The sequence below is a fragment of the Saccostrea cucullata genome, unplaced genomic scaffold (assembly GCF_032062105.1).
Source record: "Saccostrea cucullata isolate Sc308-1 unplaced genomic scaffold, CSIRO_AGI_Scuc_v1 ctg78, whole genome shotgun sequence".
In the NCBI taxonomy this organism is placed as follows: domain Eukaryota; kingdom Metazoa; phylum Mollusca; class Bivalvia; order Ostreida; family Ostreidae; genus Saccostrea; species Saccostrea cuccullata.
The window spans coordinates 1-122,786 of record NW_026940638.1 but is presented as its reverse complement, the minus strand read 5'-3'; the positions used below and the strand labels follow the sequence as shown (position 1 = coordinate 122,786).

The 122,786-nt window shown below is 33.5% G+C and overlaps 9 protein-coding genes across 16 annotated transcripts; 6 read left to right on the top strand and 3 right to left on the bottom strand.

Moving 5' to 3' along the window:
• The first annotated feature begins 6,628 nt into the window (after positions 1-6,628).
• On the top strand, positions 6,629-15,725 carry LOC134255837 (microtubule-associated tumor suppressor 1 homolog A-like). Of its 2 annotated transcripts, none has more exons than XM_062738386.1 (8): positions 6,629-6,809; positions 6,978-7,052; positions 10,339-10,714; positions 11,062-11,265; positions 12,200-12,292; positions 12,610-12,762; positions 13,526-13,588; positions 14,868-15,725. In XM_062738386.1, exons 3-8 carry the CDS (start codon positions 10,340-10,342, stop codon positions 15,159-15,161), a joined length of 1,182 nt encoding a protein of 393 aa, XP_062594370.1. In that variant the 5' UTR covers positions 6,629-6,809; positions 6,978-7,052; position 10,339; the 3' UTR covers positions 15,162-15,725. The 2 variants fall into 2 exon arrangements, with proteins under 2 accessions (XP_062594370.1, XP_062594369.1); XM_062738385.1 differs by having other exon boundaries at positions 10,334-10,714.
• A 4,920-nt stretch (positions 15,726-20,645) lies between these two features.
• Positions 20,646-49,333, bottom strand: LOC134255828 (uncharacterized). Its single transcript, XM_062738378.1, has 5 exons — positions 48,956-49,333; positions 22,030-22,061; positions 21,861-21,981; positions 21,585-21,722; positions 20,646-21,447 (listed from the first exon to the last, which is right to left on the bottom strand). Exons 1-5 carry the CDS (start codon positions 49,227-49,229, stop codon positions 21,206-21,208), a joined length of 807 nt encoding a protein of 268 aa, XP_062594362.1. The 5' UTR covers positions 49,230-49,333; the 3' UTR covers positions 20,646-21,205.
• Positions 31,711-34,780, bottom strand: LOC134255852 (uncharacterized). The gene is made up of 4 exons (XM_062738416.1): positions 34,289-34,780; positions 33,415-33,534; positions 32,310-32,447; positions 31,711-32,038 (listed from the first exon to the last, which is right to left on the bottom strand). The coding sequence occupies exons 1-4, from the start codon at positions 34,548-34,550 to the stop codon at positions 31,806-31,808; spliced, it is 753 nt and encodes a 250-aa protein (XP_062594400.1). The 5' UTR covers positions 34,551-34,780; the 3' UTR covers positions 31,711-31,805.
• A 1,900-nt stretch (positions 49,334-51,233) lies between the features above and the next one.
• LOC134255853 (voltage-dependent calcium channel gamma-7 subunit-like) lies at positions 51,234-67,144 on the top strand. 2 transcript variants are annotated; one of them, XM_062738418.1, is made up of 8 exons: positions 51,234-51,312; positions 58,972-59,097; positions 60,717-60,861; positions 61,559-61,629; positions 62,330-62,416; positions 63,028-63,132; positions 64,829-64,963; positions 66,461-67,144. In XM_062738418.1, the coding sequence occupies exons 3-8, from the start codon at positions 60,746-60,748 to the stop codon at positions 66,751-66,753; spliced, it is 807 nt and encodes a 268-aa protein (XP_062594402.1). In that variant the 5' UTR covers positions 51,234-51,312; positions 58,972-59,097; positions 60,717-60,745; the 3' UTR covers positions 66,754-67,144. The 2 variants fall into 2 exon arrangements, with proteins under 2 accessions (XP_062594402.1, XP_062594401.1); XM_062738417.1 differs by lacking the exon at positions 51,234-51,312 and adding an exon at positions 55,908-56,140.
• A 990-nt stretch (positions 67,145-68,134) lies between these two features.
• Positions 68,135-74,890, top strand: LOC134255863 (uncharacterized). 2 transcript variants are annotated; one of them, XM_062738429.1, is made up of 2 exons: positions 68,135-68,231; positions 72,612-74,890. In XM_062738429.1, exons 1-2 carry the CDS (start codon positions 68,157-68,159, stop codon positions 74,481-74,483), a joined length of 1,947 nt encoding a protein of 648 aa, XP_062594413.1. In that variant the 5' UTR covers positions 68,135-68,156; the 3' UTR covers positions 74,484-74,890. The 2 variants fall into 2 exon arrangements, with proteins under 2 accessions (XP_062594413.1, XP_062594414.1); XM_062738430.1 differs by lacking the exon at positions 68,135-68,231 and adding an exon at positions 68,574-68,693.
• Positions 74,891-82,527: 7,637 nt separating this feature from the next.
• LOC134255872 (uncharacterized) lies at positions 82,528-89,276 on the bottom strand. Of its 3 annotated transcripts, XM_062738452.1 has the most exons (6): positions 89,128-89,243; positions 87,571-87,667; positions 86,766-86,947; positions 86,456-86,677; positions 86,200-86,349; positions 82,528-86,097 (listed from the first exon to the last, which is right to left on the bottom strand). In XM_062738452.1, the coding sequence occupies exons 2-6, from the start codon at positions 87,590-87,592 to the stop codon at positions 82,744-82,746; spliced, it is 3,930 nt and encodes a 1,309-aa protein (XP_062594436.1). In that variant the 5' UTR covers positions 87,593-87,667; positions 89,128-89,243; the 3' UTR covers positions 82,528-82,743. The 3 variants fall into 3 exon arrangements, with proteins under 3 accessions (XP_062594436.1, XP_062594437.1, XP_062594438.1); XM_062738453.1 differs by lacking the exon at positions 87,571-87,667 and having other exon boundaries at positions 89,128-89,276; XM_062738454.1 differs by lacking the exons at positions 87,571-87,667; positions 89,128-89,243 and adding an exon at positions 87,711-87,821.
• A 7,746-nt stretch (positions 89,277-97,022) lies between these two features.
• On the top strand, positions 97,023-98,514 carry LOC134255855 (uncharacterized). Its single transcript, XM_062738420.1, has 4 exons — positions 97,023-97,074; positions 97,242-97,308; positions 97,389-98,300; positions 98,400-98,514. The coding sequence occupies exons 2-4, from the start codon at positions 97,248-97,250 to the stop codon at positions 98,408-98,410; spliced, it is 984 nt and encodes a 327-aa protein (XP_062594404.1). The 5' UTR covers positions 97,023-97,074; positions 97,242-97,247; the 3' UTR covers positions 98,411-98,514.
• An 11,745-nt stretch (positions 98,515-110,259) lies between these two features.
• Positions 110,260-111,651, top strand: LOC134255857 (uncharacterized). Its single transcript, XM_062738424.1, has 4 exons — positions 110,260-110,285; positions 110,459-110,525; positions 110,626-111,441; positions 111,542-111,651. The coding sequence occupies exons 2-4, from the start codon at positions 110,465-110,467 to the stop codon at positions 111,550-111,552; spliced, it is 888 nt and encodes a 295-aa protein (XP_062594408.1). The 5' UTR covers positions 110,260-110,285; positions 110,459-110,464; the 3' UTR covers positions 111,553-111,651.
• Positions 111,652-117,013: 5,362 nt separating this feature from the next.
• LOC134255856 (uncharacterized) lies at positions 117,014-118,456 on the top strand. Of its 3 annotated transcripts, XM_062738422.1 has the most exons (6): positions 117,014-117,039; positions 117,153-117,241; positions 117,335-117,775; positions 117,809-117,841; positions 117,884-118,246; positions 118,345-118,456. In XM_062738422.1, exons 2-6 carry the CDS (start codon positions 117,181-117,183, stop codon positions 118,353-118,355), a joined length of 909 nt encoding a protein of 302 aa, XP_062594406.1. In that variant the 5' UTR covers positions 117,014-117,039; positions 117,153-117,180; the 3' UTR covers positions 118,356-118,456. The 3 variants fall into 3 exon arrangements, with proteins under 3 accessions (XP_062594406.1, XP_062594407.1, XP_062594405.1); XM_062738423.1 differs by lacking the exon at positions 117,809-117,841 and having other exon boundaries at positions 117,875-118,246; XM_062738421.1 differs by having other exon boundaries at positions 117,809-118,246.
• The last annotated feature ends 4,330 nt before the right edge of the window (positions 118,457-122,786 follow it).

Below are 122,786 nucleotides of genomic sequence, written 5' to 3'. Positions count from 1 at the left end.
AAAAGGCACGGATCCGCGGATCCAGGACATTTTTTCAAGGGGTTCACCCTTGAAGAGAGAATAATAATAAAAAAGATTTGTCGTTTCGCAGAGAAAGATGTTTTGAAAATAAATTTCCGTTTTCCATTATATTCTATAGTTAAAAATTTCCTCAAATTAAAGATGTATATCTCTGTATGTTATAATGCAGGCACGTAGCATCGTTTTTGAAAGTGGGGGGGGGGGGGGGGGGGGCAACCAGACAAAAATTTTTTTACTTACCTGAAAAATTTGACAAGCAAAAAAAAAAAAAAAAAAGGAAATAGCCCAAACTCGAAAATCCAATTTCGTGGGGGAAGGGGGGTGGGGGTAAGTGGCTAACTTTTTTTTAAGGCCAACTACCTTTCACTTACATTTTTTCCCACACAATAATACATATCCTTGATATCATTATACTATGGTAAGAAGTGGGGGGAGGGGGGGGGGCAACCATCCTTTCAATATACATTTTCAATAGTAAAGGTAATGTTGGGAAAAAAAGTGGGGGGGGGGGCTGGCCCCCCAATGTTGCTACGTCCCTGTAAGTTTCACATGCATAGATCGGGGGGGGGGGGGCATTTAAAATTTGTACAGTCACACGTTAAATAAACTAAACGAACTACCGGTATAACTGACCTTGGACCCTCCACTTAGAAAACGTCGATCAAACATTTATATCTCTTTGTTTGTACAAATAAAATATGTTTTACATGCATAGATCTAGCGAGAGGGGTCCGGAACACCCCTCTGAAATTTGTAAAGTTATTTAATGCACAAACTTAACCAACTAAAAGTTATTTAATGTATAAAATAAATCAACTAAAAGGGACCTTAGAACCCCCCCCCCACTCCCCAACCGAAAATGTGGATTCGTGTTAAGTTGGCATGAAAATGTCATACACATGAAGGTATGACGCATTAGAACCTCTCCCCGGCCGAAATAAATGTTCACATTTAGGAAAGGACTTTACGTATTTTTTTCTTGTCAAAGGGTTTGATTTTTTTTTTACCAGAGAGACCCTCTTGGAAAAAAATGTCCTATAGATCGGCGCCTTTTTTTTAAATTTACTTAAGGAATCACTGTCTAGTTAGAAGGGTATGTCAGGGCATCAACAATAGTGGGAAACATGGGATAATTTAAGCATAACGGGCGAAGCCCGTTATGCTTAAATTATCCCATGTTTCCCACTATTGTTGATGTCCCTGACATACCCTCCTAACTAGACAGTGATTCCTTATATTTCCATTTCATTGTGAAATAAAATTGTAGATTTAGACTTTAAAAATGTAGATAAATAGATTTAAATCACATGATGACTTCCATGCCAATTTCAATAGTCCTCGCCAACCGACGTCAAACACAAAGGCAGCCGCACGAGATTTACATGCATATTTGGCCTCCTTAGCGTCAGACACAGAGACAGATGCGCACGAGAATTGCATGCGTATTAGGCCTCCTTAGCTCCCGACCTATCGACCTACCTAATTTACATTCCGGCAGAATTATCAAGAAATAAACTACCCCTAACTTTCAAAGAGTTATCACAGAGAAAAAAATTAGAAATGGAAATATATAAATATCAATATAAAAATAAAATGTATTCAAATATATGTGGCAGTTGGCAGTAAGCAGCTGACAGTTGGCAGTAAGCAGTCAGCAGTTGGCAGTAAGCAGTTGGCTGTCGTATATGGCATTCCATAGTATAGTATGGACAGTGATGAGCTAATAAATGCATTAAATATATATATTATAATTGCCCTTTATTTTTGGAATAAGGATATGGAAATAACGAACAGTATTCAATCTCAACGTCCATTAAACAAATATACAAAACAAGAGCAGAGCAAACACGGACCTCCGAAACATCAGAGGTGGGATCAGGTGCCATGGAGGAGTGAGCATCCCCTGCCGACCGGTCACACCCGCCGTGTGCTCATTGTCATAATCAGGAAATAACGGAAAAAATCCGTAGTCAATTCAGTGTATAAATAATGGACTAACAATTGGTATGAAAAACGTCAGTCAGCATTTCATTCAATGATAAATTGTATTTGCTGACAATGTCATTGTATCGACCATAGAATTTACGAAATGATGACTTTAAACGAGACTCAAAACATTCATATAAAAATTCACATAGCCTTCTAGAATGAACTGCATTGTTAGGATCGCAAAATACTTTACAATGATTTTCTTTCAATATGTTATCGTTTAAATTACAGATGTTCAAAGTACAGTACTTTTTTCGCAAATCTATATATAAGGGAATTTCAATAAAATGCTGAAAAATAGACACTGTCGTTTTTTTTCTTCTTTACTCTTGTTTATACGTATGCAAATTAAAAAAAAAGAAGCTTTCAAAATAGCATAGATATTCTGTTTTAATCAAGTTTTTAAAATTATTTTTTTTTCCCTTTTTATTTTAGTTCAGAAGAAAGCAAAGAAATCAGTAATTTTAAATAGTTTTTTAGTTAATCAATTTTTATTATTCCAGTTCAGAAACAAAAGGACAAATGCTTTCTATGCAATATTTTTTAGACAAAGAAAATAGCAGTTTATATTACAATATTGTCTTTCAATGTTTACATATTTCAGAAATCTATTCTAATGCTGTAACTACATGTTTATCACGCTCCATAAAGATATCGTCATTCGTCAAGTTTAGATTTTTCTGAGGTTTAATTCTAAAGAAAGAGGAACCCTGTTCTCTTTTCATGTAATTACCTTCTTGATTCTTATTTAGTTTAATGCATACAGAGGGGTAAACACCAGATTTTTTTTTAAAAACAGATCAAACTTCAAAGTCAAGGTCAAGTTGACAAAATTACATGTATTAGTATCTAACGATAGGTCTTGTCGCAAAGAATACACCTTTGAAATATGAAAGCCCTAGTTCCAAATGTTCGAAAGTTAAGAACAAGGTTTAATCTTTTATTAAGTTTTGTAACAATGAATATACACAAGTGAAATAGTAAAGCCAATCAATAGTTATGGACAAAGTTAAAGTTTTTGCAGACAAGCAAAACTGACAGACAGACAAATAGACTAACGGACAAGGCAAAAACTATATACCCCCGAATCTCGATTACGGGGCATAGAAATATTATTGGTAACGTCTCTATTACACATATAAATCCAATATAGTTTCAAACTTGATCCCCTTCACCCAAGGATGTTTAGTGACAAGGTTTGGTCAACATTGGCTCAGTAATCCTAGCGAGACTGTTCGTGTTATTTACATACCTTTTCAATGGTCATATGCAAAACTATTTTGGTTAAAAAAAAAAATTAAAAACAGTCCGAAGTTGCTCGAGATTCTGATTGACATTAATGTGTAGTTTTTGAAGAACACGTCTTTCATCAACTAAAATAGTTTTGCAGATGACCATTGAAAAAGTATGTAAATAACGATTACGATTGCCATTTTTATTGAAAAAGCACCGAGTTGTCTATGATGTCACTTACACCATAAGAGACTAATTTATCGTGGAGAATGATTGTATAGAGAGTTGAAAAGTCATTCATTTCAATGCTTTTTTTTCCACAAAACTTTTTTTTGTGATTTTTAATTTTCGAAAATTAACAATGATCACTCCTCAGTAGAGAATGTTAAAAAAAAATGTTCCTCTTCAGGGACGTAGCAACCGAAGGGGCCAGGGGGGGCCTGGCCCCCCCCCCACTTTTTTCCCCAACATTACCTCCCCTATAGTAAATGTTCATTCAAATGATGGTTGGCCCCCCACTTTATAACCATAGTATAGTGATATCAAGGATTGTAGGGAAAAAATTGGAAGTGATAGTAAGTTGGCTTTGAAAAAGTTGGCCACTACATAAAAAAATATTTGAGAGTGTTACTTTTTTTCTGTATATTATGGTGTTCTGCAGTTTTCAATCATTTCGCCCGGTCCATTAAATCAAAATTATTACCGGTATAAGTCATTTTATGTCTAAATACATTACATCAAAAGAATTTGAGGCAGTAGTATGGTGGCATATTTCTGCCCCCTACATGCAAGATAAACTACATGTATGTTAACATGCAAGAAAATTATGTCAACATGCAAGAAAATTATGTATACATGCAAGATAATTATGTTGGCATGCAAGTTACAAATCTTTTAAGGGAATCTGATTTAAATATGGGTAAAATCCTGTACTGACGCCCGTATCTGACATCGTAGATGCAAGATGCAACATAATTATAAGAAGATGCGATTTACTTATGTAAACATGTGAGATAATTATGTTGTCATGCAAGATATTTATGTCAACATGCTAGTTAATTATGAACACATGCAAGATATTTATGTCAACATGCAAGTTAAATATGTATACATGCAACGTATTTATGTCAACATGCGAAATACTTATGTTAACATGCGAGATATTTATGTTAACATGCGAGATATTATGTAGACATGCAGGATATCTATGTTCACATGCAGCTTATTCATGTCAACATGCAAGATAATAACTTGCATATCAACTTACATATTTTGCATGTTAACATAAATATCTTGCATGTTGACATAAATAAGTCGAATGTTGACATAATTATCTTGCATGTTGACATAAATAAGTTGCATGTTGACATAAATATCTTGCATGTTGCATCTAAAATGTCAGAAACAGGCGTTAGTATGTAAATTTATCCATATCTAATTTATATTAACTTAAAAAATTGGTAACTTTCATGTCAACATAATTAACTTGCATATTGACATAAATATGTTGCATGTCTACATAATCATGTTGCATGTTAACATAATTTATCTTGCTTGTAGGGGGCAGAAATATGCCACCAGTAGAAATGGAATTCAAACAAACAGAAAAGGGGGTTGAGATCTTTCACCGGTCAGAAAAATCAGCCAGAAAAATTTTGTTGAGATACATGTAAAAGATTCTTGGCCTTGACGTGATTTGAATTTTGCTCGTTTAAGGATTTTTTTTTATAAATATTTAAAATTAATTATTTTTGCATAAAAAATATTTGAGAGTGTTACTTTTTTCTGTATATTATGGTGTTCTGCAGTTTTCAATCATTTCGCCCGGTCCATTAAATCAAAATTATTACCGGTATAAGTCATTTTATGTCTAAATATATTATATCTAAAGAATTTGATGCAGTAGCAATGGAATTCAAACAAACAGAAAAGGGGGGTTGAGATCTTTCACCGTATTTTACTTTTTGATCGGAAACATATTTCGGGTTTCCCATAGTATGGTGGCATATTTCTGCCCCTTGTGTGCAAGTTATTTTTCTATCAAATATGTCGACATGCAAGATAGATATGTTAACATGCAACATAGCTATGTCAACATGCAACATAAATATGTTGACATGCAAGAAAATTGCAATAAAATAAAAATTATAAAAAATCTTCAAAAATCTCAAATATTGCCCACATGTGACATCCAACATGCTAAATGCAACTTTTTTTATGTTGACATGCAACTTATTCATGTAAACATGCAACTTAGTTATGTTGACATGCAAGATAAATATGTTGACATGCAACTTATTTATGTTGACATGCAACTTAATTATGTCGACATGCAACTGATTTATGTCGACATGCAACTTGGTTATGTTGACATGCGAGATAAATATGTCGACATGCAACTTATAAGTTGCATGTAGGCATAACTAAGTTGCATGTTTACATAAATAAGTTGCATGTCAACATATTCATCTTGCATGTCAACATAACTAAGTTGCATGTCAACATAACTTAGTTGCATGTCGACATAAATAAGTTGCATATCAACATATTTATCTTGCATGTCAACATAACTAAGTTGCATGTCAGCATAAATAAGTTGCATGTCAACATATTTATCTTGCACGTTAGCATAAACAAGTAGCATCTAGCATGTTGGATGTCACATGTCGGCAATATTTGAGATTTTTGAAGATTTTTTATAATATTTATTTGATTGTAATTTTCTTGCATGTCAACATATTTATGTTGCATGTTGACATAACTATCTTGCATGTCAACATATTTATCTTGCATGTCGACATATTCGATATGAAAATAACTTGCACACAAGGGGCAGAAATATGCCACCATACCATAGCAAAACATTGACACTGCCATTTATTGATTTTTCATTTGTTATTTAATGTGCAAATCCACATCTTCAATATAGATTGGTTCTATTAAATTCATAATTTTTCTCATATCTTAAGATTTTGGATTATGTACCATATCTTTTTCTACAATGATATTATCGAAGTGTACCCATCTCTTATTCGCAACTCTCCCTATACCATTGAATAAAACTTAATGATAATTTCAAGATTCTTTATTACATAATGCCATTGTGTACCTCCTATTTTACTTTTTCATCTGACACATATATTTCGGGTCCCCCTGTACCACTAGCCCCGGAGCAAAACATGATCAGTGGACTCTGCCCTTAAAACATTATGGGAGGCGGGGATTATCTATATAATATTAGGGAGGGAGATAAATAAGGTACATTTGCTGATTTGTTATTATCGTCATAAACCATTTCGTTTTTGCCAAAAGCTGTTCGTTATAGATCTCCACTTTTTTTCATTTTTGATTCAGGAAGTAAACCAGTTTATGAACGAATTATCCAAGCTAGAAAAGTGAAAGTAGGAAGTTCCTCCATTCCAATTTTGGATTGGGAGTCCCAGGTTTCTGTTTGTATCTTGGCATTTTGAAAATATTGACAGCCGTGTATATTCTTTACAGTTTAAATATCCGATAAGAGTTGCTTTGAAAAAGTGGGGCACTCTCGAAAGAAAAGGCCAACAAAGGTATCAGTAGTTATAAATTATAGTGTTAGAGATTGATAATAGACAGATAGAATAGTCATGGAAAATTTTAAACCATTAATTTGGGGAAATCCCAATGAAATAAGAAAATCTTAGAAATACCCTATTCCTGTATATGTCAATCAATTGATCAAGATCTATTTGTTTCAGAATATTTATGACGTAATATTGAATGCTTCCTTGAAGTCATATTAGTCAACTACACTCGAGACATGAAAAAATAAGGTATGCTTTTTAAAAAACAGATATATATATATATATATATATATATATATATATATATATATATATGTAACGTTTCTCTCTCTATGGGGTGTTTGTTTCTACCCGCGTCACAAAATATTGTGGATCCCGTGTATAAATTCAGGAACTTTAGATCTTTATAGATCTAACATAAGAACAACGACAAAGTTCGTTTCAACGAGTGTATTAATAATATCCAAGAGTAGTTTTATAAATCAAATCCAAGCTATGTATATCAACTCACTAACTCTCTCTCCTTATATACCCTGTCTGACACCTAACGTGATTTAGGGCACCTAGTTAGGGCGTTAGGCTCCATCGTTAGGGCACCTGTTAGGGCGTTAGGCTCCATCATTAGGGCACCTGTTAGGGCGTTAGGCTCCATCATTAGGGCACCCTGTTAGGGCAATCGGCTCCATCATTAGGGCACCTATTAGGGCAATCGGCTCCAAGTATTAGGGCCTCTGCACCATCGTTAGGTGTCAAAACACTTGATACATTTAGGGCATCTGATAAGCGCCATAATTAGGACACTAATTAGACTTCCAAGATAAGGGCGCTAATCAGGTACCATGGTTAGGGCTTATCAAATAAACAAAATATAATATTCCTATTTTATTTAACAACTGCAGAATATTTACATATATAAACAAAAACATTACAATGGTCCCTCCTTTTGAAACATGACTTCCACTGTCATTAATATTTAAAACATGAACATGAGTTATACATAAAATCAAATAACACAAAAGCCAAACAAAATCAACAGAAAGACAAAAAGTAAAACAACAAAATTAAATCAAATAAAAATGTCACTAGATTAAATCAAAATTTTATCACACTGGTAGCTTCACATTTGTATTTCTTTGGCTTATTTTCAACATTTCCTCTTCCCTTTTTCCTGATTTAGGATTTTCTTCCTTAGGTTTTAGGCCGTATAAAGTTGACTGACACCTGACCTGCGGCATCAGTCATCTTAGTTAATATAATTCCTTACAGTTCTCTTTTCAACACAATTATGGTCTCGAGAACTGTCCCTTTGTTGAAATCCTCCTCCCTTTGTCTGGTTCCATGGGTTGTAAGGGCGTCCCCTCCTCCCTGGTCCTACATTGGTACATGTACTTAGGGTTCTCACATTTTTAAAGATACTGTTGAATCCGTCACCCGCGCTTGGAGGTTTGGCAGTATCCGCAGCTGCTATTTCATTATTCCATTCCCCATCTTCAATCTCATACACAGGCCTATAGCCTGATTTTGTCTCCTTTGGCAATTCTTTTTCTCCAATCCGCAAGCACTCTTCTTGCATCGCATTAAGAACTGCTTCTTGAAGTGTCCTGGGTCTGGTCCGTTTCACTGCAAGTCGAAAATCCTCAGATTGTCCACACTTATCTAAGAAGGACTGTATAGCATTTTCTTCAACTAAATCTGGATTTCCTGGATAGGCCCTTCGATACAAATCTTCGATGGCCTGTCCAAAGTCTCGCAGGGACTCACCAGGTAGTCGTCTCCTTAATTTTACATCCGCAATATATTTTTCTTTCATTGCAGAATGGCCGAATCTTTGGTTCATCTTATCTTTAAGTTGCTTATAGTCTTTCTGCACAGTAAGGGGCATTCCATAGGCATAGCTCTCGGCCTGTCCTCGCAAAGTGCTAAGTAGAACTCTGCGAGATTTCTCGGGTCTCCATGAGTTTAATTCTGAGATGTTTTCAAAATATTGTAGAAACTCATCCCAAACATCATCATTGGCCCCTGAGAAGGTCCTCCTTACTGGATATTCATTGGTTCGTTGACCAGCATTTGGTGTCATAGGACTGTTTGTAGATGTCCCGCCAGCCATAGGAAATTCTAAATTGTACCCAAGTCCCTGAGGAGACTGATTACCCAAATAAGGAGTAGTGCGTCCAGATTGCCCAAAAACTTTAGATTCCTGATAGGTATCTGTAGGGGCATTAGGTGCACTACCACCAGTATAGGGTGTATCATGGGATATCAAAGAATTTTCCCTTTCCTTACTGGCATTCAGCAGACCGGATCCATACTTCCATAATACTCTGATTACCGTAACGAGCAATATCATACTTGTTATCGATATTAGAGAAATTACTGCATTTTCTCGAGATTCTTGCACGATCTCATTCTCTGGAAAATAGGTCCAGGTCATCATCATCAGGGAACATCCTATCAAAGCAAAGAGTACCCAAATAAATAGGATTCTCTTTAAGCTTGGCCTTGGATTGTACTCGTTTTGAACAGAACGGCCCTGTGAGCTTTGCCCGAACTCCTGAAAGTTAGGATTGTCTGGCATTACTCGACTTGTGGGCTGCAAACTTGTTCTACACCATGTATCAACCTCTATTCCAGAGTCATTCAGAGGAGCTGGACTGTCAACGTACTGTCCTACCTTTCTAGGCGTAATTCTCCTCCTTACGACGGGTGTCTCCATTTCAAACTCTGTGCTGTCTCGTACCTGTGTAACACGTAGAATAACTTCTTTGGATCCCACCGCTGCCACCAATTGTAACGTTTTTTTCTCTCTATGGGGTGTTTGTTTCTACCCGCGTCACAAAATATTGTGGATCCCGTGTATAAATTCAGGAACTTTAGATCTTTATAGATCTAACATAAGAACAACGACAAAGTTCGTTTCAACGAGTGTATTAATAATATCCAAGAGTAGTTTTATAAATCAAATCCAAGCTATGTATATCAACTCACTAACTCTCTCTCCTTATATACCCTGTCTGACACCTAACGTGATTTAGGGCACCTAGTTAGGGCGTTAGGCTCCATCGTTAGGGCACCTGTTAGGGCGTTAGGCTCCATCATTAGGGCACCTGTTAGGGCGTTAGGCTCCATCATTAGGGCACCCTGTTAGGGCAATCGGCTCCATCATTAGGGCACCTATTAGGGCAATCGGCTCCAAGTATTAGGGCCTCTGCACCATCGTTAGGTGTCAAAACACTTGATACATTTAGGGCATCTGATAAGCGCCATAATTAGGACACTAATTAGACTTCCAAGATAAGGGCGCTAATCAGGTACCATGGTTAGGGCTTATCAAATAAACAAAATATAATATTCCTATTTTATTTAACAACTGCAGAATATTTACATATATAAACAAAAACATTACATATATATATATATATATATAAACTTATGCAAGTTTATGAGAATCAAACATTACAAAAATCATCTGGATTTTACATACCAGTAAATTTTACTTGGGGTAAATTTCTTTGGAATTCCATGTTTGCCAGAGTAGGATGCATCAGGAGACTAAATCAGCTGTCAGTGGAGTCCCCCCAAAGTCAGATCTAGATGTGGATGGTGACATTGTAACAAAACAGCCAGCAGTACAGAATCTGATACCAAACCATAAAGGACATATTGTCCTGTCACTTTTCCCTGACTTTCATATTGGGAACAATTCGATGGATCCTCGGAGTTATCTGACCCCATCACAGGGTTCTCTGTCAATGGAGACGAAGCGGCGAGAACAGATGATGGCAGATCTTTGGTCACACAGTCATGGCGTGTCACAAAACCAGTTCCTGTCTGTGGTTAGAGAGTTAAAGAAAACCAAAACAGCTATGAAAGAATTGCAACAGAAACTGGCAGATTACAAAAATACTAGTTTTGTAGGTCTTCTTTCTTTATTTTCTTTTGTTTTTTGTTTGTTTGGGGTTTTTTTTGTTTTTGTTTTTGTTTTTTTTTAAATAAAAAAGTAATTGAAAATTTATCTTAAAAATTAGATTCATTTCAAGATTTGCTGTTGCTAAAAATATCTAAATTTAATGCAAGATTTTTTTTTGGATATAGACATTTTATATTTTACAATTTTTTGCAGCAATTCATTAAGGAAGAAATTTTCATTTTCATATCATTATATTTTAAAGTAAGAAAAGCAATTGAATAAAGTTTAAGGAAAGATATGAAGATACAGTTAGAGAAATTCAATAATTTCATGTTGTTCTGAATTGAACAGGGTGACAAGCAATCAGAAGCCACTAGTTTTCTGGAAGAAAAAGTGAAGGCACAACAGAGTGAAATACGTGATCTGAAACAGAGAATTGAGAATCTCCAGGTTCACAAGAAGCATATGAAAAATGACATAGAAGGAATCTCTGTGGCTCCGGCCTCAAACTCCCTGGAAATCTCCAGAAATAGCAGGGAAAATAGCTTCTCAAAGGTAAAATAAGACCTTTATCAGTGGCTTTTATCTAATATTGTTCTGAAATTTTAATCCAAAGGTTTGGGAGGGGAAAGAATAATCTACAATTATCCTATCGTTGATTATGTTTTATAATAAAAAAAAGAAAGGGTAGATCTACCTAAATTAAATCAATCAGATAATCAATTTATTGAAAAGTATAAGACAGTGAAAGTATTGTTTTAAAACCATGATATTTATACAATGTACTTTACTCATGCTGAAGATTGAAAAACTGATTTATATTCTTATTTTAAGAAAATCCCATAGAGATGTACCTGTAAATAAAATGATTAAAATAAATGATTTAATCTACATGAAAATTAGTAAATGCTTTAATATATGAACAATAAAAGGGATGAAACAGTTTCTGGGATTTAATATCCCTAGCATGTGGGCCTTGTATATGGATGTGTCCCAAATGAAAATTGACTCTTTTCCCCAAATTTTATAAGGTACCAAATGACAAGCTTGTTGAATATCCAGTCCTTTCATTTTTCTTAGTGTAAAATAATAATTAATCAACATATCTAACCTTTGTAATTTCCTGGGGGTATATTGTTTTTGTCCTGTCTGTCTGTTTGTCTGTAAACTTTAACCTAGCCATAACCAAAAGAGGTCATTTAAGCCTTAGCTTTATAAGTAGATATTGATATAGATGAATATTAAGTTTAATGTTTTGTGTGAGTCACAATCTGCTGCTGTTGATGATAATGAGTTCAGTGAGAGTTCACTTTCTTATGTAGTAATTTAGGCTGGACTGAGGACATCAGCGTAGATAGCTCAGTGGTTAGAGCACCTGACTAGTGATGCAGGGGTCCCAGGTTTGATTTCCAGTCCAGCCATATGTTTTACATTATATATGTATTCATGAATTTTTCAATGTATGTTTACTTATTCCTTCTTTTCTAAGGAGGACAGTGAAGTCAGTCGAAGGGAAAAACAACTTCAAGATGAAATCCATAACTGGAAACAGAAAGTAGAGCACATGAAGCGGGAAAATGCCGTATGTCAACGTAGAGAACTATTTAAAGGAGTCCTAGATTTGATTCTTTTGCAATACTGTAAAATCACATATTCTGTGGGGTCAAATTTTTGAGGTTTAAAGGAAAAATATTGGTTTGTGGGATTTGATTTCATGGTTGAAGAATGTTAAGTGGTAATGTACATGTACAGTGTATATGAAATTTACATTTACATGGAAATAATTTTATGGGTCTTCCCATACCTCGAAAACAACAAAAAATTAACCCCCACGAAAATTAGTGATTGCACAGTGCATTTTTTATATAAAAGAAATGTGTTTATGAATTATAATTTTAGGAGATGAAAGAAAATTATGCAAGGTTAGAGAAAAGATTGGAAAATGAGAAGTTTTCCTCCATGCAGAAATGGTCAGAACTTTCAACAGAGAATGCAAAGTTTAGAAAAGAACTTAATTTAGCAGAGGAAGACAGGAAAGTTTTCCTGGAACAGGTAAGCTTTTGAAAAGCAAGTTCAACTTCACACATTTTCAAATGAAATCAGGCTATGGCCACTACAATTTTTAATGATTTTAGGCTATTTTTTATTAATTTGAAAAATGTTATTTAACATATACCACATGGCTTCTTGGGCAACTATACCAGAATATTTGCCTCTCAGCGAAATTTTCTGTCCCCATTTCATTTTCACTACTTTTTGACATTGTCTTCAGTGGGCAAATTAAAAATCAGTTGAATTCATTCAATTTAAAGAAAGAGTATTACCGTATAATCCCTATCAACCTCCCCAGGCGCTTAGAAAATTGCTAAAAGAGGGCGGTTATTTTAGTATTCTCTTTATGATATTTAATGTCAAATTTTAACTTCAAGAAATTTTTTGAAAAAAAAATAAATACAAGGAACCACTAAATTAATGCCTAGCTTTACTTAAAGTCAAGGTAATCCACCCAAATTATGCTAAATTATTCATTTTCCACTGAGAAATAGGATAATAGACACGTTTCATTTTCACTTGCTTCATTTTTAAATACGATTCTTGTTGATTTTAATCACTGTACAAAAATTGAAAAAGACCTAGATCAATAATAACCCTAGGCCTATACACATGTACAGTATTCTTATAGTTGGAAAATGGATCCCTATTCTTTTATGATTTTCAAAGATAAACAAAAATGGTTTTATTAGGCACATTTTATTTGATTTTTATTTCATCTTTTCATAATAACAAAAGTAGCCTAATATAATAATTTTTGTAGGTGGACCGATTGTTAAATCAGGATAAAGAGAAAGATAGGAGGCTGCAGAGATTGCAAGAAAGTGTAAGTGTATAAAGTTACATAAATCTGTAGACATGGTTTATTCTTTTGTTTGCAATTTTGAATTTTTATTATCCCCTGGCAATTTCCAAGCCAATGTGGTCAGGTGAGAGATTTGGTCCATGGGCCTGTAGTATTGTTTTTTTTTTTTTTACATTTATGTTTTATTAAAACTCTTTATATTTTCCATTGTCCTTCAATATTAAGGATAAATTTTAGTAAATGAAGAACCGAGTATTTCAATCAAACATGCCTGACATTTATAGTTTTTATAATTTTTAGAGAAGAGAAGTTTCTTAAACTGGTTTTAATAATATATACTGACACGCAAAAGAAACGCAACAAGTAGTAATCTACAAATGTTTGAATTTTTTATCTAATGATTTTTAAAAAAGAATACAGTTAGGCTAAACTCACTTTCCAGAACATTAGAGATTTGATACAAATGTTAAATGTTTATCTTTTAACTTTACTAAGTAACATATGACTTTTAAAACACCCCCCTATCAATTACAACGTGGAAGACTGTCCTATTAGCAGCTTAATTTCTAGGATACAGTAGGTTAATCAATATTGAAGGAATATTCTTTAATTTTTAAATGCCTGTTTTTCAAATGAAGAAGCGCATTGTAGTAACCCTTGGATTTCAATCAAACACGTAAGACCCCATTGAGACGTAATGTAGTGTATTTTTGCATCATCAACTCTCCATCGCCTTTACTTTGTGATTTTCCAGCTAGAGCAATGGAAATGCGCACTTAAGCCATTTCCAAGAAGCTTTAGCATCGTTACGGGAAACGAAAGGTGATTTTATTTTTTGAAAAATTGCTGCATTACTTAAGATGAATAGTACAAACCCTTAAAACTCCATAATATTGCCAGCTGTTTTGTGAAACATGCAATTTTCGATTTCTGTTATGCAGACTAAAACTTGCCTTCTGGTTATGATATGAAAATCATTCAACTGTTAAATTACGGATATTTACCAATTTGAAGATATCCATAATTTTAAGATTTAACATTTTTTACTTTACATAATTATTTCACCTAAAATAGGGTGTTGCGTTTCTTTTGCGTGTCAGCATACATTGTAATGGTCCAAAATATGTTGCAGTACCTAAGCCATGAAATTCTAGTACAATTTTGAAGCTAATAAACTTGAAATATGTTCCATGGCCCTTTAGAAAAGAATGAACAACCAATTTGTGAATACATTCTGTACCTTGAAAAGAAATCATCAAATATATATATCCTAGATAAATTGTACAATTCTTTGTTTCAGTATGAACAAGTAATACAAGACAGAAATGTGTGTGAGCAAAGAATAGCAGAATTAAAAGCTCGTCAATTAGAGGAGACCAACCCGTTTTATCATAGGGCTCGGCAGGGCGCACATAGTAATTACCATGAGGAAGGGTCTAGAACTCACAGTACGGTGCAGGACTTACAAGAGGCACTCAATAAAGTGAAGCGACAACCGAGCCATAGCCCCCGAACTTACCGGTGTGATAGGTGTTACGAGGAATTCATTGTGGAACAAGACTATCTGGAACATATTCAAAAATGTTATGATTAAAGCTCATGTGTTGTAGTGATGAAAAAATCTAAGTTTAACAATTCTTTTCTTGTGTCCTGAATAATTGTTACAAGGATTTTTTTTTCTTTATGAATGTATGTTTTTTTAAGTCACATTTGCTTTGTTAAGATTTCACATTCAAAAAAGTTCATTTCATCTAATGTTGGAGATGTCAAAAATATATGTGTATTCTTGATAAATTTAACATATATAAAAAAATTCATTTCATTCTCAATGTTCATATATGAACAATTATAAAACAAAGAATGTCGATGGCTGAAAATGAATATTTTTTTTTATTTGAATTACCACATCTATGTTGGATTTCAAAACTTCAGGAAAATCCTTAAAAACAATGATACATAGCAGGTTCCAGTAAATGTTCTACCAAGCCTCTTTCATTACTCCTCACAAATATATTAACAGTAGTGAAGGAAAACGTCAGTAGAAATGGGATACACGTGCTACAATAGATTTGAGAAGTGATGTAAATCAGATATGGATATTTAAAATTTCCAATGGAACATTTTGAAAATTTTAAATCACAATTTTTTAAAAACTCAACAGCCAAAAACTTACGAATTTTCAAGTGTATATACAATCATTTCCCACGATAAATTTTAGTCCAGGCTTTTTCGATAAAAATGAAACTCGTCAATTTACTTACTAAAAGTTATTGGTCATTTGTATAAAAAGAAAAAAAAAACCATTCTGATTGTACACAAAAGTAATCTGAAATTGAAATTAAAAAGATGGTTGAGTTTCACACTGAGTTGTTGAGTGTTGCAGGTGTAACCAGTGGGCAGGGGATGCTCACTCCTCCATGGCACTAATCTCAGCGAGATGTCGTAGGGACTAAAAATTTTGGTCTGACGTCCGCTACAACATCTCGGTCCAAAATTTTTAGTCCCTACGACATCTGGCTGAGATTACCATGGCACCTGATCCCATCTCATGTTTTGGAAGTCCTTGTTTGCTCTGCTCTAATTTTGTTTTGTTTAATGGACTTTTGAGCTTTAGTACTGTTTTTTTTATCTCCGTATATTTCATTTCATTTTAAAATGAGATTATTATTGCGGATAAGAGTTGGTTACTATCAGTATTAAAGAAAAAATAGCAGTGTCCATGTTTTGCTATGGGAAACCCAAAATATGTGTCCGATCAAAAAGTAAAATAGGAGGTGCACAACAGCAGTTTGAACAAAGATTTCAGTAGAGGAGTTGCAGATAAGAGATGGGTACCCCAAATTAAGCATAACAGATGGACGTACTGATGAACGGACATCCCGATCACTATATACCCCTATATAGTAAATACGTGGTTTTTCATCATTTTTGCTCAAAAGATTTTTGAAACCAATTTTGTTTACATGTGATACAAAAAAACAAATTTTTCAAACTCCTGAAAACTAGAGGTACTGTGAGCACCGAGCCCACTAATGACACACCCTGCCTCTCATATGGTTATAATGGCAAAGTCCATGTGTTGCTCTGCATGGGAGACCCGAAATAAGTATCGTATCAAAAATTAAAATAAGAGGTGCACAATGACATTATGTAATAAAGAATCTGTGAAAGTATCATTAAAATTTATTCACTTGTGTAGGAGGAGTTACGGATAAGAGATGGGTACCCTTCTATATTATAGAAAGAATGGTCGTGTCCATGTTTTAGTCTGTGAAATCTTAAATTTGTGTCTGATCAAAAAAGTAAAATAGGAGGTGCACAATAGCAGTTGTAACAAAGTTTCATTCAGTGGTAAAAGAGGAGATGTGGATAAGAGATGGTTACCCCAAAGCGTAACCGACAGACGGACGGACAGCCTAATCACTATATACTATGATGTAAATTTTGAATTAACTGTGAATGTTGACAATTGTTGTATTTGAAAATGTGTGACTATAATAATTGGTGTAATACTACTGTTTTCAAGTTAATAAATGTGAAATGAACTTATGAGTTTTGTTATACATTCCTCAAGGCATGGGAATTGTGGTAATGCTATGACAGCATGAATTGCAATGAAATTTGGTATGCGAATGGTTCTATGCAAATCAAAGCAATCGAGATACTAATAAGTTGGTAATTGTCGAAGCAATATACAGACTGTTCAATTAACTGGGTGGCAGTAAATACAAAATATGTTGTAAATTTTGTATGTACTGCCACACGGTTAATTCAAAATTTACAACATGACAATACGCCCCTACTTTTCACACGGTAAAATAACATGCTAATTCATGTTTATTTAAAAATTTTATTTTGCTGTTAAAATGTGTTATTATGATAAATTTGAATGTAAACTATATGCTCAATTAGACTAACATAAAGCAGAAGAAAGACTTCTACAAACAATCCAATATACAGTTTTATATAAGAAATCATTATTGTACAGGACGACAATAATGTAATTTGGATTCAATCAAAGCTCATAAATAGTTCTTCTATCGCAAATACGAACAATAGAAGTTTATTAACGTTATTTTTTCTATCATTGAAATAGTAATTTACAATTTTGCTACAAAAAATTCCGACATTGATCAAAGCTACAGCTCATATTGCTTTAAAATTCATAGTTAGGTTTTTTATGTTAAAAAATATTATTAATATTCACATCATTTACAATTAAAATAGGTCAAAACTAGAGGACCTGTACTGTGAGCAATGAGTTCACTAAATGATGGTCATCCCCGCTTGAAAAGTAAAGGTATATACATGTACGAGTGGTGATATGGATGTCCGTCCGTCCGTCTGTCGTCAAGTCCGTCTGTCTGATACGTCTTGGGGTACCCGTCTCTTATCCGCAACCCCTCCTATACCACTGAATAAAACTCAATGATACTTTCACAGATTCTTTATGATATAATGCCATTGTGACCTCCTACATGTATTTTACTTTTTTATCCGACACTTATTTCGGATCTCCGAGAGCAAAAACATGGAACTATGAAACTATTATCACCATATAGGAGGCGGGGGTATCATTTAATGAGCTCATTGCTCACAGTACCTCTAGTTTTTGTTGTATCATCTGCCATTAAGGGACTCCGACCCTCAGCCAGGAAGGACAACTCTTTAATTTATAATTTAATTCAAAAAGTCTTTAAATGAAGCTTGAAAATTAAATCTTTTCATGCAACAATTTTCATTATATGGCTCTCAATGTGCTTCAAGGTTCTTCAAGGCAACAAAATTTGCAGCACTTTAGAATAAAAAAAAAATCTAAGGAAGAAGATTTTGAAGATTTTTACTCCAAAACATATTGATTGTAATTCATGTTGCTGACTAAGCAACAAAAAAATTGTTTTCAACACGAACATAACCATTAGGGAGAACGTAGAATTAAGGGAACGTCATTTGAAAATCCCATAAAAGCTCACACATTTCTTGGATGCACGAGAAGGAATTTTAAATGCCACTTACCACAGCCATTATCTCAGTTTTTGGCAAAAACTGGAGAAATCGAGACATGAACGGAAAAATAAAACATACTTAGCAAAAGTTGTCAAGTACTCAGACCAATTTATGAAGAATGTTGATAAGCAGCGTATATGTAGAAAACATTCCTGGAGAGAAGACGAGCCACCAACAGACATACGTATCGTGCATAGATCTAGATAGTTATGAGGCGCCATTTTAATATTTTTGAGGTATTTTCTGATACCAAAATAGAAATTCTTGATACCAATAATTCGAAAATAATTCTTGATATCTTTTAATATCAGAAAATTATTTTCTGATATCAAAAATTCGAATTCTTCATATCGAAAAATGATTTTTTCTGATATCAGAAATTCGAATTTTTCATATCAAAATATCTTATATATTTTCTGATATCCAAAAATTGATTTTGTGATATCAGAAAATTATTTTTTGATATCAAGAAATCGAAATTTTGATATCAGAAAATCATTTTCTGATATCAAAAAAGAATCAAGAATTCTTGATATCAAGAAATCAATTTTTTGATATCAAGAAATCAATTTTTTTGATATAAAGAATTCAAATTCTTTATATCATAAAATAACTTGTATGTTATGACATCAAGAAATCGAATTCTTGATATCAAATATCAGAAATTCCCTTTTTTGATATCAGAAAATGATTAGTATTTTCTGATATCACAAAATCATTTTTTTGATATCAGAAAATAAGAACCAAGTAAAATTACGATCGATTTAATGAATGCTCCCCGTGATGAAAATTCAGCTTTCCGCTACACAAATTTGTTGCGAACTTTGTTGGGTTCTAATAAGTGTAGGACATGTTTGGATATGTAAGGATGCCGTCGTCTTTTGTACAGGGTTCTAATAAGTTTAAGACATGTCTTGATGTTAGGATGCCATCGTTAATTCTTTTGCACATTGACTATATTTTTAATCATTTATTGTGCATTCATAACTTAACCACAAACATTATGGATAACTTGGATTTCACCTTGAAGAATGAACTTTTGCGACCACACAACGAGTACTTGCTGGTCAGCTGTGATGAACCTTACTTTACACAAATATGCAATTGGAGAAGCTAATGGCTGCTGTTATAGGGGTTACAGAGAAATTCTCAGTCTGAGCCCAACCTACAGCACACCTAGATTATTTACTCAGATTTATCTCAAAAGTAATATATTTGAATTCCATGCAAATAAATATGACCAAAAATATCGAGAACACTTATTAAATTCTTTCATTAAAAAATATTTTTAAAATCTGAAATTAACAAATTTTAGTAGAAAGCAAATCTGGCACTGAAGTTCGGGATTTTCGACAGATCAAAGGAGTATTCATTATTTTTATGAAGATTCTTCGCCATATGTATTTCATTTTATTTTCTGATATCAAAATTTATATTTTGTACGTGATATCAAGAAATCAATTTGAATTTCTGATATAAAAAAAATCATTTTCTGATATCAGAAAATGATTTCTTGATATCAGAAATTCGAGTTTTGATATCAGAAAATGACTTATATTTTTTGATACCAAGAATTCGAATTTTTGATATAAAAAATACGTTTTCTGATAATATAAAATTTCGAAGATTTTTTGATATTAGCAAATGTATTTTTAATATCAGAATTCGAATTCTTGATATCAAAAATGATTTTCTGATATCGGAAATTCGAATTCTTGATATAAAAAATCTTGTTGAATTTATGATATCAAAAAAATCAAATTTCTGATATCAAAAAATCAAATTTCTGATATCATAAAATGATTTTTTTGATATCAGAAAATACCTTAAAAATATTAAAACGGCGCCCCATAGGTAGTTAACAGATTGATTATAGTATTCAGGATTTTAGATTTATACCTTTATTGTATAGAACTTGTTTTTTCTTAAATATTGCTAGGATGGAGGAAGCAAAGCAGTTATGAAAATGTATTAGAAGAGTATAAGACATACAACAAAATATACTTTTAGATAATTTTATTGAATAATGACTTTAACAATTAAAAAATATATTTTAATAACAACTAACATCAACAAAATACAGATATTAATTCTAAAACAGTTGTACATCTGTCGCGTCTTATGGAGTGGTTTTTTAAAGAACCATTAATACTTATTGCTTTTTTGAATTTCCATTTGAGAAATTTGTATGATTCAGTAAGCTAACATATAGGTCTAGTATTGGTACGCTGTTTATTTATATTTCATCAACAACACGACAATCAACACCAACTCTTGTAATGCAACATTAAAATAATGCCAGGTCTACTGTACATACTAATACAAAATGCTGATATTCAATTCATACACAATTTGTGCGTCGTGTACCGATTTGTGTATTTTATTTTAAAGGCACGGAATAATTCACCTCTCTCAATTATGAACAATTTATTTGACACAAGTGTACTTCTAATTTCTTGCATTGCTGTTCTCTAAGGACGGGATTACAAGGGACGGAAAAAGTTTACATATTATAAATAAACAAATCTGAAGACAAAATCCAAAGATTTTGCTTCGCATCACAGACCAAGTGATTCCATATCTTCTGATAGAAGTTAGGAATGCCATACAATATTCTTTCACCAGAAATAACTAGTACCGATCACTCATCGTCTTCGTTTTTATGATTCTCATTGCCTGCGTCAGGAACACCCATAATACACTGTCCATCGCGCAAAGAATCAGGCCAAACCACGCAACCGGGACTGGCCAGCCTATACTGACCGACCGACTGGAGCATATGTGGTCTTGGATGTCATATAATGCTTGGCAGTAGTATTGCTCGTAATGATGATTCACATGGAAAATAACGAGACCAAAAAATATGAACACACCTGAAATGATGAAGTAAAGAAAAAGTCATACAAATATGCGTACTCTCTCTAGGAACTGATCTGGAGGTAGTCAAATGAAAGCATTTGAAAGTAATTTGGAAAAATTGAAATAGAAAAGGTTACTAAGGAGGACCTACTTGCAATACAGTAGAGAGCACCTGCTACCATACAGACGGGTACATGTTTCTTGTAGATCCCCAGGGCTGCCAGAAAATTGGCCACAATCAGGTCTATGATAGTCACCATGAAACACACCACTGTGGAATTATGCAGACCTGCAGAATAAAGTTTCTTAACTTTATTGTTTAGGTACATTCCCCAAAGCTTACAATTTATTTATATAGAATGACAGAAAATCTTTTCAAGACATAATTTATGATCATATATTCGAAATATGAGCTGATTACACCCACCCATGAATGATTTGGTATTTGCTGACACAGTTCTAGATTCTTCGTCGTAGTCAGTCAGGAAGTTAAAACACTGCTTCCGGTCATTTACAAAAATGTACAAAAGTTTGCCCCTGACTTGTTTCTGTGCGTTTTTTTCTTATTAATTCAACTTCGGCGCCCCAGAATTCACACCTGTCGACTGCATGGTGGCACGTGCTGTATCTGATAGTATAAATAAATACAAGTCAGAAGATAAAGTCGACAGACAAAACTAGTTAGTGGTCTGTGAGCACTGACCTCAAAGAATGATATACACTGCTCCCGCGCATAGGTATAATGACGATACCCAATTAAGTCATGATGTACAAAAACACCCAATATACCTTTTCAATCATAACATTAAATAGGAAGTGCAAATTGACTGTTATGTAATAAAAATTCTGCGAATTCCGTTAAATTTTTTATTTAGTAATAAAGGAAAAAGTTGCAGGTATCAGATTAGTATTATCTTCACAGAATGGCAGTGTCCATGTTTTGCTGTCAGAAAACACAAAATTTCTATTCAGTGGGATTGTAGAATAGGAGGTACACAATGGGACAATGGATTATCTTTGAAATTCTCATTAAATTTTATTCAGTGATAAAGAGGAGTTGCGGATAAGGGATAAGTATATTCTAAATTAAAGTTATAGAAAGAATGACAGAGTCCATGTTTTGCTATGAAAATCCTGAAATAGCTGCATGGTTAAACAGTTTGATAGGAGAGACAATTTTGTCACTATGAAATGAAGATTTTATGAAAGTTTCATTTAATTGCATTTTGTACAAAAAATTATGAACGGTACCTGTATTTGAACGTTGATGCAAATTTATATGAATCAATTTATTCAAGAACTTGTGGAGGGTTAAAAATTTCAAGGGAATTTTAGAATATTTGAAATTAACAAAATTTATATAAAAAAAATCAATGGCATCAAACAACTTTTCAACACTTTATGCAGCCATTACGTACGATAAATTTAAGCCAAGGCTTTTTGACACAAGACAGTTGCTTTTCAATAAAAGGGGAACTCGTATTTTTTTTTTTGGTCATTTGTCGATCATTTGCACATTTTCAAAAATATTTTGTCAAAAACCTTCTGATTGTTCACACGAGTATTAGAAGTTAACATAGATGTAATTAAAACGATGCTTGTGTTTCGAATATCTTTTTCCAATATTAAGTTTTTGAAGATCGAGTCTTCCAATAATCTGTTTGAATTCCTATTGTAACTATATAAGTGCGTCCCGTTGTTAGAAAATCTATTGTTTTTGTATACCTATAAAACAGACTTTATATAAATAACATCTTCATGAAAAAGAACTCTTTTCGTGGCCTTCAACTCAACATTAATAAACATAGACTTTTTATCAATTAACCATATTAATTTTTATCGCATGTACGTTGATTCGATAATCCCGCAAACATGTTAAACATATGAACAATTTTGAAAACGAGGCAACCCTTTGACAAACAAATTAAAGATGAGGAATGAAGGATATCAACAAACTTGCTTACAGTCAATATTTTGCAAGTTCTATGGTCGATACAATGTCATTGTCAGCAAATACTGTCTTTCAGAAAGTTAAATACTAAATTTTTTTTTTCATGCTAGTTTATTATTATAAGGTCATTACTTACACACTGAATTATGCACGGATTTTCTTATTTGTCTGATCATGTTAGGGAGAACATTGCGTGTGTGATAGGTAGACAGGGAATGCTTTCTCCTCTATGGCACATGAACCCACCTCTGATATATTTAGAGGACCTTATTTTCTCTTCCCCCAAGTTGTATAAATTCAATACTTCTAAGCTTAATACTACGGAAGCGTATTAGTGCCACTTGCACACTTTACTTTTTTTTAATTTCGACACTTTAATCTGTAAATTTTACACTTTAATCTGGAAATTTTACACTTTAAAGTGTAAATTTTACACATTAATCTGTAAAATTTACACTTTAATCTGTAAATTTTACACTTTAATCTGTAAATTGTACACTTTAAAGTGTAAATTTTACACATTAATCTGTAAAATTTACACTTTAATCTGTAAATTTTACACTTTAATCTGTAAATTTTACACATTAATCTGTAAAATTAACACTTTAGTCTGTAAATTATACAGATTTATCTGTAAAATTTACACTTTAATCTGTAAATTTTACACATTAATCTGTAAAATATACACTTTAATCTGTAAATTTTACTTTAAAATGTAAAATTTACAGATTAAAGTGTAAAATTTACAGATTAAAGTGTAAATTGTACACTTTAAAGTGTAAATTTTACACTTTAATCTGTAAATTTTACACTTTAATCTGTAAATTTTACACATTAATCTGTAAAATTTACACTTCAATCTGTAAATTTTACACTTTAATCTGTAAATTATACAGATTAATCTGTAAAATTTACACTTTAATCTGTAAATTTTACACATTAATCAGTAAAATTTACACTTTAATCTGTAAATATTACACTTTAATCTGTAAATTTTACATTTTAAAGTGTAAATTTTACACTTTAATCTGTTAATTTTACACTTTAATCTGTAAATTATACAGATTTATCTGTAAAATTTACACTTTAATCTGTAAATTTTACACATTAATCTGTAAAATATACACTTTAATCTGTAAATTTTACACTTTAATCTGTAAATTTTACACTTTAACTTGTAAATTTTACACATTAATCTGTAAAATTTACACTTTAATCTGTAAATTTTACACTTTAATCTGTAAATTTTACACTTTAAAGTGTAAATTTTACACATTAATCTGTAAAATTTACACTTTAATCTGTAAATTATACACTTTAATCTGTAAATTTTACACTTTAATCTGTAAAATTTACACTTTATTTGTGTATTCACATAGTCAATTTAGCATCTTCACACATCCTCAGTAACACATTTGTAAGCCAATAAAATGTTAGTTTAAGCAAATTTTCTGAATTGATAGGATTTATAGATTATATCACAATTGTGTCATCCATATATTATTTATGTGAAAATAGTCTAACAGGCCCTGGAATCTATATCGGGGTGGGGGGGGGGGGTCCTCAAGCACCTGTGATCGGGAATATGTGCATGTATGCTCTTCACTTTATATTCAAAGAAAAGTTTTACTTTAATATAAAACATCAGAATTAAATTTTATCATGCATGAAACATGGTCTGTTGGCTTAAAAATGTGTTACTAAGGATGTGTGAAGATGCTAAATTGACTATGTGAATAAACAAATAAAGTGTAAATTTATAGATTAAAGTGTAAAATTTACAGATTAAAGTGTAAAATTTACAGATTAAAGTGTAAAATTTACAGACTGAAGTGTAAATTTTACAGATTAATGTGTAAAATTTACACTTTAAAGTGTAAAATTTACAGATTAATGTGTAAAATTTACACTTTAAAGTGTAAAATTTACAGATTAAAGTGTAAATTTTACAGATTAAAGTGTAAATTTTACAGATTAAAGTGTAAAATTTACACTTTAAAGTGTAAAATTTACAGATTAAAGTGTCGAAATAAAAAAAAAGTAAAGTGTGCAAGTGGCACTAATACGCTTCCGTATAATACAGTTCTTTATCTTCACTTTTCTTTCAGCTGTGTAAGAGGAGATGCAAAGAAGGAATGTCTACACGAATTGTTACGGACGCACAGACAAAAGGACGGACATTCCCATCACTTTAAGCCTAGGTCACATTTAAGCCGATGGTCGGGCGACGAAATTTTTCTGGTCTTGTCGGCTGAAAGAACATGATCGGCCGATACAGTATCGGGCGACACGGAGCAGTCACATTAATTCCTAGGGACACCGATGACTTGGACAAATAACATAAAAAATCTTTTTTCTTTAGAATTCAGCAATATTTTTTCATAGATCTATATTCAGATAGGTGACGTGAGTAATGTTTGCAAGGCAAAGTTGAAAATGTGTGCAAAATTTTGTATGGAATTGCATAAAAATGACAAATGGTGCATATCTAAGCAGAAATAATACTTAAGATTTCTTTATATCTTACGGATTAATTATTCATGTTATTTCCGTTCAAAAAAATTATATCAATCCATGCATCAAAATTTTGTTTGTGTTAATATCCTTATGCCTAGGTCACATTTCCCGGCCGGTAGCCGTAGACCGGTGGTAATCGGTAGTAATCCGTGGTGTTAACGATGCCCCAACATCGGTTCACATCGGCCTAGTAGTCCTAAAAGTATCAGTCACATTATCCAGCGATGTGCATACGATGGGCAACCAATGCGTTTTATGAGAAAAATGGCGTGGTTGCCGGCCGGACTTACAAAGGCCCAGCGATGCATTGCTAATCATAAAACGATGTTCAAGGATAATCGGCCGATGTATATTACATCGCTCATACATTGGTGAACATCGTTCGTACATCGGTCGACTACGGGCCAATGTTTGGTCGAACATTGACTGATGACCGGTCGTTATCTGTTGAACACCACTAAACTCCCCGATGACCTCAGATTTAAAGGATATTAGATGATGCTCGCCATACATCGGCCGATCCTTGAAAGATGTGTTAATGATGGGTTGCCGATGAGGAGCGATGCGAGGCCTCGTTGGAGACATCGCTGAATTTTAACTACGAATTATTTCCTACCGATGACCCCACCGATTCGCAAAAAGAGAATCAGTCACCGTCCGATCACTAGTGGTGCCCGGAAGGCAACCACGCCATTTTCATCAAAAAACGCATCGGTTTCTCATCGTATACCCCATCGTTGGATAATGTGACTTATACTTTACTAGGTTAAATATTCACAAGTCGGCCAATCGTCGTCCGATCATCGAGGTCTGAGCTACAGTTTGATTTTAAGCGTCGGCCGAAAATTTAAACACCCTTATTGTCCAACGACGGACAACCGACTTTATAAACTGACCACCGATAGTCGGACGATGATCGAAGGTTGGTCGACGGATAACTTCAATTGAAGGAATCGGCCACCGACGCATAGAAAATTATAACTTGGACCGATGGACACAAAATTGCTCGGCCGACAAAAAAAAGTTTCAAAATCGGCCAAGACAACGGCCAATGAACTGACGACTGTCACCCGAAGAATCCAATTTTTGCTTCAAAAACCGTCGGCCGCTGGTCGTTTTTGGTTGGATTGTGTTTTCATTTCGATATTATCATTTTTTCAGTTGTATTTAAAAAATGAAATTGAATAGGCTAAAAAAATTGTATATTATCGAAGCATATTCAAAATTTTGATCAGTGCCTTGAGGATTTTGGTTTGAAAAAAAAATTATTTGAATTGTTTATGAAAGAATGAGTTAACGTTATTTCGACAAAACGTCTCATGCGCTAATTGTTTTGTGAAATTACACAATATTTTTTAATGGTTAAAGTATTGTGGTAGGTGTACTTTTAGACTTTTAGATTTGACGGCTGTTTGAAGAGTTATAAAATAACCGATCAGTTCCTGTTCATGCTTTTGTTCTAACTAACAGTGTTCCCGATGAACCTCTCTCAGTTAGCCACCTTATAATTATTACAAAGAATGTAAACTTTTTTTATATGTTCACGAGTCAAAAATATATTCGAAATAAATAACATTATATGAGTCATATATATCACTGAGAGTATACATCTTCTATCTTCAGGGGGTCGAGGTGATGTGATGGTGAACAATATGGGTTGAAGTTTTAGAAACACGAAAGACACATTTGTTTTGGGGTTAAACACATTTTACAGAATCGCTTCATGGAAAAAAAGTTCTTCACCCGAAGAATCCAATTTTTGCTTCAAAAACCGTCGGCGGTTGATCGTTTTTGGAAATGTGACTGGGGTTGTACACTACATCCCACTTTTCAAGCAGGGATACTGAGTTTACATGTATATAAAGTTAACTACCTATAGATGAGGTATTGCCCTACTCATTATTTACATTTAAAGTTAATTCCTGATTTTTGGTTTATTCAATAAGAGATAAAATTAAACTTCTAGTAAGTTCAAGAATTGTTACGGTCAGAAACACAGACAGAAATACAACAAACACATCCCTTCGATGCGGAGATAACATTAACTTTAGTTAACATTACCATTAAAACATACCAACTATCAACACTTTATAAAAACCCTTCTCTCGATAAATTAAAGTCCTTTTTTTTTAAATGGACGGCTGCTTTTAGATAAAATTGGAACTCATATTTTATTGTCATTGGTATTAACAAAATTATTTTGTTAAAAAAAAACTCTGATTGTACACAAAAATACTTTGAAGTTGATATTAAAAAGATGCCTGAGTTTCTTTTTGAAAATATTTATGTATTTTCTCAAGATAAGATCTTACAAAAAACCTATCAAAATATTTGGCCCTATTATTTGCAGACATATTTAGTAGTCATATATAGCAGAATTTATTCAAAACCTTACACAAAAGAAGAAAACACTTGTTGTGGCCTTCAACTCGACACTTAGATATATCAGCGAAGTATTATCTTTTACCAATAGTAGCATCAACTCATAACTGGACTCGATAGATCCCAGTGAACTTGAAATAAAAGATAATACACAGAATATGACACATATGATTCATGTTTGGATATTTCACCAGAAAAAAAAAAACTTTAAAGGTAAACTCACAACAAAACGTAATGATTTTAACTTTTCCATCGTCAATTTCACTTAATAATAAGGCAATATATATACTATTATCACCTGCGCTTGAGGTTTATTTTCCCCGCGGGTGATTTAATACACAAAAGCTTGCTCTACCTACGAATAATTTCTAAACCGAGGTATGCATAACAACATTGTATACTAGTAGTTTGTCATCATTTCGCAAGTACTATAGTCGATATAATGATATTGTCAGCAAATACAATCTTTCATTAAGTCGAATATTGTTAGGCTATTATCAAAAAATTACACATTGAATTGTCAAAGGATTTGTAAAAGCGTTTGTCCGATCAAGACGAGCTAGGATCACACGGCTGGCGTGACCAGACGACAGAGGATGTTTTTTTTCCCCATGGCACCTTACCCCGTCTCTATTTCTGTAGAGGCCGTGTTCGCTCTGCTCCTGAAGTGTATTGTTTATATGAACGTCTGGGCTTGATTACGGTTTGTTATCTCCATGTTTCTTAGTCATTATTGATCAATCATATTTATATACTAAAATGACCAAAAAATATATAATTCACAATTTTAATGCATGTATCATGAACACTACTCATTTATAAAGAAACATTTTATGCCTGTTGTCCAACAGTGCAATTCAATTCAATCAACTAAACTTCATAAGTAAATAATTAGATGACCATCTATCCATCAGTGTTCAATAACCCAGAAGTGAAAAAAGAACTAGATAGATTACATGATCAGTACGTACTGGTCCCTGCTGACAAAGCAGGTAACAACATTGTCTTTGTTTGTAACTAAAGGCTCATTACATAAATTGTATTTTAGAAGAACTTGGATTTAATTCTACAAGCGGTAATCCAGCTTATACTCATAGTTCCCTTTCTATGGAGGAAATTCTTAAAAATGTCATATGTCAGTTTTGAATATTTTTAATATATCACAAAGGACCAAAATGATTTTTAACTACCATATCTATATTGGATTCCTAAACTTCATAAGAATCCTTACACACAAAGATACATAGCGGGTTCCAGTAAATGTTCAACCAAGCCTCTTTCTTTACTCCTCACGAAGATATTAACAGTAGTGAAGGAGAAACTTCAAGAGTACTATGCAACAATACATTCAAGAAGTGGTGTAAATCAGATGCAGATACTTGAATATTCCAGGAACTTTTGGACAATTTGAAATCACAAGATTTTACCAAAATCAACAGCTAAAAAACGTACGACTTTTCGATTTTATACACAAGCATTCCCCACGATAAATAAAAGTCCAGGGGCCCGTTTTACAAAAGAACTTACGACTAAGACCCAAAACTTCAGATGATTGTAAAATTTTGCAAAATTAATAATTCTCTTTGAAATTGTTTGTGTAAAAATATCTTACTACATTCCTTTTAAGAAGTTTAAAATAACTTTCGATATAAAGTTTATTAAAAAGTTATATGAAGAATTAAATTTGGTCTTAAGTCGTAAGTTCTTTTGTAAAACGGGCCCCAGGCTTTTTGATATCATTGACAGCTGCCTTTTCAATAAAAATGGAACTCGTAAATTTACTTACCTTGTCATTGACCATTTACAAAATTATTTTGTTAATAAACATTCTGATTGTACACAGCAGTACTCTAAAGTCGATATCAAAAAGCTTGAGTTTCTGATTGACAGTATCTATATAGTTTTTTGAGACCATGTCTTCCAACGATTTATTGGAATTCCCATGGGTACCAATTGCGCCCCGTTATTAGCAAACCTATTTTTGTATTCATATGAAGCATAATTTATGCAAAATCTTATGCTTGAAAAGAAGAAAACACTTGATGTGGCCTTCAACTCGACATTTAGGTATATCGAAGACGTAATTGGTAATCAACAATTGTAATTTCCATTCTTATGTCGATATGATTTATCCTGGTGAGTTTAAAATAATAGATACTACAGAGTCTGACAAATCTGTTTCATATTCGGATATTGTACTTGAAAAAGACGTTAATGGTAATCCAACAACTAAGCTCTAATGATAAACGTGATGACTTTTAATTTTTCTATCGTTAACTTCCCTTTAGTAACTTATGCAGCAATATACCTAAATCACCTGCATACGGAGTTTATGTATCTCAGTTGATTCGATACACAAGAGCCTGTTCTATGTATGAACAATTTCTAAAACGACAAATTAATTGATGAAACATGAATATCAGCAGTTTCGTTTAAATTCATCATAGTTCTACGGTCGATATAATGACTTTGTCAGCCAATCCAATTTATCATTGAGTCAATACACTGAATTGACGACGGATTTTTCAAATTCCCGATCATGACAAGGAGCACACGGCGGGTGTGACCGGTCAGCAGCGATGCTCACTCCTTCATGGCACCTGATCCCACCTTTGATGTTTAGGAGGTCCTTGTTTGCTCTGCTCCCATTTTGTATTGTTTTATGGACTTTTGATCTTGAATACTGTTCGTTATTTCCGTATGTTTCATGAATTGCTCATACGTGGAATTTTTTGCAGGAGATTAATGTTTTATAAACATTGATATTTGTTTGACATCATTTTAGAGAGAAAAATTATTAAAACCGTTACGGTAGATTGAGTCAACCTTTTAAAATAAAAAAAATCGAAATCGATTTTACACCAATGTGTGAAAATTTGAGAAGATGTTTTCAATTTAACTTACCTTTACTACAGCAGTAAATACAAAAGACATTATTGATTAATGTCATTTGACTCTAAAATGTGTCAATTAGCTAAACAGATGCATCCTCAAGATTAAATGCTATTTTTTTATTTAGAAAATCGAATTTTTAATTCCTTTTATCAAATACTTCAGAAGAATGTCCTATCCCATTCCTGGAGACTGTCTTTTACCCAACCAACTCTCACAGAGAATATATTTACGACAAAAAATATTGTGTATTCAACATGAATGACTGCTCGACTAAATTAGCCTGAAGTAAATTCCTTACGGGGTGGCTTTATTTACAAGTAGGAAAGTCATCAAATATTTAAAAGATTATTGGAAACTTGGCTGTTAAAACAATGAGTCAAGTGAAATGTTTTTCATCGACACTACTTTGGAACAATTTACATTTTAGGCCATATTTTTACAAGTTGAACTAAAAGTACCGCGCAATACAGATAAAAAATTCCCAGACTATTGAGTATATATACTGAATTGATGAACCATTATAACACTTAAGCTAATTTCATCAAATACTTTTATTGCGTCATAACAAAAACAAATTTGTATATTATTTACAAAAATAGCAATAATTGTAAAAATTGATCGAAAACATCAGATCATCGTTTTTGCTTTGATGACTCTCAGAGCACGTGTTAGGAACAACCAAAGAACACTGGCAGCACAGCACACGACCACACCCACCCACGCCACGGGCACCGCCCACAAAATTGCCAGAGTCCGGAACGCACAGGAATCTTTTGGTATGGGATACAACGACTGGCAGTAATACAGTTCATAATGATGCTTTACATGGAAAATTGCCAGTCCAAAGACAGTAAATAAACCTGAAGAACAAGGATATACAGTATAATCGAGTTAGAAAGTTCACATAAGAGAGAGAGAGAGAGAGAGAGAGAGAGAGAGAGAGAGAGAGAGAGAGAGAGAGAGAGAGAGAGAGAGTTATAAAATACTAGTAATTGTTACTAGATAAGAAGCTTTTACTTTGCTTTGTCCTATCACATCACTTCATGAACTATACTGAGACCTACTAAATCATGTGCGTGATGGATCATATAAAAGCCTGACGAGGGTAGTCTTGGGCCACTAAATACTAACTTGCCATACAGTAGAGAACCCCAGTGACCATGCACGCTGTAACGTGTTTATGGATTAGAGCAATGACACCGACTCCCAAGGCTGCCACTAGGTCAATGATACAGACAATGAAGCACGATGCCCCCGAGTTCTGCAGTCCTGGAATACAATTTGAAGAACTAAATAAACAAGGATCAACATCATCAAGTACACTGATCTTTGCAAATTAAACATTCCATTTACAAATCAAGGAAAAAAATTAACTTGGTGTTCTCGTCATCGACTTGTTTTTGCAATGGGCTTTAAAATCATCAATATGTCATGGAATTTGTGCACCGACTATAACATATCTTTTGTAATTGAGTTCTGTGGTTCATTTAGACATCTCGAGGCTGACATTTTTTACATATGGTATCATCATTCCTTTTTTCTCAAAAATCTTGCCATCTCATACCAGGGTATAAAAATAATTTTTTATGAACCCTGGCTTGATTTTACTTGATTTCTGCAAAATCCAGTCTTTTAACGAATGAAATAAGTGAAGAGAATTTTTTGTCTGAACAAATTTTTCTCGAATAAAACAGCCAATGATTCCTTTACTACTTCACTCTCAGTTTTTGTTTGATTAAATGTTTCATAATCAGATTTGAGAATTTTCACTCATAAAGTGACGTCAGCGTATGCTGATGATGGGCCTAAAATTTAGACCTATACTCACACTCAAGGCTGTTGCAAAGTGAGAGTTCTTGATTGTGCCAGCACCTACCGTGAAATATATTCTAAAGGAATTATTCAAAAACAGTTACGTTTACATCTAAAGCAGGAAGCTTGGCGAAGGAACAGTCACTACCCATGTTTTCGTCTCAAGTTTGAAGCAAAGCAGTGAAGAAGAATTGAATACCTTACCACTGGACTTCTTTTTATGTAAATGATTCCTAATTTCCACCGTCATTAAAGTAATTATTAATTTGTTATTGAAATTATTATTTACTGCAAGTATGACTGAAAGGTGCTGTCTAGATCGTAATTCTTATATATACTCTCTGTATTCTCTGCTTGTCATTTAGTAGACTCTTGATATAAATTGGTAATTAATATATCACTTTAGTAAATCAGAATGACTTACTGGCAATAGATTTTCCATCACTCTGAAGCGTTGATGACTCTTCGTCGTATTCAGACACAAAGTTATAGCACCTATCTCTGAATTCACCACCCAAGGTCGTTATTTTAGCACGAGCCTCGTCTAAAATATAAAATAAGAAATCGTTATCATTTGAACTCTTCTTCAGCTTCTCCACCTCTGAAGATTAGGAGGTCCGTGTTTGCTCTGCTCTATTTTGTATTTTTTTATGGACTTTGATATTGAATACTGTTCGTTATCTCCATATCCTTCATTCAGATTACATATGGTTTGACACTGACATTGTAAAAGCAAGTTCTAAAGTAAAGTAAGGAATATAGATAGATGATATGTGATAATTTCAGAACTCTAAAGTATTTAAAAGAGAAGGATATTTGAACCAACTACACTTGTACGTCATCCTAAACTGTGTCGGTCTAAGATAACTCAATGGGATCTGAAATCAATCTACTCTTTTACAAATATGAAGTTTTTTTTATGAAAAAAATATACAATGTATTAGAAAATGGCAACAATTCTTCCAAGAAACACTGAGGTCACCTCATGGACACTACTAGTCCATGATAATTTGATGCTGTACAAATAAGATGATGATTCTATTTTGTACCATCATTAAATATACTTGATAACACTAGCTGTATCTTGCTGGACTGCCACGAACACTTTGATTTAATGAAAAAGAGGACCTTTGATCTGTAAATATGACAATCAATAGGGTAACATGCGATAAAATGTTTCTAAGTGAAGACAAATGGTATCTCCAATATCGATTATCAATTTAATGGAATGCTACAGTTCACTGAAAACACATAATGGACAACAAAACTGTCTGTGAATATTCCTCGTCATTCCTTACCTGAAAGTAGGTCACATAATTTCCAAGGCCCTCCGTATTCATAATACATAAAATAGTAGGTGTCGGTGTTGATATTATGGTATACAGTGACGTCAGATCGTGACGTTGCTGGTGTGATGGTCAGTGAAGACGAGTTGGTTTCAGTCATAGAAAAGTTGATCTCCTCCCAGGAGTCCACAGATATGGCTAATAAGATAAAAATGCTGCCGAGAATCCCGACCACCACAGACAAAGACGCGAGGATAACGAGTGGTGAAGGCATCACTCTATGACGATTAAAAAGACCGCTAATCCTTATCCATTTAGCACAATCTGAATCAATTCATTCATTTCATAATGGACGGATGAGGTTTAATGGCTATTCCTCTTCAGAAATCACATTTTCTGAATCATTCTTTTACAAAAACAGACGATATTAACAACAACAGGTATAGAGTTTTAAAAATATGGTCCAATTTCCTCCTCGACGGCGCATGCGCAATGAGGAGATCACCATGGTAGTTAAGTTTGTGTATTGAGCGTTTCATTTACAGAGTAATGGGAGTCGATTAGCGGGATAACAGAAGTGCAGCAACAAGGAGAATTTCATTATAATCGATCGATTCTCTTCTTAACGAAGATCAAACACGCCAGAATCAGAACTTGAGCAGATAGGAACCTTCGTGATTATGAAACAGCCATCATTTATGGCAAGACTTTAATTCAATCCTGAGAAGTACCTGTTCCTTAAGCATTTCCCACATGCGAAATTGTAATATTTGAAAAAATTATGATATTTCAAATTCTTGCTAATCAAGAAATACTTTATCAGTAATAAGAGAAACTTTGTATCTAATACACAGTAAGCATTGGCAATATTTCTTAATTTGTCTTCGAAGTAACCCAGGATATGATATTAATTAATGTATACGCGTTTAAAGTGTCTAGACTTGATTAATTGGAATAATATTAATCCAAATAAAACTAATTTCTTAAAATCAAACTAGAACTGTCCAATAGGGACAAATACCCCCCGCTGGGTTTTTCAGAGAAAGTGCCAATTCAAAAATACTTTATGGATCTAGAGGTGTTCACAATTTACTTACAAAAATCTGCAGTGAAATATAATTGCTCATCATGTTTCTTAATGAATGAAACAAAGGTGCAACCAAATGAAACATCAATACTAATACATTGTAATTCCATTGTAACATTATTTTTTTTTTTTTTTTATTTATTTTTTTTATTTCTGCATTAAAAAAATACATTGCAAATATGTGTTTATGTCACTCTGCAAACTGATTGTTGAAAAAAAATCATATACAAAATCAAATTAATCTTGATAACTTTATATCAAATTCATTTGAAAATAAAGAGCTGGTCATCCAGTAATGAAGTGCTTTGACAGACAATAAATTACAATTAAGAGAATAAGAGAAGAGAGATCTTTAGTTCTTGTGCCTGATTCCCAGGAGATTACACATGGTTGATAATGAGATGCCTTAATGTTCAACTTCCCACACCAAACTCATTAATTTATCTTTAACTGGATGCATGTCCAGTCATTATTCCCAAGAGATAAATAAAATTACATTATCTTCTATGCAATGTAAAAACTGTTTTTAAATGTTTCTTTTTTTTAAGTTTATATGAGTAGTTTTAAGCTGTAGTATTTTTGTACAGATATTCTAGATTCTATGTCTCAAACCTTATACATGAGCCCAAAATGAACAAGTCAATAAAAATAAAAAATAAAACCTGTAAAATGCAAAAAAATGAACAGAAAGAGTTGAAAACTCCAACTGCACACCTTCATACGGTGAACGATAAGTGTACAAATTTTCAGATTAATCCTTGCAATAGTTTCTGAGAAACGGTCCGGACAAAACCACAAAATAAAAATGAAAAAACACCTGTAAAATTCAAAATAATAATCGTATCAAGATGAAAATATCAGGTGCACAACTTCATATGGTGAATAATATTTGTACAAATTTTCAGACAAATCCTTCCAATAGTTTCTGAGTAATGGTCCGGACAAAATCTCGTCTACATTTCAGACAGACAGACAGACAGACGTACAATAAGACGGACAGATGGACATGTATTATTTTGAAACTTTAATTTGCGTGACTTTTCCTAACTTGGGCCTGCAGTTTATGAAATTGATTAAATAGGATGAGGACAGGACTATTCGACGGACAGTGAGATCAATGCAATGAAGTGGACGGGACTGAACTCTGGCAGAGCTTTGTCTTAAAAAGAAGAGAGGACATCGATCAGTTCCTGTCTTATCCGTAAGGTTGACAGCATTAATAAGAAACATAAATGTACACCTTCAAGACTTGTAGTACCTGTTTACAAGGGTCATTTCTAACTATGAGAACATTTTCAATGTATAATCTTAATTCTGTTATAAATGATAAAGATAATGACTTCGACAGGGAGCAATGAGGCACTATTTAGTACTTGTATCCGACTTTTATCGATTTTATTTATTCGAAAATTGATTTTCATTCGTTTCTTTCATTCATTTCATCACAGGGACAAATGTAAATAAAGAAAATGCTGTGTATTATTTTGAATTCAATCGTGACTTTTAAACCTCAGTTTTCTTTTACCAGAATAAAAAAAATGTCTAACACGTCTAACAAAAATAACTTAAGCCTAAACAGCAAAAAGAAAATAAGAAAAAAAATTAGCAAACTATGCCAAGATAAGACCTTGAAGCCTCAGTGCTTGCCTTGTTTGATAAAGTTTTATCATTATGCGAATGCTGTTCCACGATCAATGATCGCCTCCCTTTGATGTCGATATTTTCATTTTTTAAATTCTCTCCATACATTTAGTGAATGAGGTTAAGGTTAACAGCATGAAAGGGAAATACTGAAGTGAAAAAGCTTATAAATGCACAATGTTAGGATAGTGTCTTCAAATTCAAGACCAAAGTCTGATGAAATAAAAAGAAAGAGATTCTGCAAATTTAAAACCGATCTGAAGAAAGAGAAAATACTTTAAAAATGCATGCATTTATACCCTGAAATTTGATAAATACAAACATACGAATTCATAAGGAGATATAAGTGTTTTACCAAATAGAATTAATACACATATACTCGGTATGCTTTCATAGAATTTCAAAAAATTATTCATGTGCTCCATAATTCTGTGAAACGCATTCGGTAAACCAACTCAAAACTCCATAAATAAACATTTCATTAAATCCTCAGAGAATTTGGCAACATTTACAACATATGTTTATTGTATATAGTCTAACTGAAAATGTAATGCTTTTACAGCAATTTGAACAAAATTTTTATTTAACATACCATGTTTAGTACATGGAGTTACAGTGCATTAAGAACTTTATATAAAATGTTGTTAGAATAGTCACATGTTGAAAAATATGTTGAAGGAATGGTTCGTCACTACTTGTTGTAACCTTTATATTCTATCATTGTAATACAGGGTATATTTGTTAACAATTACCTAGAACATTACTATGTACATTGGATAAACATTCCATTGCATAAATTGTTTTCTCTATTCATACCAAGCTCGAAAAATCTACTGAAACAAAAGTGTATTTTGTTTAAATTCATAAGGTCTGAGGTACAACGAAATAATAATCAATTAATAAACATAGTTAATTGATGTCCCGATGAAAACTTTCACTATGTTTATTCCTATGTCGTATAACGATCCACAAATAAAAGAAGTATCATACAATCTGTGGAAAGAATTCCATTAATAGTATTATTTTACATTATTAGTGTGTCTACGATACACAATGGGAGAGTCTGCCATTTTCCCATTTCATTATTAACTCAACGTGAGTGTAATTAATGATCTACTTCAATGTAATTCGATGAGAGAGTGGGTGAAACTTATATAAATCTGTCTGGTTTGAGCGTTGGTGTATTTGAATTCCCAATAAGTCGCAACATGCAATTTCAACATCGATAAAAGATTTTGATAAACATGTATAAAATAAGCAGATATAAGATGAAACACATGGAGATAACGAACAGTATTCAAGATCCAAAAGTCCATAAAATAATACAAAATAGGAGAAGAGCAAACACGGACCTCAAAACATAAGAGGTGGGATCAGGTGCCATGGGGCAGTATATAATTACTATATATGTATAAATAATGGACTGACAATTAGTATGAAAAACGTCAGTCAGCATCCGACTCAATGATAAATTGTATTTGATGACAAGGTCACTGAATCGGTTAAAGAACTTATGAAAAGATGACTTTAAACGAGACTGTTGATATTCTTATTTTATCAATTTGGTTGTCCATAATTTACCTCGTTTTAGAAAGTGTGCATACGTGGAGCATGCTCTTTCGTATCGAATCAACTGAGATACTAGTATATAAACTCCGTATGCAGGTGATGAAGGTATATTGATGCATAAGAAAGGGAAATTGACGATTGTATAGTTAAAATCATCACGTTTATTACAGAGCTTAATTGTTAGATTACCATTAACGTCTTTTTCAAGTAAAATATAGTAAACAAATTTGTATAAAATAATTTGGTTAAAAAATAAGGCAAATCTGTGCATTGTAAATTGTCTTTAAGCTGTTTACATACATGTATTTGCATCATTACCAATTAAAACTAGTGCTAGTTGTAACGGGGACCGTTACAGATGTTCCCCAAACGCTCCCCAACTCCCTTTTGGTGCCATATTCCCTGTAAACTTCATTAAATAGGACAAAATCTATGCATTTGAGACTTTAACAACGCCAAGTTCATTCAAATTTTAGCATTGCACGTGTGCACATGTGAATGACCATATCATCTTGTCTACTTAATCTATATATTTAAATATACTAAATATTAAAGTATTTAATCCAAAAGTATTAAAAACTACGCTCATTCAAGTGTATTTTTGATTTAACTCATTTCACGCACGTGCATACATGAGCATGGTGACCAAATCTTCTCGTAGAAGTCCATTACATCTATCTATGTTCTAAATCCCACCCCGTTTGGTTGAAAACCAAGGGAGTTATAGCTGTTTAAAGTTTCAGCCAATCAGATTACAGCGCACGTACACGCACGTGTATGCACGTGCATGTTGACTATACCTTCTTGTAGAAGTTCATTATATCTATCTATGTTTCAAATCCCATCCTGTTTGGTTGAAAATCAAGGGAGTTATAGCTATTTAAAGTTTAAGCCAATCAGATTGCAGCGCACGTGCATGCACGTGTTTTCATGATAATTGCTATATACCATGTTGTAGGATATCTTAATGCATGGCTATGTTCAAAATTTCATAAGATTTCGTCGAAAAACAAGAAAGATATAGAGACTTTAGTTTCAGCCAATCAGAGCGAAGCGCACGTGCATGCGCGTCAGATCTTGCTATTTTGACCATGTCATATTGTCTATGCCACTAATATATCCTTATATTATAAGTTTCAAAGCATTTCATCAAAAATGTAAAAAGTTACGCTTATATCAATTAAATCGGTCATTTCACGTGTTGCACGTGCGCGCTCTTGCAAGCACGTGCGCGCAAAATGACCTTTGTTCGGCAAATCTACATAACATGTCTACTGACCCTAAAAACATTTTACCTTAGTCGGATGTGTAGTTTACAAGATCACTCGAGTACAAAATTTTCCCAGGAAGAAGGAAAAGAAGAAGAAGAAGAAGAAGAAGAAACAGAGTAAAAACAATATGTTCCCCAACTTCGTTTGGGGAACATAATAAAAAAATATAATATTAAAAAGCTTTTAGAAAGACTTAGTTTTGAAATAAATGCCTCAACTGCCTTATGTGGAGAATATTCATGTGAGTTTATCTTCACATCTTATGCTTATATTTCTTCCTTAAATAATTATGTTTATGATTGTGTTTATAAAATGATAATTTATATGCTGAAACTTTATAACCTTATAAAGTGTTGACTTTGAATGAGGCTGTTGAAATCCCTGTAACATACACTTATCAGTGAGTAGCCCAGCCTGCTTTAAGAATTGATCGGACTCGGACAAGCTTTTCAGAGCGAATGTCGTTGGAATACATGAACACTATAAGTAGGTGATAGTGGAATATAGAAAGCTGACGACTGAAAAGCTAGAGTCATCTCGTTTATCATACAAATTATTTGATAATTGGCTTTTATTGTCTATAATCAGTAATACCTCTAAATATGAAACAGATGTGACAGACTCTGTGGTGTCTTTTATTTCAAGTTCACTTAGATATATAGAGTCGACACAGGAATGAAAATAACTATTGTTGATTGATAAACTCATACGAGGGCTGTTCAATAAATAATGTCCTCGGTGCTCGGAAAGAAGCAAAAGACGCTTTTCAAAGATTTAGTCTTCATAATTTAATTTATTAATCTCTTTTAATTAAAACACCTGTCCGTAACATTTTTTATCCAATTTCTGATTGTTTTTAGAACTCATTTTTGGGTATGACCCTTAGTATACTGGAAAATGGCAGATTCAATGATTTCCTGGACTTGTTTCTTCCTTTTGAAAGGTTTTTTTTTTCAAGTTTGGAAATAGAAACAAGTCTAAAGGTCAAAGATCTGGCGAATATTGTTAATGTGAAAAAACATTAACTTTCTGTTTATCCCGAAAACCCCTTTACTCTTCAGGGCGTGCGGTTTTGGACAATATCATGAATACATTTAATGTAGTGGATTCCTGATTCTGGGTCCTTCCTCTAAAAAACCTTTCGATATTTTTGCAAAAAATTTACTTTCTAGACTCCTCCAGAAATTAAACTGTCTCCCCGAATACGAATTTGAAAAACAATACCACTAATATTTAAGAAAATTGCATATAAATCTGTCCTTGTGCTCTTGCAATTCTTTGCTCTTGTCAGACCTTCGCTGTTTTTATCAAGTACATTTTGTGGTAAATTTTGTTTTTAGGGTTTTAAGATTCAAGTTTCATTATCTGTTCGAATATCAAACAAACGTGGATAACTACAATTATTGATATTTTAAAATAATTGTTAAGACATTCGTACACGCTGTCGTTTTCATTTATTTTTCAAAATATAGGGTGACCTTTGAGCACTAAGCCTTTTTACCGTCAGACGTTTCTTAAAAAAACAGAGTAAACTACTCCCGAAATTATGTCTATCAAATTTGCTATGTGTCTTAAAGTCAATCATACATCATCAAATATTATTTGCTGAAATTTGGCAAACAGTACATAAGTTGTTATAATTTTTTGTTGGCAAGGACGGTACCCACTTTTGATGCCCATTATATAATCTTTTATCATGAAATCCACCTGCTCATTTGTCTATAAAACAGGCATTGGTTCCTGTAAATGTCACATATTTTAGTGAATATTTCTTTGGGATTTTTAAATGAAGCTTTTATTTTCACTCGAGTTCACTGATTCTTTACCATTCATTTATAATGCACTGTCTCGAATAGCCCTTGTTTTCCAGCTTCTCACAATGAAACTATGTGATGAAAAGTGGTCACATAATCTGTTTTAAATTCATTAATGATTCAATAATGAGAGAAAGGCAAGCTTAATGTCGTATGATATCTGTATTGTATGTCATACAGTTCAGGACATTATTTATTGAACAGCCCTCGTATATCTTATTCCAATTCCTCGAACAGTTCCTACTATATTAAGATATGTTTTAATAAATAAATAAAAAATCCCAAATAACCAAACCGAAATCAGGGTAATAGGAAACACACTACTGGTATATTTGGTTTTTCAAAAAAAAAAAATCTACTTCATTGATTTGCTTTAAAATGACTTTCAGATCGCTGACATTTCTCAGTTATTATTTGTATTAGAGATCTATTGATCGCAGAATGACGGTCTTTGAATTAATTAAATGAAAGAGTCTCTTCAGAAATAAATGAGAACGATGTATAAAAATGATCAAAGTCATCTTTAACGAAAATCTTAAAACACAGTATATTTTTGAGTTTAAAATTTCCACACTAATGACTTCAAGATTAAATATTAATATGATGCATTTTTTTTCTTAAAAAAAAAAATTGAAACTTTTTGCGACCACTGTTTCTTAAATACATGCAATACGTTTTTACACATGTTGAAATGGACAACATATTTAAAAAATTAAACATGCCGCCAACATATTACAAAATTATGAGATACTAGTATTCACAATGAAATCAAATCTATTTAAAGTATTATATGAAGGATAATCTACAAATAAAGCATTTGATATTAAAGTGCTATCATAAATTATTATGTTGAATTAAAATTATTAGCATATAACTTAAAAGTATCATATTAGATATTTTTTTAAAAATTCTATTCCATTTGAAATACTATTGCAACATAAAAGTCATGATATTATATAGAAAATTTAAGAAAAAAAACAAACTTCAAACTTGTGTCCAAGCCCCTTTAAAATGTTAGAGATTCATGGATCATGAACTATCAAATGATTTTTTAAAGATCAAGTTTGAATTAGAAATGAAAGGAACAATAACTTTGATTAAAATAAATGTATTATTACAGCTCTTGATAATGTTTGTTACCTATAATTAAGAGAGAAGAGCGTATTCTTTAAAGAACTTTTTTTTCCATGAAGCCATTCTGTAAAATGTGTTTAACCCCCAAACAAATGTGTCTTTCGTGTTTTTAAAACTTCAACCCATATTGTTCACCATCACATCACCTCGACCCCCTGAAGATAGAAGATGTATACTCTCAGTGATATATATGACTCATATAATGTTATTTATTTCGAATATATTTTTGACTCATGAACATATAAAAAAGTTTACATTCTTTGTAATAATTATAAGGTGGCTAACTGAGAGCGGTTCATGCATCGGGAACACTGTTAGCTAGAACAAAAGCATGAACAGGAACTTATCGGTTATTTTATAATGCACTCTTCAAACAGCTGTCAAATCTGTACAGTCTAAAAGTACACCTACCACAATACTTTAACCATTAATAAATATTGTGTAATTTCACAAAACAATTAGCGCATGAGACGTTTTGCCGAAATAACGTTAACTCATTCTTTCATAAACAATTCAAATGATTTTTTTTTTCAAACCAAAATCCTCAAGGCACTGATCAAAATTTTGAATATGCTTCGATAATATACAATTTTTTTTAGCCTATTCAATTTCATTTTTTTTTAATACAACTGAAAAAATGAGAATATCGACATGAAAACACAACCCAATCAAAGTACTCAGAAGTACAGAGAGCCGGGCTCATTTACAGAGTAGAATGGATTTCTTACATGAATCACGTTTATATTCTGATGAAAAAATTATTTTAAAACTATCAATATAAATGATAAGACACTGACAGTGAGTTTTTCAATCCTAATACCACGGTCCGATTTTCTCAGAATCAGAATTAATCTGGTACCGCAGCTGAATGTAAACAAACAGGCCAGTCTGGTTCCCTCTCCTGCTTTACCTCGTATGTGTAGAGAACTACGGTAACACTGATTATCAAAAATCCTTACGCTAATGAACTATGTTCTTTGACTTATGAAGTTTTCAAAGTCATTACTACTAATGTTTATTTTATATAAATAAAACTTCGTTTTATTTTTGTTGCTTTATTTAGCGTTTGTATTATCTCAAAAGCGGTTGAAAGTAAGAACTATATTTTTGCACGTAACTTTAAAATGGCGACTATGGGGTCAACATCCTGCCTTGAACAGGATCACATAAGCCGGCAATTGCTCTTTGAGCAATAAGCCCGGCTAAAAACCCCAGTCACACTTCCAAAAACGACCAGCGGCCGACGGTTTTTGAAGCAAAAATTGGATTCTTCGTGTGACAGTCGGCAGTTCATCGGCCCTTGTCTTGCCCGATTTTGACCTCTTTTTTTGTCGGCCGACCAATTTTGTGTCCATCGGTCCAAGTTATAATTTTTTCTGCGTCGGTGGCCGATTTTTTCAATTGAAGTTAACCGTTGACCAACCTTCGATCATCGTCCGACCATCGGCGGTCAGTTTATAAAGTCGATCGTCCGTCGTTCGACAATAGGGATGTCCAAAATTTCGGCCGACGCTTAAAATCAAACTGCAGCTCAGAGCTCGATGATCGGGCGACGATTGGCCCTCTTGTGAATATTTAACCTATCAAGGATACATTACACATACAAAATTTTGATGCATGGATTGATAAATATTTTTTGAACGGAAATAACATAAATAATTAATCCCTAAGATATAAGAAATCCTAAGTATTCTTTGCTGCTTAGGTATGCGCCATTTGTCGTTTTTTTTATGCAATTCTATTCAAAATTTTGCACACATTTTCAACATTGAGCCACAATCTTACAAAATTCTGCCACTTTGCCTTGCATACATAACGTACGTCACCTATCTGATTATAGATCTATGAAAAATATTGCTGATTTAAAAAAAAGAAAAGAAAAGATTTTTTGTGTAATTTATCCAAGTCATCGGTGTTCCTAGGAATTAATGTGACTGCTTCGTGTCGCCCGATATATACTTGTGTAGGCCGATCATGTTCTTTCAACCGACAAGACCAGAAAAATTTAGTCGCCCGACTATCGGCTTAAATGTGACCTTGGCAAAAGCAGTGGTTTTTGAAGAATTACTGGTATCCCATGGAACAATATCTTAGTTTGTTCAGTGATTTTAAGGTTATTGAAAAAAAAAAAAACATCTTATGCAATAAATGTCTGATGTTGCATGGCTTTTTGGAAAAAAAGTAATGACAGTCGAGACAAACTTTCTTTCATTTTACATTTAATGTCCTATATTTCTTCCTTTCTTTGCTAGAGACACGGACAAAAGACGATGACTCCGTCAAACCGACTTTGCTGACAAAAATGCATCAAACAACTCACCAACATTACGATTGCAATACATCATTATAAAAAAAGGACAATAACTAGAACTTTTAAAAAACCGTATGAGTTGTTCCACGCCAAAGACACCCCCACAAAGATCTGCAAAGAAATGAAGCAATATCCGTCGTGAGCCCTTTGTATTGATCAGGTATACAGAATATCCCGTCTTCAGTTTAAGTGTAAAAGCAATGAACTAACAAATGATATCAAATTTGTCAGACAAATTACGACCAAAAGATAGGTAGCATTGACAAACAATGTCATTTTAATGACCCTAAAGTATTGTTTTTAAACTTGGCTTTTAATTGGTCATTTAAATCAATGAAAAAATACTTGATGCAGACGAAACCTGCTTGACTTTAAAACTTATTTTACTCAGAGGATACTCTTGTGCAGCGAATCAGTCGGGAGACAATACCATAAGCAGATGATATTCAAACTATACACTTACTACATAAAAAAGGAAGCTGACGATTAAAAGTTTAGGGAGTGGGCTAAAAAAGGCTTTTTCTGCTGTCTAATTGCCTTCACTTTTAATTGTGAATAAAATTTTGTTTAAATAAAAGTTTATTATACAGTTTAGTTGTTAGTCTGGCATTTAAGTATATAATCAGCAAAAATCAAAATATGAAACATATGTGACGGACTCTGTAGTCTGTGTAATTTTGAGTTTATTGGAAAATATTGATCCGACTTGTAAATGAAAGTAATGAAATATAATATTGTTTTATTTTACCTCTACTGTTATTACTCTGTATAAAATTAATACCATAATATACAGTTGAATGGGTATTAGGAAAATAGTTTCCTGCCGAGGGGAACCATAAATTTTCTATTTCCCTCGTACTCATTCCATAACGGTATATAATGATACCTATATTATTATTACTTTATACAAAATGATTTTCACCAGTTAAGCGGAATGCTACAGAGGATATCCAAAATAATATGCTATGCTTCACAAGAAACAACAGGGAAGGGGGCACGTTTAACCAGTTATCCTGACAATGTAACCAAGGATGTATTGAGAAGAGAAAAAGGTAAATTCTCCTCAAAAATCACAGACGGAAACGCAGGAGATTCAGGCCTAAAATAGTTAAATAACCCCATACCATGGAGTGATTGTCTATACCCCATTCGTGGGCAATTTTTTTTTTGCCCAGTAAGTTAGAAGTAGCCAAATAATTGTCCATTAACAACTCGAGTTAACAGTTTAGAAAATTTGGTTGTTTTAATCTCTAACCGTTGATTGAAAGCTCGGTTGAGTAGTTGTTTGATAGTTGAGTGCTAACAATCAACCCTACAGCATTTGTATGACAACAAATCATTAATAGCCAGAAGATGATCTGGTGATGATAAGATAACCAGCAACTAAACAATCCATATAAAATCCTCTTTTATATAGAGTTCATGTTAAACGGTATGTTATGTATCAAAATTGATACAAATGATAGATGAAATTTCCAACTATATTTTGAAAACTAACCATTTGTTGTGAAAGGTAAAATTGCCAATAGCACATAACTACAAAAGTTATAGAGTTGCTTAAATTTGATATTATGATATAAAATAAAAAGCATATAAAGCAAATATAAACATTTTAAGAGGTAAATTGAAACCCTTGCTTCGCCCTTTACCAAAATCTACTTGGGTTTGTACAAGATTTATAATCCTTTTTACTTTACTTTATCGAGATATCAATCTTCAATTCTAATCATCCAATTCTTTTGCCAGATAAAACATCAAATTTTTTGGAAAACATGAAATAATGCTTTGTCAAATAACTTCAAAACTTATTACATATTCTAATAAAGAACTGTTTGGAAGTATTAACAAATTATGGTTAACTTCTTGTTATAATATAACTAAGTCTACAGTTCAACATACACAATGAAGTTTTCGCCTCGTTTTATTTTTGCCTCTTTTGCCCTCGACCGGGAAGAATTCAAGGTAAGCAGCATCATATCTTAATATAACTGCATATCTGGGCGATTTTAAAACTGGCGCATAATTTTATTGTTTTTTTATCTGTTTTTTCATTACCTAAACAATTCAAATCACATCTTCCTAAAAAATGAAAAAAAAAGAGAAAAAAAGAGTAATTTTGTAGCTGAAAAAATTACATTTTTCAGTTCAAACGCCATTTGCTGAATAACTGTGATAAAATTATCAGAATAGTATAAACCTGATTATAATCTCTTAATTATTCATTAATCATTATATTTACATTGATTTTTCAATTCTATCGGCATTTCCTAAAGAAAATTAAACAATGACGTCCGAGTTCGTGGCTCGTGGTTTTATCAAGAGTTCTTCCGTTTTATTTTAACTGAACAACGTTATTGAATTAAGATAGCCCATTATCCACAAGAGGGCCTAAGTCAACGTTTATACAGGTGAGAGGCGACACAGAGTTTCAGTTTGATGTATTGTAATTAAAGAACAACGATTTACTTTACATTACCCAGATTCCTCTGAAGTATATTTTATTAACTGTTTAAATATTTATACATCGAGGCTTAATTGTATTTTGAATGATACATTAAAAACGTAAAACTAAGCTTTAGAGTAAAATCTTTTCTCTTTTGATATTGTAAAATTAATTTTTACTGCCATTTTTGAGTTGACTAATAAAAAATAAATATTTTAATAGTTTGTTTATTTTATTTATTATTATTATTTTTTAAAAATATTTTTTTCATTACAAAATTGACCAAGTTTTCCCTAAAAGTTACATATGATATAATTTAGGAATAATACTTTCAACATCAGCAGAACAATTAATGTTTTTTTCTCTTCTTTGCCAAATAATATGCAGATTTTTCTTTGCCTTTGAAAAAATGTTAAAAGGATCGAAGGGTATCCCAATGATGGCAAAAAAATAAATTAAAGGAGAATGCAACTTATTTAGTGATCCACTTTATTTTCTTCTAGAGCATCACGATCGGTGAGACATTTTTATTAACTTTATTGCAATGTATAAAAATAGTTAATCCATAATCATATTAAATTAATATTACAAAATTTGTAATAAATTACCGGTATTGATTTTTGCAGGAATCCGAAGACATCTTACAAAAAAGAGATCAGTATAAATTTCCTGATGAAGAGATAGATTTTAAAAGATATGAAATATGGATATCTGAAGAATTTTAATTTTTCCCGTTGATAAATGTATTTTGTTGGGTCATAGAATGCTCAGCCAAATAGTAAATATTCCAAAGAAACAAAAAAGGTATTTTCTATCTTTAATGAATTTGTGTTAAGCCGCTTGCTTTTGTTTTTAAACATTGCAAAATGTTTAATAATTAAACAGCATTACTTAACAGTTATTTGATTTAAGAACCACTGCAAGTATTAGAGGTCTGAGGTAACCAGGATCGGAATATAAGTAATCACCGATAATAATCAGGATGTAATGTTTCGAGACGAATCAAAAGAAATTACAAAAAACAGCTTCTCTAATTTTATTTCCAAGTCAAGACGAGTTAAGGTACTTAGATCTAAAGATATTCTTAATTTTTAATTTCTGTCACAAAATTGGACTGAAGAATATAATTTATCGTGGATAAAAAATTGTATCGAACTAACTAATACAAATTTTGATATTTCATATCTTGTAGAGAAGAATATGTAAAAGGAGAAGTGCATAATTGGCAATTTGTCGCCAAATTGACCATATTTAACCAGTATAAGAAACGCGAACCGTATATCATTTGGTCATGAATTTATATTATTAGCGAAGGCAGTGTTCAGAATCATTCCAATAAAATACTGGGGCGTCTCGCAGAAAACAAAAGATAAAGATGGCAATGTGAAATGTTTCATGGCAATACAAACCTGTCAGTAGATCACATATCTTCCAAAGTCCCCAGTACTGGTAATAATAATAGTAGGTGGTCCAGGGGTCCGTCAGCAAATCTCGACTACTATAGATGCTCAACTCAGAATTTGAGGCTGCCACAGTAACTTGAAGGTAAGAATTGTTAACGGCATTTAAAGAGAAATCAGCTTCCTCCCAAGAATCCACAGAGATCACTAAAACCATAAAGAGGCTCCCTACCAGCCCCACGAGGGCAGTAGCCGCCTCTAGGATGGCGTAAGGAGCGGGCATTCGGACCGGAGCCGCTGTCGACTGGTCCTACACGACACAGGTGCCAGGTGGCCTCAACCTCGTCTGCTACTCACGTCACATCTGTGTGAGTTATAAGGACAAACACAGGACGTCTTGTGTATCCCGCCTTTGAATCTGACGTCTTCCTCTACAGTCCACGTTCGATGTATCGAGCGGCTCGGTCACAGGTTATGTCTCCCGTGTCTTGTGTCAACAGAGAAGTACCTGACGAAATGTTTGGTTAGTATTCACGCTTCAACATAGTCCTTTATGGTACATACATCATCAGCTGCAGGGGCTTACACAAAAGCTTCCTTCTGTTATTAATTTTTCATCTATATCTCATTTACATTCGTTTGATCTTAACTATCTCATATAAAATATGTACACAGTAATAAAATCCCTTTACTAACAAAACCCAGGAAGGTTTTTGTTTTTTTGTTTCTTTTGGTTAGTATTATAGATAAACGCAATTAGACATTTAAAAGTGGGGAACGCAAGCTTCAAGAACTGATTTATGAAAGTGTCTTAAATCAATATTTTTAATTATCAATTACTTATTGACTGCAGTATCTTATAGGAATAAAGATAAGGAAAAAATTTCCAAGTGAATAACCTATGCCTTTGATCAGCTTAATTTAAATAGAATTCCGAGAAACGCAAACGCCTTTTTTAATCAGATAGTCCTTTTGATTTGCTTCAGTATTCAAGATGTTTTAAACCTTGGAAGACACAAGAATACATGTATATCGTGAATTTCTCGTGAAAAATTGGGAAGAAGATGCTTGAATAAGAAGAACAATAATATGATTTGACTCTATAAAGCAGCGATCTCTTTATCTAAATAGATCCCGCCAAACTGCACGATCTGTTGATGAAGAGGTGTAATCAAGAAATTTCTACAGAAATATGAGCGAAACTCTTACACTTCATTGGAAAAGGAAGATTTGATATATGAAAAGATTATAAGACAATGGAACGTCGGTATTGACTGGAGGTTTGTCATTAAGCCTCGATAAAAGAACATTCAAGAAACATGTGGAGAACTATTGATTGTAAGCGGCTTAGTCTTCTTTTTGTCAAATGAATCTCATCAAATATATTGAATAAAGACAACTTTTTTTCATTTTTTTATGTTCTTTTCCGGAACTGGCAATATGGAATCAAATGTAACAAGTTTTAACGTTTTCAATAACGTGCTGCAATCTAAAAAGTGTAATCTGAAATACTCAATACACAAGCGACCTGACGAGTTTTTTTTTCATCTAGCAGCGTAAATGTTATTTACATTTAGATGACTTATTGATGTTAGGACAATAGTTGATGAAAAACTTTGGAGAAATAGCCCCTCAGGAATAAAAAATCCAGCCTGTATGTACATTTTCATCACCGGGTTCAGCTGCTTACACAGTAATAACTGACCAAATATTTATTTATCTATCCAAAATAATACACACCATAGAAATAAATATTTACCTTTGACATAACTCTCCCAAATTGCTGTTTGTTTAAAATAATTTTTATTTAATAGTAAAATAGCAACTGCACATTTCCCACATGGATAATTCATATACCTTAACGGCTAAATACAAGTTGTTGGAATTCGAAGAGGGCCATAATCTCTTATTTTATGAATCAGAAGACGGTGTCTAGAAAGGATAGACCATACTATACCATGAAACCCTGGAAAAAAATGTCATTCTCGGAAAGTCTTGTCATCTTAATAGAAACTGACGCACGCTCTTCTTTAATTAATTAAATGTAATGATCTAAAACAAAAATTCCGATAGACAGCGCGGCGGACCCTATATATTTACACAGCTAAATGAATGTGGCAGCAGTCTGCTTTCTATAACGGTCACCTAGGGAGTGAGTGTCAATAGCATCTGCCACGCTATTGGCTCTCTCAGGACCACGTGTTATTCGCATAAAATTCACTGCTTTCTCTCCCTTTTATACCTGCCCCTGACAAAATTTATGCTTCCCAGGGGAGCTATTTAGCCAACAGCAGCCGTGATCCTAACCTAAACATGAAGGGTCTTCCGCGATTTACTAAAGTTGTATTGGCGAGCCTTGTTGAACGGTAAGTACATGTTGTTTGTGGTGTTCTCAGCTGAGTTAGAAGAAATATTTTGTTAACCCCTGTCTCTCGGAAGATTTACTGTTCTGATTTCCCTACTTTATATCATTGTCGTTTAACAATCCTGAAAAGCCTTGTTTAAATCATTAAATAAGTCTACTGGATTTATTTTGTATTTTTTGGTAATTTCTTCCTGTTATTGACAGCACATTTTTAAAACATCTCCATCTATAGGCTTGGGTATCGCAATTAAACAAACGCATGTAACAGCATAGGGAATGTCAAATAACACAGCAACAGGAGTATTCTATTACATGGCTTAAGTTCTCCATTAAGTTAAGTAGAACTTTTTCAATAATGTTGAATTTGCAGTATTGCTTTACAACGTTTGAGTCTTTGCTGTCGGTCTAAAATAATATTTTGGAACTATTATAAAACTAAACCCCTCAAAAATCTTGCATTACACGGTACAAAAAATTAAAATATTCCTCTTAATTTGATGTATAAGTTTTTGCTTCATTGGAACTTGAAAAAGACATTAATGGTAATCTAACAGTCAAGCTCTATGATAAACGTGATGATTATAACTTTACAATCGTCAACTCCCCTTACTTATTCAAAAATATACCTTCATCACCTGCATACGGCGTTAATATATCTCAGTTGATTCGATACTCAAGAACATGCTCTTCGTATAAACGAGGTAAAGTTTTGGCAAACCAGTTGATGAAACAAGATTATCAGCAGTCTCGTTTAAAGTCATCATTTCGTAAGTTCTGTGGTAGATACAATGACCTTGTCAGCAAATAAAACATATCATTCAGTAAAATGATGACAGGCGTTTTTTATACTAATTGTTAGTCCATTATTTTTATACTGAATTTATGACGGATTTTTCCATTAGTTTCCGATTACCGGTATGACAAGGAGCACACGGCGGGTATGACCGGTCGACAGGGGATGTTCACTCCTCCATCGCACCTGATCCCACCTCTGATGTTTTGGAGGTCCGTGTTTGCTCTACTCCTATTTTGTATTGTTTTATGGACTTTATATTGCTATACGAATGAGGGAAGGCGATATGAAAGGGTCATGTCTTCAACAGATTTAAATCTATTCTTCATGTGAACTATGAGACAAACATTGACTAGTCATACGAATCAAACCCTTCCCTATTATTAGTCAACTTCAAATGCGTTTTGTTTTAATTCTACTTTTAAAAAAAATCAAGTTTAAAGTTAAATGTAACTAAGTCAAATTATGACACTAAGGGTGTCCAAGTTGTCTAAACACAGTAACCAAGAGTGACTCAACCCGCGACATGACCAACTCTAAACGGGGTGTCAGTGAAGCTTATGGCGTCCCTTTTGGTGACCAAACTGCCCTTGTGTCCATGCGCCATCCCCCCCTCATATAATCCTATTATCTGATAATGAGACCGGTTTATAGCTTTATGGAATTATGATAAGTGAATTTAAACTTAAATCATTATATACTTCCAGCTTTTTTTTTTTTTATTAAGAGACAAAAAAATCAAGAATCTGCATGCATGATAATTTGAACACCAACGCTTCTCTGTTCCTGTGCGGAAACAAGACGAAGTTAAAAGTACCCAGATCTGCTATAGATAAAAAATGCTGAAAACATTACTTTCAGTTCCTTATGATTATTTAAAACAGTATCAGAGAAATAAAAATTTTCCACTGGCTGACTCTCTAAGCTTTTTTTTTCAAAAAGCTAAACTTGTTGACCTTAGGTTAGATTGATTCTACAATCGGAGATATCTTACATAATGCATGTGTACAGCGAATACAATCTTCTCCAGAACAGCATCAAGTGTCATTTATATATTAGAGCATCCCTTTGTTGACTGGATTCGTTTTTAATTAAACAACGCTTGGAGATCTCTATAGGTTGAATCCACAATATGTGTTTTTCATTAGAATAAAGAGAGAAGTTCAAAAGAATTTTTAAAAAAGTTTTATGATGAATAACAGCATGGATACTCAGATATCGTTGAAGTCATGGTTTATTTTAATTAAAATTGACCTATTGGATTTGTGTGAGGGAAAGAGTATGTTAAAAAGGACACAACTAGAGGACATTACACAGACGAAAACCCTCTGATCAGTGAATTCGCTTTAGACTCGGACTAAGGTGAACCACAACAATTGATGACAAACGTATATAAGCTGTATAGATTTTTAGGCTGTTTAAGGAAATGAATGCTTTATGCTTTCTTACCCTGAGGCTTAGTCATGTTAGTAGCGTTCCTTACATTAAACTGAAGCGTCAATCATCTGACCACTTTTTAAACTAAAGTCTGTTAAGTGTTCCTTTTTCACAACTCAAGAATAATTATTGGATAAATTTTATAATTTGACTCAGCTACATGGTTTATTTCAACAAAAACAAAAAATTAAAAGTTGCTTTAAAAATGCGATTATATTTTTTTAACAAATAAAAAGCTATATCTGGGAATGGAATATTCCGAAATTAGAAAAAACAACATTAGAGGACCTTAAAACGACATCTCCATCAGACCTCCCTCCTTATATAATTGGTTAGTGGTCATGCAGCTCATACCCATAACTCCTTTTCTGTGGAGGAAATTCTTTAAAATCGTGTTAGTTTTAATATTTTTAACAAATATTTTTATTAAATATTTTTAACATTCCAAGTGAAAATTCAAAATGAATTTGATATTTCCATACAAATAAAACGGTATAAAAATCGTTACAAACAAAGATACGTAGTATATTTCCAGTAAGTGCTCTACGGGTACCAAGAGCATCCTTCTTTACTATTCACTAAAAATATAACAACAGTGAAGGAGAAGCTTCATTAGATCCATTTATCCGAGAACTGATGTAAGTCATGTGTGGATTCTTAATTACTTCACGGTACTCTAAAATAAAAAAAAACCAAAATCAGTATCCCCACAAAGTACCATCTTCAACATTTTAAACAACAATCCCCAACGATAAATTAATGTCCAGGTTTTTGACATCATAGACAGCTGTTTTGTCAATAAATATGGATCATGTTAATATTACTTACCTTGTCATTGGTCATTAACAGAATCATTGCGTTAAAACACATAAATAGACACACAAGTTCTCTGAAGTTAATGTTAAACAAAAAAAAAAAAAAAAAAAAAAAAAATTGATAAATAAAGATACTACAGTTCCTAATTTACATTTGTATCTTTGAAGATTTTCGGAAAACTGCTTTTAACATGGTAACTAAGTGCGCCATGATATTAACAGATCCTGTATTCCTATAAAGCAGAGATTAAAAAATAAAAATAAATAATTAACCTTCTACATAGAAAGCTATGCCTTCAACAGCTACATTTAGATTTAATGACGACTTTTTATCAATTAACAATACTGGAATAGATGTTAATTCCTTGGTACACATGTACGTTAATTCAGTATACCAGTATCCCTTTGAACTCAAAATAAAAGATAGTTTGAATTATCTGTTTTATATTTGGATATTTTATTTTAAAAAAAAGTTAAAAGAAAACGAACAATCGAGCTTTTTGAAAAAGATGATCACTTTAACTTTTCTATCGTCAATTTTGTTTCTATATGTACACTGGCATTGTCTTCAAAAAAATCCTTCTACATTTCAAAGGATGCTGGAATAAATTTAAACACTAAAATGTCTTTATTTGTTTGTTATTACTGGAATTAACGGAAGCAGCTGTTGCAGATAAAAATACATAACCCGCGTAAGCGGGTTATGTAATTTTTTTCTAAGATTATTAATATTGATAAGGAGGCATCGCCGGAAACCCAAGATCGGTTTCTCTTTCTTTACATAAGGCGAGAGTTGGTTTTGATGTGGATAATTAATGGGCATTATTCAAATCAAGTGTTTAATTTTATTTAAATTGAAAAAAAGGATTTTTTTTTCAAATCCGTAGGTATGAGGAATCCAATGTTAGAAATGAATTCTTGGTTTAATTCAATAAGAAAGGGATAAAGCTGATCCCATTGTTTGAAAATAAAACCTTGTCCCTCATTAAATGATATAAATTTTCCAAATAGCTGATTGTTTAAAAAGTACTTTATTGGAAAGAAATATTAATAAAGTGAAGGTTATAATTTCATTGTAAAAAACATGTTGAAAGATATGAAAATAATCATCTTATCAAATTAAAGTTTTGCATGCTGTAATGTGGAAGGTATCCTTTATGGCCATTGTGCGTTTTCTGTATCAAAATATCAGATAGTATCTAACAATATTTCACTATTTCTAGATCTGGTAAAAAAAAATGTCTCTCAGCAGAATAGTACAGATGTAAAAATGTATGTCAAGAAAGTGCGTTTAAGTATAGCAAAAAAATCAAGAATTGGTAGAAAAAGTCATTAATAGTTCACTTCTGGCAAAGTATAAAGCAGGTCTGATGTTTATGCACCAAGAGAGCCGTTGATGATAGACGATGCTTACAATTTTTGTCACCATGTCGGTCCCTGAATAACTTTGACGTAGAGAAATAGCTATATATACTTTTAGAAAGTAGTCCTTGCATCTCTTAATTTCTCGGAGGAATAAATGTTTTAATCGGTGCATCGCTGCTTGGCAGCTTTTGACGATTCTGAAACCAGATAATGTTCATGCATAACATCTAGATAATAACTTAGCAGTTTTGGAATCATTTGCAGTAATCGATCTCTTTGTTGTTCAATAAACTGTTAGTATAAAGTGCATTTCTACATCACATGACAGTAGATGTAGTATAAATTCTTGATATTATGTGCTGACAATTTGGATAACCTGTCTTTTGCCAAAAAACATCGACATTCGTTATATCTGTAAGGTAGGTACCGATATGTCAGCTCTTTATACAAGGCATCACTAAGTTAACCGTTTATATGTGAGAATTATTTCTGCTTTTAAGGTCATACGCAACGTAGTTAATTTTATTGGGCTCTTCCCTAGAATTGAAGAGTTCCACTAAACGAAGGACCCGTGTGCAATACTTTTAATGTCTATATTTGGATCTGTACATATCCTTTAAAAAAAATTTGATGGAAAAAAATCTGCAGTTAATGTTTCGTAATTTTTTTTAATTTTTCTTTGAATAATGCAAAAATTTTCATAATTTGATATCTTCCAAACACATCTGGTAATGCTTGCTGATTTTTTGTCTATGAACATCTGATGGCACTATAATCTTAAATTAAGAATATTTTGAAAAAGTATCAATAGGTAAGGTACCTTGCGTGTGTCCTTAAGTTCTTTGGAAGGTTACCAGCACTTTAAGGAAAATTATTTGTAGCTTTTTGCTGAGTATTTTCTGTTTGCCAGAATTGTTTCCTGTTCCTTCAAATGTACTTTATTTTCATATGTTTTATGTCAGAATGTTAATAAATATTACATTTCATTTGAATTTAAGGATGATAATAAAAAAAATGAATCATTTCAATTTTTTTAATCTACTGTCTTTACCAAACACATTTATCACATTTCGTGATAAGAGACAATTCTATAAACAGTAGATATGACTATAATTACTCGTAGACTCTATCGAAGACGTTATATCTATAATGACAGCATCGGGGAAATCTTTTTAAAAAAATAGATTTAACAAACAGCTGTGGTAATGATGTCAAGAAGCATCCCCATAGTTATAATTTTCAACCATATTAAATACAAGTTTCAGTTTAGAACAAAAATCAAAGTACTGAGACAGTACTGAAAGACGGGGTCAAATTAGTTTTCATGCTAGATTTCACAAATGTGATTTTTGTAACGAGTTTTGATAAAAAAAATTAGCAAAAAACAAAATTATGAATAATATAAAATCGCATTTTTCATTTAATTTGAAGTAGAAATTTCAATAATTGGTAAGTCTAGAAACCTTTTTGAATTGTCCGAATTTCACCTGGTCCGAATTAATATTTTTCCGGAAGTAAACAATGGATGATGCGTACGCAGTCGTAATACTACGCAGGAGAGTACTTTGTTTACTAGTGTGTTTTACAATTAATATTTTGAGTTTAAATTTACAAAATGCTTCATTAATTTGATTTGGAAATAAGTTCATATCACTTTCTTCAGTTTGATACAAAATGTTTACATTTTGATCAAAACAATTTCTGCACTTTTTCATATAGCGTAGATTTAATTCATGTGTTATCACCACGGCTTCCTTTTTGAGGGTCTCTGACAGTAAACTAATAGACGGGGTCACGTGACCCCGTCTAATCAAATATAATATACAACCAATGAATTATATAATAATTGCATGGATAACTTATAGAGTCTTAGAAGAAAGTCAAAAATTCTGCGAAAACATCGAAGAAAAGTAAGGATTAGATGAGTGCTTGGTTTTTATGCGCCCGGATCGATAAATCCGAGGCGTATATTGTTTTTGTCCTGTCTGCCTGTCTGTTTGTCTGTTTATCTGTTTGTCTGCAAACTTTAACCTTCGCCACAACTTTTGAACCACGAATGAAAGAGACTTCGTATTTGGTATGTATATTTCACTAATTAAGCTCTTTCCAATGACACCAAGGTGAATGACCTTGTGACCTTGACTGTGACCTACATGCTAAAAATAGTTTTTTTCCTTCAAACTTTAATCTTCGACATAACTTTTGAACCATAAAAGATAGAAACTTCATATTTGGTATGCATACACCACTGATTAAGCTCTTTTAAATGACACCAAGGTCAATGACCTTGTCGTCTTGACTGTGACCTATACGCTAAATATAGCTTTTTTGTCGGCTGACAAAACTTTAACCTTCGCCATAACTTTTAAACGAAGAAAGATAGAGTCTTAATATTTGACATGCATACTCCACTAATTAAGCCCTTTTACATGACACCAAGGTCAATGACCTTGAACTTGACTGTGTCCTATATGCTAAAAATATCTTTTTTGAACTTTCACCATAACTTTTGAACCATGAGAGATAGAGACTTCATATTTGGTATGCATACTTCACATACTTCACTAATCAAGTTCGTTTAAATGACACCAAAGTCAATGACCTTGTGACCTTGACTGTGACCTATAAGCTAAAAATATGTTTTTGACTTTGTTGCCATCGGGCGCATAGTGTTTTACATACACATCTTGTTTTTTTTTTTTTTTTTTTTTTTTTTAAAGAAGCATGTACATATATAGTTAGTACCTTACTTCCCTTCAAATGTGATGTTAGAAAATGTTTCCTATTTATCGATTTCAAGTTGAAACTTTTTTGTTCTTTGTAGGTACTATTAAGTTTTCGATAACATTGGTTTGTGCTGTGTAGAGAAATATTTGTGTTAATACTACAATTTTTCACAGTTAACACCCAACGTCTTGTAAAATGATTCTCATAATTTTAATTCAGAAAATAATGAATATTATGAATTTGGCAGTCCCTTGGGATAAACACTTTAAGAATTCATGGTATATTCTGAGTGTACAGTGAAGAATTGTGAACGTCCATTAAGATTCCCTAATGGAAAAAATTAGACATTCATTATTCATATAATAATTCTGTATATAACTTTATTTTTTACTCTGCTGGAAGGGTTTCGATTTTTCAAACATATGATTAATTTTTTAAATGTTTCGTTTTAGAAAAAACAAGCACCGCGCCGTTCTCTTTCATCAATAATTAACTGGAATGTGATATTTTGATATTTCTTCAGGCGACAAATTTTATCCTCGAGCACGACGATCTGTTGAGTGGATAATGGCATATAATTACTGCAATGGATGTGTTGGGAAATAAGAATTAGCAGCTACTGAGAGTGCTTTATAGCCCAGTACTTCCGGTAATCTACTTTACTGTATCCTAACTTTTATTTAGAATTCCGTTTCTAGCGATCATTTATTACTTAACATGGTGTCTAAAAATATCCAGGCCATACTATGATAAAAAAATTTTAAAGGCATTTATTGGGTTCCTTTATTAGCAGACCTGTTTTATTATTTCTATGAAGCGCAATTTATTCCAAAAACTTCTTCATGAGAAAAAGTAAACTCCTATTGTGGCCTTTAACTCAGCATTTAGATACAGTATTTCGACGAAGTTGAAATAATTGAAAATAGTTTCGTCCATAATTGTTTTCCTTTATTAGCTCTTGATGTTGCCTTCAACTCAGCATTTAGATAAATATGTATCGAAAAGTTTTATTAATTTCATTCAAATGTCGACTCAGTATATTCCAGTGAACTCGAAATAAATGATACCACAGAATCTGCCACTTCTGTTGCATATTTGGATGTTTTACTGCCTACAGACGATAATGACCAACTTATAACTAAACTATGTGACAGTCGGAATAACTTCAGTTTTTCCATTGTTTACTTCTATCATACATGTGAATGTAAGAATATTCAAACATCACTTGCATTATTTTGGTAATATATTTCCCAACTGATTCAATTGCAAGATCATGCTCTAAGTAAGATAATTTTTTTTTAAACCGAGGCAAGCTACAGATAAATAAGTTGATGTTGCTAGAATTTCAGCGCATCCCTTTAATTATAGCTTTTCGAAAATTCTACGGTCGTTATAATGACCTTTTTTTGTAAATATAACTTATCGCTTGCCATGGGTCGTTGTTTCATATCAATTGTTTTATTGCTTTTATACTGTCTAAATTTGACTACGGAATACTCCGTCTGTCTGATCAATACATAGGTCTCACGGTGGATGTGATCGGTCAACAGGGGATGCTTACTCCTCGTAGGCACCTGATTCCATCCCCGGTGTTTCCAGGGGACTGTGTTTGTCCTGTTCACGATTCACTTTGTCGATTCTATTTATGAGATTGATCAATGTCCGTGATCTTCGCCTCTTACATTGCAGCAATGAAGTAATTGATCACTTTGTAAGTAGATAAACTGTTAGTATAAAGTGCATTTCAATAGCACACGATTATACGTAGTGTAAATGTTTGATATTCTGTGCTGGCAACTTTGACATCATTGTCCTCTGCCAAAATAAATCAGCAGAACCATTTGTTAGGTCCGTAAGGTAGGTATTTCAACTCTTAAACGTGAGTTTCCCTGATTTTCATTACTAAGGCGGAGCGACAGCATTGGGGTCAACAGTTTTCTTTAGAATTCAGAGGGGAAAATGTATTTTTTCAAAAACCTGCTCAAGAACAGCATGACCAAGGTTATTTGCTTGTTCAAGCCCATGAGCCTTTTGCTCTGCAAGGGATACAATTAAATGGTGCTAAAAAAATATATGATATATATTATATTATGAATTTTAATTATGAAACCCAAAATTTCACTATTAAACATAGTACAAAATCTACTTTGATCTTCATGCTTATTTGGAATGTTCATACTTCTTTAAATATAGTTCATTCAATTTCAATTTATAGGGTTTGAAATCATTTGGTTTAATATAACTGAAAAGAGACATTCTTTGTTCTAGAAAATGGTTATACTGCAGAAGCCTTCAAAATGAGATATTCCACTCATACAATAACAAAAGTGTCCTTATTTGTTGGGGCCACTGCTATCAGCACAATGGCTCTCGCCGTGGCTACTCATAACTGGATTATAGCGGACGAAACCACGTACGTACAACCCAAAAATATCAATTTTTTTTTTTACATATTCTGTCTTTTTAAAAAAAAATCCTTAAAGGACAACAAAGCTTTTAAATTTAACAAATCTGAATATGCATTGTGATTAGGAGCACATAAAAATGTTAACAATTTACCTAGGATACTCGAGAGGTTAGTTGCTCGATTGTATTTGAAAAATCATGTAAAAGAACAAGAACATCAAGACCTTAGCTTTCTCTGATGTAAAACTCTGACAGTATTTATCTTATTGATGATGATATTAATAATCGAATTAACTTGAAAAGTATAACATATCTTGTAGAATGAGAAAATAGAAATGTTCATAGCTTTTGTCACATTAAAATCTAATTCAATCATAAACTTGGGTTTAATGTCATGTATTTTTCATTATAAAAAAATTAAAGGTTTGCTAAACAAAACTTATGTGTTGATTAGTCTATCGACATGATAACATTTGTGACAATAAAGGAAATGCATAAGCGGTATCAAAGGAATATGTCGTGTACCAATATTGACAAACATATGAAAATAAAAAAAGAGAGGATCGACAAAGGTTTATGCTACATATTGTTGTCCGGGAAACTTTGCTAAACCAACCATATCTTTAACATGTATCAATAATTAGCAAAATCACGGGTCACGCTCATATTGGGTGTTTAATTACGTAACTTTTGTTTATTTTTAGAAAGCCTTTAATGCCTATTGGAGGTGAAATGGAAGCAAATGACACATTTCTGATGGAGTCTCCTGCGATCCGTAAGATATGAAAAACTTTGAGAAATAGACTTTTACAGAATCTATAATGGGTACATAGTTCACACCATCGCGGTATCAAGCCTTGGGTGGATGGCGCGATAACGTGATGATGACAATCCGATGTCGCAACAATGTGATGATGACAATCCGATTATCGATGACTCGATGGTAGTATGACGAAGTACAGCGATCTTCTCTATCTTTATATTGCATATCACTATAGTACTATATAATTGTCGCGTCATAGATATTGCAGCATTGGATGCTGTCGATGCCCAATACCCAATGTGCGAAATGTGTTGAAATAGTGAACTACTTGGCTCTCTCCAGATTCTTTAGATTCCGCTTCAATGATACAAAATATACCGTATTATGTATGCATTTCTCCGATGTACAAGTTTCTTTCGAACTATATCGTATTCCACAAGATTTCATGTCAGATCAAGACCAAAGTGAAATTTACAAAAGTCACCCCCATGGTGCCATGGTGTTTCACAAGCACATCTAGTGAATAGTGAATGGCCTTATCCAAATATCTAAAAAATATTAACAGGCACTCACTAGATAATAATTTGAAACTTTCTACATTGTACTTGGATACCTTTTCATGATAGCATATATATAAATTATGCTTGCAAAAAGATGATATAATGCAATAATTCTGCATTATAATTAACAAACTGTTATTTTTCTTTTATAGCCTATCTAACGAACATAACAACACACTTTGGACTGTGGCAAGTTTGTATGACTCTCAAAATGTGGTACCCTTCTAACCCATTCCCAGGTTAGTTGTCTTCTATTGTTTAAAGTTGCGTACACTTGATGTTTCTCTTTCGCTTCTGTTAATATCTTAGTGAGGAGTGAAGAAAGAGGCTTAGTTGAATATTTACTGGAATACGCTATGTATGTTCGTTTGAAAGGATTTTTACGAAGTTTCGGGATTCAATATAGATATGGTAATTCAAATTAATTTTGGTTGTTTGGGAATGAGTTGGATTTCCACTTGTAGAATTAAATCCAAGTTCTTATAAAATACTATTTATATAATGAGCCTTACAAACGAAGACAATTTTTGTTACCTGCTTTATCAGCGACTGTAGCATAGATCTGATACATTTAATCCATTCTGACAAAGTGTCAAGGAATTCATCTTTTATATTCTTAATATTAAATTGCATGGTCAGAAAAAGAATTGACCAAAGTGAGAGTTGTGACACACATTGGCCCCTTTTGTGTTTATGGTAACGACGAATTCCTGTAATTGAGACAACATGTGCATGGACTATCCTTGCACATTCATATTTTATCAGAAGAAACTAATTGTTTAAGATTTCAATAAAAATACTACACATATATGGTAACATTGTAAAACACTGCTTTTTTCTCCCTCCACAGACTGGAATGACACGGCTCCTAATGTGATATGTCAGAGTTTGTTCGAGTACGAATCGACATCCTCTGAGGACAAATCAAAGCAAGAGACAACATTTAAAATAGCTGGTAATTAATGTTTGGTGTTTTTATTCCATTTGACTCGTATTTAGTTTATAAATTAGATACAAGGCGATCATTATTTAATGATTATGAATTTATAAAATTTTCATTTGGACTATTTAGAATATAAAAAGAGATTTCTTTGTGCTAAGATTAAATAATCAGATATATTTTGAAAGATCATTCCATTCATTTGGTTAGTATTTGAATTAAATATATGGAGATAACGAACCGTATTCAAGCTCAAAAATCCAGAAAACAATACAAAATAGGAGCAGAGCAAGCAAGGACCCCCAAATCAGAGGTGGGACCAGGTGCCATGGAGCAGAGAGCATCCCCTACCGACTGGCCACACTTGCTGTAAGCTCTTTGTCATGATCGGGAAATAATGGGAAAATCCGTCAACAATTTAGTGTGTAAATAATGGCCTAACAATTTGTATGAAAAATATCGGTCAACATTTGACTCGATGATAAATTTGGTGTTTGCTGTCATTGTATCGACCATAGAACTTACGAAATGATTACTTTAAACAAGACATGTTGTATTCTTGTTTCATCGACTTGTTTGTCAGTATTGTACCTCGTCTTAGAAATTGTTCGTGCATAGAGCATGCTCTTGCGTATCGAATCAGCTGAGAGATATAAACCCGCAGGCAGGTGATGAAGGTATATTGCGGCATAAGTAAGGGAAGTTGACGATTAAAAAGTTAAAGTGATAACGTTTATCATTAAGCTTGGTTGTTAGATTGGCATTAATGACTCGTTCAAGTAAAATATCCGAATATGAAATATGTCAAACTCCGTGGTATATTTTTCTCAAGCTCATCGAGATATATCATGTCGACATAAGAATGGAAATAACCATTGTTAATTGACAATACGTTATCGATATATCTAAATGTCGAGTTGAAGGCCACAGCAAGTGTTTTCCTCTTTTCACGCATAAGATTTTGAACAAATTCTGCTTCATATGAATACAAAAATAGGTCTGCTAATAACGGGGCGCAGTTGGTACCCATGGGAATTCCAGTAGATTGTTGGAAGACATGGTCTCCACAAACCACATATATATTGTCAATCGGAAACTCAAGCATCTTTTCAATGTCAACTTCAGAGTAATTGTGTGTACAATAAGGAAGATTTTTTTAACAAATTAATTTTGCAAATAATCAATGACCAGGTACATTTTTGTAAGTAAATTTATGTGTTCCATTTTAAATGGAAAGAGCAGCTGTCTGTGATATAAAAAATCCTTGACTTGATTTTATCGAATTGGGAATGGCTTACCAGTTTACCAGTTTATTATGAAAAGATACCAGTTTATTAATATCTCTATGTATGGCTATGTATAAAGTTAAAAAATCGGAAACTGTTGTTTTTGGTTAAGTCTTGTGATTTCAAATTTTACAAAAGTTCCTTAGAATTTTTAAGTATCCACATCTGATTTACACCACTTCTTGAATATATTGCACTGTTGCATAGTAGTCTTGAAATTTCTCATTCACTACTAATAATATCTTAGTGAGAAGTAAAGAAAGAGGCTTGGTTGAACATATACTGGAACCCGTCATGTATCTTTGTTTTTAAGGAATTTTATGAAGTTTGTGAACCCAATATAAATATTAAATATGGTAATTCAAATTTACTTCGGTTGCTATACTATTTCAAGAGATAAACGTTTGATTTTTTTCCTATTTTAGAGTCTCAGAGGAATACCGCGCCTTTCTTTGTGGTAAATCTATGCTTGATGCTATTGGCCGCCATTTTTCACGTTGTGGGTGTGGTCAAACAGAATAGTAGGACGCTCATCGCAGGAATCATTTACATCATCGCAGGTATAAGCAGCCTCAAGATTGACATCTATCATGATTTCAACATAAATGAAATTATTAAAATATAGTTCATAACAGATTTGAATATATTTTTGACACAAATGTCAAATTCGGGCTGCAAATTCCACTGCAAGGCAAATCCTGAGTTTTTCACTGCTATCTAGAAACCTATGTCTATGTTTTGGGGCAAAAATTGTCCGTTTTCTGTCGTTATTGTAGTCGGTGTCGGTGTCGTCATGAACTTTTCAGTTTCATTTCTTCTTTAGAACTGCTCGACCAATTTCAACCAAACTTTACATGGGGATTCTGAATATGATGGCGTTCTATGGAATGTTTTTGGAATGTTTTTAAAAAAATCTGTTTTATGCTATGTGTAGAATTTAATCCTGGATATTACTACCGCGAGTGTACATAATTTGAAAAAAAAAAACTTGAATCCACACAACATGTAATATCTTTTCATACAATTATGGCTTAGTGTTGACCTGCAACTTTAAAAAAAAAATTCCGCCGTCGTTCTTTCTTTCCGTCCGTCTGTATTTTTTGAAAAACTTTTTTCGACTTCTTCTCTAGAAGCATTGGGCTTTTCAACTAAACTTGCCACAATACTAAAAGGATTGAGATTTATTTTACTTTGGAATATAACGAAAAATATTTTTTAAAATCTGACATAGAATATATATATATATATATAGATATTTCACTTTTTTCATGATTTCTAGATTTGTTTGAAATTCAAAAGTAGAAGAGCCACAATAAATACCGGGTAAACATGCAAGTATTATCAAGTTGCATGGATACATTTTTTTTCAGACAGTGGAAGCTGGAGTTATACATTGTGGTTGGGCAAAAACTGAAGATCATATTTTTCACAATACATAAATTTATACATATTCCCCAGAACAAGAGTATGTTAGTCATATTGAATGACATATTGTCATTAAATACTTGTATGTGTTTATTATAAATTTGAAGGAAAACTGTATATAAGTTTAACAATGAACTTCGTGTGTATAAAAGAAGATGGAATGGCTGGAACCATGTATTTGAAAACATAAACATCTAGATATAATATCATCTATTGTATTATATTTGTGTATTCATATTTTTTTTGTTTTTTCATGATATTCCAAAATGTACATTTTCAACTCTCCCAGCCTTGGTGTGTGTATGTTTGTGTTTAAAGTCAATAAAAAATGTTAGGAATATTGAAGATTCCCGGTCCAAGGTATGGTTAAGACATGACCTTAGAGCTAGGAGGGGCCACAATCAATTTTCAATGTAAATGAATAAGGAAAAAAATATTTTATAACAATCGTCTTGTAAAAAAGCAGCAGGGCTTATACATTTCTTGAGGGTCCTCTTGTTGTAAGCGTCTTTATCATTTTTAGATTTTAAACTTTATGTAGTGACGCTGAACAATTTTGCTGAATACATGTACTAGTATTTTAATGCTGTTGTATACAGTTGTCGATCTCTAATGAAAACTTCACTTTGTAGGCCTGTCCACGGCGGTTGGGATTGTGTTGTACATTACATACGTTAACGACGGCGTCCATTATGCAGACCCAGAGAAGGAAGATTTACATTTCGAATACCGCTATGGCTGGTCCGCTTACGTACTCACAATCTCTTACTTGTCCTCACAAGTGGCTGCAGTCCTCTGCATTACGTTATTTTTAAAGAGGTATCCCAAGGTTGACGATCTGGTGAAACTAATTCCAGGACTTGACAAGAAAGTGCCCCCGACAGATACTGCTGACGCAATATGCGACCATGGAACATTGATATAGGACTATATTAAAGACTTCTTCGTGGTTGTACTAAAACAAAATTGATTACAAAATACATCTACATTATTATGCAACGTGTCATTTTATGATTCTGGGACATAAATCTGAAGTTGAGCATGATTTGTAATTGAAATCCCATTTAGCCAATATTTTGAAAACATACCTATGTATTTTGTTGGGTAAGTGGGAATAAACCTAGCTATACGCCATACTGACTTTTAATTCTTACGTTGGCTTAAAATTAGTCAAGGGACTTTTGACCGCTTAAATCCGACTTTAAAATAAGTTGGGGTGTTTAAGAAAGATTTTTTGTATACACCCCTTTATACCTATCATTGTACAAATATGCACACCATGCATCCATAAGAAGAAAGACAAAAAGTGAGCAATAAGATACCTTTCATGTTTGAATTACTTTATTGAACATTAATTGAAATACAAAAATTAAAGTTAAGCTGCAAACTTTATTTTTATGCTTTAAGTTAATCATTTTCACATTGAAAAAAATCGACAGATAATTTTTAAATATTTCATAATTAAAAAAATATATACATATATCCGTCAATGTCACGACATTTTTTACAAAATTACTAGACATATCAGTCGTATGTAAGGATGTTATATAAACCAAGGTGATCAGATTTTTTTTTCAACTTTACATATTTATAGGAGAAATCTTACACTTGGCTATGGACTTGTTAGTATTGTTAGAAAGTAATTCTTATCTTCTTAAATTATCATGACTTTTATCTTAATTGCTCTCGAGTAATCCTTTTAACACAAACATGTAAAGAAGCGGTAAACAGAATGGAATTCCAAGAAGAATAATTTTTGAAAGTCATAAAGATGACTGTAAAAACAAACGTTCTCACCTAAAGTAAATAAATACAATTGAGAACAATGTGGTTTATCGCTTCAAGTTTTTACAAGGCATCGGAAACGACTGTTCTGGTCCCTCTAAGGTCTTAATAGTTTCTATGAATTAACATCTAGGAGATTATTCAATTATTCACATGTCAAAATCCAGTACAGCGGTAATTCCATTATTTCGGCATATGTAATAATTAACGGCTTTTCAACAATGAACTTTCTCCACTGTTTTTATTTCTGGGAAAGTTGTAAATTTTATAATTATCCAATATAAGCGTAAAATCTTAGCCAGGGGGCATAAAACAGTGATAAACACCTATATAATCAGAGAAGTAACAGCACTAAATCATCGCTTCTCGATTCCTACCCAGGGATCCACTTCCCGCTCTGTGGATGTTAACAAGTGTCAGATTCAAAGCTTCATGATTCGTTGATTATTGATTATCCCCGCCCCAGGAGGAATTTTTTTTTTATCAGCTATCCCAGCTGCGTGGGGTAGGTCAGAGGGTCAAAGCACGCTCACTTACAGCAAGATGAGTTCTGGATCTGAGCAAAATCACCATGATCACAACCGAAAGATGACAAAAGAAGAGATTATTGAATTTTTGGTAGGTTTCATGATTTTAATCAAAATGTGGATGAATAGTGTTTTCTATATTAGAATGAAGTCTTTACTTTACTAACTGATTAACACATAATGATAATATAAATCGGAACAATTTTGTGCTTGGTTTTCCTTTTTGTAACATCTTCATAAACTGTTTATGTATTTTTTTTATTTTATTTGTTTGTTGTTGTTGTTATTATTATTTTTTGGTTATCTCTGGTGTAAAATTGCAGATGATTATTTGAAATTTAAAAGATTATCTAATATTGGTCGCAGCGGCACGATTCACGTTTTGTTTATCCGGAGAATTACACTCTGTGCGTCCAGGTTTATGATTTATTTTTCGATAATTTCATTGGTCACCATTTTCCCGCACCTCTACAATCTTCTGCTCGAAAAGTGGCATGAGTGACGAAGAAGAAAGTACTCAAGGAAGGAAAACGAAGGAAAAACGCAATTAAACGTAGGTTAGTCAATGCTCACACTTGCAGTTGCAGGTCGTGCAGGGCATGGTTTTATCAGCAATGTAAAGCGAGCATCAAGAGGTGTCACTGTGTTCGCAGCACTCACTGACTCGGCTCAAAGTTTTCTATTCTGTAGGACTTAAAATGGAAATTCTTCACTAGTCTGAATGTCGTTTGGAAAACTTTGGTTGAAAAGTCATGGGATTTGTAAGTGTTTAGATGTAGGGGAGAGTTTGTTCATGTTTTTTTTATTGAGTGGCTAGCAGGGGCGGATCTAGGAGTGAAATATAGGTTACCTCTCTTTATACCTGTGTAATGCAACCAGGATATCCGATGTGTCAATCCCAAGTGGAATATGAGACAACTCTTGGGGTTTTAAATCAGATTTTCATTTTATTGTGAATGCACCGTCACTTCCTTGAAAATCCTGTGGATATCGTCAGTGTTGCACGTTTTTGTGAGGATTTGAATACTTGTTCTTGTGGAAATAATGTGAAATTTTCGACTGGCATACTTACTGGTATAAATGTATGATATGCAAGGCAAAAAAAAAAAAAAAAAATCAAGTGAAGGGGCCAAAGTAAAACGAGAGGGTTAATCTCTATTTCTTGAGAGTTTATTTATATTCTTCATTAAAATACTTTTTTCTTACTTTTAAAAAAATCTATGTCTCTAAATTTAAGTTTGTTTTGAACTGGACTTCGTCAATGTGGGATTCAATATTATTTTATGTAACAGTCCACTTACACACAGAGTTTTGGAAGGTTTAAAATCATTTTCAGACATTTGGCGGCCAAAGACAGGCTTTTTTGGACCGTTTTCACATACCAGATATACATACCGGTACCTTTGATATTTTTATACAGACAGGGAAAAAAGTAACTACAAAGATGTCCTATACAGTTGTCTTTCCATAATACAAAGATTCAGAAATCAGATTGATTGATTATATGGTTAACGTCCCTCTAAAGAATTTTTCACTCAGATGGAGATGCCACCACTTGCTGGACCTATACCCCGCACTCGGGGCCATTGAGCTGTGAGGGATCTTTTTTGTGCCAGCACCTACTGCGACATGGGACCTCAATTTATAGGGTCTCATCAGAAGGACCGATCTCCACATCTCACCGTGGGATTCAAATATGCTACATAAGGATCGATTCCTTACTTTGTGACACAACCAGTGTGCCATGCAGGTGACATCAGTAGTCAGAGACATAAAGAATATATACGTCTTTGCTTGATGAGTCTGTTTTACCTCCATTGCCACGTGCCATCTCTTTTCTTTTTTTCTGACCTTCATCTGTGCATCCTGATCATGATCTTTGCAGAAGTTGCATCATGCCTGATTTTTTCAACCCTCATTTGATATGGCATTTTCTGTACATTTGTCAATTCAGACAGTTTTGTTTACCAACCAGCCTTGCCAAAAGTATCAATAGACTTTCACCACTCTGGTCCATTTATAGGTCTTGTACAGACTGAAGTAAAAATTAATTTTATTGTAGAAAAATATGATACATGAAGGTAGAGGTTGTTCCTGTATGTAACTGTGACTTGAATAATTGGTTCTTAGTTTTAAAAAAAAACCCATCAGATTCATATCTTTTTTTCCATGAATAATGGAGTAAACTGAGGATGGTTCATTTTAAATTGTTGTTTGAATTAGGAGTGAAATGGTTCACCGCGGTATTTTTTTCTGGGTTTGATACACTGTACAAAATCTCTACTTTCGGTTCGGTTTGTTTTTCGGTCGGGATCGTCATTTAGTCGGGTTTGGCATAAGGTATAAACATGCTTCTCTGTATAATTAGTTCAAAAACGTAAATTTTTGTGGACTTAAAAGTTTGTAAAATAATTTTTAACAGTCAAATCAATTTGGGGGGCTGACCTGTGCAACTGTTGTAAGTTTCTTTGGTATCTTACCCCCTGCATTAGATGAAGTGCAGAGTTATTATTTTCGTCGCTACTGAATGCTGTCTAGTATACATCTGTCTACACTGGTGTTCATTAATTACACTGAAAAGTGACTAAGGCCTAGAAAAAAAATATGTTTGTTTCCACTTTCCCGACCGACCCTAATTTATAGTGCCGACCCTAAATATTTTTTTAATGCTTTTGTCCCATGATGTGCAAGATTTCAACCAGGGAATTATAGCCTCCAACTTTGCAAGCTTTTCAAGACAGAAAGAAGTTTGGGTCACCTTTCTATTATAAGTTAAGTCACAGTAATGCTTGAAAACACATTTCTTTTGTCATTAATGTTACTTCTATACACGTTTTGATTAAAGAAGCAAAAAAAATTTTTTCAAAAAAAAAAAAATTGCCTACCTACCTACCCTATATTTTTTCAGCCTGAAAGCAGAAACAAACATATTTTTTTTCTAGGCCTAAGTGAGCGGCTTTATACCGAACGGCCCTGAGATAAAGTGAGAGACTTACTGGATGATCTGTGGGACAAATTCCTTTCATGATTCATGTTCAGCTTTAAAGTGGCATTTTCAGTTTGGTGTAGATGATGTTGGATATTGTAAATTATTTTATTTGGCATGTATGGTATTTGGTAGAAATCCATTTTCCAGCAAGTTGGGATAAACTGGAAAGTTTTTTTTTTATATAGATATGCAAACATAAGATTGGAGCAAAGTTGCTTTGTTTGAAAGGCTCTAATATGATTGATTGAACATTATTTAACATCCCTCTCGAGAATTTTTCACTCGGATGGAAATGCCACCACTTGCCAGTCCTATACTCCGCACTCAGGGCCATTGAGCAGGGAGGGATCTTTTTCATGCCAGCACCTACTGTGACATGGGTCCTTGGTTTATACAGTCTGATCCAAAGGACTGGTCTCCATGTCCCACAGTGGGATTTGAACCCGCGACATAAGGATTGACTCCTTGCTTCGTGACTCTAGAGCAGATACTCTAACTACTGCGCCCGATGGGTGACTGGCTCTAATAAGAATACACAGCTAAATGTATTATACCCACAGAGAACAAAATAAGAAAACGTAATTTGTGTGTATTGTTCTGTGTAGTTTGCCATTGATATGAACAACTAGAGTATCATTTGGACTAGCAAGGCATTGTTGGAAGGTCCAAATATGCAATCATTATAATCAAGACCCACACATAAGTACTTGCAATGTCAGTTGGAGAAGTGATTTGTAAATTTATTTTGAAACGCAAGGAAGAAAAGATTGTTTAATGTTCCTTTGAGAATTTCGACTCCTATCAAGATGCAACCGTTGGCTGGTAAAGGCCTTCTTATTTAGATCTGTACTCAACATGTATGGTGAGCTCTGAGGGAATTTGGGGCCTCAGTTTTTATACCGTGTTGTCAGAGGTTCAAACCTGGGATATAAAGGTCAAGTGGAAACAAAGGTTATTTAATCATCCAGATTATAATTTCTTGAAGCAGAAAAGTCTTGAATTTCTGTATCCTAATATTGTGGCTTGAAATAATCTTTAGATATGGTTTTCTAACAAATACAGTTACTTTATTTAACTTTTTTTTTTATTACCCTATAACGTAGTAAACATGAATGGTTATAGGATGGAAATCGTGTACTGAATTCTAAATTCTTGCTCAGTGAAAATAAGCATTACCAAATGCTTGTACGCTGACAGCAGGAAGAATTAAATAGTTACATCCCCATAAAGCTTAACACATTTTATTATGATTAACCTAACCACTGTTAATTAAATGTCTTGCAAATTTTAGAACAATAAGCAATAGAATTGTTTCATTTTGCAAAACATTCTGTAAACAGTTAATCATATGAAATGAAATATTTTTCACTGAATTTTTATTTTTGGACAAATATTGAAATAAATTTTGATAATGAACAAGTTAAAGATTGATATTAGTTTATTTTATATTATGAAATAATAAATAATTGAACAATTTTTTAGGTGATGGCATTACAATCAAACGGTCAAATATTGTCTAGACAAACTATGGGTGCAGAGCAAGAAAGAAGAAAATCCACTCGAATTGGGAATATAAAGAAACCCAAGAAGTTGCTCTCTGAGAGATTTGGATCTATCGCTAGAATGGAGACAGGGCTGAAAAATCCACAGCATGATGAATGTGGAGCAAGTGTCCATCCATTAAACCAGGAGCTCATTGACTTTGAGAGAGGAACACTGCACAGAAAGTACAACAATTTAAAAGTAAATGTGAAAATTGGAGTTGTGGATCAAACTCTCTCGGGACCAGATTTCAATAACGAGCAAGTTACCTATTGTCCAGTATCAGAGGATGCAGTTCAGAAAAACAGCCATGGTTCTATTCCTCTCAATAAAGATGTAAATGTCATCAAGCCGTATGAAGAGAGTACCAGTCTGATGCAAAATGCTGTAGGACGAGAGAGCTACAGAGAAAAAATGAACTCTTTCTCAAGACAAGATTGTAATGTTCTAGATAAAGAGCAGCAGGAAGTTCATGCACCAAGGTCATCCTACAATGATATAAAATGCAAACAAATTCAAACTAATAATAAAATTGGGAGCTCAGAAGCTATCAAAAGGCCGTTCTTTTATGCTGAACAGAACAGTGTTCCTCCAAAGAAGAGATACACCATAGATCAGGAGATGCAGAAGGAAAGTCAGAAAATGGTGGACTCTTTTGATAGATGCACAAACAATAATTTGGTGAACAATAGAGTCAATGGTTATCAAGCTAACCTCCAGCAAGGGGAGTCAACACCATCATCCACTTGCTCAGATCTGAATAATTTGATGCTCTTTGAGGGCAGAACTCTATTAAAAGGGGGTGTAAATCCTCGCCACATCCCAAAGAATATTATTGAAAGGCATGACAAAGAACCTCCAACTGATCCAAGATTGCTACGGCCAAATTATGGACAAGAAAACCAAATTGTAGAATATAAAGTTCTCATGTGGCATAAAGACTGGCTTTTGGACTACACAAGGATGTTGATAGATGAAAGGCAGTCACAACTGAAGAAGAGAGAACAAGAGAGATTAAATGCAAGCACAATGAAGGAAAGGGATGAAACACGTAAGGAGAAGTTAACAAAATCAAAAAATCCTACTAATGAAGGGGAACAACTTACAGAAGTCAAAACTGTAGCAGGTAAAAAAGTTGACTCAAGGTCATTGGTAGTCAATATACAAAGGATGGAGGATAGCAACAATGCCACTCTCAAAGCAGCTGTTTCGCGACTTGTGGAGGATGTGAGAATTTCTGGAGCAGTGAGCAAACAGTGTTTTGAATATGGACATTCTGGAATAAAAACAGAGATACCGCCAAATTCCAATGATCCCAGACTAAAGAACAGATGTCGGCAACAGTCTAACAACACTGAGAGAATTTATCGTAAAAGTAGTGAGACAAAAAAAGAACAGTTTCATAAAACTGAGGGTGAATACACAGCATCAAGAACATTCAAGGATAATGGTGAAAAAAGGCGTCAAACATCACAGAGGTATGATGCAAAACTGAAAGATGTGAAGAAAAATTCTCCAAATGGAGTAAGTGTGTCTCGTGGAAAAACCGGAGCTGTTCTAAGAGAGGACAGTAGGTCTAACTCACCAAATGTTGACTTGGAGGACAAAGAGTTTAAGGTATTGCAAAGCACTGCAATGCACTCTACCTACTACAATAGAAACTTGTCCCCGATTTACCAGGAGAAAGAACATTACAACAGCTACAGGAAACCTCTGCCAAAAGCGTATCAAGTCAGTAATAACTGGAATTCTAAAGGGAAAGATAGAGGCTTGGACAGGTTTCCTCAATTCTCCCAGCAGAATTGGTACTGAAGGACAGACAATTTCTTAAGCAAGGAAAGACAAAAACAGCATTTTATATATTATATTTTTTGAGATCTTTGATCAAGAAATCCAAATATTTTTAGATTTGTTCTATTTCAACAGATCATGTTTATGTATGTTCAAAATAGATGTGTATTTATTGCAATAGAAACATTTGTGTTAATTTACATATATGTAAAGAATTGTGACCATTCTTTTGCTTGAAATTGGGAAACAAGACAGCATAGTTATTCTGCCTATCATGTAGCAAGGGATGCATAAATTTTCTTTTGACTGTAGGAGTGGTTCATTCTAAAATACAAACAAACAAAAGTAAAAATGAAAACATTTTTGTTAACAGTAAACTGAACCTGTGTTTAATTAATAAGAAAGCAAAAAATCTCTGAAGGAAAAGATCATAAGGCCTAGAAAAAAAATATGTTTGTTTCCGCTTTCCCGACCGACCCTAATTTATAGTGCCGACCCTAAATATTTTTTTAATGCTTTTGTCCCATAATGTGCAAGATTTCAACCAGGGAATTATAGCCTCCAACTTTGCAAGCTTTTCAAGACAGAAAGAAGTTTGGGTCACCTTTCTATTATAAGTTAAGTCACAGTAATGCTTGAAAACACTATTTCTTTTGTCATTAATGTTACTTCTATATACGTTTTGATTAAAGAAGCAAAAAAATTTTTTTCAAAAAAAAAAAAAATTTGCCTACCTACCTATACCATATATTTTTTCAGCCTGAAAGCGGAAACAAACATATTTTTTTCCTAGGCCTAACATGAAAATTACATAAAATTAGTACTGGATTAATAATGCCAAAAGAAGTTAATTTTAAGATTATGATTTTAGTTTCATAGATCTCTAAGGTGGATAGGTTATTTTTTGTTTTAAATTTAACTATTCTGCTCCAAATATTTTTAATGATAAATATTTATCCTAATTAAAATTTCTCATAATTAATACCAATACCATCTTGACAAAAACAAAACACAAATATTGGTAAATAAAAAAAAAGGTTATTACAATTCTTGTTTTGCTATTTTTGTGAGATATGGTACCTTAAATAATGTGTGTTCATTTTTGTTGCTTAAAATTTAAAAAAAAACTTGCATGTACTCTTAGGTAAATATCCTGAACAACTTGACAAACGTTTGGTCTTAACATAATGAATAAGCAAAGTTACTGGCGAGAATATTTGTGAAGCACTGTGAACAGTAAAATACATGTAAATCATCAGTGTATATTTTGATTTATAGCATAATTTAATTTTGTCTCTGCAAGGTCTTAGGTCATATTTCTGGATGTTGATAAAGCAGGCTTTGTTTTAGAAGCTTTATTGTGTCACCCTAGATATGGAGTTTATGTATGCTAGTTTTTAAAGTTTTATAATGTACCACAGGGAAGGACACTGTTATATCTAAATCTGTTGCATAGTATTCAGAGATCTTAACCATTTATACCATTTACTATGTAGAAAGTTGGACTCACTTTATGTTTAGAACATCATTACCATGAGGCCAAAAAAGTATATGTGTTTCCTGACTAACCACACACCAACACTATTTCTGTTAATTCCAAATTCAATTTTTCAGCTATAATTTTGTTCATTTATAGTACTGTTTTCTTAGAATGCAGTCAATAAAAGGCACATCTAAGGCAATGTAAAGAACATGTATATCCAAATGTTTTAAAGAGTTGACTTGTTATGTTGTGTATGATTGTTGAATTTCATACATAATTATGTATGCGTATTTATTATAGGATTAAACGTTCTTTTTTCAGAATTTATCGATGTGTAAACTCTGCCTTTTTACTCACAAACTGAATAAAAGTGCGAAGCACTTTTATGTAAAGTTTGTGAGGAAAAAGGCAGAGTTTACACATCGATAAATTCTGAAAAAAGAACGTTTAATTCTTATAATTCCAATTACGAATTTTTAAAATTATTAAAATTATTTCTCTTTGAGGCCGCCATACAATCCGTTATTTTGTACGGCGTAGGAATACTTTATGCCGCAAAGAAACGTATACAAGATGAATATCGATAAAATCCAACTTAAATTGTCAAGACAATCAATAAAATAAACTTATAAAAACTCATTGAATGTTGTTTAAGTCAACAAATATCGTAAATACGCGTATTCTCCAGAATAATTCGTCCTTGACCATGGCTATGTTGACATTAGATCTAACGACGTCATAGCGAAACTTGCAGACCGACGACGTCCTCGATTTACTCTGGTTCGTTCAAAGATTTAGAGAGAATATGGGATCTGTAGGATGTAAATATATGAATTTGATGCTGAAAAGGCAAGAGTCTGAGGTACGTTTCTTTTCCCTATCACAACGATACCAACTGAGCTGATATGGAACGTCGAAAAAATGACATCATGATCAGCGATTTTTTAAAATTAACACTCGTAATCCGACAGTGATATAAACATAATATTCCCGTCTGTCAGTCCTGTTTATCTCCTTTTCATTCATTCATTTTTTATTTCCAGTTTCTTGTAATCATAATTTAGCTAAAACGGAGTAGAAGTATCTGTTTTCATTGTTTTTACATGTACAACAGTCAAGAAAGTAGTTCTGATTGAAAAATTCATCGATGTGTAAACTTTTTCTTGAATTTGTTCTCGTCCAATCAAAACACAGGTAATCAATAAATAGAATTAAGATTGGAATTATATACATGTATTACCAAAAAGGAACTTGTTGATGCTTTCGAGAGAAAAAGTAAATCTATCAGAAATTATTGCCAACCTACTTAAAAACCTTATTTTATTTTGGCTGTTACATGAAGGTTCGGAAACGTACATATATTTTATTTGGCCTGAATATTGTAAGTAGTGCTCTGTATAGACATTTAATAAACGTTTATACCGAATGTTTATTTGAAAATTTAATAAACGACATAAGCGGATTTTTTTGCAAATCTTTTGTCTTAATGGCGAGTACCGATCTATGCGAGCGGATCAAAGGATCCGATTTTAATCGGATTGTTCCTTAGCTGGAAGTCGCCTGTTTGGCGCAGTGGATAGAGCGTCTGCTCAAGTAATGCGAGGTAAGGAGTCGATACTTACGTCGCAGTTCAAATCCCACTGTGGGTTGTGAAGACCGGTCCTTCGGACGAGACCGTATGAACTGAGGCCCCGTGTCGCAGTATCACTGCTCACTGGCCCCGAGTGCCGAGCATAGGACAAAAATGTAGCTCTCCACCGGCAAGTGGTGGCGTCTCCAGATAGTGAAAAATTCTCCTAGAGAGGGACGTTAAACAACATACAGACAATTCTTATCGATATCAGAAAAAGGAGAAGAATCCGACGGACTAGACAGGGTTGCGAGCCCGGACTCCTTGAAACAATTAGGCGCTTTACCAAATGAGCTTCAGTGAATCTGGCACCTATTGATCGAACCAACAACTTCTTAAATCAGAAACCCAGCTGAACATGACTTGTGAATAGGAAACACGCCATTTTCGATAATACTATCTCAGCACTTCGCTCTGACTCCTTGCATTCGTTACACCTGACTGCTTTATTGTCACGGGTATCGGCGTGGAATGGCGACCCGTGTTCGCGCTGGTAATCTTGCTTTGTTTACATTTTATTTCAGTTACGTATATTTGTGTTTGTATACTGCTCTGACTTGTGCAGTTTGTAAGTTTCTTTAGTGTCTTATTCTCCTGCATTAGAAGATTTTATATTTTGTCGCTACCCAATGCTGTATAGTATATGTCCGTCTACACCGGTGACGATTGAACACTGAACATTACTAAGTCAGACGATTTATCTTTAGGTTCTAAGGTATAGCGAGAGACCGATCGAATATGGCGGACGCATTCCTTTTACGAATCGTGTTCAGCTTTAACCGAGGAGTCTTGAATTTGAGAGAGACACAATTGTGTATCATATTTATTCATTAATTTATCTGCTGAAGGAGAAAAAAAGGTTCTCAATTAAAAAAAAATACATTTGCACTATTAAATCAACATAGACCCCCCACACACCAAAACTCTAGCCCTTGAGTCACACATTTCACAGTTTTAGAAACTCTTGCTCATCATAACAATACACCTAGTAGTTTATTTGCGAAATACTTGTATAAAGGGGAAGGGAAAACTTTTTGAGAACTATGCATTTTCATGGACCATCACCCAACTTCTGAACCCTTGATTCTAGGGCTATGGATTTAAAAAAATTGACAGAAAGCTATATACACAAACTTGCCAACAGTCAACCTCAATAATTTTCCCAATATATAGAATTCTACAGAAAACTTAGCTACTATATCATCATATCCTTGCGCCCCCTCAATAGAAATGGTCTGCTGACCTTCTTTTAAATTCAATTTTGCTTGCCAAGGAATTTTTGATAGTGCCCCTAACTGAATGTTTGGCTTGGCCCCAAACTGAAAATGCTTCCTACGGGCCTGTGATGACTTTATATTTCCATTTCTAAATTTTTTTTTTACACTGTGATAACTCTTTGAAAGTTAGGGGGAGTTTATTTCTTGATAATTCTGCCGTAATGTAAATTATGCAGGTCGATAGGTCAGGAGCTAAGGAGGCCTAATACGCATGCAAATCTCGTGCGCATCTGTCTCTGTGTCTGACGCTAAGGAGGCCAAATATGCATGTAAATCTCGTGCGGCTGCCTTTGTGTTTGACGTCAGTGGGCGAGGACTATTGCAATTGACGTGGAAGTCCTCATGTAATTTAAATCTATTAATTTACATTTTTAAAGTCTAAATCTACAATTTTATTCCACAATGAAATGGAAATATATAAGGAATCACTGTCTAGTTAGTGTAGTATGCCAGGGACATCAACGATAGTGGGAAACATGGGATAATTTCGCCCGTTATGCATAAATTATCCCATGTTTCCCACTATCGTTGATGTCCCTGACATACTACACTAACTAGACAGTGATTCCTTAAATATCCCTCCTTCTTGGGCCCCTGCGGTACAGGGACCACTTGATACACAATTTTATACCTCTTTCTATTCTCCCTCACTAGGGTCATCCAAGTATGAATTAATTATACTCTTTAATGTCTTTTTTCTATACTTATGAGTTAAATTGAAAGAAAAACAAACTCATTCACTGGTTTCCACTCCTAATCCTAATACCATCAACAATATCAGCATCGGGATATATTCCTCGCATTCGTTACACCTGATTGCTCTATTGTCACGTGTATCGGCGTGGAATGGCGACACTTGTTCGTGATAATTATCTTGCATTACCTATGTTTACATTTTATTGCAGCTACGTGTATTTGTGTTTGTTTATGTACTGCACTAACCTGTGCAACTGTTGTAAGTTTCTCCGGTATCTTATTCTCCTGCATTAGAAGATGTACACAGGTATTTTTTGTCTCTACCGAGTGTTGTATATAACCATGGATATAACAAACGTTCGTCTACACCGGTGACGATTGATTACACTAAAAAAAAAGCATGACCAAGTCAGCGGCTTTATATTTGACCCTAGATATAGCGAGAAAACAATCTAATATGGCGGACAAATTACTTTTTACAAATCGTGTTCAGCTTTCATGACATTAACGTTATTATTTCTAATCATCTGTCTTATCAAAAGCACTTGATAAAATGCTTTTATTTCAAAAAGCTGTTTAGAAGACACTTTTGAAACACTTTTGAAAGAATTCCCCCCCCCCCCCCATACACAAAGATTATGTAAAATGTTTTCCAAATTTTGTTATATATAATTAGCTTCAACCTATTCCAGGGTCTATAATTTTATAATAACAAACTAAGAAATACTTGCACTTTAATATGAGTAAGTGTGGCCCATCTCCTTTTTAAAAAATATTTTCTTATATCTGCATGCTGGTGGCTTTGCGCACCCGGCCCCTCGAAAGCATGACTTGAATAAACCCTATCACAGGGAAGCACGACTTGAACCCTACATTTCCAGATGGTTTTTTAAAAAAATATAAAACATGACTAATCTTGCTTTAACTATTCTTGAGAAAATTTTTATGACTTTAACCATACATTTTTATGTAAAATTATGTATCCTCTGTTGTGCCCCCACCCTACATTAGAGACCATGAATTGAATTAATTTGAATATAAACTTGAGCATGAAACTGACTAAACATTGCCCTTCTGTTCTAAAGGAGATTTCTAAACATTTTCTCCAAATATTCCCACCTCAAATTTTGATGTCTCGTGTTGGCCCTAGCCTAACCCCTGGGGCCTCATTTTGAACAAACTTGAATCTAAACTATCTGTAGATACATTGATATCAAAATCATTATTCATGGCTGTTAATGATATTTCAACGTAAAACTTTGATCTATGCGGACCAATTATTTTGTTCCAAGTTTGGTTGATATTAGTTCAGTGTTACTGAAGGAGAAGGGGCGAGTATGATCAAAGAATTGATCAAGTGGCTCCCCAATTTCGGTGATTTTGTTAGCTACGTGTCATTATTATTAACGACATATTGTGTCAAATATGATCGCCCTATCATATGTCATTCAAAGGTTATCATTTTTTAAAATATAAATTTTATATAAATTAAGTAAAATTTGAGGTCAAGAGGTCATAGCATGTTCGGAAATATCTTGTCACAGATATGTCAAATATGAAAGCCCTTACTTTTCTTAATAAAAAGGTAAAAAGTTTCGAAAGGAGGTCAAATGTCAAAGTTTAAGGTCACACGGTAAAAAATCAATGTGTTTTTAGATAGGTCTTGTCATCGGTAATACACATGTTAAATATAAAAGCACTATCTATTCTCATTCAAAAGTGCTGGCCAATTCAAAGCAATGTTTAAGTGTTCTGAAAAATAGGCCAAACTTCAAGGTCAAGTTTGAAAGGCAAGCCAAACTTCAAGAACAAGGTCACAAGGTCAAAAATGAAAGTGTATTTAGAAAGGTCTTATCACAGGTAACACACATGTTTAAAGCCTTTTGTCTTCTCATTCCAAAGATATGACCAAGGATAAAGTTTTTGAAAAGTAGGTCAATTTTCAAGGTCAAGGTCACAAAGTAAAAATCGTAATGTATTTATAAAGGTGATGAAAGATCATAAACATGTTGAAAATGAAACCGACCTCTTTTCATTCTAAAGTTATAATCAATTTTAAGTCTTTCATTTTTTAAAAGTGGGTCATAATTCAGGGTCAATGGGGCAAAATCATAATGTATTTAGAAAGGTCTTGTCACAGGTAATACAAATGTTTAAAATATGAAAGCCTTATGTCTTCTCATTCAAACGTCATGACCAAGGTTAACGTTTTTGAAAGTAGGTAAAACTTCAAGGTCAAGGTCACGAGGTAAAAATCATAGTGTATTCAGAAAGTTCTTGTCTCAGTTATACGAATCTTTAATATGAAAGCCCCATCTCTTTTCATTTGGAAGTTATAACCAATTCAATGTAATATTTAATTTTTTTTAAAAAGCAGACCAAACTTCAAGGTCAAGGGTCAAAGATCATAGTGTATTTAGAAAGGTTTTGTCACAGGTAATAAATATGTGTTATTTGAAAGACTTATTTTATCTTATTCAAAAGATATGACCAAGGTTATGTTTTTGTGACGGACGGACGGACCGACAGACGAATGAGATTGAATGTCCCATAGCTGTCGCGATTGCGGGGGACAATAATTCCCTGCAAATCGGAACTACAATACAATGCTTGCGTATTTATCGTTTCAGTAAGAGGACTAGGATACACACAGTTTAAAAAGAACTTTTAAATTTTTTTTTTAATTTTTCAATTATTTATATTTCCATCTGTTTAATTTTGTCTGTGTATTGTTCAACGATTCCTCTTTAAAAACAAATCAATATAGGGCTTTTTTAACGACATTGCAGAAACCAAAAATTCTCTCTTGCAGACTTTATTGTTTTTATGTAGAATGTCGCTATGTGTAAAATTTATGAAACGTTAAAAAACATTCTGAAATTTATGAATATGAGAATTTGTAACTTAACATTGATGTGGTTCTAATTTGCGAAATCCAGCTTCTTTATTTAGGTCTAAAGAAATTAACAAATACAATGAAAAAATATACCCCTGTATAAAAACTGAATACATTGCAAACTTATACATTACCATTCCAGGTAATGTTTAATCTGTACGGTTATGAATATCTGGTTAGAAATCAAATCCTGCCTACTAATGATTAGTCTTACATTTTGTATATGATTATGGTTACACTATATATGTTAGGATGTATGTGAGTTACAGGAAGATGCTCATCTCAAGATCACAACTCATTTATCTTTTGTCGTAACTGTCCTTATCTTTAGAACCACGAGAGTGTGAGGAACTGGAGTAACTTGAATTTCCTCTGCCTCTTGACTTGTAGCTTCCCCGCCATACTCTCTGATGAAAAAACCCGCGTGAGGAATTAAACCTTCCTCTGTAAGTTGATCCTGGTGTTTTCTGCATTACTTTATGATACAACTTTCCTCTAAAAGAACTTCGAATGGAATCACCGAAGTGACCTTGGTGAGAGAAGTTGAAACGATTTTTTGATGCAAATGGACGTCTTTTTGAATGGAAATAAGAAGTCAAATTTCGATTGTCACCCGCCTCTTCTCTCTGATATGTATGTTCCATGTATGTTTCAGGAAATTCGCTGCGACTGGATCTCCTACTGCTGTTGGTTGCAGCATTCCACGGATTAGAGCCATATAGCTCTTCCATGTTCCTTGTTTGTTTTAAGTATGGCACAAATGGATGCATTGATTGAGTCTGTGCTGTAGATGTGGATGGACCAGATTGTAACTCCTTGCTCATCTGGTCTTTGACCAATTCTATCACCATGTCCGCCATTCTTCCCTCTGCACTGTTATCCTGATTACAATTATCCCTGAATACAATTTTCTTCAGTAAACTTGTCATGGCTTTTGATAACGTTGAATTTACAACAGTTTCGTCACTTGTTGTGATACCTCTCCTCTCTGAAACCTCTGCCTCTCTTGAATCATCAACAAAAGAACTCCTCTGTTCATCCGATGAGTCAAATTGTTTAGGGGTATGTCGTGATTTTTTCAACACTTTCTGGTAATGAATATCTTCCATACCTGTTTCATCATCACATTTTCTTGTGATTCCTTCCCCTTTTTGTCGTTTTGCTTTAGCAATCAAACGTCTCGATATGTCAAGCTTTCTCCTTTGTTCAAGATAAAGTAAGCGCCCGGGCGAGTTTTCCCGAGCACGTATTACTTCAGCTCGGGACTTCCAATTTGTTTTGTGTTCATCACCATCCTTGGCACTGCTGTTGAAAACGTCGTGTTTTTTACCTGTTAGACTTCTTTTAGAACTGCCTGATCTTGATCTTGAACGACTACGACTTGAAAAGCTGATAGGTTCCTTCCATTCTCCAGATATTATTGATAAAGATCTGCTTCTGCTACGGTTTTTCTCACATGAAGAAGAACGTCTAGATTTGTGTTTTTTCTGTTTTTTCTTTTTTGAATGTGATGATTTAGTCTTTACCCGACCTCTTTCGATCTTACTGAGAGAACCAGATCTGCTTCGTTTTCTTTTAAATTTTCTTTTTTGTGTTTTAGTTTGTGACTCTGATCTACTTCGACTTCTGTGTTTTTGTGAAGAATGAAGAGATCTTGATCTGCTTCTCTCTCTGCTGAGTTCTCTGTCTGTGTTTGTTTCGATTTTACAATCAGTACTTGAGTTGTCGTTTTCAGATATATTAAGATGGCACATTCTAGAATCAGAGGAAACTTTATTTTTGTTGTGTTTTCGTTCCGTTCTGGATTTGAGACTTTCGGTTTTAGATTTGTCCTCTGGAGATACGTTTGATTTACTGGTGTTGTCGTACTCATTTTCCTGATTTCTCTTCATTATTTCTACTGTTCTGGTAGTTTCACAATCTGAATTGATATCCGACAGTTTGTGTTCAATATTTGTCTTTGCTGAACTGAGAGAGACGTTTGGATTACTAGTGCCAAAGTAGTCAGACATGCTCATAGGTAACTTTTTAGTTGGTGACAATGGCTTCTCAGCAAACACCTCAGTTAAAACCCGTGCTGTCCTCTCAAAGTCACTGGTGTCACTGTATTCTGGAAGATAGGAGGAGAATCCCATGTTTCTTGGATGGAATTCGTCCTTTTCTTGTTCTTTATCATTCTCACAAGTGTTCTGTTTTTCTGACTTTGTATCATCCATAGTAGCATTTTTACCATTTTCCAAAATCTCATTATTTGTTGATTCTGTTGTTTTTGTATTCTCTTGATCCTTTTCATTCTGAATTGCTTTAATAGCATTATCCAGTTCTTTCAACACTTTCTCAACGTCATCTTCATTTTGTTCAGGTTCCGGTTCCTGTTTAATGGCTTGGATGGGAAGAATATCTTTCATTTTCTTTACTGAACCTTTTTCATAACTTTGATCATCAGGTGGTTCCTCTTTGATTCGACGTAGGAATGGTCCAAAACCAGCCATTACAGGACTCTCTATGATACAACCCATAGCACGCAGTAGCCTTGGGTCTTTCACTGCCTTTTTATCACAATTTGGTAGTTTGATTCCTCTCAACTCATGATAAATGCTCTGAGTATCTGGCTCATCAATTGTTATCCTGACAAGCTGATATCTTGGTTCTTTTGAAGCATTTTGCATAGCTGATGTTTTAGATTTTGTTGATGCTGAATTTCCTATTTGTGTGTCCTTTTGTTGCGAGTCATTCATAGACGTTGTACTCTCTGGTGTAAAGCAACTGGAAAACTCATTAGATCTCATCCAGTTATTATCCTCCGCCCCCCGATTACTATTTTTATGTTCCAAACATATTTGTGAGGTTTCTGGTTTATCTATGACATTTGGTGCAGAATCCATACAAATCTCAATCTTTGGAAACACATTTTCGTTGTTACAGTGTAGTTCATCTTGTGTTGGTGTATTACTGCCACTGATAGGTCTATTTCCTGTGTTATTGCCTTCATTTCTTACACTGTTTACTGATGTCATTTCCTTCTCTTTTGACTGGGATTTCTTGTCAGGGAGAGGTTTGTCGAAAATTTCAAACACGTTCTTTTCTCGTGAAATTGATCTGGGTGGTGTACTTTTGGAATGTAATCTTCGACTGTTATCTGATTCTTTACTTGATGATCTTGATCTTGAACGTCTTCTATATGTTCCCTTTGAATACAGCTTATGTCTTGGTTTCTTTCTGAAATAAAACTTCCGCTGCCACGAGAGGGGCATTTTGTTGAAAGGTAGTTTGTAAAACAGATGAGCCATACCGGTTCCTCCAGACATAGTGGAAGCTCTTCTGAATTTTTCTAGTCTTTTTGTTGTTTCTGATGGTGGATTTTGGGATGGAGGTTCGATAGGTACATCTGAGATAAGTTTTGTCCCTGAACGCCTACCTTCAACTATATATTTTTTGTATGGTGCTGCTTTTGGCAAATGTTTTAAAGGCTTTGTTTCATTAGCAAGACGTTGAACATTTTTGCTATTTACAAGATCCCTTTCCCTTTTGTATGTTAATGGACGAATTAGTCTGTTTCTGGTTCGATACAGCTGTATAACTGCAATAGGGAGTACATGTGAAGGATATGCCATAGGAAGAATGGTTTCTTCGTCGTATTCATACATATAGACCTAAAAAAACAATCATAGCCATACAATTAGATACAGAGAAATTGCAACAACTATTTCTCCCTGATAATTGATATGTAAATGTACTCAGTTTCGTTTACTCACAAAGTTGTAGGCAATGGCATCGCAGATGTCAATGCTTGTCAGGTCAGGCTCATCCTCGGAAACATGAGAGTCATAATTTGGTGTTGGTGCTATACAGCCATATTCCCCTGTTAAGTAAGGTTTCACTTTCTTGACGCGTCCAAGCATTGCCTGTAATGTAGCAAGAAGTTTTTTTATAGAACACTGGAAAAGTAGAAATGAAACATTAAGATACCAGCTAAGTAGTGACTAAAGATTTTTCTTAAAAAAAAAATACCCTTAGAACTACTATGTAGTTTGCTTGTTGAAAGTTCTTGAACGCCATGAATCGTGTTAAGATATCGTAATGCCTGTTCATGTGAATCCCATATTGTGTGTCTCCAAGTACATTGTTCTTTTTCTCCTGACATCGTGGTCCATACTTGCAAATTTTGTGAACGTTGTTCCATCCTTCTGCCATAAAAAGCAAGTCATCCTGTACTTGCTCGTCTGATCTTTCCTACAATAGAAAAAAAATACGCGTAAGTCACATAACATAGGCTGAAATACACGTAGAATCAGACAGGGAACAAAGGACGTGTTTATACCAAAGTCTTCATTAATTTGCGTTTCTTTTCGTATCTTTCTTCCAGATCCTTGTTCCGGACCAACCAGACATTTTTGATTTCCCACAGCAGTTCTATGTCCTCATTTGTAACACATGTCTTCTGCATATCCCACAACAAGTTCGATACATCGAGGCTATTCAATTCCACCTTGTGCAGCATACCTGTAAATCAACAAGACAAGGTTACTGAACAAATCTGCATGATAATTCCTTGCGCATTGCAATTAGAGAGAGTACTGGTTGTGACTTTACTTTTCTCCAATGTTGACACCCCACTTTGGTTGGTGAGAGTAATCTGATTTTTTTCATATACATACTTTATAAGTGTTGTATCATATAAGGGAATTGAACTGTAAAGCTAGTAACCATACCTTGAAGTTTTAACCATAGACTGACACAATCGTAAAAAGGTATATCTAGTATACCCTTTCTGTTAAGCTATTGCTAGCAAACTATTTTTTATTAAATCGTAGATTATATTTCCATATCACACCAAACTACAAAATTGTCAAGTGCATCCTTCCCTTATCAGGATTGTACAATGATAAATACATCGGGGTCGCCGATAACGTGATTTTTTTGTAAACACGTTTTCTGTTGTTGATTTTTGTGTGCTGTACCGTTTTGTTAAATTAACACATTTTAGAACCTTTGTTGTCGTTTTTAAGTGTATCTGGACATATATAAACAGCTACAGCTTTCATCCTCCTTCACAATTCTTCCTTAAAAATGTGACTACTCCTTCAGTTTATCCGTTAGTACAACAAAAAGACGTGATAACATACTTGTATTAGATGATCGGTCCATTTCACTGTACAAAGGGTCTGCAAACTCCCGTAACGTGGGCCTGACTCCAAATTACAAATGTCTGGTGACCGTGGTCTGAAGATAAGATAACAGCTTGATTGAGTGCACAGATACTTACTGTACTAAGGGGGAGGTAACTAATTTAAATGTCTCCAATTTCAATAAAGTAGATCTGCAGAAATGTCACAGTCGACTACTGAAGATTCATCATAGACTTAAAATTGTAATCTGATCTGCAGGTTGATGCAAAAATTATATTTCTCCTGACTTTTTTTTCACAAATCCATCCATTTCACACAGTACTGTAACATCGTTGTAAAACAAGGAAGTTAAATAAATACAGTGATCTTGAAATCCTGTGTTGTTTTTCCTGTTGTGGTACTCCTCTGGTGTAGTCCCCTATCTCCTGTGATTACACACCCTATTCTGTTCACTCTCCGGGTAGCCACATAAACTTTTTATCTAGGAGTCACGTGACATAAATGTTTACTAAAACTTCCTTCGAGGACGTCGATTTAAGGTCACATTTTTTTCAAACAAAATACATTCCAAGTTTTAAATCACCCGATCAACAGAGCATGTATACCATACGATCCTGATTAAACTTGTCCTGGTTAACGACACAACAGGATCCCCAGGGCTCGTGTACCCGCTGAGGGTTCTAATGTCTAACCCGCAATTGTCCAGCAATCTTCCGTAACTTTAAGTTTTTGTCTCTGGAGAATTAAATTCCTGGTCACGATACTTAATAACTGGCACTCGTTCAAAAAACTTTTAACTTGCACAGAAGTTTAAAGTGGGTCGTACTTATGACATGTCGCTTTATGCATAAAAATTCCTGATTTGTCATAAGTGGTTTTAGTATCAAATCTAGTTTATGATGATAAAAATGAGATAACAAATGCAGGCAAATGGTTATTAAGCATTGTGTTTTAAATTTTAATCTGTTTACAGTGTCAAAAAGGTAGTAAATATTTGAAAGATAAGAATTCAGTAACATATCCCTTGTTTGTTTTCATTTTAGTTGGGTACATTAACTCCCATTTATCTTGCCTTTTGAAAGGGAAATAAATCTGATATGCTTTCCCTAAACAGATATTTACTATTAATCTTAAGTAAAATTCCTTGACACTTTGCTACTTTATATTGATATTTTTATTAACTTTGACACATATCGCTCTGATATCCCTCACAATCAACATAAATAATTACAACTCGGGGAAAATATTTAAATTAACTTATCACATTTCCTTCCATACCCTAAAATGGAGTGAAATTTAATGATATTAAAAATTATATTAGCACGTATTTAATATTCTTGAATCATTGTAAATCTATTTCACTATTAATGTTTAAAATAGAATATTTATTTACAGTGACAAAAATTTTAAATCGTGGTTTGTAAACTATTGTTTATATTAGTGAATTCGTCTTAATAAGATTTTTGAACTAAGAGAATCATTGTGTATATAAAAAGTTTAATACCGCTAAACCGAAATCTATAAATATCTTACAGGTACCTAGTGCTTACTTACGTTTTTTACGTTCGGATCCCATGGAACCTGTATTACAAAAAGCACAGTGGTTCACATATTGAACATAAATTTACGCCTCCCAGTTTTAAGTTTCGGCTCATTGTTATTTACATTTCAAAGAACTGGGTTATTAATAGAGGTGGGCAACAAAAATCCCCTTCACCAAAAATAGGAAATGTAGACATTTATCTACTTTCGTTTATAAAAAAGAATATGATATATCCATGAATAAAATTTTATTAAACGTTAAAAAAGACATATCCTTTGCATAATTTTCATTGTATTCAATGTGTTCTCAAATTAAATTAATAATTTAAAGCATCCTAAGCTATTAATAGTACATTTATTATTTATTTACTATTAATAACTACAATGACAACAGAATCAGAGAAAAGAAACAATTCTTAGCTCTTTAGTTGGATTTCAAACGAAAATAATAAAAATTTAAGCTGATTACATGTACCATAATTGTTTCAGACCTATCAGTGTAGATATTTGAAATATTAAATTGGAAAGAACACTAAACAATCACAGTAGTTTTCATTCTATTTATAAAAGTTTTGATGTATTTCAAGTTTTGAACTAGCATTGTTCCTGATTAAAAAAAATTGAAAGATTTAACATCGCATTTCCAGTCAGAACATTTCCCTCAATACAAATTAAGACGATATTTGCCTTTAACACATATGTTATAAAATTCATAGTGGTGTTTATTTATGAAAGAAAAATATCTAATCTAAAATTTTGCTTAAAATATATCAATTATTATTTCAACTATTGTACACATAGGCTAGGCATTGCATCTTTGTCACTCAAAATTGATTAAAGGTAGTGCTTCCGTTAATCCTTTCATCTGCAAGATGTCGCAAATATGCTTTGTGACCACCACATGTTCTATCCAGATACAACTATTCTAGATATTTTAACACTCGGTGACTTTTATTTCTCAACAGAGTTTGAAAGGTCTAACAAAGAAACCAAAATTGTTTGAAAACAGAAAAAAATATTATTCATCTTTCGAATTAAATAGTCTCTTGCTTCAACCAGATCCTTAATCATAAGCGCTCGTATCTATTCAAAGAGTTGTAATTAAGGGGGGCCGACTAGTTTCCATTGCGCAATATTTCGCGCATCATAGTAAAATGAAGCGTAATAACTGTTTGAATGCAACTTTTTTCGCTTAATAATTACAATTAAACAAAATTAAGAAATTATAGGTATAAAAATGTAATTACAATTTGATATAACTGATTTTTTAATCGATTTTGCAATTGATAGGTAGGTTGACGTCGTTGCAGTGTGTTTTTGACGTTTTGATAATCTGTAGCTCTTAAAGAAAGGGGTAATAAAAATATTATTAAAGAAAAAGAAATAAATATACGCTCTTGAAATTTAAAACATAGAAATTTGAGAATATCCTCCAATATTTTTATTATGTTTTCATGTGAATCCATTGTGTACGTCATATTTAGTAATACTCTATAAAAATAGTAAAATTTCTATTTTTTTTTTTTTTGCATTTTGAGATGTCCCCTCTGGTAACAAGACGATAGAATTTTGTGTTTCTTACATATATTGTATAATATAGTATTACTCATCAATTAATATAGTTTGAACAAAATGTCTATTATAGTATTTGTATAATTTGCTTTAAAGTGCTAAAAATTGGCATTTTCCTATATAATCCTATAGTAAATGTACCTGTATTTTGAGACGGTCCCTCAAAAATACCTGGACGGTAGATTTCCCCCAAACTTTGCATGTACACGGAAGTTAATGTAAGTTACATATGGTATAAAAATGAAGAGTTTCGCTATAGTATTTTTCACACAATAAAACTATAGTCGGCCCCCTTAAATAACTTTATGAAGTACAAGGTATAGTATACGTTTTACCTTTCCTGTGAACTACCAGGTGCTGTGATGGTTCCTCACAACCACAACCATTTCTATAACAAAATCTAATCTGCCTTGAAATTATTTAAAAAACTTTTTATAGAGGTAAGTTCTGAAATTTAAATACTATTAAATTGCTACATAATGCTTAAAGAATTGTTTCTTCTAATTACACATTGTCTTATCACATCTTTACTTCGTTTTCATAGAAAACATTGCTTATGGTATATTGGGTATGGTTTTTTTTGTTGTTGCTATCACTGCCGTCTGAGAAAGCCCTCTCTACAAGTATTTTGAGTTTATGCTGTCACTGATGCCTCTCAAAATTAATCTTATACATGCATTTCCCCTTGCTTCTGACTTCCACTGCAAAAGAACAAGATATGTGAACCGTGATCTAATTAAAACAAATGCATGACATTCAATCGTCTGTGCTAGTGACAGACAAGTCGTGCACCTAGAACTGAGGTCAAAACATCTGAGAACAAATGTTCTGGCACCTCGAACATAGGTTGAAACATCTGTTCTGGCACTTTAAATAATGAAAATTTAAATTAACATCGTGTTAACCCTTGTTAAACATATTTCTTTACATATTTATGTAGTAAGATTTCAAGTTAAAAATAAATGCAAAGGATTTTTCTGATGTTTAATATTCAGATTTACAGTTTTAATAAAGAGAGCATCTATAAGCTTAATAAAATTTCTAGCTTTTTCACTTACCATATAAAAGTATGCTTCTTAATGATCGAAAAAAAAAAACAAATTTCAAAAACAATTTATGATTGGTAAGATTTTAGTAGGTTCGGTTCAAAAGTCATGTTTTTGACAGTTAAAGTGTGTGCGATTTCATCCATCCACCCCTTTCCATAACATAAATAAGATACATTCAGCACAATATCTTGACCGAAAAGAAATTCCCAGCAAACTAGTTAAGTCACATCTCTATTGGTAAGAAAAATGCAGAGGTCTTGTCAATGATTTGGACTACTTTGAACAGTGTTTCTTAATGCTAAAAATCTTTAAAAATTCATAATTTTGAAGTGGAGGCTAAAAAGATTTAAAACAATTTTTTTTTATTTTAATTTGACTTATCTGGATTCCACTTCGGTTCTATTTTCCTTTCTTGGACTTCAAAAGCATTTAAAAAATTCTCACAAACTAAAATTTGTTTTTTTTTTATTCGTATTTTTACACAGTATAGGGTAATGTCTTGAATATACAAGAAACTACAATAGTCTGACTCATAATCCATATTAAACGGTGTAATATCTCTGTTCAAACTTTTAAACACAGGTCGTAGTTAGTTTGACACACCATTAGCATAATCAAACAAAGGCTACAACATTACAAAGAGATGCCTCTTTATGTTCATCAAACAAACTACAGGTAGTAAGCATTCAAACTGCAATGCTCAGATCTGACTTCCTCATGTGATTATATAAAATTTTGGAACATATGAACCACGATCAATGTTGCGTAAGTCTCGAAAATATATGACTCTTTTTATATGTCAATAATTCGCGTTTTTTCAGAAGGTACCGAAAAGGTACTAGTACACTTCTTCCTAAAAACTTTGTTTGAACAAACATGCGAAAACTGACTCTTTCATTTTTTTTCCTGTTTTGGAAAAAGTAAAATACTAGTAATTGATTCATGAAATTTGATAATAAATGTTTATATACTTCAACAAATGAAAACTATATATATAGTATTGATTTTTTTTTTTGTTTCATACTAAAAGTAAAGTCTGTCTCCTGTTTATCAAACACTTGGCGGCCACTCTTAATACAGATAAAATTTTGATTAAATGTTATAATCTTGATAATCTTACTTTGTTTTATTTTGATACAATTTTCGATGTTCTTGTTTAAATCACACTAACAACTTTATTTATAATACATCTGTTAAATTTGAATTGCCTAGAAAACCATATATTAAGTATAAAACTCTCTTGAACAAAGTGAAAACTTCTCTCAGTGATGAGAGCTCAGTTATACAACATGCTAACATTACTTCTCCTAAGAAAAGCACATTAAAATCTGTTTCACAAACCAAAAATCCGGTTCTTGTGACCAGTAACCAAATTTATACTTCACAAGCACATAAAGACCCAGGGTTTGAATTGAGATAAAAGGTTTACTATTGGAAATTTAAACATTTGTCATATTTTTCCTAAATTTGATGAAATTAAACTGTTGCTAAAACCGGCAATAGTTAGATATTTTAGGAGTTTGTGAAACTTTTTTTGAGTGAATCAAGGGTGTGCGTGTTTTAACAGCACAAGAACAGTGTTTCAAAATCTTCAAGGAGAAAGTTGATTTAATTTGTAAATTTTAAAGAATAGAACCCAGTATGTCTCTTTTGATTTCAGAGGCGTCTTGAAAAATCTACAAACCATACTGCATTCGTGAGTGCCATAAAACCCTAAATATAAATTTACACAGCGGGTTTCAGTAAATATTTTACCAATCTCCTTGCTATACCCTTTTCTAATTTTTTTTATAAATAACAGTAAAGGAGAAACTTCAGGAGTACTGTTCGTTACTAGTTATATATGTTTGAAAAGTGGTCAGATGTGAATACTTTAAAACTCCAATGAGCTTTATCACAAAATTTGAAATTATAAATTACATGTACAAAAAACATATGAATTTGAAATACATTTTAAATTGTAAAAGTGTTTCCCTCAACATATTTTAGTACAGACTTATGGATTTTGTAGAAAGCTGCTTTTTCAAGAAAAATGAAACTGATAAATTATTTACCTTGTCATTTGCAAAATTCTTTTTTAGAAAACATTTCAATTGTAAATAGAAATACTTTGAAGAGTTTCTGGGACACGTTTTATAGAAGAACTTACGACCAAGACCAAACTTAATTCTACATATAACTGTCTAATTAACACTCTATGTACAATGGTTTTTATCTTTTGAAAAGGAATGTGTTGTAAGTTATATTTACAATAGCAGTTTTAAACAGAAATAAGTGTTTGGTCTAAGTCGTATGTTCTTTGTAAAGCAGACACCTGATTGACAATGTTTTATTAACTTTTTGACAATTAGGTCCTCCTACACTTCTTCGCAATTCCCATGGATACAAAAATCGCCCCTTTACATGTATAACCAGACCTATTTTTGTATTCATTTGAAAGGGGTTTTTCAAAAAATCTTCAGCATGTCAGAGAAGACGAAAACACCTACTGTTGCATAATCAGCTTCACCTATATATATAGATATATCGACGCCGTATATTATCAATGAATAATGGTTACTGTCATTAATATACCGACTTCATATATTCATAGAGAATTTGAAATAAAAGATACTACAGAGTCTGTTTCATATTTGGATATTTTATTAGGAAAAACGACAAACAGCAAAAAACAACAAAACTTTATGATAAACGTGATGTCTATAACTTTTCTAGCGCCGTTAACTCCCCTTACTTATACAGCATAGTTAGTATGCCCGACCTTGACAAGGAGCACAAAGCAGGTTTGATCGGTGGTTACGTTTCCTTCTTCATGGCACATTCTACCTCTAATGATATTTAAGGTCCGTATTTGCTCTGCTCCAGATTTATGTTGTTTTGTTGAACATATGGACTTTATTATAGTTTTTTATCTCCATATTTCATCAAGTACATGTATTACAAACAATTTACAATAGAATTGTATCCCATCTCCTTTCTTCACAACTAAAATGTTTCCAGAAAAAAATATATCAGGAGGATAGAAATTTACATATGCTATGTAGTTATGTTTGTACCACAAAGTCGGCATATGAATGAAAGTTTCATAAATATATTATAAATAATATGCATAAAAAGTATTTATTTTAATTGGCATTGTATATCTGTGCAAGTAAAATGCTTAAAGCGAAAATTTAAACTCTTCTTTTTTGAAAAACACACTTGGTACTTACACTTTTCATGACAGAAGTTTTTATTTTTAAGACTTAATGACAACACCTAATCCCAGTTCTGAAGTTCTCATCGGTCGGTATTGGTTCTGTTCATAAGTGTAGTGGTACTGTCGAAATAGAATTTCTCCACATCCTTTGGTAAATTTCACCGATGTTAAAATAGCAATGGAAATCAAAGTTAAAAAAGATTCAGATGATTGTCATTTGAATTATATAACAATTGAATATAAACTGCCGTCACCCCAAAGCATAATCTCCTATTTATGTATGGAAAACCACAGTACCGATTATGGAACAAAAATTATCACTGCGATAAGTAGGTATTTCCTCACAACCCACAAGCATAATGTTGAAATGATTACAAAGTTCAAATCTTGTTACTTTATTGAAATATTTCCTTTTCATTGCGTAAAGAAGACAAAAATATTTGTTTCTTTTTTATTTTTTAAATGAAACATGCTTTTCTTTGATTTAGAATATACATACTTCCGCGTCCGGATTTTGTACATTGATCGAGCTAGAGAACTCATACAGACCATTTTACCTGCTGTTCAATCAATGTTCATTGTATAAATTTCTACGCATATTATGAATAAAATACTTCTTCTAGACTTAAATAATGCTATCAATATGGATGAATTTTCTTCATGGTACACCCTATTGAACGAAAACCAAAAGATCATTAAAAAGCTAACTGTACTTTACATTTAAAAAAGTTATTTTTGGTTAACATTGCTGGAAAATAAAATTGAAAAGTAAGCTGTACATTGAACGTTTCTTCCTGAATTGTTTCATGATTTTTTTTTTTTAAAATAATACTTTTATATAATACGTCTTTTGGGAACTATATTGTTTTACTTGCCTTTTAAAATTTTACCATGGTTACTGATGCACAGAGCAGTTTAACTTTCTTCTATGCCATGGCGAAAGTGGACGTTTTGTTGAAGTGGTATGTGTACTATGTTCTTTAGGGGTGGGGTGGCAAAATCAATTCAGCTACAGATAGTGCTCCTTAAGTTCAGGACTCTCTCTTTAAACTTTAAAGAATATATTCGAAATCACAAAGTATTTATGCAAAGCTCCATGGTATATAGATAAATAAATAACATTGAAATAATATAATAAATTCAACATATATAATTGCTGCACAATATATGATATGTTAAGAACTCTTGCTTTGGTGCATGGTATAGTGACTGATGAAACTTCAAAATAAATTTGAAAGAAAACTGAAAATGTCATGTGAAACTATATTAATAAACTCTTGCAGTGAATGATTATATTTGTTCAGTGTGATATATATGATGCGACATACCGAACAATGAATTATATGAAACATAATAAAATAATTTCTAATGTTCTTGTTTTTTCAGATGCGTATCATATATAATTTTTGCGTAATCACCAATTAATTTGAATGATACTGGTCGAGTTTCTTAAGGATAAAAGCCTACGAAATAAATATGAAAAGAATATGAAAACATTCATAGTCATTTTAAGTAAAATTAGCGTCACATTATTGGAACAAAAATTACTACATACCAGAAGAAAAGGACAATAACAAAATTGGAGAATAAGGATTTTTACCGAAATCAAGCATGCCAGTTAATTTACAATGAGAAGTTAAAAAAAAATAATCATTAAAAACAAACTTATTTCAACACTTTTAAGAATTATAAATTAATGATTTTTTTTAGAAGAATAAAAAGATCACCTATCCATTTGAAGATGTTTGGCAAAACAATGATCCAAAAAATTTAGCATTCTTCAACGTATCATTGTTCTCGGATAATAGTGGTCAAACCTCTGTTGAGACCCATGTGATACGATTATGAAATTCAACATTTTTGAAAACTGATAAGGATGGTATTTTATTGCTGTTTCGTCATAAAGACATACTGTTTTTTGTTTCTACTTGTCAATATACTAAATCAATCGTCTTGACATGCATTTCTCTGATGTTTAACTTTTCACTTCCTGCACTGGAATTGCATACATCATCAGAATTGGCGAATATTGATTCTTAATGGTAGTTTGTAAAGTTCGATCTGTGCTGTATATAAAGGCATTTCCATTCACAGTCGATCACAGTCTCGGCAAGCACCCGAGGAAGACACACAGAACAGGTACTCTCAGCTCTCCAGAAGCCTTTGTATCAACCAGTTTAATCAAAACGGCATCAATGATAAATGTTTGAACGAAATTATTTTTTTTAATCCTGCATAATATTTAATTGTATTGTTTCATAGTTCAGCATAGAAAAAAAAATTTGAAATCTTGCTTTCCCTTTTAGATCAACATGCTGAAAGAAGTTTGTTTTCTGCTGATGGCCACATATGTGGCTGCCACTTATAACACTGGTAATATTAAAACTCTTTTTTTAATTTATGACTTTGATTGTCCTTAATTTTTTTTGTTAAAGATAATATATAATTTACAGGCTATCCTTCAATTCCTTCATACCCATCCTATCCCACTTATCCCCCGAGTGGTGGATACAGGTATGTAGTGTACATCCAATACCTCTACTACCTGTACGTTATTTACGGACCCAACTCCGTCCAGTATCTCCAATACTACCGATATTTGGTCCGACTTCACATCATTCCTCAGGGATTCAACTTCGCACGTGGTGGTTTCCCGGGTGGTATCGGTAGTTTCCCTGGCGGTATTGGTAGATTGCCGGGTGGTATTGGTGGTTTTCCAGGCGGTATTGGTGGTCTTCCTGGCGGAATTGGTGGATTCCCGGGTGGCAGTGGTGGTTTCCCAGGCGGTATCGGTGGATTCCCGAGTGGTAGTGGTGGTTTCCCCGGCGGTATTGGTGGTGGAAGTCAAATCATCGGGGGTGGTAGCGGTATAACCCCTATCGGGGGAGGATCTATCCCAAGTGGCAGATTCCCCTATGGAGGTGGAAATCTAGGTGGTGGCCTGCCCCTTGGTGGCATTGGAGGAGGATTCCCTTCTGGTGGTAGTGGATTTCCTCTCAGTAGCGGAGGAAGCTCTCTCAGTGTCTCCAGTGGTAGTTCCTTCCAAAGTGGCAGTCTTGGAGGTGGCTTAGGAAGTGGTCTTGGAGGCGGTTTAGGAAGTGGGCTAGGAGGTCTCAGCGGTGGATTGGGAGGTCTTGACGGTGGGCTAGGAGGTCTCGGTGGTGATCTTGGAGGTCTCGGTGGTGGATTAGGAGGTCTTAGCGGCGGACTTGGAGGTCTCGGCGACGGTCTTGGTGGTGGTTTGGGCGGCGGACTGGGAGGTTTAGGAGGTGGACTTGGTGGTCTTGGAAGCGGTATCGGCGGAGGATTAGGAGGAGGTCTTGGCGGTGGCCTTGGCGGTGGACTCGGAGGAAGAAAAAAGCTTGGTAATTCTTTTTAACTTAAGTAGCCTTTAGAAAAGAAAACACCGTTTAAAGAGAGAATTTATCAACAATATATTTTAAGCATTAATGTTCTATTTTCAGGGTATTACTGAACTTTCTTCTGTCTGACCAAAATGGATCTCCTGCTGGATGTTGATTCAAATGTATCATGATATATTTGTTTGGTTAAGGAATAAACAGAGGACGCAAATAAAAATTTATTTTGTCCATAATTTTAAGACAACAATATTCAAAAAAAAAAAAAAATCAGGATTTCAAATGACCATTTAATTATTTAGACAATAGCTTGAAAGTGTTTTATAGATATTTTTTGTATACAGTATAATTTGTCCAAACCAGATATCGCTTGTTGTTTTAGTTACAAGTAAAGTATTTACATTTTGTAAAGGAAAAATATAATAACATCATAAAATCAATCAATATTTTGGAGTCTAGAAATTATAAAATAGCCTCGCATGATTGACTGTAATTTTGATTTCTAAATTCACAAAGTTTTAAAGTCTCTGTCTACATGTCTATATCAACTGTTCAGGTTTTGCATGTCAAAGAGCTCATCCAACGTATAACCATAAATACAATTACCAGGGGTATATTTGATTTAATAATTTTGAATTGAACTTTTAATTTTTATTTAAGAATTAAGGTCTTCCTTCCAATGTGAAATTTTATGAGAACTTATTTTTTGAGAGTATGAATTAGTGTATTTTTCATAAACATATTCACGATGATCATCCAATGTAAAACATTGTGAAATGACTGTAACTATATATAAGGAGCATTAATTATTGCAGCTCAAAAGTCTAGTAAATAATAAAAATCAGGAGCAGAGCAAACACAGATCTCTCACACATCAGAGGTGGAATCGGGTGTCATGGAGAAGAGAGCATCCCCTGCCGACTGTTCACACCCGCCGTGTGCTCTTTGTCATGATCGGGAAATAACGGAAAAATTCGTCGACAGTTCAGATCAGATTCAGTAATGGGCTAATAATTGGTAGGAAAAACGTTAGTCAACATGTGGCTCAATGATGATTTGTTTTTGTTGACAAGGTCATTGTATCACGCAGCACAGTTAAGGTTACAGTAAGGAGGCGGGGCCTAATTTGTACAGGAAATGTTTACTATGACATCACACATAATGTAAGGTCTTCAAAATACCACAAAATGAAATTTATTTAAAACACCTGGATAGCTGTATACTACATACAAACTTACTATTACATGCAGTTTTGTCCTTTGTTAAATCCCACATAACAGTATATAAACGATTCATCGATCGCAATGCACTTGTCAATGTGACGTCATCTCACAAAAATGACGCAGTTTATACACAGCTAGAGGCTGATCATGTCACATTTTTTTTACAATGAAAAATGTCTTTTGCTCTCAAATAAAATATTTGCAGTTAAATAAAAGGCCGTTAACTTTGATGCGATGTGTATTTTTGTATTTTATTTAAAACTGTACGTACATTCTCCAGACAAGCGATACTGTCGTGTGTTTGTATAAAGATTCATTGAAAAAGTAATGGAAGGGCCCTAATAAATCGATTTATTGCAAGGACATACCCTCAATGTATCTTGTCAATGTTTACACATAAACTCAAGAAGCATTAAGATATTTGAAAAGTGCTGCGAACCTCATGAATAGCTATATTTAATGTAGTTGACCAGCAAAATATTCAACCTGCCGTCCAACAAATTAAATTTTAGCAATTAAAAAAGGGAATCTATAGAGGTTCGCAGCACTTTTCAAAAACTACATATAGTGTTGAAAAGGGTTATAAATTAAACTGAGATTTTTAACCTGGCTATGCCCTTGCAATATTGAAATTTATAGATGACCTCTAAACTGCAAGTATAATTGCTAAAATCATGTGACGTCGACATCACATGACAAGTCTAAATAAAAAATCTAAATGTTCTCAACATGTTGATATAGACCACATTACATTTTTTTTATATCAGTGAAGTCCTAAAAAGAATCGCCCATCCTAATAAATTATGTACTTTTTATCTCTAAAAATCGCCGATATTTCCATTTGAAACCTTAAGGGGGATGTACAAGCCATATTGGATCTAGTCTGGTGTAAAATAAGAAATACCAAGAATACGCTTAATACTGTACTAAACTAGCCCAAAGTTACTCAAAGTGCTAATGCACTTATTACCTACTGTTAGAGACCAAAATTAATAAATAATTAAGTTTATTTTGTTTTAATTAGGAGGAAATTAATCATGTTAGAACTGCGCAGCTACAGCATTCACGAGATGAAAAATGCATTGAAAATGGTGTTAGTTTGATTCATTGATAATATGGCTACAACCATTTGTTTCGCTTTTTTCTTGTCATTATCCATAATTCTTGAAAATTTGATTTTTCATATGGGTGTCTTCCTGAGGCCATGTGTTTATTTCGTCCGCCATTCCTCTGTCACACAGAGTTCGAATAACATTGATTTTAGAATAAATGCGACCATAATAACATCAAGACAAGAAATTACTAAGTAATTATCATTAGGTTATATTACTTGCTACTTTTGTTTGTTGCATCGCATCGTCTGATAAATGAAGAAACGCGATTTTAACCCCACTCCAGCAAATCGGGAAGAACTGTTCTGTTTAAAGCTCGAATTTCCTTGTTAATATCATTGCACTGAACACGTGGTTGGCATGTGCATATATCTGCTGTGGATAGATGCGTTTATTACCATGATTATATTTAATTTTTCATGGAACAAGTCTTGATAATTTGTTGGTTTCTTTAAAACTCAAGAAAAAAGATAAAAAATGTCCTAAACATATGAGTTTACCTCGGGTCTTTTTTCTGTGGCGATAGAAGTTATTTTCAAATGGGGCACTGCAAGGAGGATGCTTAGCATTTAATTTGAAAATGTTAAACAATATGCGGTGCATGAAAAACAAATATTAATTACATGTCTTACATTCGAAAAGTTGGTACATATGTCTATTTTGTTTAGCAGTTAGAAAGAAACAATAGGCAATTATAAGATTTCCTTCAGGCACCTCACATAAATAGCTAGATTTCTTACAATGACCCACACATTGTATGGAGTAATGTTTGGACATAAAAACGCATCATATCTCATTATGTTGACAACGTTGTAAGCTCTCGCTCATTGAACATACGAAGCTTGATAAAATATATTGATTTGTTTCTTTGAAATTTAGAAACAAGCACAATGTTTGCAAAGAAAGGTCCATTGCATATGCTATGTCTATCATCGCAAAAAAGTGAGAGGCCACCCGAAAATCCTATGTTTGTTTGTTTTTCTAAATAGTGCCAAAGATTCAAAAAGTTTGCATTACTTAAGTATGTGATAGAACATGTACTAGCCTTATAAGACCATTTGTTATAAAAATATTTGGTTGCCCTCTCTCCCGATCTACTGTCTATCTAGAAATGGCCCGACTCAATTTTTTTTTACATCCCATTACACGATATTTTTTTCTTCCGTTAGCAAATATGTTTAAATTTTAAGGATTTTTTTTTCTCACCTATAAATACCGACCCAATAATTTTTCCCTGAGTTGGGAGGACCACCAAACGTCATTTCTAAGATGGTATAAAATATTTAATTGTGTTGATTTTTTTTTCTTTACTCTGCAAAATTGTAATTTTGACAAAATGGGCAAATAGAAAATAGTTTCTTATTCATTAAATCTTCTAACTCACTCTGAATGATTTCATTCCTTTTCAAATGTAATGTTGCTCCGCTGTAATGAAAATTGTAAATGTTTATTTGACAGAGTATACGAGGGATGATCAAAAAGTAAACGGTATCTTAGGTATTTGATAGTTATCTTATTGTTGAAATATTCGAGTATTTTTCAAAGTGTAAATTGGAAGTCTTTGATAGCATATTGCTTAATTAAAAACACATCCCAAGATAACATAACAAATATCATATTTAGCCATTTGCCTTCCTTCACTAAAACGATCTATCCAATCATTGATTGCATTTATAGGAAGTCATTTGTCTTAATAAACTGTGAACAAATTCTTATACGGTACTTCAAAGGCATTTTTAAGATATACCATAAATATTTTAGTCGTTTGTTGAACGAGTTCCACTGAGACAATCATTTTTCGTCAAAAGTACCTGCATAATGACGTAATTTTCACATTGTGAGCAAAACTTTATTCAGCATATGCTATTTATAGAATTTGTGTCTGGCTATGTGTGCACTAAATTTGTTTCTAATCTGAATTGTGGTTTTGTAGATACACATGTATAGAGATAGTTCGCGAACTTTTTGATCACCCCTCGTACTAGTAGGTACTAAAACAAGGTCATTCATATCGATTTTATGTGTTTAATTTCTTTGTGTTTCAATAGTGATAATTAAACTGTTAATAGATATTATAAGTTATCTGTGGCAAACTTACAAACTCTCAATTTTTAACTTTGATGGTGCTCATTTTTCCTTTACTTGAATCAAAGAGATTTAGATTTTTGTTTATATCAATACGTACACTATTTAACAACTGTTCGATAACAATACTAAATAAATTACTTCAAGGAACACTATAACACATTTCCTCTTTTAAAAGTGTTCATATTATTTGAAATATTTTGCAACTGTAATTCTCTTCTACATTTAAAGATTGTTATGTCCCTCCATATTACGAAGAGGTCTGGAAAACAAAATTCTGTGCTAAAAATAGACCACGTGCTGCTATCCATGAACTACTTTCATGGTTCTTTACACTCTTTTTGAAGACAACGATACATTGTTTTGAACTTGAAATTATCATATAAAAGTGCAAAATTTAGACATTTTCTCAACAAATGGTTGTAGAGAGAACATTGATGCACAGTTTGCATATTTTTTTGGATTTTTTAAGGCTTTGCTGAATTCTGTAGCTGCGCAGTTCTGAGGAGCATATCAAAAGCATTTTTCTGCAAAAGTATAGATTATTTATGCACAACATGCATTCAGTTATGCATATTTATTGTATCTTTATCATAAAGACTTAAAATTTGATCAAAATATAATGTATTTTAGCCATTTGAAGGAATGTTTACATTTTGTTCTCACTGCACTAAAGGTGGCCGTACATCCCCCTTAACTATGCTGCGCACCCATAGAACTTTCAAAATGATACCTTTATACGAGAATGCTGATATTCCTGTTTCATCAACTTGTCAATGGCCTTTTTCAATTTATTCTTACGTAGAGTATGCTTTTGCGTATTGAATCAACTGAGATATTTAAACCCCGTATGCAGTTGATAAGAGTATATTGTTGCATAAGTGACTTGATGATTGAAACGTCAAAGTTGTCTTTCTGGTAAAATCTCCAAATATGAAACAGGTGTGTCAGACTCGCAGGAATATATCTTGTCGACATAAGAATGGAAATAACTAATGATAATAGCTGTCAATAACGTCAAAAGCATGTGCTTAAATTTTGAAGTGGCGAATGATCATATAAAAAATCATGGGTTTTAATGTTGCTTTTTTTGGTAATATTTGTGTAATAACATTTTCAAAAAGTTCCTTGGAAATTTTAGGTGTCCATGTCTGATTACACCACCCCGTGAATATATATTTGCATTATGCTTTTTAAGTTTCTCCTTCACTACTGTATTATTTTAGTGAAAAGTAAGGAAAGCGGCTCGGTAGAACGTTTATAGGAACCTGCTAAGTATAATTATTAGTAAGGATTTCTTTAAATCCCAAGTAGCGTCTCCATATGAGTGAAAAAATTCTCGAGACGAATGGCGATAACGCCTTGCACGATTTCGTCGGTATTTATACGCCTGGATAACTCTATTCAATACCTTGCCAACAGTATAAACACGAGCCTTCATCTACACATGGTTATAAAATAATCGTCATTTCAGTAGAGCCAGTCGTTGACCACTGTTGTAAAAATGGTTGGGAAAAGGGTTGAGAATGTTGAAGAAATTAGAGCTTATATAAAAGTTCGCACAAAACTCGGTAATTCGGTAAAGCAGATTTTTACTGAATTGGGGGAAGTTTATGGGTCTGATAAGGTATCTTATGAGGGGTGTTGCTAAAACGCGGAACGGAAAACGGAACGGAAAGCGGAACGGAACGGAAAACGGAAAATTTTTGTCAAACAAATAACATAGATTCTATATAAATAAGATAAAAAGAGCAATATTCTTGTTGTAAAAGTCATTTCCAATGAAAATTTATTGTAAACTTTTATATATTCATGAGTCATATATACCCTCCGTGGAAAAAATGGTACTGAAAGAAATTCGAACCCCCCCCCCACACACACACACGAAATAGGATTTTTGTGTTTGCATGGGCAAAGGACATATCCCCCCTTTTTTTGCTTGTCAAATTTGTTGTATGTTGGAAATTTGTTACTGACCCCCCCCCCTCTTTCAATTTGTTTCCAATGTCAATATCATTAAAGACAAAAATAACTAGTTATGATATTCAGATTATGCACACAGTGTCGAATTCGCGAATCATGAAAGAGAGAGTGGCAGTTTTGGGTCTGTGTAGGGACCCACAACCACATTAAAAATTGATTTATTAAAGCGTATGTATATTTTGGACACAAAAATGGGGCAGACCTATTACAACTTCTCAGACCTTTCCGATGAGGGGGAAAACAAACTCATTTTTTACGGGGTCATTCATATACCCCCCCCCAAAAAAAAAAACCCATACACACATACGTACCACAAACAAACACAATTTAACTTCACTGAATGCAAAGATTCTGCATTATATCTACCACATGAACTTTTTCCAACTTTGCCTATCCAGAATTTAAATATATAGAAAGCGGCTCTAATTTGATTAAAATTTTAACATTTCTTTCCATGGTTCATCTTTATATCAAATATTTCTTTCCTCCCCCTCCCCCCCTCCCCCAATCATAACCTTTTTACTACGGAAATGTTCGTTCAAGTTGACATCCTCATACTTTTTGTGAATGTAATTAATGTAGTAGGTTATTATATTTTATAAAAAAAATTAGCACTGAAAGATGTTGGAGTTGGAACTTATTCCCCCTCCCGAATCAATCAATTGTCTTCTTTTTGTGTTTGTGCTTGTCAAAGTAATACTTTTCAAGTTCGTTTACCCCTCCCCTTTTTTTCAAATTCGATTCTAGGTGACTGCTGTGCTAGCGATTATCGTAAATAAAAGACTGAGCATGACAAAATCAACTTGTATTGATTGAATATGTACAAGATATATCGTTTATGATGAAATTTGTGTATTTTAAGTGATTTAATCCAAAATAGTATATTCCGTTTTCCGTTCCGTTCCGCTTTCCGTTCCGCGTTTTAGCAACACCCTCTTATGAGACAGTTCGTAGGTGGAGACAGAAATTTCTGACTGGCACAGAGTCCGTCAAAGATGCAGCAAAGTCGGGTCGACCTGTGACTGTATCAGGCAAGACAAATGTCTCAAAAGTCAAGGAAATAATTGAAAGTGATGGCAGGTACACGATTCGTGATATTGCCAAAGCTGTTGGCATATCGCTATCGCGGGTGCATTTCATTTTGAAGCGTATTTTGAAAGTACGAAAGATTTCTGCCAGATGGATACCCCATATATTGATAGATAACCAAAAAACAGGTACGAATACAAACCGCTAAGCGACTGCTAAAAATGTTTCTAAACTTCAATCAAAGACAATTTGCACACATAGTTACTGGTGACGAAACATGGGTTCGCTATTTCGAACCAGTAAGAAAAGTTGGAAACAAATTATGGCTAACCAAACACGGTAGAAGGCCTGTAGTTGCCAAAAGGACAATGAGAGCAAAGAAGGTCCTTTATTGCATATTCTTTTCTTGTGATGGTTTAGCCGTACAAATTCCGGTGCCGAAGGGCAAAAGTGTTACAGGTCGGTATTACCGAGATGTTGTACTGAAAAAGCTCAAGAAATATTATCAGAAACGACGTCCTGTGTCGGGATTTAGGCATGTTCGCCTCCTTCATGATAATGCTCCATCACATACATCTGAGCTTGTGAAGCAATTTTTGAAGTCTGAGAAGGTTACCGTCTTGCCACACCCACCATACTCTCCGGATCTATCACCATGCGACTTTTTCCTTTTCCCAAAACTTAAGTTCTTATCTGGTCGTCGATACAAGTCCCGACAGGCCCTTGGCTCAGCCGTCAGTCAGTGCATCAGAGGTATACCTAAATCAGCGTACCGTGACGCATTTCAGAAATGGATTCAGAGATTAAAATTGTGTATTTCAAATCACGGAGAATACTTTGAAGGGATGTAATGTCCATTTGACTATTTGAATCGAATGCTTTTGAGATATCGTACAATACACAATACATATCGAACAACCCTCGTACAATCAATCAATCAATCAAATCCCAAGTACAGAGATATATATAAAACCTTGCAAAAAAGATACACACCCCACCATCTTTACTTTGCCCCTAGAATATATAAATTGTGCTGTTTTCCAAGGAGTGAATCACACAAAATTTCAAGATGATTATTTAATTGAAAACAACACAAATGAATGGTATACTTAAACCTCAAACTCAAACTTGTATATGGACTGGTAATGGAATGTGGACATGGGTTTATTAAAACCTGTTAAACTATCTTATTCTAGAGTTTTGCCTTTGATTGGGGAAACTGCAAGAAACTACTTTAGAAAAAATATTTTGTTTATTTTTCATCTTAAGTGTAAAATATTTAAAACTAAGTTTATATATATTATAGTTAAAATATAGATAACGGCGTCTTTGGCTTAATCGGTAACACGTCGGACTGACAATCTCGGGGTCGTGAGTTCGATCTCCGGCCTGTGCTTTCTCGGATTTTCTTCAGAATGAGAAGCCTTGCACTGTTTATATAATAGTGTTGATCTTTGCATGCACTATGCCTAAAAATCGGTGCACGAGCCGAGTGGGCGCTGTCAGATTTTCTTCAGAAAGAGAAGCCGTGCACTATTTCGGCATACTTAAGCTAAATAAATCCTTGAAACACTGCGAAAATAGTTGGGTATTGATTATAGAGAGAAAAACTGACAAGAAGCAATTTATTAGATAAGATGTTAAATGTTACAAAAATTTATTTAAAACATTTACAATTGGAGAAAAAAAAATCATTGATATAGCATTCAGTTGGACACTTCGATTTATCCATTATTATTTTTTTTTTTGCGATTTTCAATGAACAATTATCAAAAATGATGTACATATGTTGACCCAGTCTGTCCCAGTGACCACAAAAGCTAAAGGTACCAAGCGCGTCTGTTTAAAATTCAAAGTTTAACATAAACCTCACCTAACAACTCAAGCAATATGAAAATCAGGCAATTTAAGCTTTTCAACAACCTCCCATATTTCTACATCATTATTTCAGTATCTTCTTCATCTGGTTTGAAATCATGTATTCCACCTGATTTGGTATTTTAAATAAGGTAACTTTAACCCAAGGCAAGCTTCTTACCAGAAAGGTGATTCTTTAAGGATCTTAATAATCTCATTAGAGTAAGACTAATTCTTTGTTGTCAAAATGATTTGACAATCCATGACATGACAATACAACTTATGTTCGGGCGTATTTTGACTGGCATGTTTGTTTCCTACGAACTGAAAGCCAGTTTTTCATTCAGATAATGATAACAAAATACTTTGTTAACATGATTAATACAAAGTCCTCAAAGTTGGTGTAACCGATGAGTTCTTTTTCTGTTCCTCCGAGACATTGGAATTGATTAACTTTAAAGCGGCCATACTAGAATAAACTGAAAATATATGAAAATGATTGAAGCAAGTATAGATAAAAGATTTACAAATCTTTGTATCACAATGAAACATTATTCAAGATCAAAAGTCCATAAAACAATACAAAGTCGGTGTAGAGCAAAAAGGGGCCTCCAAAACATCAGAGGTGGGATCAGGTGCCATGGAGGAGTGAGCATCCCCTGCCGACCGGTCACACCCGCCGTGTGCTCCTTGTCATGATCGAGAAATAACGGAAAAGTCTGTCGTTATTTCAATGTATAAATAAAGGACTAACAATTGGTATAAAAACGTCAATTAGCATTTAACTCAATGATAAATTGTATTTGCTGACAAGGTCATTGTATCGACCATAGAACGTAGGAAATGATAACTTTAAACGAGACTGTTGTTATTCATGTTTCATCAACTTCTTCGTCAATAACCGATCTGTAGGGTGGGTAATATGTGTAAAGAAAACGTGTATAAGAATAAATTGAAAGTGAACTTAGAAATGCACTCTTCTGTTGATGATTGTTTTAGATATTCGTTCAATATACTTTTAATGTTCCTATATTTCTTATGAACTGTCAAGCAGAAACTGGTACATTTATACACTTACCCCTTTAAAAAATTCTTTTTCCCGTACTGGTAAGAAAAGCTTTGGTTAATATTGCTGAGAAATAAAATTTAAAAGTGTACTGTACATTAAGATTTTCTTAACTGTTTTCCATGAATGTCTTTTAACATTTCACAGTCTTCTGGGAACTGTGTTGTTGTTTTTTTTTTGTTGTTGTTGATTTTCTTTCTATATATATATATATATATATATATATATATATATATATATATATATATATATATATATATATATATATATATATATATATGTGTGTGTATATATTACCATGGTTACTGACACACAGGGCAAAGTATATTATCAATGACTTTTATCTATTCTCTGGAGATAGTGGACGTTTTGTAAAACTGGAATGTGTTGTCTCTTCCTTAGTGTACTTGTGGCAGAATCTTTTTGACATGCAGCAGATAGTAATCTTCTCTCTCTCTCTCTCTCTCTCTCTCTCTCTCTCTCTCTCTCTCTCTCTCTCTCTCTCTCTCTCTCTCTCTCTCTCTCTCTCTCTCTCTTTCTCTGAGAAATGGCTCTCTATAGAGAAAAATCAAGAGATAAAACCTTATTTCATTTTTAGTTGAAAATATTATTTTAAGACATATTTTCATAAATAAAACATGGTGCATGGTATGGTGATTGATGAAATAACTGGAGACTAAATTCAAAAGAAATTCAACCCTATCTTATAGCAGACTTGCACAGAGAAATTAAAAAAAAGAAATTGAAAATGTCATTTGAAACCGATGAATAGACTTTAGCAGTGAATGGTTCTATTCGTTTTGTGCAATATGATGCTATATACCGGGCAGTGATCACATAAAAGATGAAGTATCTCAAACATAATTTCAAATTTTCTTATGCGTATCATATATTTTTTTCAGTCACCAAATTAAATTGTGACATATTGTAAGAGTTCCTATAAGAGATAACCCTACGAAAGAAACATGTAAAGTACATGAATATATTCATAACTAGTTTTAAGTGGATTGAAATATTAAGATGACATCATTGGATTAAAAATTACCATGTACCCGTAGAAAAAGACAAGATCAAAATTGGAGTAAAGACATATCCTTTTGACTGAAACACAGCATGATAGTTAATTGACAATCAAACGTGTGAAGAAAAAATTAAATATAAAAAATTCTTTTCACACTTTTAAAAATGTTAAATATTGAATTTAAAAATAAAAAAAATGATCAGCTTACGTAAAAGCTCCATTTGAAAATGTTTGGCAAACTATGTCTTACAAATTTAGCAAACTTTGATAATAGTTGCAATATCACTGTTGAGACCCATGTGATACGATTGCAAAATTCAACATTTTTGAAAACTACTACTTGTAAGAATGGTATTTCAGTGCTGTTTCGTCATAAAGACACACTGTTTTTTGTTTTTACTTGTCAACATACTTAATGAATCGTCCTCACATGCATTTTTCTCATGTTTAACTTTCCACTTCCGCCACCGGAATTGCACACATCATCAGAATTGGTGAATAATAATTCGTAATGATTTTATTTGATTTTAGTTCGATTTGTGGTGTATATAAAGGCATCCCTAATCACAACCGATCACAGTCTCGGCAAGCACCCTAGAAAGAAACATCAAACAGGTATTCTCCGCTTTCCATAAGCCTTTGTACTTGTATTGACCAGTTTAGTTGGAATGACATCAATGATTAACTTTTAGGTGAAACTATTTCCAAGCAAAATCCTGGAAAATATTTCATTATTCTTTTTTAGGGTTCATAATTGTTATAATTTGAAATCTTCTTTTCCCTTTTAGATCAACATGCTGAAAGAAGTTTGTTTTCTGCTTTTGGCTACATATGTGGCTGCCACTTATAACACTGGTAAAATTATAACTTATTATTTTTGCTTTAAATTTTTTATTTGAATTTCTTTTTTAATATTTTGATAAATTTGATCGAAAAAATTAAATATAATTTACAGGCTATCCTTCAATTCCTTCATACCCATCCTATCCCAGCTACCCTCCCAGTGGTGGATACAGGTATATAGTGTACATCCAATACCTCTACTACCTGTACGTTATTTACGGACCCAATTCCGTCCAGTATCTCCAATACTACCGATACTTGGTCCGACTTCATATCATTCCTCAGGGATTCAACTTCGCACGTGGTGGTTTCCCAGGTGGTATCGGTGGTTTCCCTGGCGGTATTGGTAGATTGCCGGGTGGCAGTGGTGGTTTTCCAGGTGGTATTGGTGGTCTCCCTGGCGGAATTGGTGGATTCCCGGGTGGCAGTGGTGGTTTCCCCGGCGGTATCGGTGGATTCCCGGGTGGTAGTGGTGGTTTCCCTGGCGGTATTGGTGGTGGAAGTCAAATCATAGGGGGTGGTAGCGGTATAATCCCTATCGGAGGAGGATCTATCCCAAGTGGCGGATTCCCCTATGGAGGTGGAAATCTAGCTGGTGGCCAGCCCCTTGGTGGCGTTGGAGGAGGATTCCCTTCTGGTGGTAGTGGATTTCCTCTCAGTAGCGGAGGAAGCTCTTTCAGTGTCTCCAGTGGTAGTTCCTTCCAAAGCAGCGGTCTTGGAGGTGGCTTTGGAAGTGGCCTGGGAGGCAGTTTAGGTGGTGGATTAGGAGGTCTCAGCGGTAATCTGGGAGGTATTGGCAGTGGGCTAGGAGGTCTTGGCGGAGGTCTAGGAGGTGGATTTGATGGCCTTGGAAGCGGTATCGGCGGAGGATTAGGAGGAGGTCTGGGTGGTGGCCTTGGCGGTGGATTCGGAGGAAGAAAAAAGCTTGGTAATTCTCTTGAGCTTAAGTAGCTTTTAGAAAAAAATACTTTTTTAAAAAGAAAATTCATCCACAATATATATTAAGCATTACTGTTTTACTTTTTCAGGCTATTACTGAACTCTCTTCTGACTGACCAAAATGGATTTCCTGCTGGATGTTGATTTTATTGTATCATGATATATTTGTTTGGTTAAGAAATAAACAGAGGATGCAAATGACATGTTGTATTGTCCTTAATCTTAAGACAAACATATTCAAAAATAAAATCATTTAATGTTTCAGAGAGTAACTTGAAAGTGTAACTTCATAAAAATCTTTACAAACAAAGATACATAGTTGGTTCCAGTAAATGCTCAACCACGCCTCTTTCTTTACTCCTCACGTAGATATTAACAGAGGTAAAGGAGAAACTTCAAGGACTGTGCAACAGTATATTCAAGAAGTGGTGTAAATCTGATGTGGATACTTAAAAGTTCCAAGGAACTTTTTGGACAATTTAAAATCAAAAGGTTTTGCCAAAATCAATAGCTTAAAAACTTACGACTTTTTAACTTTATACACAACCATTCCCCACGATAATTAAGGTCGAGGCTTTTTGATATTATGGACAGCTGAATATTCAATAAAAATGGAACTCGTAAATTTACTTACTTGGTCATTGGTCATTTGCAAAACTATTTTGTTAGAAATATTCTTATTGTACCAACAATTACTCTTAAGTTGACATCAAAAAGATGCTTGATTTTCTGATTGACAATATCTATGTGATTTTTGGAGACCAGGTCCATTGGAATCCAATGGGTACCAATTGCGCCCCGTTATGAGCAGACCTATTTTTGTATTCATATGAAGCAGTGCGCTCTACGTATGAACAATTTCTTAAACGAGATACATTATTGACAAACAAGTTGATAAAACAAGAATATCAGGAGTCTAGTATAAAAACATCATTTCGTAAGTTCTGTGGTCGATACAATTACCTTGTCAGCAAATATAATTTATCATTGAGTCAAATGCTAACTGACGTTTTTCAGACCAATTATTAGTCCATTATTTATACACTGAATTGACGACGGGTTTTACCGTTATTTCTCGATCATGACAAGGAACACAAGGCGGGTGTGACCGGTTAGCAGCGGATGCTCACTTCTCCATGACACCTGATCACACCTCAGATGTTTTGGGGGCAAAACTATTTTGTATTGTTTTATGGACTTTTAATTTTGAATACTGTTCTTTATCTCAATATATTTCACCTTGTTTTTATATATTTAAAATTTTAAGAACTTATATTTTTTGAGAGTATAAATTAATATATTTTCGTACAACATATTCACGATGATCAGTCTACTCTAAACATTATAAAAAGACAGTTATAAAATATGTAAAATTTAGGAACACTATTCCAGCTTAAAAGTCTAGAAAATAATACAAATCAGGAGCAGGGCAAACATATATCTCTAAAAAAATTAGAGGTGGAATCAGGTTCCATGGGGAAGTGAAAATCCCCTGCAGATCGGTCATACCCACACGTGTGCTCATTGTCATGATCAGGAAATATCGGAAAAGTCCGTCGACAGTTCAGTACAGATTCATTAATGAGCTAACAATTTGAATGAAAAACGTCAGTGAGCATTTGACTTAATTATAGATTGCACATGTACTTGCTGACAAGCGAACGAAATGATGACTTTAAACGAGACTGCTGAAATTCCTGTTTCATCAACTTGTCAATAACCTGGCTTACTTTACTTATACATAGAGCATGCTTTTGCGTATTGAATCAAATGAGAGATATAAACCCCATATGCAGTTGATAAGGGTATAATTTTCCATAAGTAAGGAGAGTTGACGATTAAAACGAGTCAATAACCTGCCTCATTTTATTTATACATAGAGCATGCTCTTGCGTATTGAATCAAATGAGAAATATAAACCCGTATGCAGTTGATAAGGGTATATTGTTTCATTAGTAAGGAAAGTTGACGATTAAAACGAATCAATAACATGCCTCATTTTATTTATGCATAGAGCATGCTCTTGCGTATTGAATCAAATGAGAAATATAAACCCGTATGCAGTTGATAAGGGTATATTGTTCCATAGGTAAAGAAAGTTGACGATTAAAACATTAAAGCTGTCAAGGTTATCATAAAGCTTGGTTATTAGATAACTATTAACGTCTTTCTCTGGTAAAATTTCCAGATATAAAACAGATGTGCCATGCTCTGTGGTATCTTTTATTTCACGCTCACAGGGATATATCTTGTCGACACAAGAATGGCAAAAATATTGTTAATTGACGAAATGTAATTGATATATCTATATGCCAATTGGAGGCCACAATGTGTATATTTTTCTTTTCAAATACAAGATTTTGAACAAATTCTGTCTCATATCAATGCATATATCGGTCTGGTAATGTAATTAAACCATTTACAGTTGGAGAAAAAATATTGATATAGCCTTCACTTGAACATTTCGATGGATCGATATTTTTTGCTTACAATTTTCAATTAACAATTCTCTAAAATGATGTACATCTATTGACTCGATATGCTCCGGTGATATCAAAAGTAAACAAGTCATAAGGTCTAGCATCTTCGTTTTAAATTCAAGGTTTTACTTGAATCCCGTATAACGACAAAAGTTATATGAAAACGGGATAGGGATTTTAGCTTTTCAATCGACACTCTCCCCTTAATATGTAAAATTATTTCAGTATCTTCTTCATATAGTTTAAATCACATATCCCATCTGGTTTGGTTTGCTGAAAAAGATTACTTTTAACCCGTGGCGAGTTCCTGACTAGAAAGTTGATGTTGCAAGGCTATCAACAATCTCCTTAGAATATTGGTTATTCTATGTTTGTTAATATGAGTTAATAATACATGACTTGACAATACAACTTATTGCTGGATCGTATTTTGACTGGCATGTTTGTTTCCTACGAACTGACGGCCATTGTTCTTATTCAGATATTGACAACGGAATAATATGTAAACATGATTAATAAAAAGACCTCAAGCTGGGTGTAACCGATAAGCAGGTTTTTTGTTTTTGTTTTTGCTTTTTTTGTTTGTTTTGTTTTGTTTTGTTTTGTTTTTTGCTCCACCAAGACATTGGAATTGATTTAAAGCAGCAATGCTAGGATAAGCTTTGTCAGTCAAAAGAATCTAGAATATGGATGAAGTCAGTTTAGAAATTGATTTACGAATCTATGCATCTAGAACGATTTGTTGGGTGGGTAAAGGTGTGTAACTTTTAAGTGGCCACTAATCATTAGATTTATACACGTAGATAAGAATATTCAAAGTTTTCTATTAAACTGAAAGTGAACTTTCTATTATCTGTTCATTTCTCTACTCATGAAAAAAAACCTATTTTGCAAACACAATTACTTGAAATATTTTAAAATAATTGTTAAGAGAGCTTTCAATAAATAATGTACACGCTTTTCAATTATTTAGTCGTTAAAACACATTCAACATTTTTTATCATTTTTCGAAATATGGAAAATGACCTCTCAGTTTTTCACTAAGCTTTTTTTTTTTACTTTCGTCAAACGTTACTTAAAAACAGTGTTTTTTTTAAAAAATGTGCTACTCCTCCAGAAATGATGAATCTATCATTATTTAAGAAAATTGCATATAAATCTCTCTTTGTGCTCTTGCAATTCTTTGCCCTTGTCAGACCTTCGCTGTTTTTATCAAGTCCAACTTATGGTAAATTTTGTTTTGAGGGTTTTAAGCAATAGATTCAAGTTCTATTATCTGGAATATCAAACACAATTACTGAATTTTAAAATAATTGTTAAATTTGGCAAAGTTTTCACAGTATGGATAAGTTTTTATAATTTTTGTGTAAACTACTCCCGAAATGATGTCTATCATATTTGCTATGTGTCTGAAAGTCAATTATCAAATATTGTTATAATTTTTGTCGGCAGTAACGGTACCCATTTTTGATGCCCATTCAATAATCTTTTATCATTTTTTATCATTGAAATTCACCTGCTCATTTGTCTATAAAATAGGCATTGGTTGCTGTAAATGTCACATATTTCAGTGAATATTTCTCTGGGATTTTTAAGAAGTTTTACAGCAGCTTTAATGAAGTTTTTATTTTCACTCTAGTTTACTTATTCTTTACCATTCATTTATAATGCAGTGTCTCGAATAGCCCTTGTTTTCCAGCTTCTCACAGTGAAACTATGTGATGAAAAGTGGTCACATAAACTGTCAAAAATTCATTAAAGATTAAATAATGAGAGAAAGTCAAGCTTACTGTCATATGATATCTTTATTGTATGTCATACAGTTCAAAACATTATTTATTGAACATCCCTCATAAACGAAATTATTCGAAGAAAAACGCTACAAATAATTATACTTTCTTTAATTTATAAACAGCCAAAAATTAGATGATTTTTTTTGTCTCATTACTTTTTGAAAAGTCCGTAACAAATGATAATTTTTAATGACTGATACTCAGTATGTTCTACAGCTGGTTGAATTATGTTTGAAATCGAGAAAAGGACAAGGAATAGAGTTTATTAATTTTTTTGCTGTAGTTATCTTTTTAAAAACTGTATTAAAATTCAATTTTTGCAAGAAAATAATTAATAATTAAACAAATACATATATTTTTTCATTATTTATTTTGCACTTGACCAATGAATCGAATTCTTTTCAGAAGGAAATATTATCACAAACATTATATAAAAAAATAAAAGAAGGTACATTTGTAATATCAATTATCAGGTGATATATAAACATCATTTATAATTCTTACAATCTTCATACTCTTAATCCGTATACATATCATATGTTAAACTGATTTCAAGCGTCGCCTATAGTTTTCATTGCGTAAAGAACGACGCACTCCACTTTTAATTTTGACACTAAGATTTAGAGTCAAAACAGTAACATGCATATATAAACAATTAATAAAAACCACGTGTGACATTTAATTTCCAAACAGACTTTAAGATTCCGAATAATGTTTACTCGTCCAAAATTGTTAATTTGTAAAATTTGAGAACAATTGAAATGGATTCATTAAGATAGCAAGGTTGAAAATAAATCTTTACTCGACGAATATGGTCTACCTTATTTTTCAAAAATCTCCAATAAAGATCCAAAAAGCAAATTCTCAATATTTAGCGTTAGTGTCCGATTGAAAGGTTTTTGTAGAACAAAACCACAGCCTACACGCCTTCAGGTTTACTTGAACGGTTAATCTTTGAATCTTCCAATTCTTCACTTCCTTAACGTCTGCAGTTATTTCCGTGTGATACAAGAAATTTGGTTGCGAAATTCAAATCTTGTAATTTTATGAAGAGTAGTCATTTTATTGTCATTGCATAATTTAGACATAGCTTGTATTTGTCTTTACATGTCAGGACAACCAAATAATTGTTCGAACATGCAGTTCTTTGATATTGATATTTAACTTTCGCGTTTAACATTGCAAAAATCATCAAAATCAATCAATAATTGTTTTTGACGACCATCTGAATGGTTGTTCTAGAGTATATAAGGACACCTTACTTTTAGACTAATACAGTTTAGCCCGAAGTCCCAGAGAAGAAACAACACAAAGGTAGCTTTTCAATTTTACTTTTCCTTTAACATCATTTTAATCTTTCTTTGCATTTGAATCCTATTCTTTTCTTGTGCAATCTTTCTAAAGAATTTGAAATTTTTCTTTTTCAGAATTACTCTGTTTATTTCTCCGATCAACATGCTGAAGGAAGTTTGTTTTCTGTTGATGGCCACATACGTGGCAGCCACTTATAACATTGGTAAAATTATATCAGTATATTTAAATAAATGATTTTTAGTCGCAAAAATAAATTTGATTTTATAAAAAAAAATCTAAATTTGTATCTTTATAGGCTATCCTACAATTCCATCATACCCCACCTACCCCTCCGGTGGATACAGGTACATCGTCTACATCCAATATCTTTACTACCTTTACGTCATATATGGACCCACCTCTGTCCAATATGTCCAGTACTACCAGTACTTGGTACGACTGCATATCATCCCTCAGGGATTCAGGTTTGGAGGTGGTGGTTTCCCGGGCGGTATTGGAGGTGGAAGTCAAATAATAGGAGGTGGTAGCGGTATAACTCCTATCGGAGGAGGATATATCCCAAGTGGTGGATTTCCATATGGCGGTGGAAACTTAGGTGGTATTGGTGGTATTGGTGGCATTGGAAGTGGCATCGGTGGTGGTCTTGGCGGCATTGGAGGATTCCCATCTAGTACTGGAGGAAGCGCACTCAGTGTCTCCAGTGGTAGTTCATTCCAAAGTGGCAGTCTCGGAGGTGGTCTTGGATTAGGAGGTTTGGGTGGATACGGAGGTCTCGGAGGAGGTCTTGGTAGCGGCCTTGGAGGTGGTCTTGGAGGACTCGGAGGTAGCCTTGGAGGAATTGGAGGTGGTCTTGGAGGAATTGGAGGTGGTCTTAGTGGATACGGAAGTGGTCTTGGAGGACTCGGAGGTAGCCTTGGAGGAATTGGAGGTAGCCTTGGAGGAATTGGAGGTGGTCTTAGTGGATACGGAAGTGGTCTTGGAGGACTCGGAGGTAGCCTTGGAGGAATTGGAGGTAGCCTTGGAGGAATTGGAGGTGGTCTTGGAGGAATTGGAGGTGGTCTTAGTGGATACGGAAGTGGTCTTGGTGGACTCGGAGGTGGCATTGGAGGTGGTCTAGGTGGTCTTGGCGGCGGACTCGGAGGTGGTCTAGGTGGAGGTCTAGGTGGCGGCTTTGGAGGCGGCGGCTTTGGAGGCGGCAAAAAGCTAGGTAATTTATCTTTGTACGATAATAAATAATAATTAATCAATTAGAAAATAATAATTTAAAGAGACATCTGTTTTAGTATGATTTTTTTCCATTTGCAGGCTACTACTGAAATACCCAGGGACTAACTGAGATCTGATTTCGTGTTGGACTTTGATTGTGTTTATAATTTTTCATAATTGTTAGGTTACGGAATAAACAGATAAAACTTAATTTTGTTATGCTTCGTCTCTTACAACGATAAAAGGGAAAAAACACAAATTCATATACACTAGAGTCGCGAAGTAAGGAGTTGATCCTTACGTTTTGGGTTCGAATCCCACTGTGGGACGTGGAGACAGGTCCTGCGAATGAGACCTATAAAACGAGGTCCCGTGTCGCAGTAGATGATGGCACGACAAAGAGTTCTCTCTGTTCAATTGCCCTGAGTGCCGAGTATAGGACATAAATCGTAGCTGCCCTCTGGCAAGTAGTGGTGTCTCCATATGATCGAGTGAAAAATTCTCGAGAAGGACGTTTAACAACGTACAAACAGGCAAACAGACACAACTTTATAAGATTGAGTATCGTTGAAAAAAATTATAATGCTGAAAATTGTTAAAATCTAAAAAAAAAAACGATCAATTTTTTCTACAAATACAGTAATTTTACTTTTTTTTAAATTTCAAATCTTCATACAAGAATTATTTTTTTACGCTAACTTTAAAAGATCCTTAACTTAAAATGACCGAAAGTCTCCGATGAGAACAAGAGTTTTTGGTGAAAAATCTCTTGTAAAGGGATGGGAAACTCTTAATCACTTCCATCATTTCATATCTGAATAAAATGATAAATGTTAAATGTTCAAAAAGATTTTTCTTAAAGCTTCGAGTAGCTCAAGGAAAAGTTGACCATACTCTGAAAACAGATCATTGATCTGAATCATAGATTACATTCGCAACAACTGAAAAAAAGGTAATAATTGTTGATTTGTAATACATCGAACTACCAGATTTTGATGCAACTTATCTCATCACTAAAAAAAAAACGAAATTTAAAACATTCCCATGTGTACACAGGGACATGTATGTGAGAAAAGCACCACACATTCGAAACGAAACAGGCCCAGTTCTGCATTACCAACTTTGAAGGTATAGTATAATGTGCTTTAATTTCTGATACGTAAAAACATTGTTCGGTTATGACTCATCCCTGGTCTACGTTGAGATAGGTATTAGCTTTCATGTCCATGGGATGTAACAGACAACTGAGATTTTCTGTTATTTTCTTTGTTAAAAGAGAGAAAAGGTACAAATGTTGTTCGATTTTGACTTGAATTACTTATTTTTTAACTAACTTTCTTAGGGGTTTTTCCTCACACGTTTTATTGATATTTTCTTTCTTCAAATTATGTTGGGGTTCCTCATTAATATTAAAGTAAAATTTTTTTGGAGACCATGTTTTCCAAAAAAAAAAAAAATGTTGAAAATCAGATGGATGCTAAGTGCACTCCTTTATTAGCTGGTCAGTTTTCATATTCTTTTGAAGCCTAATTAATTAAAAATATTTAACAAGAGAAGAGTTAAAGGCTTATTACAGTCTTTCATTCGACATTCAGATGTATCGACGACGATCTATCAAATAACATTTATGTATTTTTGAAAAAAAAAATTGGAATCACAAAATTTTGCCAAATTCGATTTCAATATTTCACTTTAACAATTATTTCCAGCGATATCTTAAAGTCCAGATTATTTGACATCAAAGGGTATTTTAAATAAAAAGACTATCCGTATCTATTATTTTGTTGATACCATTCCAAATCTAAAGACAAGTACAAGGACTATTTTGAAAGTAAATAGAAAAACGTAAATTTAAACATACATAGAGAATAATACATACCCTTTGCCATATCACATCCTGTATCAGCCCGAGACACCAATATCAGCAAGAGGGCCGAAGGCTCGAGGGCTGATATTGCACCACTACGAATGTGTTCGGAACCTTTTATTTTTCAGTGTTCTGCCTATTATAAAACCCAATGAGTTCAGAGTAGCTCTGGCAGTGGCTCTGGCGAGAGTTAGCGAGACTACAGCGAGATAGGGTAAATTATTCATTGAAATATGGCTAGGAAGTGAATAACATGTGGAAACATGGTAAACAGAAAAGTTATGTTGCGTTTTAGTTTTCACCACCCTATAATATCATTCTGTAGAAATTACTTCAATCGATCTCTCTTGAATTTATTTAAATTTAAATTACAAGTATTCTCTTCGAAACAATTTTCTGCCGTCATGAATTAAAATTTCTTTTTGGACAAATATTTTGCATGGGAACCGGGACTATATTTTGTGGCGTCAGATTAGCAAATGAGGCACCAATGTGACTTTAACCGACAAATCAGCTGAATGAGATTGCATTATGGGTTACTACGAATACTACAGGAATTTTACGCTTGATAAATTCCTTTATTGTACTATCGGTGAATACAATTGTCAGGTGGATTCCCTGGCCAACACACGTGATCACGAGTATAGTAGTGTAAAAAATGCTTTTTGTCCATTTAAATGCATACGAGAAGCTGTTCGTTTTCCTTACCCTTGAATTGCTGGTTTTCTGAACCTGACACTAACTACTTATACATTTTATTAAACATATTTTTTCTAGTTAACAACAAATTAAATACGCCTGCGATATCTTTCATAGTTTCGAATGTTTGCATTTTGTTCATAAGAACATTTTTTTTATTTAGCACTCCATTGGCATGATGATAGATTGATATGAACCACGTGTTCGAAGTAGAATGTAAACATGTATTTGGCGTAAACGTATTCAATCAACAATTGGTCAGTTGCTCGTGATAATTAAGATCCTCTGTGCGCATTGATAGCAATAGCCATATAAGGCAAACAAAGGTTTGTCAATGTAGATGATATAACACATTTTTTTTACCAGCGTGTCGGTCGCTAGTGAGCTCTGGGAACACATCTTTCACAGGACATGTTTCCAGAAACAGACTATAGCAATTTTTTTGTTTACTGCCAATTTTATTTATAAAACCGGTTCTACCCTATAACTTTCGAATAGGTAACCTAAACCACGTGTCTTGAATTTGAATCAGCTATAACATTAGTAGGGGTGTATTGGTCGAGGGCTGATGCAGGATGTGATGTAAAAATGGTATGTATTTTTATAAGTTTATTATATACTTAGTAATAAAATACAGCACACATTAAATTGAGAATAGAATATGTAAATAATCATGCATGGAATTCTTACATACATGTATACGGTCTATTGTCTAATATGGTTTGGGTTTGTTTCTGCTTCTCTTTCAATGCACTTGATGCGTAATTTGAAAAGAATCTATTATTTGTGAATTAGATTATCCTTATTTTCAAAAAGTTAAAATTAAGAGAATATGAACCCACCAAAACATAGTGTATGATCACAAGTAATGTTTTTGTTGTTCAATTTACTAGGGGTGTGGTATTGATCCGTATCAGCCCTGCAGGGCTGATAACCTATATCAGCATTTCAGCGCTGATACGGCTATTGTGACGTCAGGCATATCGCATATGCAAAAATCCTGTACTGATTACTAAGTATGTAATAAAATGAAATATATGAAGATAACGATGGAGTATTCAAACTCAAAAGTCCATATAACAATACACAGAGCAGAGCAAACACATGCTTTTAAAATATCAGAGTTTGAATTAGGTTCTAGGAGGACTGAGTATCCCCTGCCAACTGGTCACAACCGCCGTGTGATCCTTTTCATGATCGGGAAATAGCACCAAAATCTGTCGACAATTCCGCGTGTAAGTAATGGTCTAACAATAAGTATGAAAAAAATCAGTCACCATCTGATTTAATGATATATTTTCATTGCTGATAAGGTCATTGTTCGATCATAGAAGTTAAAATAATGAATTTAAATGAAACTGCTGATATTTTTGTCTTATTAACTTGTTTGTCATAAACTAATCTCGTTTTAGAAATGCTTCATACACATAGTATCTCTTGCGTATCGAATCAAGTGAACACTGTATGCAGATTATAAAGGTATATTGCTGCATAAGCGAGGGAAGTTGAAGTTAGAAAAGTTAGTCATTTTATTTTATTGTCTTTTTTCTAGTAAAATATCAAAATACAAAATAGATGTGTAAGACGCTGTGGTTTGTTTTATTTCTTTCTCACCGGTATATATCATAAGATAGAAATAAGCATTGTTAATTGACAGTACTTCGATATATCTAAATGTCGAGTTGAAGACAATAGCAAGTGTTTTCTTTTTTATTGTAAAACATTTTGTGTAAATTTTAATCATTGTTTAGTCGAATGTTGACATGTTTTTCTATTTAAAAGATGTAAGACCATTTTTTCCATACTATATATATCAATTACACCTTCTTTTCCTTTATCTAAATTAAATCGATCGATGTACAACAGATTCTTGTTCCTCCGTGGTACCTGATCCCACCTTTGATGTTTTAAGAGTCTGGTTTGCTCTTCTATCAGTTTGTATTTTTCTTAGGAATTTTGTTGTAAAAAAAATATG

Coding starts and splice junctions, on each gene's coding strand:
- LOC134255837 (XM_062738386.1), top strand. CDS start 10,340: ATGCATCAGGAGACTAAATCAGCTGTCAGTGGAGTCCCCCCAAAGTCA. Junction 10,715..11,061: donor ATTACAAAAATACTAGTTTT/GTAGGTCTTCTT, acceptor TGAATTGAACAG/GGTGACAAGCAATCAGAAGC. Junction 12,763..13,525: donor GGAAAGTTTTCCTGGAACAG/GTAAGCTTTTGA, acceptor TAATTTTTGTAG/GTGGACCGATTGTTAAATCA.
- LOC134255852 (XM_062738416.1), bottom strand. CDS start 34,550: ATGCCTTCACCACTCGTTATCCTCGCGTCTTTGTCTGTGGTGGTCGGG. Junction 32,448..33,414: donor TGATGGAAAATCTATTGCCA/GTAAGTCATTCT, acceptor ATTGTATTCCAG/GACTGCAGAACTCGGGGGCA. Junction 32,039..32,309: donor GGTTCTCTACTGTATGGCAA/GTTAGTATTTAG, acceptor CTTGTTCTTCAG/GTTTATTTACTGTCTTTGGA.
- LOC134255828 (XM_062738378.1), bottom strand. CDS start 49,229: ATGCCCGCTCCTTACGCCATCCTAGAGGCGGCTACTGCCCTCGTGGGG. Junction 22,062..48,955: donor GATATGTGATCTACTGACAG/GTTTGTATTGCC, acceptor TTATACTATCAG/ATACAGCACGTGCCACCATG. Junction 21,723..21,860: donor AAATACCAAATCATTCATGG/GTGGGTGTAATC, acceptor TTTATTCTGCAG/GTCTGCATAATTCCACAGTG.
- LOC134255853 (XM_062738418.1), top strand. CDS start 60,746: ATGAGATATTCCACTCATACAATAACAAAAGTGTCCTTATTTGTTGGG. Junction 62,417..63,027: donor CCCTTCTAACCCATTCCCAG/GTTAGTTGTCTT, acceptor CTCCCTCCACAG/ACTGGAATGACACGGCTCCT. Junction 63,133..64,828: donor GACAACATTTAAAATAGCTG/GTAATTAATGTT, acceptor TTCCTATTTTAG/AGTCTCAGAGGAATACCGCG.
- LOC134255863 (XM_062738429.1), top strand. CDS start 68,157: ATGAGTTCTGGATCTGAGCAAAATCACCATGATCACAACCGAAAGATG. Junction 68,232..72,611: donor AAGAGATTATTGAATTTTTG/GTAGGTTTCATG, acceptor ACAATTTTTTAG/GTGATGGCATTACAATCAAA.
- LOC134255872 (XM_062738453.1), bottom strand. CDS start 89,149: ATGGGATCCGAACGTAAAAAAC. Junction 86,948..89,127: donor GGGATCCGAACGTAAAAAAC/GTAAGTAAGCAC, acceptor GTTGATTTACAG/GTATGCTGCACAAGGTGGAA. Junction 86,678..86,765: donor GCAAATTAATGAAGACTTTG/GTATAAACACGT, acceptor TTTCTATTGTAG/GAAAGATCAGACGAGCAAGT.
- LOC134255855 (XM_062738420.1), top strand. CDS start 97,248: ATGCTGAAAGAAGTTTGTTTTCTGCTGATGGCCACATATGTGGCTGCC. Junction 97,309..97,388: donor GGCTGCCACTTATAACACTG/GTAATATTAAAA, acceptor TATAATTTACAG/GCTATCCTTCAATTCCTTCA.
- LOC134255857 (XM_062738424.1), top strand. CDS start 110,465: ATGCTGAAAGAAGTTTGTTTTCTGCTTTTGGCTACATATGTGGCTGCC. Junction 110,526..110,625: donor GGCTGCCACTTATAACACTG/GTAAAATTATAA, acceptor TATAATTTACAG/GCTATCCTTCAATTCCTTCA.
- LOC134255856 (XM_062738421.1), top strand. CDS start 117,181: ATGCTGAAGGAAGTTTGTTTTCTGTTGATGGCCACATACGTGGCAGCC. Junction 117,242..117,334: donor GGCAGCCACTTATAACATTG/GTAAAATTATAT, acceptor GTATCTTTATAG/GCTATCCTACAATTCCATCA. Junction 117,776..117,808: donor AAGTGGCAGTCTCGGAGGTG/GTCTTGGATTAG, acceptor GTGGATACGGAG/GTCTCGGAGGAGGTCTTGGT.